This window comes from Choloepus didactylus, chromosome 5 (assembly GCF_015220235.1).
Source record: "Choloepus didactylus isolate mChoDid1 chromosome 5, mChoDid1.pri, whole genome shotgun sequence".
In the NCBI taxonomy this organism is placed as follows: Eukaryota; Metazoa; Chordata; class Mammalia; order Pilosa; family Megalonychidae; genus Choloepus; species Choloepus didactylus.
The window spans coordinates 29,906,086-30,050,264 of record NC_051311.1 but is presented as its reverse complement, the minus strand read 5'-3'; the positions used below and the strand labels follow the sequence as shown (position 1 = coordinate 30,050,264).

General features: G+C 37.8%; 1 protein-coding gene and 1 pseudogene across 2 annotated transcripts; one reads left to right on the top strand and one right to left on the bottom strand.

Annotated features, from left to right (window-relative positions):
* The first annotated feature begins 33,161 nt into the window (after positions 1-33,161).
* On the top strand, positions 33,162-125,600 carry DNAJB6 (DnaJ heat shock protein family (Hsp40) member B6). Of its 2 annotated transcripts, XM_037835723.1 has the most exons (10): positions 33,162-33,315; positions 55,519-55,609; positions 57,543-57,652; positions 61,809-61,868; positions 62,790-62,900; positions 73,936-74,067; positions 75,794-75,935; positions 76,438-76,508; positions 100,582-100,788; positions 123,917-125,600. In XM_037835723.1, exons 2-10 carry the CDS (start codon positions 55,545-55,547, stop codon positions 123,997-123,999), a joined length of 981 nt encoding a protein of 326 aa, XP_037691651.1. In that variant the 5' UTR covers positions 33,162-33,315; positions 55,519-55,544; the 3' UTR covers positions 124,000-125,600. The 2 variants fall into 2 exon arrangements, with proteins under 2 accessions (XP_037691651.1, XP_037691650.1); XM_037835722.1 differs by lacking the exon at positions 123,917-125,600 and having other exon boundaries at positions 100,582-101,061.
* LOC119535220 lies at positions 51,087-51,765 on the bottom strand (annotated as a pseudogene).
* Positions 125,601-144,179: the final 18,579 nt, after the last annotated feature.

The following is a 144,179-nucleotide window of genomic DNA, read 5'->3' as shown; positions in this document are numbered from 1 at the left end:
TATGTCCATTCGTACCCTCACCTTTGAGGAATGCTGATTCCATTTTCCTCAGACAGCTGTCACCAGAGACCCTCTCCTGTTCGTAAATCTTAATAAACCCACATCTCACTCTGTGCCTGGTGTGTTGTTTGGTCTTAGGGCTGCATCAACCCAAGCCCTCCAAGAGTTGGGCTGGAACACTGTGAGATCCTAAATTGCATGAAAAGCTATTCTGTAACAGTATTAAACATGCTAACAATAGAGAAGAGAATCTACCTTGGAGCATCTGAAAATTTACAATATCGTCTGAAATTTCAACTCTTAATCCTTAATCTAACCTGGGTTTTGAGAGGACTAAGAAGAAAATTTACCCTGGATCCTTTCTTATAGCCCAATCTCCTTGGCATGCGGCAGATGTTAAAAACTATTACATGTAAAATAGTGCAGCCAGTGTAGAAAGCAGTATAGTGGTTCCTCAAAAGCTCAAACATAGAACCCTACACCCCAGCAAACCCACTTCTAGGCATATACCTAGAGAATTGAAAGCAGGGACTCAAAGAGATACTTGTACAACACTGTCCATAGCAGCAATATTCACAGCTAAAAGGTGGAAACAACCAAAGTGTCCATCAACAGCTGAATGGATAAATTAAAAATGTGATATATACATACAGTGGAATATTATTCAGCCAAAAAAGGAATGAAGTTCTGTTACTTACTACAACATAGATGAACCTTGAAGAGATCATGCTAAGTGAAATAAGCCAGACACAAAATAATGCATATTGTAGGATTCCACTTATATGAAATATCAGAATAAGAAAATTCACAGAGAGTGAAGATTTGAGGTTTCCAGGGGATCTAGGGAGGGGAGATGGGGAGTTATTGCTTAATGGATTTAGAGTTTCTATCTCAGGTGATAAGAAATTTCAGTAATGGAGGGTGGTGATGGTAGAACATTGTAAAAAGCAATTAATGCCACTGAATTGTACACATAAAAATTTTTTTTGATATATAACCAAGGTTTAAAAAAATTATAGGGATATTTTTGTCTTATCTGGTCTTAACCTTCCAGAAAGGAGACTGGTTCCTTAGCCATTCTTGGGGTGATCCAAGAGCTGTGTCATTAGGGACTCTGCCTTCCAGTGTCTTATTTTTACCTGGGAGAACTGCATTCCTACTCTTTGGCGCTTGGGCTTAAACTAAAAGAGCTATCACTAAGACCATATATATATTTGTCTAGGCCAAAGGCAACTGAATTTTCCCTGTGTTCATAAAAGCCAGTTGAAGTTTTTTATTAACTAGATTTAGTCATTTTCTCCCACCTGCCCACTACCCTTCTTTTGCCAATGTGCTGGTCCTCCTTGACGCCTGGAGGGAGCAGAGTTGTGTCCATCTCCTGGTCTCCCTCGGACACCTGGTACCCTGCAGCCTGCTCTGCTGCAATCTCTGTCACAGCCACCCTTAAGGGGCATATACTCCCCCACCATTGCAAGCCAAAGGCCTAGGAAACTGACCACATTTTATCCAGAGCTGCCATGTGATTTTGCTGCCCAGGAACTGAGCTCAACCCAGATCTCATGTTAGAGTCAGTGTCAGGACACACTGTCCTACCCCACATTCCACATCATTCTGCTGTACCCTCAGCTGGGGTTCCTTTCTATCGGGTTAACTGCTCAGCAATTTCTGTCGCAGGCTAAGGCTCTGCCTCTCTGCCTGTATAGCCTTGGGCCCAAGGACAAATTCCTGGGAATCAGCAGCATGTTCTCTTCCCCTCCTTCCTGTCCTTTCTCTGTGATTTTCCTCTGTCATCCCCTGGGAGGCCTCTGGTCTGCATAACCACAGTACTTGTTACAATCTGTAAATATTTGTTGAATCACACAAAATGGAAGTGAACAAATTTGAATTAAACTTACTTATTTCCACAGGTTTCAGACTGTTTTATAGCTTTGTGGGAACACTGACCTTTATTTACAAAGGGATCTCTGTAATATTTTAAATGCCATTTTAAATAGAGATTTATCTACGCATTTAGATTGTAGGAAAAATCCTGGAATATGTACGTTAGTACAGTAATGTTCATTAAAGAGAAGAATTTATTTTTCAGGACAATGACTGTGTGGTCATAGAAATTTCAGCTTAAATGGTGTGAATCCAAGAGGATTTACTCTCTGGCAAGTAAAGATCCTCTGTGGAAATGGTAGATTTCAGAAGACTCAATCAACAATAGGTTTTGGTGAGCTGGATGTGAAAGGAGTTACTGTTCTGAATTTGAGATGGAATGTATACCTGAGTGGCTATGCTTTTGTCAAAAAGCAAATTTGCCTTCAGAAAGCAAAGGACTTGTGTGTTCTGGGGAATAGCTTTCAGAGGGTAGCATCTTGGACAGTGGGGAAGCACTCTGAGCCAATGTCCAGCTCATCTATGGCTCTCAGTTGATCCTTCTCTACCTTTGCCTCTTTCCACTTCTCAGCAGCATTTAACATGGTTGCCCATCCCCCCTTGGAACAGTCTTCCTCTCTTGGCTTCCAGGACTCCAGAGACTTGTCATATTCTTCCTACTTTAGCAGCTTCTCCTATTCAGTCTTCTTTCCTGGCTACTCCTTGGACCTCTAAATGGGGTGCATAGGAACTCAGATCAGGGCCTTCCATCTACAACTCTAATTAGGTGAATCTATGCAGCCATAGGCTTTAAATAGCTTCAAAATATTGACAATTCCCAATATGTACGTCCAACTCCAGATTCCTATATCTAATTGCCTGCTTGACATTTCTACTTAGGTGTATAAAAGTATTTTCAACTTAATCTGTCCAAAACAGACCTCCCCCCATGCACCAGTTTTCTCCATCTCAGTCATTTGTCCCACCAAGCATTAAAGTTCAAGCCCCAAACCTAGGAGTCATTGTTTATTCTTTCATTTTCATTGCCACCAGCCAATCATTCTAATACTTCTCAATCCTATGTACACTCTTTGGCTCTACATGCTTCACTCCAGTCCCAACACCCACCATCATCTCATCTCTCTTCCGAACTACTGTGATGACCTTATCACCAGTGTCCCAGCATCCATAGGTTTGAGTCATTTTATCCTTTCTATGCTTAATCCTAACTTTTCTTGGAAGTACAATATTTCATACTATATTAATTAGGGTTGAGTCAGTGATGAGTAATAAAGACTCATAAAAACAGTGACCTAAACAAGGTAGCAGTCCGTGTATCACTCATGCAGAAGTTTGGGGGTAGGCAGTCCAGGCTAATGAGGTGGCTCTGTTCCCCTATGTGCCATGGGCTCAGGCTCTTCCTGCTCATTGTTGTATCATCTCCAATGAGGTTAGAGTTTCAGTCATAATGTCTGTAATCCAGGTGGCAGGATGGGGAAGATCCAAGGAAGAAAGGGATCCATGTCTGTATACAACTATCTTAAAGAAAATGTTGGAAAGCTGCCACATTACACTTCCACTTACACCAAGTGGCCTAAGCTCTGTTACATGGTCACATTTAGCTGCAAGGAATGCTGGAATGTAGTATTTATTTTGAATGTCCAAGACCCTAGAACCGGGGGTTTTAGTCCTATGGAACAAAAGGAAAATGGGCATGGAGGGACACTGGTAGTTTCTGCCATTACGCTATGGAAACAACTATGTCTTCCTATTCAAGTAAGTTGAGGTTTCCATCCCAGTGCCCTGGGTTCCTTAAAGACCAGAAAAGCCCTTTATCAGGACAGGGAGCATCCCATGGCCTGAAGGGGCACATTAATGGGGATTTCAATTCTCAACTATTCCTGGAATTCTAACTCTGCAATCATCACAAAGATTGTAGGTGATTTCCTTCGCACCTTCAGCTATATTTGCAACTCTTTGGCTCTTAATGTATTTAAATATCCTTCAATGGGATTTTCCGTCTTTCTCTTGGCTCCTTTTGACTCTATTGTCATGGCTTTTAAGTTGTGTTAATGGATAAATACTTGCCAAATGAATGAGGTGGGGTGCTTAGGAAAGATGAGGATGTTATAACTGGTGTAGAAGGCGGCTGAGACTCACACAGAAAATTATGATTATAGACATGAAAGGAAAGGAATGTAGAATTAGTCCAGGGGTCAAAATTCTGTAGCTTGGCATGACATTGTTTTTCTGGCTGGCTGGTGGTTAATAATGACGTTGTCACCTCAGGTCAAGTAGAATGGGAGCCATTGTTACATTTTCATTAACAAGAAAAAAAGAAACATTTGGTGCCATTGGCAAAATAATGGCAATGAGAACATTATGATTTCATTTCTTATGAATGAAAAACATAATTGCTCTGACTTTCCAACTTTAAAACTATTTTTTGCTCTGAAGTTAAAAAAAAAAAGGTGCCAGATTAAGAAAAATAGGAGCTTTCCTCATTTTCAATCTTATTTAAAATGTGCTTGTCTTAAATGGTAATGCTTCTTGTTTAACAATTTAAATTTTTTATATAATAGTTTCTGATAAACCCTCAGTTAAATTAATTTATTATGCTGGGATAATAATTTGATTAAAAGATTCTTTTCAGAATTGCTCTACTTGTTGTACAGTATTCTAAATAATGAAAACAGTTTTTATATGTACTTTCCATACCCTGTCTATCTCTAGAAATAACAAGCCCTTTGGAAATAAAAGTCTAAAACATTTTATGTTAAGCACAACAAAATGCCTATCAGGCTAACACAGTATGTTAAGTAATTCTTAATAAGTGTATTTCCCCCTACTACGTGTCTAATTGCTTGCACCATGTATGGGATTCACGCAACCCCAACCGGTGAAGCCGTTTGTTAAACATCTCTGAGGAAGCTGATTGTTAATATATTTTCTCCTCCATCCCCACCCCAGTTGGAGCATCTGTAGGGAGCAGAATCACAAATTTCTCCTTCCACAAGGATAACACAGCCAAAGGCTATGTGGGAAGGCTGCAATTGCTGGTCAACAATTCTTTGAATTAGGAAATGAATAGGAGGAGAGTTGGAATGGAGAGAATGGAAAAAAAACAAAGACATCTGGAAGTGGGTTTTCAAGAAGTCTAGGGGCTCTGCCGGCTGCCTGCTGGCGCTCAGACTTTTCTGCTCATACTACAGACACTGCCGGTGGACAGAGATGCTCGGGACCCAATGGGGACTTTAGGACTGCAGAATACTGTGCCATTCTGGGGCAACAAAGTTACTTTTTATGTTGAACTCAAACTAGCATCCCTAGGACCTTCACCCTAGGATCCAATTCTGCCTCTACAGCCCTATAGGACCATCACAGTGTTCCAGAACCCCCATCCTCTCTCTTGGTTGCTCTTTGGAACACATGCTGTTTGTCAGTATTTCTCAAGTCTGTAAGGACCTCTCCGAGCCTTTGGTACTCCTCTAGAAAAAAATCACTAACTTCCGTACTGTATCCAACTTGAGTTAAGCCACTGTCCAAAAATATATTAGTTCATTCAGTCATTCACTCTTTTATCCCATAAATATTTAATGAACATCTACTATGTGTCTAAGACTGTGATTGGCATTGGGATTTCAACAGTGAACCAAGTGGGCAAGGTCTGGTGTCCTCAAAGAGCTTTAACTTTGCTGGGTAGATGACTGGAAAGCACCGTGTAGGGTTAGTGCCACAGAACACAAAAGAAGGGCCCAGTATCAGTCAGGGTCTCATAAGGAAACAGCACACTCAAATTAGAATAATCTGAAGAGCGTTTATTTGGAACAAGACTAATTACTAAGGTATCGACTGGGTACAGTAGTCGTGCAGCAATCTGGAGTCAGTGGCAGTTCAACTCTCACACCTCTCTGGCCCAAGAGGACAAAGAGAAGGAGAGGGAACTGACACCCTGCAGATCAGCCACTATGATGAGGGTAGTGATCTCTTATCAAGGGACACAGTCAACTTGAGGTGACCTCATTCAAGAAGGAACCAGGAAAGTGAATACCCTGCCTTTCTCTTCTCTTTCAATCTGCTGGACCTAAGGCGTTCATCTTCCTTCTCCCCCACTTCCTCCTCTTCTTTCTCCTTTCTTCTCGTGTTGAAAAACTTTAAAACTTTTTCCAGTTATAAAAGTAATACATGTTCATTGCTGAAATCCCAGAAGAAAAAAAATATATAGCAAGACAGGAAATAAAATCAGCTGCAACCTCACCACTCAAAGGTAACAACAGTTAATACTATGGTGCACATTCTTTCCTTCTTTCCATAGACATCTCTGCATGCGTATTTACTTTTTAATTTTCAGATTATAGAGTCAAAGCTCTGTGAGCAGCCTCTTTTAATCAATAATCCTACTGCTATATACTTAAAATGCTTTGCTGTTATTTCAACAGGTTACCTCTCTGATTGCTCATTCATTACAAAGGCAAAAATGAACCTTTACAATTGAGAAAATCTGGCAGTCACTGCCCTAAACAAGGGATCACATTTAGGGTCATTAGTTAGGGCAGAGCCAGACATATGCCCCCTGATATGATGCAATAAATAATACAACATAACCTATATACTATTCTTGCCAAACAATTTAACCTGAGTCTAATCATGAGGAAATAATCAGACAAATCCTGAGTATGGAATATTCTACAAAACGACTTGTCTGGATTCTTTACAAAAGTCAGTGTCGTAAAAGACAAAAAGGGGGTGGGTGTGGGAGGGTGGTGGTGGACTAATCTAGAATATAAAGGAAGTATAGACATAACCAAATGCATGAACCTTGACTGGATCCTGTGTATCTCCCTATATATAAAGTAAAAGAAATTTTAGAGCCAACTGGAGAAATTTTAAAATGAAGTACTGATGAGATTGAATTATTGAATTAATGTTTGTTTTCATAGGAGTGATAATGGTATTGAGGTTATGCAGAAAAAACCTTTTTCTTTGGAGATACATGCTAAAACATTGAGGAGGGAACTGTCATGACATGTAATGATATCTGAACTGTCATGAAATCAAATGGTTCAGCAAAAAAGAAAAAGAGAAAAATAATGTTGCGGGGAAAGTACAACTTATGAATCAATGTGATACATTTATGTGTGTTCATGTTACTGTTTTTTTGTTGTTTTTTTTAAAATTTTTCTGTATGCTTGAAAATTAAATAAAAAAGGAAAGGGTTGATGAATATTATGTTTGAGAGCCTGGGGCCAGTTAGTCCAGTTTGCTCACTTGAATCACAGATACCATTGTCCCCACCATGCCCAGCATCCATTTGCCACTTTGTAAGGGTTGTCAGTGCCTGCCAAATGGTTTCCTGTGGTGAAATCTTGTCTGGTGTCTGAGGATTTCATTTCTAATCATGGACAGCCATTTTGCAAGACTGGAACTCAGTCAGAAAAGAGATCTTCCTGGATTTATTTAAGCTTCAAAAAAGTTGGGGAAATGTGACGGAAATCTAATAATTTACTAAAAAAACAAAAAACAAAATATCTAGTCGCTCTGGAGGGGAATTTTGCTTAATAGGTCAAATACTTGGATAAGCTTTCAAGAGCAACAAAGGAACTACTTTAGCTTTGGTTACAGAATTTGCATGTACTTTTGCTCTGCTTATCGTTCTCGAGGGTCAAAAGTAAATGTGATAGTTAACCATTTACTAAGACCAGTGGATTCCACTTTCACTCTTATTCTCACCTGAATATTCTTTGTAAAATTAGCTGGTGTTTTGAACTCTGAAGAGAAAAAACAAAACCACTCTTACTCCTTTAAGTTGGTAGAAAGTAATTGTTCTAGTTTGCTAATGCTGCCGGAATGCAAAACACCAGAGATGGATTGGTTTTTATAAAAGGGGGTTTATTTGGTTACACAGTTACAGTCTTAAGTCCATAAAGAATCCAAGGTAACAAAGACATCAGCAATTGTGTACTTTCACTGGAGGATGGCCAATGATGTTCGGAAAACCTCTGTCAGCTGGGAAGGCATGTGGCTGGCATCTCCTCCAAAGTTCTGATTTCAAAATGGCTTTCTCCCAGGATGTTCCTCTCTAGGCTGCAGTTCCTCAAAAATGTCACTCTTAGTCGCTCTTGGAGTGTTTGTCCTCTCTCAGCTTCTCTGGAGCAAGAGTCTACCTTCAATGGCTGTCTTCAAACTGTCTCTCATCTGCAGCTCCTCTCTCAGCTCCTGTGCATTCTTCAAAGTGTCCCTCTTGGCTGTGGCAAGCTCACTCCTTCTGTCTGAGCTTATACAGTGCTCTAGTAAACTAATCAAGGCACACATTGAATGGGCAGGGCCACACCTCCATAGAAGTCATCCAATCAGAGTTATCACCTACAGTTGGGTGGGTCACATCTCCATGGAAACACTCAATCAAAAGGCCACAACCTAATCAAAAATATTAATCAATCTCCCCCACAAGATTGCATCAAAGATGATAGTGTTTTGGGGGACATAATACATTCACACTGGCACGGTAACTTTCTGATGAAGGAGCCCTCACTTGCATGCCTCTTCACCTCTACTCCACTTCTTTCCAGTTCTGAGAGAGAGTCAAGAAAGTAACTACAGAATCCCTTTGTCTATATCTTTGAACCTCAGTTTTCTCATCTGTAAAATGAAATATCTGGATTTGATGATCTCTAAGTCCCCTTCTTCCTTAAAATTTGATTGATGCTGTGTCAGGTTGGGCATAATTACAGAACAAAATGTTTATGGCCAATGGATAAAAGTGAAAGGAGCTGTTTAGGAACTTTGTATGCTTGTAGCATTTTTATTAAAATCCCAGGTTCCTAAGGTTGTAGGCATTTGTTGATTAAATTTCCTTCAGAAGTAGTTTCAAAGGCATAGAGAGGAGAATCAATGTATTCAGAGACAACTTTAGCAAATGAGGAGCAGAGTCCAAAGAGAATCCTACCTAGTAAATGGTTCTTAAACATGATGACTTTCTAGGGCCTACAAGAAATTAATCTAAAAAATGAGGTTTTTCCATGAATGCCAAAGATAGTTTTCTTAAATTTAAATCTGAGCAATTTGCTCTCATGCTTAAAGTATTTCTGTGATTACCATCACTTGTAGGATGAATGGCAAATTCTTCACATTGTACAGAAGTCCTTTATGTTCTGTTCAATTCTGTCATTCTTTGGCTCTGAATTTCTTGGCATATAATAAATGTTCAATAAGTGTTGGTTGAATAAAGAAATGAATAAATGACTGAAAGGAAAGGGAATCAAATTTACTGTATCTTGAATTTATCTGAACACATTATTGATATTTATAGTTACATGGAATATTTTAATTGGCAGGATGTTTAGTAATTGTAAGATGAGTAATGATTCCCAAAGATAACATTTCCAAATACTTGGAACAGTAATAGGCTCCTAATACTTGGAACCTGTAAATGTCACCTTGTTTGGAAAAAAGGGTCTTTGCAGATATGATTAAGGATCTGGAACTGGGGAGATTGTCCTGGATTATCCAGGTGGACACCAAATGCTATCATCAATGTCCTCATAAGACAGCAGCAGAGAGAGATCTGACACCCAGAGAAGACTATGTGAGGGCAGAGGCAGAAACTGGAGTGCTATGGCTACAGCTAAGGAAATGCAACAGGTCACCAGATGTTGAAAGAGGAATGGATTCTCTGCTAGATCTCCAGAGGGAAAGCAGCCTTGCTTTCCTTGATTTCGGCTCAGTGAAACTGATTCCAGACTTCTGGAGTCAAGAACTGTGAGAAACTAAAATTTTGTTGTTTTAAGCTATCTAGTGTGTGGTAATTTGTTACAGCAACCACAGGAAATGAACACAATAGTCCTTTAGTGCAACACACTTTGCTTGAATTTCCTCTAAAATATCACTGACAAATATTAGTTCAGTCTTTGCCTGAATAACGCTAGTGATAGAGATCTCATTACTTCATAAGACAACCCATTCCATTTTGGGGAAGTTTTGAGAGTATTTGAAAGGACGCCTAAAGATCAGGTTTGTTCCAATAGCTTAGTTTTTGTTAAAATGCCCTACCTATTTTTGTTGTTGTCATTAATTTCTAATGGACTAAAATTTCTAAATATTTCCCATCCTTTTCTAGAATGTCTTTGACCAAATTATGATTTTGTTGAGAAGTAATAAATACATCCTTTAAGCTCAAGATCATGCTAGGATTTTTCTTTTGTCAATTTAAAACTCAATTGACATGACTATAAATAATTTTATATTTCACATGTTTTCACAACTGGTATTCAATGTGATTTCAATAATCATTAATAATGGTAATAGTCTTACTTAGATTATAAAGCTGCCATCAAAGAGTGTGAGTTTATTTTTTAAAACTAATTTCAATTAAATTAATTAGGATTTAAAAGAAAATTATATTTAATTTGAAAATAGTAAATATTTAAACTTAGATTTGAAAATCTAACAAAAGTAAGGCATTCAATATATTTCTAGTGAAGACAAAATTTTGAAAGTGACTGTCTAAAAGTAACAATAAGAAGCCTTATGTGGTTTCACTTGGTTCCATTTGCAATTTTTTTGTTTTGACTTTGGTTTTTTACTTTAATTTCCAGGTTTACTTCCATTTATGAATAAGTATTGCATCATAAATAACTGCATTATTCAGGAGGCTATGAGTAGCCTTCCTCCATTTTTTCTTTTAAGGAGGTCTGGTTCTTAAAAACGATTGTTAGAAGTCAATGCAGGAAACTAACAAACCCTACTTGAGAGGCCGAAATGGAACTTTGCCCCACCAGTTCTAGGAACAGTTCATTACCTTAGAGCATTTGTTTTAATAATAACAAATAACAATAACAGAGATACTCTTATTACTCCCATTTGGCGTATGTACTGATTTAGACATATTATGTCTCCCAAAATGCCATATTCTTTGATGCAATCTTGTGGGGAAGACATAATAGTGTTGATTAGGTTGGAATCCTTTGATTGAGTGTTTCCATGGAGATGTGACTCAATCAGCTGTGGGTGAGACCTTTGATTGGATAATTTCCATGGAGGTGTTACCCCACCCATTCAAGGTGGGTCTTAACTGGATCACTGGAGTCCTATAAAAAGGTTCACAGACAGAAGGAGGTGCTGAAGCCAGGAGAAAGACTTTGAAGAATGCACAGGAGCTGAGAGTGCAGCTGGAACACAAACTGGGATCAGCAGACTTCAGCCACGTGACTTCCCAACTAACAGAAGTTTCCTGGATGCCATTGACCTTACTTCAGTGAAGGAATACTTGTGCTGATGTCTTCATTTGGACATTTTCATGGCCTTCAGACTGTAACTTTGTAACCAAATAAACCCCCTTTATGAAAGCCAATCCATTTCTGGTATTTTACATAATGGCAGCTTTAGCAAACCAAAACAGCATATGAGGAAAAAGAGGCTCAGAGTGAGTAGGTAATTTCCCTAAGGACATTAAGCTAGTTCATGGGAGAGCCATGGAAAAATGAAAACTATACTTAAAATTTAAAAAGGCAACAACTTTCCTCACTGAACTAGTTCTTATACTTGGGGTCTTAGCCATAAGCAAATATGGGTCAACCTAGGTTTTCCCAAGTACAAAGCAGGGTTTAATACTGACTTTTATTGTGATGTTTACATCATATTGTATGATATCTAGATTTGATGTCATTGCTTCCGGAGAACATCATAATAGAAACAAACAATCCATGTTTATTTTGGAGAGTGTCACATCTACATGATATAAAGGAAATCATAATTTATACAGTGTGAAGAAGCACCAATCAGAAGTGCCAAGCAAGCAGGCCAAAAACAAGCAAACAAACAAGCAAAAACAGACAAATGTTAAATGAAGCATTCGCTGTGAACATCAGATTTCATTGATGGACCAAGTTGGTGGAGTGAGAAGCTCCAGGGTTCTGCCTACCCATGGAAATTTTAAACAACAAGCAAAAACAGGCAGAACCATCTTTCTCAAAGCTCAGAAAAACAGGCAAAGGGTTACAGTAACTGAGAGAGCACTGAACCAAGAAAAAGGCAACTTAACAGTGACAGGAAAACCTTGTAGCACCTCAGCCCACCCTCTCAGTATGGGTCCCCAGTACCAGTCAAAGGAGCAGAGTAACCCTTATGTACATAGTAGGGTATATGTATGTTTGTACCAGTCTGTCTCCTGGCAGCCTGAAAGATTGAATGAGGCCATTTGTCACAGGCTAACCATTTCAAAACTTTTCCAGCACATATAAGAGGCTCACAAGGCAGCTACTATACTACAAGAAAACAATCAAAGTGCAGATGGCTGAGGTAAAGGATTGTGAACTTTAACACACAATATAGCATGAGGGAGCTAGAAGAAAGACTTTCCCAGGGGAAATGGGAAGAGGAAAGATTATGTGTTAGTTTGGATATATTATGACCCCCAAAAAGCCATATTCTTTAATTCAATCCTGTGGAGTCAGAATTATTAATCTTTCTGATTAGTGTGTGACCTCTTGATTGAATGTTTCCATGGAGATTTGATCCCACCCATTCAGGGTAGGTCTTGATTAGATCAGTGGAGTCCTTTAAAGGAAGCTCACACAGAGAGCAGGGGGGATAAAATGCCCCAGGAGATGCTTGATGATGCTTAGAGATGCTTAAAGATGCTTGGAGTTGAAGAAGAAGGATGTTTGGAGATGCTAAGCTAAGAACAAACAAGAGCTAAGAGAGGAGCTGAAACACAACCCAGGACCAACAGATGCCAACCACATGCCTTCCCAGCTGACAGGGGTGTTCTGGATGCCATCAGCTGTTCTTCAGTAAAGGTATCTTTTTGTTGATGCCTTAGTTTGGACAATTTTATGGCCTCAGGACTGTAAATTTGTAACCAAATAAACCCCCTTTATAAAAGCCTATCCATTTCTGGTATTTTGCATAATGGCAGCATTAGCAAACTGGAACAGACTATTTTCTAGGGGAAAAGAGACATTCAGAACTCTCTAATTGGAGGAATCTTGAGGCCATGCATGTATGCCTAGGTCAAGATACATGCTCAGAAATAAAAGCAACAAAGAGAACTCAATGCTTTTACCTTGGGCTGTTCTTTAGACCCATTGTTAGGATTGTTAGGATGGCTAAACTCTGAAGGAGAACATTCATATAGGCCAATCTGCAAAGATAGGGAAAGGAGGTATTTTCTTTCTTTCTTTCTTTCTTTCTTTGTTTCTTTGTTTGTTTGTTTGTTTGTTTGTTTCTTTCTTTCTTTCTTTTCCTTCCTTCCTTCCTTCCTTCCTTCCTTCTTTCCTTTCTTCTTCTTCGTTAACTACTGGCATTCAGGGAAATCTGTCATAAGCTTAAGCTTAGACACAAGCCTAAGGAAGAGCACTCCAGTGACTAAATTCCTAAGATAGATAATACATTAAAATATTAAAATGTTGTTTTAGTTTCTCAGCTGCGAAAACAAATACCAAAGAGTGGGTTGGCTTAACAACAGAAATTTATTAGCTCACTTTTTTCAGAGCCTAGAAGGCTTACTTCCTGTTTGGGTCAGCATCTTCTGGGTTTCCTTGGCTTTCCTATCACACCACAATGCATGTGGCAGCGTCTTCTTATTTCTCCTCAGGGTTCTGTTGACTTCCACCTTCTGGCTGCTCCCTGTGGCTTCTCTTCTGTGTCCAATTTTCTTTCCTTTACAGACTTCAACCATATTGGATTAAGAGCACACCTTAACTAATAACATCTTCAAAGGTTATATTTACAAATGGGTTCACATCCACAGGTGTCCCGGCCCTCGGGACTATCAACCGAGGCTCCAAGTCCTGCGAAGGAAGAATGGTATGGGACAAGAGACACGAAGAATGACAGCAAGACAGGTTTCTGATGAAGCTGCAAAATTTTATTGAAAAGGCAGGGTATATATACTCTAAGGGTGGAGGGAGTGGCTAGTAAGGACGGGTGGCGATCTAGGATTGGCTTCTGCTGTTGCTAGGGTGGAAGGCAGATGTAGGGGGATTGGCGGTTGCTGTTGCTGGGGGTCTGGGATTGGTGGTAGCTGTTGCTGGGGTGGATGGCCAATGGGCGGCTACTGTTTAGGCGCGAACTAGCTACTGCTTAGGCGGGAACTACTGTTACTTCCTTGAAGAAGGCTAATTATAGCTTAGGCTGTTCTTGCATCAGCCCTGGCGGCCATGTTGCATGTTACTGGTATCGCTGAAGGTGAATATTATATATGCTACTTTAACTGTCCCCAACACACAGGACCAGGGGTTGGGACCTGAACATGCCTTTGGTGGGGAACATGATTCAATCCTCAACAAGCATCCAGTGTGCAATAAAAGATTATAAGGCATGTGAAGAAACAGGAAATGATGGCCCATGCAAAAAAAGCAAGATAAAGTATTAGAAATCATCAATGGGTAAGAGCAGACCATGGACATACCAGACAAAGACTTAGAAAAAAAGGTCTTAAATATGCTCAAAGAGCTAAAGGAAAATATGGACAAAAAACTAAAGGAAATCAGGAAAATGACACATGAACACAAACAGAATATCCATATATATAGAGAGAAATTATGAAAATGAACCAAACAGAGCTGAAGACTACAATAAAATTCCCTAAAGGGGTTCAAAAGCAGATTGAAGCTTGCAAAAGGAAGAATCAGTGAACTTGAAGATAAGACAATTGAAATCATCCACTCTGATGAGCAGATAGAGGAAAGAATAAAGAAAAGTCAATAGAGCCTGAGGAAACTGGGATACCATCAAGTTTGCCAATATATGCATTATGGGAGCCCCAGAAAGAGAAGAAAGGGGCAGAGAGAAAATTTGAAGAAATAATGACTGAAAACTTCCCAAATTTAAAGAAAGACATGAATATACACATCAAGAAGCTCAATAAATTTCAAATAGGATGAACTAAAAAAGACCCAGATTGAGACATGATATAATCAAGCTGCCAAATGCTAAAGACAGAGAATTCTGAAAGTTGCAACAAAGAAGCTTACATGTACAAAGGAGCATTAGTAGCAGTAAGTGCTGACTTCTCATCAGAAATCAAGGAGGCAAGAAGGCAATGGGATAACATATTTAAAGTGCTGAAAGAAAAAAAATGCCAACCAAGAATTTTATATCCTGCAAAACTATCTTTCAAAAGTGAGGGAGTAGATTAAGGCATTCCAAATAAACAAAAGCTGAGAGAGTTTTTCACCACTTGACTGTCCCCACAAAAAAAAAATGCTGAAGGGAGTTCTTCAGGGTGAAAGGAAGAGATGCTACACAATAGATTGAAGCCACATGAAAGAATTAAAATCTTGGTAAAGGTAACTACATGGATAAATATAAATGCCAGCATTATGGTATTTTTGGTTTGTAACTGCATAAAAAGTAATGTTAAAGCCATGGTTTGGGTCACACACTGTGTAAAGATGAAATCTGTGACAAGAACAACATAATAGTGGAGGATGAAGGCATACATGAACACAGCTTGTGTATGCATTGAAGTTAGGTAGATATCAAATCAAACAGATGTCTATAGATTTTAAAAATATACACACAGAAAAACAACAACAACAAAAATATACATAAAAGGAAATGAGAAGTGATTCTAAAAGGTTCAGTGCAAAAGATAGAATAAATATTGAAGAAGGCATGATGAACTGAGATTTATCCTAGGAATATAAGTGTGGTTCAACGTAAGAGAATAAATCAATGTAATATACCATACTAATAGAATGACGGATAAAAACCACATGATCATTTCAACTGGTGTGGAAAACTCATTCAACAAAATCCAGCACCATTTCTTGAACAAAACACTCAGAAAACTTTAAATAGAAGGGAACTTTCTTAGCATGATAAGTGGTACATATGAAAAATCTACAGCTAACATTATACTCAATGATGAAAGGTTAAAAGCCTTCCCCCTAAGATTAGGAACAAGATAAGAATGCGCACTGCCACCTCTGCTATCCAACATTGTACTGGAAGCTCTAGCCAGAATCATTAGGCAAGTAAAAGGAAAAAAGGCATCCACATGGTAAAGGAAGAAACAAAACTATCTTGATTCATAGATGGCATAATCCTATATATTTATAAAATCCTAACGAACTCTTAAGAAATCTACTAGAGATAGCAAGTGAATTCATCAAAGTGATGGGGTACAAGATCAATGCACAGAAGTCAATGTTGTTTCTATATAGCAGCAATGAACAATCTGAAAGGGAAGGCAAAGAAAAATTCCATTTATATTAATAAGTAAAATAATAAAATATCTAGAAATAAATTTAACCAAGGATGTAAAGACTTGTACTCAGAAAACTACAAATCATTACTGAAAGAAATTAAAGAAGATATAAATATATCATGCTTATGGATTGGAAGACTAAATATTAAGACATTAATATTACCCAAAATAATTTACAGATTAAACACAATCCCAATCAAAATTACAACTCTCTTTGCAGAAATGGAAAAGCTATTCATCAAATTCATTTGAAAGGGCAAGGGACACTGTATAGCCAAAACTGTCTTGAAAAAGAACAAAACTGGAAGACTGACACTTCCCAATTTTAAACTTTATTTCAAAACTACAGTAATCAACACAGTGTGGTACTGGCGTAGAAAAGACATAAAGACCAATGTAATAGACATGAGAGTTCAGAAATAAAAACTCATTTATAGTCCTTTGATTTTGACAAGGGTGCCAAGTCTCTTCTATAGGGAAAGAATAGTCTCTTCAACAAATAAACTTAAGAAAACTGGATATGCACATGTGAAACAATGGAAGTGGACCCCTACCTCATACCATGCACAAAAATTAACTCAAATTGGACCAATGACCAAACATAAAAACTGAAAATATACAACTCCTAGAAGGAAACTTGGGGAATATCTGTAGGATCTTGTGTGAGGCAATGGATAGCAACAAAAGAAAATTAGATATATTGAATTTCATAAAAATTAAAACCTTTTTTGCACCAAAGGACATCATCAAGAAACTGAAAAGGCAATATACAGAATGGGAGAAAATATTTGGAAACTATATATCTGATAAGGGTTTAATATCGAGAATATATAAAAAACTATTACAATACAACTAAAATGTGAACAACCCAATTAAAAATTGGTCAAAGGATTTGAATAGACATTTCTTCAAAAAAGATATACCAATGGCCACTAAGCACATGTATAGATGCTTATCATCATTAGCCATTAGGGAAATGCAAATCAAAACCACACTGAGATACCACTTCGTTCTCACTAGCATGGTTATTATTTAAAAATGTAAATTAACAAAGTGACTGCAAGTATGCAGAGAAATAGGAACCCTGGTACAGTGTTGGTGGAAATGCAAAATGGAAAATAGTTTGGAAGTTCCTCAAAAAGTAAAATATAGAAGTACCAAAATTACCTAGCAATCCTATTTCTAAGTATATATCCGAAAGAATTGAAGGCAGGGACTCATTCAGATATTTGTACACTAATGTTCATAGCAGCATTATTCACAGTAGCCAAAAGGTGGAAGCCATACAAGTGTTCCTCAATAGATCAACAGATAAACAAAATGTTGTATATACATACAATGGAATATTACTAAGCTGTGGAAAGGAATGAAGTTGATACATACCATATAGCATGTATGAACTTTGAAGACATCATGTTGAGTGAAATAAGCCAGACACAATAGGACACACATTGTATGTTTCCACTTATATGAAATAACCAGAATATGCAAATTTATAGTAACAGAAATTAGATTACAGTTTACAGGTACAGTGAGGGCAGGGGTAATGGAAAGTTAATGCATAGTGGGTGCAGGGTCTCTATTTGGGATAATGGAAAAGTTTGATAATGGATGGTGGTGATAGTAACACAACATCCTGAATGTGATTAATGCCATTGAATTGCGTGCTTGGAAGAGTTTGAGTTGGGAAATACTATGTTGTATATTTGTAACCACCATACAAAAAAAGGAGACAAAAGTGACAATGCCAATTAAAGGCAATGCATGATCCTGGACTCAATCAAATAATGGAAGAGAAAATGGCCAAAAGGACACAACTTATTGGGCAAATTGAAAACATTTGGAATACAGACTGTATGCTTTATATCAACGTTAAATTTCTTGAAGTTGATAATTGTACCTAATGTGGTTGTATCAGTGAATATCTTTGATCTTAGCAGATACAGATGGAAGTATTAAATCATGAAGGAGCATGATGTATGCAACTTACTCTCAAATGTTAAGAAAATAATAGATGGATCGATAGATAGAATGATATCATAAATGTGGCAAAATGTTAAAAGTTGGTAAATCTGGATATCTTGGTAGAGGGCATATTGAAATTCTCTGTATTGTTTTTGCAAATTTCCAGTAAGTATAAAATGACTTCAAAATAAAAAGGGAAAAAAAAAATCGATGATATATATATTCCAGATTAACGATTATCACACAGGAGTTCCCTGGAGTTCCAGATCTTTCTCTGAAGAGACCCACACAAATGAGGCAAATTGTACTCCACTAAATGTTTTTGCGTCCTTGATTTTCACTCACCATTAGTATTTCTTTTCTCTCTTTTATTAGTATCCATTCAAAGCAAATGAGGTAAATTCATCTGATGGGTACATACTACCTATCCTCTAACCAAGTACCCGGAACTGAGCTGCTCATTGTTAAACTGTTTTTTAGTTGTGGGGAGGTGTGTGGGTTATATCCTCTCAATTTGCTTTTTTTAGAGACTTTTCTTCTACTACTCTGCCTTGGGGAGGAATTGGAACTCCGCTTTAGACCCTGTAGTGCATTAAGGCAACAGCAACCAATTAATTCCTGTTCTTATCTCATCTTAAGGCAAAACAAATCAGAGGTGAGAGTTGGCTGGTTTGCCTCTTCAGTAGTTTGTTTCAGAAGGCTCTGAAAGATACCCTTCATATCTGGAGCTCTGGGTTTCACTATTCAAAGAGCAGCTTTGAATTGGGGAGGGGGGCCTAAAAACAAGACAGAAAGAAGAGGAGAGAGAGGAGGGGGGGACAGAATGAAGAGTCTCTTTTTACATTGAGCACCATATTTATGATTTTGACTTCATAACTGTATCTTTTGCAATGTAATCATAGGCAACAGATGAATAATTCTTTAGTGAATGAATGATCAACTCAATGAGCTATCTTGTTTGAGTGCATAGAGATTCACCGCGGCCAGGCTTGTAGCCGGGGCCTGGTGAAGGACACTATGCCTGGAAAACCTTTACTTCATTTATCCTCACAATAGTAAGCTGCTTTTGTTTTGTACTAGAAACTTGGCAGCTAGGGAGCAGGCAGACATATATCTTGCTCCAGGATAGACAGGTAGACTAGGGCAGGTGTGTGAGTATATGTATATGCATGCACACATATGTATTTTGGGGGGGGCAGCGGCGGCAGATAGACAGGTATCACATCACTCACCCCCAGTGAGAATAGCAGAGGTTAGCTTTTGTGCCCAGAGGAATCCTCATTCTGTAGGAGTGTCCTCCCTTGCTGTCCCTCCCTGGATACCTGTGGATTGGGAAGCTGGTAACTCTTTGCCTGGAAGTCGCTGTCTTCTCTCCTGCAGTATGCAACCCATAAGTTTCTGTGTGCTTTGCCATGTTGCCATGAAAGAAACTCTATGCGCTCTCACCATGTCTATTAGCATTTTACCATCAAACAGTATATCTTCCTGCTGTGATAACTAAGCAGGCTGGTTTTCATCAAGTTGATGAGATATTTGATTTGCTTGAGTTGGTATAAAAAGAGGATTTACATTGCTTCTTTCAAAATAGACAGGTAGAAAGGGAAGATAGAGATGGAACAGGTAAGATGTGAGAACTCATGGCTGATGGCCAAGATCTTCTCAATAAAGAAGGAGGCTTTAAGAAAATGGATAGAATTTTTCTGCAAAGTTCTCAAGTTGTTTAAATGAGATACTTATGAAAGTTCATTGCGAACTGTAAGGCTCTAAAAAATGTTACTTGTTATTGTTTTATCTTTGTAGAAATAACAGCAAATGAGGACAAGAAAGGAAAGAGAGAGAGAATGAAGAGAGAAGAGGCAAGCATTATGTCTTGGCTGGGAGAAGGTCCTAAATAATGTAAACTTTAGAGAATCCAGCCATTCTAGAGTAGATTCCCATAAAAATCAAACTAGGAAAGAATAAAGAAAAGAAAAAGTTAAAAAAACAAAAACAAAACGAAACAAATAATCATTGAGCACTTGCTGAAAATGTTACTATAGCTACAAGCAATGTGCAGATCAGTTGCTCAGAAATTAAACTAAATAATGAAACCATTTTATGGATATTTATGTCATTTAAATTACTCTAATGGATAGTGTGGTAATGTCACTGCCATGGTATTGGTCAGCCATGTAGGGATCAATGAAAAGCATTTGGAATTTATAAGAATTTACATACAACTTTTAGCATTGAGCTCATTCTTCTGTTTGTAGATGTTGGAATATGGTTTCTTTCTACAGCTATTCTAAAGGAAGGCTGAATGATATAAAGAGTGTTTAAAAGCCTTTGCAGAGATAACACAATTAATTTGTAAACAGTTAATATTATATATATATTTAATATTATTTTGTCTCTAATGATGTGCAAGTCCTCAAAGGTCAGGAAGACAGTGTCTTGGGTTTTTTTCCTAGGATACAGACTTAGTGGTTATTTTCTGCCAGGAACTGGAACTTTTCAAAGAGGGTAAAATGGTCACTTTATTTGTCGTGGAACTAGTTTAAAGAGTGAGAAACTACACTTTTTGATGTGAGTAGAGTTTGTTGCAGTGGGGTTACATATTTAATTTCACTGCTCAGGTGGGATATCCCCATTCATGAAGAAATGAGAGAATGCAAGGCCTTAAAAAGAAAAATATAATGGCTCAATTAATGTTTAAAAAATATGATTAATCCTTAATAAAGTGTGATGAATAAGTTTGAATCTCCATAGCACCTAACAATAAATTTGTGACTTACCCACTTACAAGGTCAAGCAGACAAAATACATTTTCTTACCTGAATCAGGAGCTATGTAACAAACAACATCTAGCAAGTGTTGACCAGTTGCTAGGCACACCACAAGGTGTATTACAAACATCTCCTCTTTTCCTACTTCTACTAGACTATTTCTTGGTTTGTTTAATCTATATGTGAAAACATTCTTATTGTACAAGAGTCAAACAATACAGAAATATATTGAACAAAATGTGTAAATTCCCCTTCACTTCTCCCACATTTACTGTTTCCTAAGGCTAACTTTTAAATACTTTTTTACTCTTTTGTACCCACCCCCATTTGTTATGTTGAAAAAAATTTATGCTGGAAAAAATAAGCTACAGAAAAGTTAAAAGAATAATAGGATGGACTGGGCAGAAGGCGACTGCTCTGCGGCTTGGGATACACAAAGAACAAAAGTTTAATATACCAAATTTTGTTGTTTGATGCACTTAGTTTAGTGTCAATATTTTGGGCAATGTTTAAGGTTAAAAAAAAGGCATTAGAAGCTTGGGCAAGATGGAGGCATAGAGAGGAGTGGAAGCTAAGTAGTCCCCCTGGAACAACTAAAAAAACCAGAAACAACTAGTAAATAATCCAGAATAACTGTGGGGGGACAAACGAGACCATCCACCCATCATACACCAACCTGAATTGGGAGGAATGCCCAAGATCACAGCACAAAATCTGACCTGAGCCTGTTCTGGTCTGGGAAAACCTGATTTGGATAACCAAGGAAACCATGCCTAGACAACAGAAAATTACAACCTACACTAAGAAAAGTAAAGTTATGGCCCAGTCAAAGGAACAAACATACACTTCAACTGAGATACAGGAATTTAAACAACTAATGTTAAATCAATTCAGAAAGTTTAGAGAAGATACTGCAAAAGAGATAGAGGCTGTAAAGAAAACACTGGGCACACATAAGGCAGAAATTGAAAGTTCAAAAAAGCAACTAGTAGAATCTATGGAAATGAAAGGCACAACACAAGAGATGAAAGACACAGTGGAAACATACAACAGCAGATCTCAAGAGGCAGAAGAAAACACTCAGGAACTGGAGAACAAAACACGTGAAAGCCTACAGGCAAAGGAGCAGATGGAGAAAAGAATGAAAAAATATGAGAAACGTCTCCGGGAACTTAAGGATGGAACAAAGTACAATAATGTATGTATCATTGGTGTCCCAGAAGGAGAAGAGAAGGGAAAAGGGGTAGAAGCAATAATAGAGGAAATAATTAATGAAAATTTCCCATCTCTTATGAAAGACATAAAATTACAGATCCAAGAAGCACAGCGTACTCCAAATAGAAGAGATCTGAATAGGCCTACGCCAAGACACTTAATAATCAGATTATTAAATGTCAAAGACAAAGAGAGAATCCTGAAAGCAGCAAGAGAAAAGCGATCCATTACACACAAAGGAAGCTTAATAAGACTATGTGCGGATCTCTCAGCAGAAACCATAGAGGCAAGAAGGAAGTGGTGTGATGTATTTAAGATACTGAAAGAGAAAAACCACCGACCAAGAATCCTATATCCAGCAAAGCTGTCCTTCAAATATGAGGGAGAGCTCAAAATATTTTCTGACAGACATTGAGAGACTTTGAGAACAAGACACCCACCCTACAGGAAATACTAAATGGAGCACTACAGAGTGACAGGAGAAGACAGGAGTGCATGGTTTGGAACACAATTTTGGGAGACGGTACACAACAATGTAAGTACACTGAACAAAGATAACTATGAATACCGTTGAGAGAGGAAGGTTGGGAGCACATGAGACACCAGAAGAAAGGAGGAAAGATAAAGACTGGGACTGTGTAACTTGGTGAAATCTAGAGTGTTCAACAATTGTGATAAAATGTACAAATATGTTCTTTTACGAGGGAGAACAAGCAAATGTCAACCTTGCAAGGTGTTAAAAATGGGGAGGCATTGGGGGAGGGATGCAATCAACATAAACTGGAGACTGTAACTAATAGAATCATTGTATTATGCTTCCTTTAATGTAACAAAGGTGATATACCAAGGTGAATGCAGATAAGAGGGGGGGATAGGGGAGGCAAGTTAGACACTTGACATTGGTGGTATTGTCTGATTCTTTACTCTACTTTGATTTAAGGTTATTTTTCCTTTTGCTGCTTCCTAGCTGTCATTTTTTTTCCTCTTTCTTTTTCCTCTCTGCCTTCTTTGACTCTCCCTCCTGCCTTGTGGAAGAAATGTAGATGCCGTTATACAGATAGTGGTAAAGGTGGTGAACACATAAATATATGACCATACAAAGAACCATCGATTATTTACTTAGGATGGAATGTATGGTAAGTGAACAAAACCACATTAAAAAAAAATAGGTTGATGACAAAACTTCGAGGGCAATACAGTGAGTGAAATAAGCCAGACACATAAGGACAATTATTGCAGGGTCTCACTGATAGGAACTCATTATAATATGTAAACTCATAGACATGAAATATAAGTTACCAAGATATAGGATGAGGCTTAAGAATGGGGAATGTTTGCTTAGTATGAGCAGAATGTTCAACTAGGATGAACTTAAATGTTTGGAAATGAACAGACGTGTAAGTAGCAAGATGTGAGAATAACTAACAGTGCCAAATGGTATGTGAATTAGGTGGAAAGGGGAAGCTCAGAGTCATATATGTCACCAGAAGGAAAGTTGGAGGTCAAAAGATGGGAATGTATAAAACTGAATCCCATGGTGGGCAATGTCCATGATCAACTGTACAAATACTAGAAATCGCTTCCATGAACCAGATCAAATATATGACAATACAATCAGAAGTTAATAATAGAGGGGCATATAGGGAAGAAATATATACCTATTGCAAACTATATACTACAGTTAGTAGTATTTCAACATTTTTTCATTAATAGTAACAAATGTACTATACCAACACTACGAGTCAACAATTGAGGGGGGTTGGTTAGGGATAGGGGAGGATTTGAGTTTTCTTTTCTTTTTTTCTTTTTTCATCTTTCACTTTATTTCTTGTCTGGAGTAATGAAAAGTTTCTAAAAATTGAACAAAAATTAAGTGTGGTGATGGATGCACAGCTGTATGAGGGTACTCAGGGGCAAGTGATTGTACACTTTGGATCTTTGGATAATTGTATGGTATCTGAACAATCCCAATAAAAATTAAAAAGGAAAAAAAAAGGCAAAAATAAAAAAAGAATAGTAGGATGAATATTTTCTACCTTTCATCTAGATCCATCAATTATTAACATTTTGCCACATTTCCTCTCCCATCCCATCCCTGCTTTCTGTATATATGATTTGAAATAAGTGGCAAACATCCTGACATGCCACCAGCATGCATTGCCTAAGAACAAGGACATTCTTCTAAACCACACTACCATTATCACATTCAAGATTCAATAATATTATCTAATACACAGACAACATTCAAATTTCCTAACTGTCCTAACAAAGACAATTTTTTTTTTAACTATTGAAGATCCAATCAATTGCATTGTTATGTCTCATTAGTTTCCTTTAACTTAGGGTAACAGTTCCTCTGCCTTTTTTTGCCTTTCATGACATTGATAGTTTGTGAAATGTATCTCAATTGATATTTGTCTGTCAATTTTCAATTCTTAATTTCTAAAGAACCATCTTCACTAACATAGAATTAGACTAAGAAACCTGGAAGAAATGACCAATTAAGATAGAGATTTTTTAAAATTCATTTTAAAAAAATACACATAAAAAATTCAAACAGTATGTAAGTATAAATAGTAAAATTCCCTCTTTCTCCACAGAAGTTTGTATATACTTAAATATCTGTATATACTCATGTATTTATACACAAATAGTTAATACTATATATTCTGTTCTGAGCTAAACAATATATGTTGGAGCATTTTCCTTGTCAGCCCACAGCTTCCTGTTGGTGTAAAGAAGGTACAGAGAAGGTGTCAGAAGCCAAGCTTAAGTTGTTTCTGGTTTTGTTTCCCCCCAGGCTCTGGGGTCTGAGTTATCTGGGGGAGGGCTGCCACTTGAGCTGGGCCCCACCCCCCTTTCCTTAGGGAAGATAAACACTTTAGGGAATTATCTCCTACACTTGAGTCTGTCCTTTGTCTCTCTGACTCTCTTAACTCCACCCTTGCCTGGATCAGTGCTGACAAATGAAAATGCCTGAGGCTTTCTCTAATGAGCTACTTAGTATGGGAGGAAAAAAAGGAAAAAGAAAGTCCCTTTTCAGAGACAGTCCCCAGCCCCCAGCTTTGCTGGTCCAACAGAGTTGGTTCCCAGTTCTCTGTGCCCCTTTTCTTGGGACACAGCCATTTTCCAGTATTCTGAGCTCAGCCATCTCCAAAAGCCTGTTTTTATTATTATTTTTTTTTTCTGTCAGCCCGCCTCCTCTCTGCCGGGAGAGACCTCGGGGCTCCTTTCCTGCTTGCTCTGGGTTTATCTGTGCTTCTAGCTTATTCAGTAGTCCAGATTTGTTAATTAAAACTGCAATTGGAGCTTGACTGAATTCCTTTTCCTCTCTCCAGGTAGCCTGCTTCTTTATTCCACAGGGAATGTTCCAACTCAGATTGCCATGCTAGTGGGGGATGGGCACCAGCCCTGCAGTTTGGGGAGCTTTACTTACAGTTCTATGCTGCACCCTTAGCCATTCCACCCATTCCAGGCTGGTGTACTATGTGTGTCCAGTCATAGATGTCCCCCATCAGTTGTTCCAGACTATTTAGTAGTTGTTCCTGGGTATTTACTCTAAAAGACTAACTAAATTCCACACCTCTCTATGCCACCATCTTGCCCCACCTATATCTCTTCCCCCCTTTTTATACAAAAGGTAGCATAGTATAAAACCTGTTCCTGCCTTTTTTTTTCATTTAGCAATTTATCTTGATGACAAGATAAAATGATTTCAAAGAATATATGTGTAGGTAGAACTGAATAATCTGTAACACACTAAAGTTCCTTTTGATGTGTTTGAATAATCAGGAATAAAACTGTTATTTCTAGTACACACGGTGGGCAATTTGTTTTGAAGGCAGGAAACTAAAGTAAAGCATATATATATTCTTCAAAGGTGATGAAATCTTGGACATTCTTTGAGGTTTTGATTTACATATATGTTCCTTTGAAGCTTTGAAGGCAGAATTTTCATTGGAGAAACATTAAATATATATGTGAAATATCCCATTTCTCATATAATATACTCTGTGCTTTCATGATACTTTTTATCTGAGGTTCTCAAAGCACTAATTATTTCCAACGCCTATATAGGTACATGAATAATCATTATTCCTAATTTACAGACAGGGAAACCAAGGCTTGTTGGCTTGGTTAAAGTCATAGCATTGTCAACATTAAAGTTTTACGGTCATTCAGGATGCATGGCACAGAAGTAAATTTATGTATCACGTCAATGTGGTCATTACTTAAAAACATCTGGTTTTTATTCTCTAGCCTCTGAACTAACATGGTGTTTTGTTTTTGTTTTTTTTTTTTCCACTCAACAAAACTATTTTATAAAGCTTAGTAGTGTAAGTACTTGAAGGGTTAGTGAAATTTTTCTCTATTCCTTTTTCTTTTGAGAAGTCTAAACAATCTTCTCTACTGCTTGACCTTTCAAAAATTTTAACTATGTACTTTAACCCCTAACATTCCCCATCATTGTTGTTCCAAATCCATCTATTTTCTCAAGGCCGCCTTCTTTATTGAGAAGATCTTGGCCATCAGACATGAGTTTCTACCTCTTAGCTGTCCCGTCTCTATCTTCTCTTTCTTCCTGTCTGTTTTGAAGGAAGAAGTGTAAATCCTCTTTTTCAAAGTTAGTTTCTCTACCTCTGTACTTGGTCTCATATTTTCATACCTCCTCTGGAACTTAACTCCTTTATCTATTGCTTTCTCTCTGGCATCTTCAATTCTCTTTCTTCCACTGGGCTCTTTGATCAGAAATACGCACTAATGTCTTAGTGGTAACAAAAAACAGAAACAAACAACAAAATCAAACCAGGTAAACAAAATCAAACCAAGTAAATCCAAAGACTTCTCTTGACTCTTCCTCTCTAGCTATTGTTTACTTCCCCTAAACTTTTAAGGACAAATGTTTCTAACTGATGAGTTTGTTCCCCACAAAGCACTCTCTTTAATCCTGGATAACTACTAGCCCATTGTAATTACTCTGTCAAAGTCCACCAAGAATTTTTTTTTCTTTATTAGAGAAGTTGTGGGTTTACAGAACAATCATGCATAAAGTACAGGATACCCATATACCCTACCAATAACAACAACTTACATTGGTATGGAATATTTGTTACAATTGATGATAGCAAATTGTTATCATTGTACTATTAATTAAAGTCTGTGGTATAACTTAGGATTCACTGTATAGTGTAGGTGCATGTTTTTTTTTTAAGTTCTGTTACCATATATACAATTACTATATATGTATTATATTCAGATATAGATTTCAGTACTGTTTGTTAATTGCGTTCATGATGTTGTGCTACCATCACCACCACCCACTACCAAAACATTTCCATCATTTCAAATAGGACCACTGTATATTTTAAGCCTTAACTTCCCATTCCCTATCTCCACCCTATCCCTTGGTAACATATATTCTAGATTCTGATTCTATGAGTTTGCTTATTCTAGTTGTTTCAAATCAGTGAGATCATACAATATTTGTCCTTTGTGTCTGGCTTGTTTCACGTAACATGATGTCACATGTTTTGGGACTTCATTCATTTTAATGGCTGAATAATGTTCCATTGTACATATATACCGCATTCTATTTATCCAATCATTGGTTGATAGACCTTTTAGTTGCTTCCATCTTTTGAAGGCCACCAACAATTTAATCATTAAAGTTTCTCAGTTCTCTCTTTCTCTTTTTTATCTGATGACATTAACCAAGCCTTTTGGGAAATTCCTCATTCTGTGAGGGAGCAATGCAGCATTTTCTAGGTTCTCGGACCATATATTGTCCCTTGGTCAGCTTCTGTTTTTCTTCCCACTGTAACGTGGGCTCTTGAACCTTCATTTGCAGCTTGACCAGTCTTTGAAGTTCTAGGTCACTAGTTAAAATGCTGCTAGATATTTTCAGTTGGATCCCCACTTATCATGTCTTGCTCCCCATGTCTAACATATTAACTTTTTTTCTTCAAACAAAACTGTCTCTTCCTCTTAATTACCTGATTTCTGTGACATCAACCCCTCTTGGTTAAAAACCTTAACATTTTGAAGTCAAGTTTTCTTTTTCCCTTTCCTTCACCCCACCATAACTAGTCAAGCATAAATCCTGCAGATTTTTCTTTTATAACCCTGAATGGGTGCAAGTCTTTTACAGCCACTGTTTCCTTTAGTTGTTAAATAAACTAATTTAAGTCCCCTTCTAAAGTGACTACAAGAAGTCCACTCTCCTTCCTCACCATGCTCTACTTCTAAGGATTCATAGGGAACCCATCTTGCTCCAATTGCCACTTGTGCCCTCTTGGTCTAGACTGCTGCTAAGAGCAAACCTTATGATTGTCTCTGGCAGTCCAGTAACTGTTACTTCCACACATGAACCCTGCCCTTCATTTGATTCTTTGAGGCTATTATTTGCATACAATTTAACATTGATGGTTAAATAAACTTTCCTTAAGGCTCGAGGATGCCACAGAAGGAAATAAAAAGGAAAAAACACTTTATGATTGGACATCAGCTATCACTACTTATGAAGTCCCTGACCTCAGGCTCTGCTGTTTCTCCAGGCTCCACTTCTGGATGTCTTTTCCCAACCTCCAAGCCTCTACTCATCTTCTACTAGACTCTGATCAGTGCCTTCCAAGAAGGTGGGAGGGCCAAAATCAGTTAAAATTGTAATAACTTCAGAAAAGATACTTTTCTTCCTGCAAGGAAGGTCTTTTATTTTAATATTTTAGTCTCAATCTCTTTCCTCCAGACTCTGTTGACAATCTTACTTTTACATAGCCAAAAAAGAATTTTCCATCTGAAATAAGAATTCTGTTGCCACCCCTAGAATGCCACCTCTAGAAACAGCTAGTTTTTAAAATAGCACCCCTTATATTTTTTGGTCATGCTACCCTTGGAAATGGTTCCTCTGTCTGGAATTTTCTCCATTTACCTATGCCTTCAATACTCCTACTTATCTTTCAAAACTCACTCAGGATTGACCTCTTCTGGAAAGCTTTCCTTGATCCCTACCCCTCTCCACCTTCCATTTTGACCCTGACTTGAATGCCTCTCCTCTCTGCTGGAGCATATAATCCTCATAGACTTAACATACAACACTAGAGTTACTGATTCACTGGTCTGTCTTCCTCACTAGACTCTAAGCTCCTGGAGAGAAGGAGTCATGCTTTCTTTGACTTATGTCTAGAGCCCAGCAAAATGCTGGTATATAGTAGGTGTTTAATGAACGCATAAATGAAAACATATTTCTTGTGTTTGTTCCACAATTTCATTTCAACCTCTTATCACTTCATAGCCCACTACTGAAGAGGCCTCTGAATGAACTTCTGTCATTCATGGTATTAGCTTTATAAAAATTATTCTTATTGGCTTTGAAAAGTAATAAATAATAAAATAAAAATTCAAATAACACATACGAATTACAAAAAAGAAAGCAAGAACTATCTGAAATCCCGCTATCTAGATACAAGCACTTTTAGCAATTTGCTCAATTCTTGCAGTTTCATGTATGTTTATGTATGTGTATGCATATATAAAAATATAAATGAATACAATTTTGCAAAAATGGGATCATACTACACAGGCTTTGTCTCAATGATGTATCTTAGATATATTTTATGTCAATAAATATAACTACATTTTTTTAAGGGCTGAGTGATATTTTGTGGTAAGGAGATACTGATTATTTGCAAAGTTGTGATCAATACCTGTGTGTATCTTTTTTCCACTCCTGTATTTATGTCTTTGCTTTTTCCAAAAGCACATTTCACAGTTTAAAAATTGCCAAGCTGCAATTCAGGATGTTTACCAGGGGTCCTCAGACTAATGGATGGGCTTGTAGGCGATGGGGAGGTTGTTTACAAATTCCCTCATATTGCTTGCATATTTTTCTGGGGAGAGTCTATACCTTTTATCAGTTTTTCAAAGAGGCCTGTAACATAGAATAACTATTATTTAGAGTATTACTATGTTCCAGGAACTAAGTTAAGCACATACAATTAATCTTCACATCAAGCCAATTATCCCCATTTTACAATGAGGAAACAAAGTCATAGAGAATGACTGGTCTCTCTACTCTTCTACCCATCCTGCAGATCACAGATTTGTCATTCTTTGCCTTTGATCATCTCATACCCTTGCTTCAACATCTTCAATGTTTTTCCATTGCCTACAAGATAAAACGTCAAGTTCTCAGCCTCAATACAGGCCCAAATAACTTTCAATCTCTTTTTCCTACTATTCAAAGTAGCATGCTCATTCTCTCTAGCCTGGTTTAGTGCTTTTGCACTTTGTCCTTTTAAAAATTTTAACTATGTACTTTAACCCCTAAAATTCCTCACAATTGTTGTTCCAAATCCATCCACTTTCTCAAGGCCGACTTCTTTATTGAGAAGATCTTGGCCTAATTTAAATCCTTCCTGTTGTAGAAGATGCCCCACTTCAAAGTGATCATCTTCCTCTGGACTAGAGTTTCCCAGTAGCATCACCATCTGGGTTAATGTTGAGAATAAATCCTTAATTGTCATTAAATTGCAAAGAGCTATTTAAATATCACCATGTTATTTAATTTTCAAGTTGTTTACACCTGTTCTCTCCAACTACCATGTGAATTCCATCAGGGCTGGGTCTTGTTTTATACCATTTGGTCTTTCTCATAACAGTTCACTGCGTTAACAAGTGCTTTAATAAATTTTTTTTTTTTTGGGGGGGATGCTATCTGTGATTAGCCTGCACTTACTATTTAAAATTCTTGTCTTTGTGCTGTCTGCATTTCAAGGGACTTATTTAAATGTGAAAGGTCAGATGATAGTACTATCAACACTCAAAGGGAAATAAAACTCCATCAACTTGCTGTGGCAGATACGGTTACATGTGACAGTGCCAAACTGTTCATATATCTGAATGAAACTCCAGTTCTGCTAAGATTATCTTAGATTTTATCATGGGATGTTCATACAAAGTCAAATGTTATATTCTTTACTTTTGAATAAGCATCATATAACGTACTAAAAAAATAGAGAATTGACTCATAAAAATATATATACATATTTTTTGCTGATCATCTACTAAAAACTAATGCTACAGTGTAATACAATAAGGGTTTAAGAAAAACAAAAAGTGAACAAACAATATAAAGCAATCTTTTGTTAAGTAGAAAAATGAGAACCAAGGAACTTAAGAGTGTTCCAAATGCCTAAAATGGGTTATTAACCAGCTATTATCAATGAAAAGTGTTAAGAAAGTGCCTTTTCCCAAGTATTTCAAGGGCTTTGATGAGCAAGAATTCAGCAAGTGTCATTAGTTAAGAGGGGGTCTGAAAAGCTGGCCACTGGAATTCAACACTAGTATAACTGTAGCATTTTACATTTGTAAAGCACATAGCAAAGGGCTTTTTTATTTCTCAAAGAAATGATAAGGTGGACTAAGACGAAAACACCAAGGTAACGGACTGATGTCCAGCTTAATATTATAGAGGAAAAACAGCATTCTGGACAAGGATTCATGGATTTAATTGCTTGTGTGCCTCACTGAACCTTGGATTTGTGGACTCTTTTTCAGTACTTCAGACTATTAGCATTTTTGATTCCCAAAAGGGGGGAGTTGTATTCGAAAAGCTAATCAGTAACTCTGAATTCTTGCACTGGTTTTCATTCTTAGAATCAGAATCCTTGATGATGCAGGAAAGGCTTAGTCATGTTGGGACAGACATAAATGCTTAGCTATCAAAATACACCAAGTTGTCTGGAAATTCCTAAAATAACTGAAAAACTGCTCACTTATATTTTGGGCCACAGCTTGCTTTCATTTCTTCAGTCATTTATTCGTTTGAGAAACTTATAGGTTTTACTGTTTGCAAATCATTGAGCTAGGTGTCAAAGAGAATTTAAAAAGTAATTAAGGGGATTCTCAACAAAGTGCCCTTGGTTTGACCCACGAGGTCTGTGTCTAGCCATTCACCTTTTATCGTGGCCATGGACTTTTATTCTTTTGTCCTTCTGGGACTTCTATGACATGACAACACCAGGAGTTCTAGGTTTTTGCCTATGTAATTTATTTTTGCTTTAGAGAAGGGTAACAGTGAGAGGAGGCAGGCTGTTAGCACAGGTTAAAATGAAGATTAGCGGTGAAGTCTGAGGAAAGTGAACCAATATCTACATCTTTACTGTTTCCAGGATAGGGGATCCTTATTGACTGCTACAACGTTCCACTCTCACGTGGGGGCCGCAGGGCCTTTTAAAAATACAGACTCTTAGGACATCTGATTCAGTAGCTCAGGGGGTGAGGCCTCCTTGAATGTGCGTTTTTAAAAAAAGCACCCAGGAGGTTCAGCTGCCGGTGCTGCAGGCCCACCCAGGAAAAACCAGAGAGAACGATCCCTTGTTTCTTCTATTTCAACCAAGACACCTTTCAAATTCCCAGATTCTTCTGCCCTTACCTAGCTCACGATCTGTTATGGCTCTAAAGGAGTTTTGAGCGATCGACCTCAAATCGTTTCTTTCTCCTTCTTTTAAATTATGTATTCATCGCCCCTATTAGATTATCTCTTTGTGGGAGATTATCCACGGTGACAATCCGTTCTAGTAATGAACACAGTGGCTCTCACAAGTGCTCAATGAATGAAGCACAGGGTACTTAAGCACAGCTGTCCATGGCCTGGCACGCTCCCTTAACCGGCGGGGGTGGGGACAGCTGGTTCCCAGCGCCGCCATGCAGAGGTGCGCTACCTTCCAATGTCACCAAAGTCGCCTCCCCTCTCTCCTTAACGGTCACTGATTCCTCTGCGGGGCTGAGGGGAGGGGCCGCACCACTTGGGGCGGGAGGTCCTCTTGAGCTCCTTTGGTGACACCAGACTGGGGACATGAACCATACACGCAAACCCGTTGCGGTGTACGCCCCAAGTTCACCGTATTGCATAGCGTGCGGCTACCTAGCCCGACTCTCAAGCCGGCAGATGGCGCCCGCTGGGGAAAGCGCAGAGAATCTTCGGGAAGACGCGGGGTGAAGTGGGGAGTTGGGGGGTGGGGGCAGAGAGCCAAAGAGAAAAAGAGGTTTAACCAGCGGCCGCGTGCATAGCTGCGGCCGCCTCCGCAGATTAATGGCCGGGCGGAAGTTGAGCGTCGCCGCGCTGCCCGACGCCTGACGTACTTCCTGTTTGTTGTTGGAGAAAGGGAGAGAAAGGAAAGCGCGAGGAATCGCTACCACCGCCTCCACCAGTACCAGCCGTGACGGAGCTGAGAGGAGACCACGGGCCCTACCGCCCTGCCTCTCCTCCTTCTTATCGCTGGCTGCCAACCTCCTCGGGTAAGGAAACGGCTTCCCAGGCTACGGAGGAGGTTTGAGGACGAGGGCACTGGCTTTGAGCCAGGCTACTGGCTGACTTGACCCGGCGCCTTAGCAACAGTGTGTATGGTAGATGACCCGGGTGTCGCCACGCGGGCTGGCCTTTGGGAGTAGGGTGGCTTGAGGGAAGGGATTAAAGGCCTGGCGGTGCGCACTCATTTCGAAGCAGTGAGCTGGGGAGTCCGCTCCGGAGTCAGGTCGGCGCCCCGTCTCCCCCTCTCGGCCAGCGATGCGGGCCTCTGGTGTCCTTGCTCCAAACAGGGCTCCCTTCCTCCTCGGGGTTGGCGGTTGGGGGTGGGGCCCGTGCAAGGGACACCCGGGCGACGGCAGCGAGGGCCCGGCTCCTGGCTCAGGTTTTTCTTTTACTCCTTTTGGTGCGGAAACGTTCTCTCTCTCGGTTTCTGTCTCGCCGTTTTATCTTTCTTAGCAGTGGCAGAGGTGTTGGAGGGTTAGGGGCTTTTTATATCTTTTTAAGTCCCCACATACTTGACTCGAAAGCCAGAAACTGTTGGTTTGGAAAAGAGTGGATTTCACATTGTAGACAGTGCTACCAAGTACGGAGAACAGGAAGCGGGTGGTGTGGACCCGAAAGTCCCTTTTCCAGAACTACCGACTGATTTTTTAAGTTTCTTTGTTAGTAAGTTGCCTGAATTTCAACTCACATAAAAGGTCTGTTTGCTTTGTTTCGCCGGTACCGGAGTTTATATAAGGATATCAACTTTTGCCCAAGTAAGGAAAGAAGTTGTCAGTTGACACAAGAAGTGTCATTTGCAAACTTTTTATTGTCTCAAAAAAGTTTTCGGGGATAGTGGTTTGTTCTTGTTTAAAAGATGATTTGGTAGTATACTTCATTACTAAGTTTCTCATATAAACTATAGGAAAGGATATAGTGTAGAAAAAGGTTTATGTCTCTACCAAGAGGGGCTAACTATAGAACCGAAGGTTCCAACGTATTTGGGAAGAGCAGGTTAGGAGCTCTTTGTATTTTCAACGTTTTATTTGAATTGTGAATTAGTAGTAAGCTGTTACGGCTAGGATCTTTGAGGACAACTAATTGTTTTGCTAGGGAAGTTAGACTAATTGGCACACACACAAAAAGTTGAAAAACCCTAACCATTTGAACTTGTGTGCTCTGTTGTTCAGGTATAGTCACCAACTTTCTAATCAGAAATGATAATGGCTTCCGAAAGGAATTAACTGATTAATTGGCTCTGCATCTTTCCCCCAGCCTACTCTACCAAACTCTTATTCTCTCTGGGAAGTTTAATCCATATTTTTTTCTTGTTTCCACTACTGAGAAACTTCAGCTCCTGTGGGGTCAGGGACCTTTTTATTTCTGTGGTCTGTAATAAGAAGATGAGTGCTCTTTAAGCATACATGTTATCTAATGAAGTTTGCAATTGTTTGGATTATGCAGAATATGAAATTTGGGGAGTAAATTGACTTGATGTAGTAGCTTGTAGGTGTGGATGACTTGACAGGAAGTGGGAGGAGAACAAAAGGGGTTGAGAAGGTGGCTTTTAAAAAATGCCTAGCTGGGCTTGGTGTGGCACTGTAGACGATGAGAAAGTTGGGAATTTAAGAGCACTGAGAGCATTTAAAGAATTTGAGATGACTTCTTCAGCCCCTTCTTCAAAATATATTTTTTTTAATTTAACTTTACTTATCAAAAAATTAAAAAAAATTTTCTGAACAAAACAAAGGAATGAGAAAAACGAATATCCTGAAATAACTTCATTGCTCCCAATATATATTTTTGAAAGTTTATCACATTCTCCTAAGAGGGCACTTCAAAATATGGTAAATTGTTTCTAAATCCAACTTTTCAAGATTGCGTCTGTGTTACAATGTAAGAAATGCCATTGAGTATGATCAATATGATTGTACATATACAACACCTTATTCTGTTTTAGAGTTGAATTTCTGTATTGGTTGATGCTTAGGGGTGAAGGATGATTAAAATTTAAAACATTTCTGATGTCTGTTGGTAAGGAGTGTAAATGTCTACTATAATCAGCCTTTGTACTTGTATGTTGATGTTTTAAGAGGATTATTAGAAGTAAAAGCCTTTTACTTCATCACTATCAGAAATGATTATAGAATTTAGGGTTGTTTTCTGTGTTAAAAGTATGGTTTGGTTTAAATTCGTCCAGGACACCCCTCTAGTGGTGAAAAGCAGGTAATTGCAGGCTAACAAATACTGTAACAAATAACTGTAGGTAGTTCTTTCTGAGTTGGTAAATAGACCAAGAGCATTCTCAAGAGAGAACTTCAAACCACAAAAAATAAGGTTAATGAAGAAAGGAAAAGTGAAGTTGCTAAACTGGTAAAAATTTGATGTTTCTACATACAGATTATAGGTGTTTTGTCAAATTTATGTTTGGAGGGGCTCATAAAAACAGTAGACCCTTTTCTCGTTAATATCCTACACAAGACTGAAGTAAATTTAAAAAAACACCTTTCCTAAAAGGCCAGGAAAATTAATTTCTGGAGAAATAATAAACGTATACAAATTCCTAAAGGATTGCCATACCAAAGGGGAGAAGGTTCTGTGTTATTTATTATCTTATACCTGTTTCAAAAAGGATTTGGTCATGGCTTGGTTTTCTCTTAAAATTGTTACTGTGTTTATGTAAAATTCATAAGCAACCATTGTTTATGGTTGTGAGACAGCTTAAGTATTTGTATGTCAAAAGACTCCTAGTAAGAATATTTTAGGATTTTTAAGTTCAATTATAAAGATAAATTATCTTTGAATGATGATTTCCTCACACAGGATGTGATTTTACCCCCTCTAAAATTCTTACTACCTTTTAATTCCCAAAGCGTTTATACCTTGCTTTGTATTTGTGTGTGTGTGTGTGCATGTGTGCGTGTGCTTGTGCATGTGCACATGTGCATGCTCAAGCTCCTAATTCCCTTCTCCCACCTTCAACTGGCATATTCCTTCAGGGTAGAACTTGAATCACTGTAGTATTTTGGGCCTGTAGCAGTGTCCATGACCCAGAGTGCTCAGGAAATACTGGTTGAAGTGGTTTGTCTGTGTCCTGATCACCCTCCTGTGAGTAATAATTGAATCCAGAGTTTAGGAAAGTTGAAAAAATGTATATGCAACATAACAGTTTCACTTCACTAGTACTGGAAACTGAGTACTTGACATATAGGATGTGTTCTCTTTAGTTTTTAATTAAAGGAAGTTAGTCAAGCCTGAAAGTATCAAATAGGTGATGATTGCCAGTTGAAGAAATGGTCTCTGATCTTGAGAATAAAGGAGACAGTAACTTCCTGTGCTTGCCACAAGAATATTTAGAACATATTAAGAACAAAATATGTAAGTAGATACGATCTGTGACACAGGAGGATAGTTCACTATATATTTTTTCTACCTATGATTTTGTTCTGGGAAATCATCAGATAATCAAATAATACTTAGGAAACATCTCCATCTTTATCATTTATTTCTTTTTAAACCTCTTGCCTGCTTCCATTTCATTAAGCAGGTAGTATTGTACTAAGTTAGTTTGATGCCACAACATGAAATAAATGCCCATTTTAGAGAACACTTTATTTTAAATTACCTCTTTTTTTTTTGTTTTGGGGGTGTGATCACATCATTTATTATTTTTTATATATATCAATTTTTTTATTAAATTCAGTTTTATTGAAATACATTCACATACCATACAGTCATCCATGGTATACAATCAACTGTCCACAGTATGATAACATAGTTATGCATTCATCACCACAATCTGTCTCTGGATATTTTCCTTACATCAGAAAGAACCAGAACAAGAATAAAAAATAAAAGTGAAAAAAGAACACCCAAATCATCCCCCCCATTTATCCCCATTTTTCTACTCATCCATACACTAGATAAAGGGGGTGTGATCCACAAGATCTTCACAGTCACACTGTCACCCCTTGTAATCTACATTTATTATGTAATTGTTTTCAGGAGTCCAGACTGCTGGGTTGGAATTTGGTAGTTTCAGGTATTTACTTCTAGTTATTCCAATACATTAAAACCTAAGAGGTGTTATCTAGATAGTGCATAAGAATGTCCACCAGAGTGACCTCTCGACTCCATTTGAAATCTCTCAGCCACTGAAACTATTTCGTCTCATTTTGCATCCCCCTTTTGGTCAAGAAGATACTCTCAGTCCCACGATGCCGGGTCCACATTCATCCCCGGGAGTCATATTCTGCATTGCCAGGGAGATTTACAACCCTGGGAGTCATGTCCTTGTATTTTGAAGAAGAATCTTTTAGGGGTACTTCAGGAGGAGGGGAAGTAATGCCTCTATTGAGTTCACTGTTTTATTCATGTGGTTTGTATTTTTATCTAAAAAAAAAAAGTTGAACCTTAATATATGGATTGATCCTGACACCCTTTCCTTGCCATTAGGATGAGGTAAGCTGAGGGAAGATTGAGTTATTCACTTGTTGGGGTTCACAACTGTGATCTCAACTTTCACTGTGCTGCAGTATCCTGTGTGTGTGCATGCCAGGATGAGGGGATTTCCAGATTATGAGGTTTTTAACTACACTCTTAGTCGATAAAATAGACAAGGGGGTAAAAAGATGATATGAAGACTGTGTTAGAGCTGACTTTTACACTTAATTACTACTTCTTTGTCAGTCACAAAGAAGACAATTTAAAATACTACTGTGAACAGTGAGCCTCTTCCAATTATAGTTTACCTTGAGATATTAGTTAATGGTATGAAAGCATGATTGGCATGCATATACAAATACTGTTGGTTTCATCATCACAGTTTTATTTCTTGTTGTAATGTCAATAGTACAGATATATAATTTGTAAACAAACATGTATTGAGGGGAGAGCCTTTAATTTTTTTACTGATGTGGTACTCAAATAAGTTTAGATACCACTGATCTGTATGTGACGTGCTTCCTAAAGGTCCTAAGATTGAAGGTCATTAAGTTTATTGAAGGAGGTAGTTATTTTTTGTTACTGAGGATTAATTTAATTCCCTTGTAGTGGTTCTATTAAAGAGATTGAATTAAGGTTTTTTGCTTGATTAGACCTACTACTCTTTTTTTCCAAATCAACAGATGGATTTTATTGCATCTCTAAAATATCACGAATAGATGTAGCATCTTATTTCCATAGCTGGACGGCTCTTTGATCTTGTACATTAGCCTGCTGAACCGTTCCTTTTTCAGAGACATAGATACTGTCCAGAAAATTTTTGGTACCTTTTTTTTTTTATTTTATTGAGATATATTCACATACACAGTCATACAAAACAAAGCGTACATTTGATTGTTCACAGTACCATTACATAGTTGTGCATTCATCACCAAAATCAATCCCTAACACCTTCATTAGCACACACACAAAAATAACAAGAATAATAATTAAAGTGAAAAAGCGCAGTTAAAGAAAAAAGAACACTGGGTGCCTTTGTTTGTTTTTTTCCTTCCCCCATTTTTCTACTCATCCATCCATAAACTAGACAAAGGGGGAGTGTGGTCCATATGGCTTTCCCAATCACATTGTCACTCCTCATAAGCTACATTTTTATACAATTGTTTTCAAGATTCATGGATTCTGGGTTGTAGTTTGATCGTTTCAGGTATTTACTACTAGCTACACCAGTTCATTAGAACGTAAAAAGGGTTGTCTATATTGTGCATAAGAGTGCCCACTAGAGTGACCTCTTGGCTCCTTTTGGAATCTGTCTGCCACTGAAGCTTATTTCATTTCCTTTCACATCCCCGTTTTGGTCAAGAAGATGTTCTCCATCCCACGATGCCGGGTCTAAATTCCTCCCCACGAGTCATATTCCACGTTGCCAGGGAGATTCACTCCCCTGGGTGTCTGATCCCACGTAAGGGGGAGTGATATCCTTGTTTTTAACTATTGTGTCTTGGTGAATCAAAGCAACTGAGTTTGATACAAGGTCAATGTCATTTCCTTCAAGAATTAACTCATCTTGTGGGCTTGAGATAACTGAACAAGCAACACCTGACCTCATCTGAACTCTGCAGATATATTTTTCACTTAAGAAATTTCGGATTTCCACAAGAGACCCACTCTCTTGAATAATGGTGTTGATGGGGAGTTGAACATACCTGACTTCATATTGTAACGGAAGCCAAGTGTAATACCCTTGATCATGTTCTGTACATGACTACAGTTAGTGCCAACTGTAGGCAGTTCCTTTCTGTTTCCCCACCGTTTGTCTACCTGAAATCTCTTTTTCTTTTCAAGGAGACTGAGTTCTGTTCTGTGACTGAAGTTCCTCTGCAGGGTTGCTCTAGGGCCTTTTCACAATGACTGAGAGTCCCTTCAGCGTAATGTGGACTCTGTTCTGGAATGTCGACACTCTGGTTGCTGAGAATGGACTTCCTTCTCGCAGTAGTTGCTGCAAAGAAAGGAGACCCATTACTTCTGTTGGAAATTGCATAAATTGACAAACCAGTTTTCCTAAGAAATGTTTTTTCTTAATTGAAAGAATATAAAGTGTTGACTTTCTATAGTTTTTTTTAACATACAGTAAGACCCCTTACTTGAAAATGAGAGAATTTCCATAATTGCTATTAGAAATGTTAATTATGTAGTTAAAGAAAGAGTATCTTATGCTTTCTCACTCCAATTCCTTTCAAGCCTGAATTGATTTCTTATTTAAGAGTGTGTTAAAACAGTGCTGTCTCTGCTTTAGAACTTTGTGATGACGAAAGTGTTTTGTATCTGCACTGTCCAAGATGGTAGTCATTAGCTAAACGTAGCTATTGAGGTCTTGAAATGTGACTAGTGTGACTGAGGGACTGAATCTTTAATTTTATTTAATTTTAATGAATTTACGTTTAAATAACTACACCTGGCTGGTGGATACTGTATCGGACAGTATAGTGTTAGGTGTTTTTCTGAGTGTAGTTTTCACACACTTGGAGTTCTTGAGGGCATCTATGCTTCTGCATTTGTGTGTCTGATGTTTCATGTGAATGTTATCATAGAAATTGCTTTCTTTGATTGTGGCAGCCCCTGGTCTGATCAGAACAGGCCTGTGGACCTTGTTGGCGCACTGGTCTGTGTGACCTAGGCAGCTAATGTTTAACCTGTCATCTTTGTAAGCCAGCAAAGAGAAAAGGGTAAATTAACCTTAAAATACAACTTTGAAACGTGAAACGGGAAGTAAGCAGGAGGTGAGAAACTCTTGGTCTCACAAAAGAGCAAGCTGTAAATTTACCTCAGACCTCCTGCGGTCAATTGTTAATCTAGACTACCTGCTTCCTGGCTCCCAGGTGTTAGCCTACTAAGCCCCATCCTTTAATTCTCCTCTCTTTCCTGCATCACCCCCTGTTCCCACGTCTGTGCTCTGCCATCCTTAGGAATGTCTTTGCCTTAAACCCTTATAACCCGCTTGACCAGCTAGCTTAATTGCATGGTCAATTTCCCTGTGAATGCGATGTAAGAGAGCCGTCATAATCTCTTTGCGACTTCTCACCCGGTAGGTAAGCCCTGAATAATAGTTCATTTATCAGAAAATGCCCAGTGTCTTCTTTGGCCTCTGGACTGGCAAAGCCCTCATGGGCCTCGACATTGATTCATATATTGTCAAAATGCTAAGGGCAAAGCTCTGTTAGTTTCTTAGTGAAGGAGAAAATCCAGTTTTTACTATTAGCACTTCTAGATAATGGGAAGGCAGTAAGTATAGTATCTTTTGTAGTTTCCTTGATTTCGGGGTACAGTTGAAGGGAAGACAAGCGTAATTTGCCTCCTAGTTCTACTTAGCACTGATATTTTTCTGTTACTGCCTATCCCATATAATGTAAACTGAACAAAGGATATGAGAAGAGGATTGTAGGTCAAAAGAAAGCGTCCCTTAAGGAGCTTTCTTTTTATTGTTGTGATAATCATGAGTATAGTTTTAAGTTTGGAATTCTGAGTACTAGGAGAGAACTGAAGAATTAGTCTTATTTATCCTTATAGGTTTACCTGCAGTGTTAGGTGGAGAGCAAGGTTGGGTTGGCTAATCTCAGGAGGTAGGTGAAGGTTGTTTTAAGATTTTATAGCCACAGATGGCATCTTTTTGGAAATAAAAGCTTTAGAAAAATTGTGTTAAAGATTCAGCTTGGTTTTTTTTTTTTTTTTAAATAATCTGTGGTTAGGAAAACATCCCAAGTGTATATAACTTATAAGTAAGGTATACCTGCCTGTGTATTTGTTAGTTAGGTAGCAGTTTGCTTTAAAATTGTTTTGGAATGGAGTAGTAGTTCTGAAATTTCACGCTGCTTTTATCATCTAGTATGCAATAAGTTGGACATTTAATGTATAATTTTATCAAGTTTTTTTTCTTTAAAAGCTTATGCTGTTAACGTAGAAATAACGAGTTTTGTAGAAATACCGAGTTTTATAGGGAAATTACTGATATATAAATGTATAATGGCCTCTATAAAGTTCTGGAATTGATCATAAATATTTTGAATGCAGTTAATTCTTTGTGGATTATGTCAGATTTTAAATTGTTTCTTTTATCCTTGATTACTCTGAAGAAATTAGCAGTGAATTAACCTGTTAACAACACTATTTGGTGTTTGTTGTGGTATACTGAAGCCAAATTTTCAGGTTTCCTAGAAAATGTCCGAGGTCTTTAGTGCCTTTTTTGGATCTTTATTTTTGGACCTAAAGATACTTTCATTTTATTGTCCTTATATGGAGCATATTTTTTTTTATTTGAGTTTATATTTGAAGTTTGTTAATCTTCCTTATTGGCACTTGTTAAAAACTCGAAAGGGAGCGTTGAGTTTAAAAAAGTATTAATAAGAAAATGTCCTGTAGTCTTGAGCATTTGAATCCTTTACACTTGTAGTACAACTTAATACGGTACAAGGCTAGCTCTGAGTTCTGGAGTCAGATTTGGAATTTGAATTTGGGTTCTGCTGAACATTTGGGAAATTTAGGTAAGTCCCAGTTCCCCCTGTCTAACTGACAGAATGGGTGTGACTTGATAGGTACAAATCATAATGACTGGCACACAATGAGCATTTAATACATTGTTGCTTGAATTAATTTAACTAACTGGACATAGTGTAATTTTGTAATAATTTTCTACTGTCACTTTTTTTTTTTTTCATTTTTATTGAGATTGTTCAGATACCATACAATTATCCAAAAATCCAAAGTGTACAATCACTTGCCCCTGGGTACCCTCATACAGCTGTGCATCCATCACACTTAATTTTTGTTCAATTTTTAGAAACTTTTCATTACTCCAGACAAGAAATAAAGTGAAAGATGAAAAAAAGAAAAGGAAACTCTAATCCTCCCCATCCCTAACCAACCCCCCTCAATTGTTGACTCGTAGTATTGATATAGTACATTTGTTACTGTTTATGAAAAAATGTTGAAATACTACTAACTGTAGTATATAGTTTGTAATAGGTATACAGTTCTTCCCTATGTGCCCCTCTATTATTAACTTCTAATTGTATTGTCATACATTTGTTCTGGTTCATGGAAGCGATTTCTAGTATTTGTACGGTTGATCATGGACATTGCCCACCATAGGATTCAGTTTTATACATTCCCGTCTTTTGACCTCCAACTTTCCTTCTGGTGACGTATATGACTCTGAGCTTCCCCTTTCCACCTCATTCACATGCCATTCAGCGCTGTTAGTCATTCTCACATCTTGCTACTAACACCCCTGTTCATTTCCAAACATTTAAGTTCATCCTAATTGAACATTCTGCTCATACTAAGCAAACATTCCCCATTCTTAAGCCTCGTTCTATATCTTGGTACCTTGTATTTCATGTCTATGAGTTTACATATTATAATTAGTTCCTATCAGTGAGAACCTGCAGTAATTGTCCTTATGTGTCTGGCTTATTTCACTCACTATATTGCCCTCGAGGTTTTGTCATCAACCCATTTTTTTTTTTTTAATATGGTTTTGTTCACTCACCATACATTCCATCCCAAGTAAATAATCGATGGTTCTCTGCATGGTCATACGTTTATGTGTTCACCACCTTCACCACTATCTATATAAGGGCATCTACATTTCTTCCACAAGGCAGGAGGGAGAGTCAAAGAAGGTAGAGAGGCAAAAGAAAGAGGATAAAAAAAATGACGGCTAGGAAGCAGCAAAAGGAAAAATAACCAGATAACCTTAAATCAAAGTAGAATAAAGAATCAGACAATACCACCAATGTCAAGTGTCTAACATGCCTCCCCTATCCCCCCCTTATCTGCATTCACCTTGGTATATCACCTTTGTTACATTAAAGGAAGCATAATACAATGATTCTATTAGTTACAGTCTCTAGTTTATGCTGACTGCATCCCTCTCCCAATGCCTCTCCATTTTTAACACCTTGCAAGGTTCACATTTACTTGTTCTCCCTCGTAAAAGAACGTATTTGTACGTTTTATCACAATTGTTGAATACTCTAGATTTCACCAGGTTACACAGTCCCAGTCTTTATCTTTCCTCCTTTCTTGTGGTGTCTCACATGCTCCCCACCTTCTTCTCTCAGCCGTATTCATAGTTAACTTTGTTCAGTGTACTTACATTGCTGTGCTACCATCTCCCAAAATTGTGTTCCAAACCACACACTCCTGTCTTCTAGCACCCTGTAGTGCTCCCTTTAGTATTTCCTGTAGGGCAGGTGTCTTGTTCACAAAGTCTCTCATTGTCTGTTTGTCAGAAAATATTTTGAGCTCTCCCTCATATTTGAAGGACAGCTTTGCTGGATATAGGATTCTTGATTGGCCGTTTTTCTCTTTCAGTATCTTAAATATATCACACCACTTCCTTCTTGCCTCCATGGTTTCTGCTGAGAGGTCCGCACATAGTCTTATTACGCTTCCTTTGTATGTAATGGATCGCTTTTCTCTTGCTGCTTTCAGGATTCTCTCTTTGTCTTTGACATTTGATAATCTGATTATTAAGTGTCTTGGCGTAGGCCTATTCATATCTTCTGTTTGGAGTACGCTGTGCTTCTTGGATCTGTAATTTTATGTCTTTCATAAGAGATGGGAAATTTTCATTAATTATTTCCTCTATTATTGCTTCTACCCCTTTTCCTTTCTCTTCTCCTTCTGGGACACCAGTGATACGTACATTATTGTACTTTCTTTCATCCTTGAGTTCCTGGAGACGTTGCTCATATTTTTTCATTCTTTTCTCCATCTGCTCCTTTGCGTGTAGGCTTTCAGGTGTTTTGTTCTCCAGTTCCTGAGTGTTTTCTTCTGCCTCTTGAGATCTGCTGTTGTATGTTTCCATTGTGTCTTTCATCTCCTGTGTTGTGCCTTTCATTTCCATTGATTCTACTAGTTGTTTTTTTGAACTTTTGATTTCTGCCGTATATATGCCCAGTGTTTCCTTTACAGCCTCTCTCTCTTTTGCAATATCTTCTCTAAACTTTTTGATTTGATTTAGCATTAGTTGTTTAAATTCCTGTATCTCAGTTGAAGTGTATGTTTGTTCCTTTGACTGGGCCATAACTTTGTTTTTCTTAGTGTAGGTTGTAATTTTCTGTTGTCTAGGCATGGTTTCCTTGGTTATCCAAATCAGGTTTTCCCAGACCAGAACAGGCTCAGGTCCCAGAGGGAAGAAATATTCAGTATCTGGTTTCCCTGCAGGTGTGTCTTAGAAAATTGCTCCACCCTTTGATGCCTCGGGTCACTGTGCTTTTCTGCCCAGCAGGTGATGCCTGTTAGCCTATAATTCTTGACTGGTGTGAGGAGGTATGGCCATGTTCCCCCAGGCTCTGGGGTCTGGCCCCACCCCTTTCCTCCTAGAGAAGACAGACCCCCCAGGTGGAGGTCCTTAGCATTTCAGTGGTTTTGCTCTCTGCTTGTGCTGTCTCCACCCTTCCCCGAGTCACAGCCCTGGAAACTGAATATGACTGGGTCTTTCTCCACTGAGCTGAAAAAGAAACAGATAGTCCCCTTCAGACCCAGTCCAAGGCGACCCTCCGGCTCTCCCAGGTCAGTCGTCACCCAAAGCCTCTGTCTGTTTTTTTGGGGATGCGTACCTGTAGTGAGCAGTTCACACTCGCTACTTAAAACCCAGTTGGAGCTCAGCTGAGCTATATTCGCTTGCTGGGAGAGAGCTTCTCTCTGGCACCACGAGGCTTTGCAGCTTGGGCTATGGGGGAGGGGGTCTCATGACTTGGATCTGCAGGTTTTACTTACAGATTTTATGCTGTGTTCTCAGGCATTCCTCCCAATTCAGGTTGGTGTATGATGAGTGGATGGTCTCATTTGTCCCCCTGCAGTTATTATGGATTATTTACTAGTTGTTTCTGGTTTTTTGTAGTTGTTCCAGGGGGACTACTTAGCTTCCACTCCTCTCTATGCCGCCATCTTGCCCCTACTGTGTCACTTTAAAAAACACTTTACCATATGGATTACAAGAAGTTTAAATTTTACTTATCACTACATTTTAAATAGAAATAGAAGAAAAATTACATCTTTTTCATATAACAGTTGTGGATGTTCTTTGAACTCTAGTTGTGAAATGTTGCATTAGGGAGTGACCCTAAACAGCTTTCTGAATCTCTCTCCATCTACTACTCTCCCTTTCCTTGTTCCTATTGTCATGGCTCTGGTTCAGACACATATCTCTCCTTAGGAATATTTTAGTAATAGTTATCCCTGCCATCCAATCATATGCGTTTCCTTTAGAACACCTACCTTGTAGTTATAAGTGATTTTTTTTTTTTTGACTTTTTAATTGTTTTTTTGTTTTTATTTTTTAGTTTGTTCCCAGTAATTTTTAAAAGCTATTTTAGAATGGTATTAAGTATTAGTGTCTTATTTATAATTGCAGTGAGACTGGTATTATTGTCTGTTTGAACTGAGAAGAAAACAAAACAATGAAAGTCTGCATGAAATACAACATTTTTTAATGAAAGAAGAAAGTGATTTTTTTTTTTTTTCACTTAGAAGATTTTGCCTATCACCTTGACAACTGTTTAGGTTCCCAAGTATGCTATTTGGTGGCACAGAGGCCCAAAGCATCATCATGGTCTCCTTGTTAGTGGGGGTGTGGGTGTGTGTAAGTGATGTTTTTTTGAGGACAATCTTGTTTATATTGCCTTACTGCTCCTTTTTGCTTGTACTTGAAAAGTCCTAATTCCATAGTATGTTCTAAAGTTATTCTTGAGTTGGACCCTGTTCTCTTCATTAATCCTCCCCACAAGCATCAAACAAAAGTTCTCCCATACTAACTTCTTGCTCCTACATGGGCTATGTGCTCTTATAATGTTGTCTGTGCATATGCAGTTACTTTTGTCTGAAATATTTTCACATTGCTTCCTGTCTTGTTTTTCAGTTCTTCAGTAAAATGTCAGTGTTCTCTTGAGCATTCCTTGCCCTATTATTTCCATTCCCTCTCCCAACACTGTAAATATGTGTTTTATATAATTGTATATGATTAATTTGCTTACATGTCTGTCTTCCACTATACTTGGTGACTTGTCTTCTTTACAAAGCTAGCATAGAACTTGTTATAAGTAGAAAATTTGTATGATTAACTTCAATCAGAATTACATCATTGTTTTCACTCAGAGTGAATGCTCAGATGACATAATTGGTATCAAAAAGATTTTGATGTGGAACAATGGGCAAACATAACAAAGATGAAATTTAATAGGGCAAACTGAAAATTTCACTTGAGAGCCTTGATTGCACAAAGAGGATAGTGGAAAGTCAAGACAGTGACAGCATGTTTAAATTATTGTTGATCATCATATATTGTAGGACACTTCACAGTAGAGTTGGCATTACCTTGGCACTACACTGATAATTGAGTTCAAAAAGAGAAATGTAGTAGTCTTGTTCTCTTGTTTATGGTGATTGGACTGTACCAGTAGTGTTGATGTTGGATTTTGGATACTAAGAAATTACAAAATTGAAGCTTGCTCAGAGGAGAGGTCTCAGATCATCCAAGGTTCTTACAATGAGGTTTGTAGGAGGAATTGCAAAGAATTTTAAGGATATGTTAGCCTAGAGAAGGAAAAAATCATCAAGATTAAGCCTCCAAATATTGATGACAGTTTTGTGGAAGAGAAATTAAACCTGCATTGTGTGACTCTGAACAGGGACCAAAGGGTGAAAATTTCTGGGAGACCCCACGGCTCAGCCTAAGGAAGAATTCTTAATAACTATCCAAAACTAAGGGCTTGCCTTTGAAGATAGTGGTTATTACAGCAGGGATGTGTTATGACACTTACAGATCATTTCATTTAACAAGATCTTATGGAAGACATCCAAATGGTGGTTTTCTCATAGATAATAACCTTTTTTTAATTCTTTGAGATACTGTGGTAGCATATTCCAGATAGTAGTCAGCTTTTTAACCTTATTCCTGTCTTTGAAGATTACCTAGTTGGATCTTGGATCTTTGATAGAACGTTAAAGATCAAGTAGTTGGGATCAAATAATTTATGGACCTTTATCATTTAAAAAATTTTTACTCCAGGCAATTTAGCATTGTTAAAGGCCATTAGTTTAACTACAGAATGTATTTGATTGGATTGTTTATTGTAAGCCAAATCTCTCACCATTTATTTAGCAAAATGGGGATTGATAAATTCCAAAAAATGCTTGAGGTGATTATGAAGGGGTTGGCGGGTGGGGGTGGGTGTGATTGATAGCCCAAAGCTTCTGAATGACTAGCCTGGATCTCTGCAAATTCAGTGTCTATTAACACAGAAACTGATGCGTTCTCCACACTATCATTCATCTAATCATATGGAGTGGGTGTAATCCTCATTTAACAGGTGAGGGAAAGAGCCATAAAATAAAGAGGTTAAGTAATTTTCCCAAGGACCCTCAGCTGAACCTGGTTTCACATTTATTCATGTCTTATGGTTTTCACGCTATGAAAATTACTAATTCAATTAATTAGGCCCTAAATTAATTTAGCAGGAAAAATTCTGGGAACATCGTCAGCTTCATGACCCACCCCCTCCGTCATGGTTAAGTCTTACCTATATGCATATCCTCATTTTACTCCTTTTCTCCTGTTTCCTTGGGAATCATTGCTAAATAGATGGTATTTAAATAATGGGAAAAGATGAAAACACAAGAGTGTAGGATGGGAAGAGGGCTGGGCCTTGAGCCCTTAGATTCTCTGTCATTTATTTTCAGGGCTAATTCAGGGAGAAGCCAGCAGTTAGGAAGAAAACCAGGATATTGAGATGCGATGAAAGCCCAAGTGTGTTTAGGATTTCTGGAAATCAAACAAGATGAGGACTGAAAAATGTCTGCTGGATAAAGGTCTTTATTACTGATGTAATGAGTAAGTTTCCAGTTGTGGGCTGGGAATGGAAGCATGACATGAGAGGGTGGTGGAATCAGAGTGAGAAAGTAGAGAAGCTAAGAATAAGCACTTAGTTGCAGAAGGATAGGCAAAGTTTGAAGTGTTTGGCTCTTTCTCCAGATGACTGCTCTCATTTATTACATTTTAACTTCCCTCAAGATAATTACATTAAAAAAGAAACTTCATTGAATAAGAAATAAAACAAAATAGTTAACATTTGAGATGATTTTTATTTTTATTTTTTTTGGAGGGTGATTAAGTACTCATTCACAGCATTCACCCAGCTGGCAAGTTTGACCTCCCTGAGCTAAAGCACCCCATTCTTAACCTCTCTGTTAAACTGCCTTGCAGTATCTTGCCATGATATTAATCACTTCCACAACACAGATACGTTAATGAAAATATAAGACAAACCATTTAGACTTACAAAAGAACATGTGCTTTGAATTGACAGCAGAAGCTATCTAAACAGCGTTATCTGATACACAGGATGATCTGTAGCTATATATGGTTCAGAGTGATGGTTCAGATGTTTGGAATTGGAAGATTGGTCCTGAGATTTCTAACCTTGTTCTGTAAATAAGAGTTGGTTAGCGTAGTTTTATTTTTCTGTGTTCAATGTTTACAGTGACTTCTGTTACTGCTGCTAGGTTACTGCTAACAGTGCCCCTTCAGGTCTTTTGCAGCAGCAATAACCGGAGCTCAAGGGTGAAAATGACCTTGCATTTTTAATTATTTAGCCCTTTGAACTAGAGCTGAAGGAATACTGATTTTTCTGTTTGGCTACTTTTGCTATTTTGTGCTTGATGGTCAGTTTCTTGGTTCCTGAAAGGCCTTTGGTTATGAGAATTGGCTCCCTCTTCTGTTGATAGTAATTCTGAAATTGAAGTTGCTTACTACTATAACAAACCAGATCAGTGTGCTTTTAATTTTAACCCTTTAAGTTGCTGTATCATTGTAACTACCAGTAAGAAAACTTTCTAATTAGGCATTCACTTGAATATTTTTTAACTGACTGAATAAAAAAAAAAATTTCCCCAGCATTTTATGTTGAACATTTTCAGAGCTGAATAACTGTATGATGAACAACCATGTACCCCATAGTTACAGGCTACAATTGAATATCATTGCTTTATTATGTATCTATCAAAGGTAATTCATTTATGATGTTAAATTGGAATTATAAGAAGGTGGTTACCATAAAGTTTATTTTCCTAATTTGTAATTCTTTTTTATTCTAGCAATAAATCTGTTTAAGACAAATATATATTTTTGATATTATAAAGGCCAAGTCATTGTAAGCTATTCTTTTTCTGACTTCTTAATACTTCTAAGTTCTGTAACTTTTTCTAATCTATTTAAGATTATATGTTCCTTTCTGAATTTCACTATAATGAATCCATCAAATTGACATGTGTAGTTCATTGTGTATGTTTTAAGTGTGTCCTATTTTTTTTTTTAAGGTTTCTTTGACCAAAGGGCTATTTTAAAAATAAAGAGTTTTGAATTTCCACAGTTGTTTGTTTGTGTCTTTGTGATTTTTTTTTTCTTTTAAAGAATTCAATTAAATGTTTATTGAATAAATGAACAGGGGGTGTTTTAACCTGAAGATACAGAAAACAAGTTCACATGTTCGGAGGGCTGCCACAAAAAATGAAAGATTGGTTGTTCAGTATTTCTCTTAAAGGCAGAACCTGAACTGAGGGATAAATATAAGCAGCCGACAGGATGCAAGGATAGTTGTACCAAGGGTGCCACTTACATCTTAATAGCTTCTCTTCCAATATCATGCACTCCCCACTTTTCCTTTCTTCTGAAAGGAGATATTATAACATTTCCCATGAACGTCTTAAATAAGTTGCATTTTCTTGGCATGCCCTCCACTGCCAGCAGTGGATGCACTCACAGCATCAGCAAAAGTCTAAAGTTAAACCGATTTTTAAAGGAAACAGTCTTTTGTTCCTTAGCTATATTTTAGTATTCCACAATAGTGATTCTCAGGAGCTGGGGAGAAAAAGAGAGCATATTCTCCAAAGCGGGTGAGTCTGAATCCCCAGCAATTGTGATATTGCTCTAGATACAATCTTGTCCTCAAACCTCAAATGAATCACACTATCAACCAGTGATACTGGTGGGAGTATGTTGTGTGGGAGATGGAGAGGGGAGTAGGGATAAGAGAGCCGATGCCACTGCTCTACATTAAACAGGAGAGCTTTATGAGACAGTAGGAAAAATAACTTTGCTACATAATACTGATGAGTGCCATCCAGATTGGTGAATATTACAAAGTAAGAATTGTTTCAACAACTATTCAGCATAATATTTAAGGACAAAATATGTATACCTTTTATATGTGTTTTATCACATATTCAGTAAGGAATGCTGAGGTGCTTAATCCATTCAATACTGAAAATAAAAATTTTACATTTCTCTATTTGAAATTGGATTCTCAAGGTGGATCTTGAACTCAAGAAATGAGAAATCAGTTTTCAAGAAAGCCGTATAATCAGTTTGGCTAACTGTTGTTCATTGGGGGTTGGTGGGACTGGGGCAAGCTTTAGTAAGGGAATAAACCTGTCAAAGGAAATATCCAGGGCCCTGCATCTGGCTTTTTGGGCATAACCATTCTTGTAGTGGTGTCAGCTTGCCATCTTTGTTCTAAAATACGTTTCACAGCCTCTACTACAGGCAGCACAACAAAGGCTGCAAAGGCATTGGCGAATATGGAGGTATATGCTTGAAACTGGGTGAAGGCTCTTCTCCTTGTTGCATCTCTTAGTGCTTCCATGATTGGCTGGACCATCTCAGACAGCTGGTGGGCATTGATGGTCTTATAGATCCCAGGGAAACCTCTGCCAGATTCTCTGTCCTACTGATCAAAGTTCCCCAGGTTCAGAATTGGCAGATTTTATAGCAGGTGGTATTCTTTTCCAAAGATACCTTGCTTATTCATGTCATTCTGGAGTAGACATAGCTAGAAGCTGACAATACACTGGGGGGTATAGCATTTCCTCCAGGAGTCTCGAGCTCCTGATCATTGCATTGATCTAGAAACTTTTTTGAAACTGTAGGCACTTTCCACCATCACCACCACTGGCATCTTCCCCACCAGTCCTTTCGCTGCACCTTCCCAAAAGCCAGACCCCAGACTTGGCTTTGTGGTATTTTTCCATTTTTCAGAGTGTGTATGCATAAGTATGCTTGACTATATGTGTATAAGCTTGATAAGAACTTGTATTTTCTAATTGTTAGTTGCAGGGTCCTATTTTATATCTTTACATGAATACATTAAATGTGCCCAAATATTATAGCTTACTTTCTGTCTGCTTAGCAGTATAATTGTGGCTGTAACCTTTTTGTCTTGTAATAATTCTGTCTTTGCTTTAAATGTTTTTCAGACTGTTAGGTTCAGAATTCCATATTTTACCATATTGTGAAGTTTTTCCTGGTAATGCTTGTTACATTCAGGTATATTCTTCCTGAGAGTAATATTGCTGCACAAGCTTTTAAAATACTTATCTAGTGTTACCTTTTCCATCTTGAATTTTTCTGTCTCTTGGAAACAATGTAGTTAAAAAAAAAAAAAACCAATGTAGTTTAAAAAAAAATCTTTGAGAATGTCTTTAATCTTTATGTACAGTCCTGTGTTTATTGAAGGGTTCAGATTAAATGAGTTAAATGTTTGTAGAGCTCTTAGGAGTGTGTCTGGCTGCTATATAAATTAAATTTAAAAAAATACTTTTTAACGTCTTATTTTATGCTTTTCTGTAATCCCCTAACCTCCTTGTCCCCTCCCATGGAGGTTACATTTTATTTTATATTATTGGTTTTCCTTTTTTTTTTTGCATGCATTCGGTAGCTCTGCCTTTTGCGTTCAGAATAATATAAGGATCTTAGAATGTGCTCACCCTGACCTTTGTTTTAAATCTCTAGAACTTTTGTCTAGGTTTGTTTTATAGCCTCCTCATGTTGATTATCATTTCACAGTTTTTAAAATCACTTTTTTTTAATAGTCAGTGGTTACCTAAGTTTAACCTATCAGTTTTAACAGTGGTTTTGTTGACCAGTGCTATGTGTATTCTACTTCTTCCTTCTGAAGTACTTTACTAAAATACATTAGTTAGAAATTCTTTCAGTGAGGATTAAACTATGTCTTTGTTTATCGTAAAATACCATTTTGGTCCTTACTCCTGATGATGATTAATCTTAGTATGCATTTGTGTATTGATAGATATCTAGGTTATTTTATTTTTATTTTTTTTGTAGTTTTGAAGAATTTTCCTTTGTTTTCTGGCCACAGTTCGTCTTATCTAACTAACATCTTCTTAAAAGTAATTAGTCTTTTCTTTCTGGTTATTTTTAATATCTTGAATATATAGGTTCTTAAGCTTGCTCAGACTATTGTGCTTTTTGAGTCTGCAGATTTGTGTCTTTCATCAACTCTGGTACATTATTAGCCAGTTTCAGTATCATGTCTCTATTTTCTGTCTGATCTTGCCTTCTGTGTTTCTTTTGATTTATGTTGAACCTTCTTGTCATTCTTGTCTTCTTGTTCATTACTCTCTGTGCTACCCTGGATAATTTCCTCAGGTCTAACTTCCAAAACAACAACTTCCTCTCTTTAGCTGTATCTAATCTGCTTTTAAATTTCATTGGCTGTAATGATAATAATAATAATATTAATACTTAATATTATTTTGGTTCTTTTCCAAGTAAGCAGATTGTCTTTCCCCTCCCTTCCCTATGGGGCTTCCTTTCCTTTTATGTAACACAACTGTTTTAGGCATATTTTATTATGTTCTCATTTAGGTTCTTGGGGGTTGTGCTAATGCTTACTCATACTGCATTCTTTCCCAGTATTTTAGCTCATCTTTGGCAGGGATTGTGTATTCTGTGGGAATCTTTGTGACCTGGGTTTTTGTGATATTTCTCCTACATAACTTTGTTTTATTGACCATCCTGGGATTAATATTTGTTAATTTTAGAGAGCTTGGATTGTTGAAGGGTAATGAAGATAGTCAAAAGTTTCAGTTCTGCCGTGTCTGAGGCTTTTAGGGCTTCAGGTTCTCAGTGGTGCTTTTCTTCTCTCTTCCCCTTTGCAGTTCAGTGGGAAGTTTTTCTTGTCTCCCTTTCTTGGATTTACAGCCTTTGAGGAGCTACAGTTTACATAAGGCTCTTTTGAATCTTCCCTCTTCAGTAACCCCATTTTATCTCATAATGACTGCTTTTGCTTGTAATTCTCTGTTTCTGGCACCTGAACTTGTTATCTCTATCTTGGGAGCTTAGTTGTTTCTTGAAAATGATTTATAATTTACCTAACATGTTGTCTTAGGAGGTTCTATGTTAGATCATTGTGTAGTGTTTTTGAATTATCTCTTGGTTTCAATTACAAACTCTGCTTGGTGACAAGCAGATTTCATCTTGATGTGCTTCTTCCTAACCTTTTTATATAGTAGTTACTTTATGAATGTTTAATGAGTGTTACACAGACAGGTACACACACATGCTCTGAGTCATGATGTAAAATGTTTTTTTTTTACCATGGACTGTTCCCCACAGTTGGAAAGTATAAATATAATAAAGCTGTATCTTGTGAGAAATGGAGTAACTCATGGTTGTGGCATTATTTAACCTCAGCATTGTTCAATCTCAGCAACATGGTGTATTTGCCTTAAGAATGGGTTATTGTCTTAAGTATTATTTTACATTATCAGGATATTCCTTTTGAAAATACCTGAAAACAGGATGTCTGGGAAGACTATGGATAACCTAACTTCAGTTTTTGGCCAACTGGCTTGTTAGGAGAACTTGCTTTGCTGAGTGAAGTTACTTGGCTTTGTTGCATGGAGTAGATTTGTTCTATGCAATTTCTTGATTTAATAAAGTGACTTAGCTAGTCAAAATTTAAAAAGTAAGTTGGTTAGGAGACTTCACATCTTAATACTGCTGCTACTACTTGCCAGTGTTTAAAGAACAGCAGATGTGTGGTTCCTTCTTTATGGGACCAGAGGCTACAGCCTGTATTATCAGTGGTAATAAGAGAACTACTTTTTTGATTGTATTACCCTGTGAAGTAACAAGATAATTTAACCCACCAGGGGTGAAGCAAATTTCTGATGATAGTTTTCTACTGAAGGCATAATCTGTAGGAATAGCATGTAATTAGTATTGACAACAGGAAAATACTGCTTTTGTTTGGTAGATAGAGAATTTGAAGCCAGAAGGTAAAATTAGAGTAATAGTTTTGTAGTCAAGAAGCTTCCAGTTTCTCTCCCAGGAAGAAGAGGAAGGGGGATGTGTGGGAGGGCTTTTTCCTGTTTGATAATGAGAGCTACAGAAATTTGAAAGAGTGGCTTTATGTTCCCATTTTAAGTTTCTTGAGGGCAGGGACAATGTGTTCATCCTTGCAGCCCTAAAGTCTTGCCTAATACCTGGCACATGGAATGCTTTGAATGGGTAACTGAAGATCTCTGAACGCTGCCTGTGTCTAGGAAAACAAGATACTCAAAATGAGCCTGTCAGTTAGTGATCAAGTGAGCAGTGAGTCTGTCTGCCTCAGAGTCACCTGTTAGTTTTATTTAGTTTAGACTATTAGGCTATTTCAGAGCTTTTTATATTTATTTTTTTAAATATCAAGAAGAGGCTTAAGAGTATGAGTCTCAGAACCTGTTATCAGACAAAGCCCCACCCTGACAGAGCTGGTAGTTTGGCTAATAAGAATTATTTCTCATGTAGATAAGTAATGCTGAGATGTGTTGATATTCCCACTCTTCCATTTTCTGCGTTCTTCCCAGCCCCATTATTTACTGAAACTTGGCAGTCTTGTCATTGACCAAAGACTTTTAAATTACAGGATTTATTCCAACAATCTGTTAAAACATGGTGGATTACTATGAAGTTCTAGGCGTGCAGAGACATGCCTCACCTGAGGATATTAAAAAGGCGTAAGTAATTTTATTTTCAGAATAATAAATCTGTGCAATTCCTTGGTAATTGGATAGTATAACCTTTTATATTGCCTATTAAAATGGTTTTTAATGTATTTTTACAGTCTTTGAATACTCCATAATTTAATTTTAACTTTAACCAGAGCAATTAACAAATTAACATTTGCATTGTCAAGCCTAGGCCTCACCCTTTATTTGTCAGATGGGAATGAAAAGTTAGTTTACTCTGTTACTTTGCCTTTGGGACAGTAGTGGATTCTATTTCTGTTTGAAGAGATGAAAATAATTACCGATTATATGAAATAAGGCAAAAAAGAACTTGGTACATTGGGCAATAGTTGACTTGGCACTCTTAAGCACCATTTCTCATGGTATGGGCCCAGAGTATGGCAATCCTAACTGCCTGGTATTGTTTAAAAATCCAGATTGCTGGACCCTGTCCTAGAGCATTTGAATCAATACCAAACCACATTAAAGTGTGAGAATATTTTATTGCCTGTTCCATGTTAATCATTGTGATCAGGGCCAGACTGATGTGAGGTGGGCAAAGTCCAGGTCACAGAGGTTATGTAGCTGCTACCCCCAAGCCCCTGTTTTTTGTTAGACGCTGAGAGCCTTATATGAGTTTGTATCATAGATCATGTGCTTTCCTTCCATTTGAGTAATACTCTTACCTCCTGATTCTACAGCACTGGTATGTGAAGTCAAAACTTAAATCTAAAGGCTAAGATTAAAAGATGTTTGATATTATTTACATATTTATTTGTATATTCTACTTTGTATATTATTCCTAACACAAGGGGCGTATGCACTAAAAAGTTATCTTAGCTTCTTATGCATTTCTTAGTTTTCACATAAGGCCACTAGATAATTGGTATTTGTGCAAATTAATAAGTTATTTCCCGTTTCCCTTTAGTCTTTTATATTGACTGTCATTTTTGGTTGAGGATTAATGGCACTTTTAGGAGTTTTGGTCTACTACTGCATGTTTAGATCCACAGTGATATCAGAATAACATACTGTTTGAGCATTAGAGATTCCAGCTTTAATCAGTGTAGCTTCCATTCAGAAGTCGTGGTTTTGTTTTAAAATGATGAAAATTAAATTGAACCATAACAGCTTTACATGTCAGATTTTTATTCTGGTCCTAGATTTCAAGAGGCATGCCCCCTCTTCTTTTTGCACTGGCTCATAGGTATATGTGGCTTATGTTTTGCTAAATAGTAGTAGAGTATTTCTTTTTTCTTCTTTTTGTTTTGTATTTGCAAACTTGCAACTGTTACATTGGAAACCTTGTAACATACCTTGGTCATCAGATCTTTGTAAAAGTCACTGTTTTAGATGCTAAAGTCAGTGTTTTAAATGCTAAAGTGTGGATCTTCTTGATTCCAGGACAGAGATGGCTTTTTGAAATACACTGTGATGAGTAAAAAATGGGGACAAAAACTAAATGAAAAATATGGTGGGATGGGGGGTATGGAATGGTTTGGGTGTTCTTTTTTACTTTTTATTTTTAATCTTATTTTTATTTTTTGGAGTAAGGAAAATGTTCAAAAATTGATCGTGGTGATGAATGCACAACTATATGATGGTATTATGAACAGTTGATTGTACAGTGTGGATGACTGTATGCTATGTGACTATATCTAAATAAAACAATTAAAAAAAAAGAAATACACTGTGATGCTTTACAGTGTTCTGTCAAATGATTTACATTTGCTACATTCATGTATTAAATAATGGGGTGGATTAGGAAGTACATTCCTGGAAATTGGGAAATAAGGAGTTTATTTAGTATTGATTTTAACAGTATTAATATTATTGATCTCACCCCTTTTCAGCTTTGAAGTCATTTTCATCCTTAACTGTGTTAGTTTCAAAAGTTGGTTTCTGGAGTTTCAATATGATAACACCTTTTATTCTTTTCAAGATACCGTAAATTGGCACTGAAGTGGCACCCTGATAAAAATCCTGAGAATAAAGAAGAAGCAGAGAGAAAATTCAAACAAGTAGCTGAGGCATATGAGGTGTTATCAGATGGTAAGTAATACAGAATTTTTTAAGGGCTGTGAGGGTTGAGGATAATAGAGAAGGTATTAGAATCATCCTAAGGACTAGCAGAGTATGTACAGAAGTCTTTTGACATACCTTTTTCCCAACTGGATTTTGGGACTACTGAGGATGAAAGCTTTTTACTTTACTTTTAAAGAATTGAGTTTCATGTTCCTGCCAGCCATTCAATACAATTAACTATGAATATTGTGGAGCAACTTAGTTTCCAACACTTTTTCTTAGGAATAGCTATTTTAAAACCATTCTTGATATACTTTGGTTTGAGGAACTAAAGAGGAGATAAGGTCACAGGTTTCTTAGTCACTGTTTATGTTGGTGGTGGTTGGTGCACACCTCCCCTCCCTTTTTTGGTAATGTTTCATCTGCTAACCCATTTTCTCCATTGCCCTACTTAATACTTTGCTAATGTAGTGATTTTTTGCTATTTTTTTTTTGCTATTTAAAGGTAATTTCCTTTCCCTTACCTCCACCCCCTCCTCCCCATAGCAGTAGTACCTGTTGAATTTTCAGTTATATGTGAAAATACTTGATTGGAATTTCATTGACAGCTAAAATGATCACCCACAAGCAATTTACTCAGACCAAATTACAACTACTAAGCATCAAGGAACTTACATATGAAATTTTTTTTCATGGTCTTTAATAAAATTTAGGGATTGTGTCATATAACCACACTGATATCATAAAATGTTTCATGAAATGTGTTGTTACCAATTTGTTGTAACAAACTTCAATTACTGCTAACCCAAGACTTACCTTGTCTAATATTGAAAGGTAAGAGAAAACTCCCTGAAAGTATGATTTTTAAACAAGATGTGTTATTCTCAGACTTACTGGTAGGGCTAAAGACAGAAATAGGAGGAAAGTTCATGAAATAAAAGGGAATAGGAAGTTGAAAAAAAGCTAAAACATGAATTGATCCAGTGGTGATTTGTCAGAAACATTTTTGGAAGTACCAGCCCTCATTATTTTGACTAAGTTCCTCAACCTCTGAGCCTCAGTTTCACCTGTACTTAAACATCACAGGATTAATGAGATTGTGTGGCACTTTTCAGCCTTTGAACTAGGCTTCTTTTGATAAGTATGGTCTTAGCACAGACTTTGGGGAGAGAATAAGCTTTAAAAAATACTCTCTGGGAAAAGACCTTCTAATTAGTTCATAGTAGGAATTTAAATCTGCATGCAGAAATAGATCCAATCCTGTTTTGAATTTACCAGTACAAAAATCCTGTTTTAACCCCCCCAGTTGAATCCTATATAAAACAACCATCATTGACCCAAAATAGCAAATGAAAGATTTCAACAAAAACATAATTAGATATGTCTACAAAAGCCCACCCTCATTTTCTTATCTGAGGCACTTGTCTTGAATATCCTTAAGGAAGTTTCCCACCACCAACATACTGTACATGGTTAAAAGTTTTCACAAAGCTAGAAAGCAACAAAACCCTGTCCAAAGTCATTGGCAAATTAGACAACCACCTCTAAGGTGCCACATTAGAGGGGTAAGAAAGAAATTAAGTTGTCATATAGTCTAGCTTTGGATCATTTAGAATTTTAAAGTTTGATACATGCCATTTTCTCACTTTTTATCTTTACTAAGTAATCATCAATATACCATTACATTCTTGGAACACACTTAAAACTTAAAAGTTTACCTTTTATTAAAGTTTTTTTAAAAAACTTTATTGTAGTAGCAAATATACAACTCAGAATTTCCTTCAACATAGTAGATGAGAAAATTATGAGGTGGATCCTGACTCTGTTTCCTGTACACTCTAGTGCCATAATTTGGATGAAGTCTTTTATATCTGTAAAATAAATAGGAAACACTAGCAATTCTAAATAACCTCTTGCTTTCAGGCCTTAATTGTACTTTGAGGTGGTTAGTCCTTAAAGTCAGCACTTGTGAGAACTTCATTAGGCTTTTTGGGGAAACAGGATCTATTTTAAATAAAGACAGATTTTATCCCAGCTTGTGAGGTGAATTATCATAGCTGAAACTTGAAAGCTTGGTGAGATTCACCCTGTGTGCAGAGCCCTTATACGAGTCATATAAAAGCTTTTTGCACCTCTTGCTGTAGAGGTGTTGTAGGGTGATGATTACTTGACAAGAGTAGTCTGTGTCTTGACAAGTTTCCTTATTATGACAGAGTGCTCACTATATGGCTAAGGAAACTGCTCAGAGTAATTTGCCAAAGCCCTATTAATAAATGATAGGGCTGGGTGAATCTGTCCAGTGTGCCTCTTAAACTAATGTTTTTCTGTTTTATGTCAACCAGGCTTCAATTTGAAATCCTGCTAATCTGTGTTAAATGGTGCTGTTAATGGTTATGTTGCCTTTCCCCTTGGTGTATGCTCTTTATTAATGTGCCATTATATGAGGCAGTAAATCACAATAAAACCAATGCATATTTTGTTTTGAAAGTAAGGAAATAAGGAATTGAACATCAAGTTCAGATTAGGACTTCAAATCTTTTAAGTATGTTTTTCCCATCACTAGGTCTAGAGCATAGTTACTGAATATTAAAGTCTGATCCACCAGCCTAATTCCATGAATTAGGTGAAAGGTTAGCTAGTTATAAATCTGCAGTTTCATGGTGAAGAAAAGAACTGTGTATGGGTATTGGGGTAGGGAGAACTGTGGGAAAACTGGAAAAATACTGGCAATGCTTTGGCAGGAAGTAATACTAGATGACATAAAACTGAGTAAAAGCAGAGGTATTTAAAAGATGAGACCAATTGACTGGTTACAGGGAATAGACACTTGATCCAAATGTATCTACATATAGTCACATAATAGGTCACTATTTTAAAAATCTTTTGATTTTAGAAGGAACCCCCATGTAACCACCACCCAGCTTCAACAGTTACTAACACGTGACAAGCCTTGCTTTATGCACTATAACATTATCCCTCCTTTCATTATTTAAAAGGAAATCCCAGTCATCTTATTTCATAAATAACTTGTTATGCAAATCATATTCATTCTAAACTCAAGCACTGATATTTGAAATCTCTTGAAAATGTGGACTTTAAGGTCTGAAACTGTTGAGCTCTTATTACTAATAACTCAAAATTTTAAGAATATCATCTCAGATTTCTGAAGATTGTTGAATCTCAGTGGTACTCTCATTTGTTGCATGCTGAAATAGTATTTCCAGATTTAAGAATTTCATGCAGCAATAACGTATTAAAAATTGAGAACTAAACTGAAGCTTCATATTTGACAGAAAAGAACCTTTAATAAACTATTATAATAAATATAAAATCGGCTTTCCTCTCTCTCTCTTTTTTTCTTTTCTTTTTTTTTTTGGAGGGAAGGTATATTTTTCATGTACTGTTAGGCAGAGTCTAACCTCATCTGAACTGTTCCAAGTTATCTTCAAAGGTACAATTACTGTTTTATTAGGACTGTGGTTACCAAATACTGGTTTTAAATGGTTTGCCTCTAAACCCATTTACCCCATAAATCCTTTTATTTTCAGTGCAGGATGTTGCAAAACTCAAAGTTTGGGGGTACACATGGCATTATATTAAAAATGCATATATGTCTAAAGAGGGCTACATTTTGGTTTTCTTTTATTCCAGAGTGTAAATAGCAGGACCTCCAATGGATAATAGAGTATTATCATCAAACTTTCATCTCTTTGTCAGCTTCTCAAAGGGTGATTAAGCTTGTAGGATTTATGTTGGGCCCCTTTTCCTTCTTTTCTGGCTTTTAGTGTATTTACTTTCTACTCTTATTCTTTATTTGGACTTTGTAGCAAGAAGATAAACTTGCAGTGTTGAAATAGTTTTGTAACTTTGTAATGTGATTTTAATGTGGTATGCCCTGGGCTCTGTGGGGAGGTAGAGTGAAATAAATGATCTAGTGAAATAGTTTAATGTCTATAATAACTTAAAAATTTGTAATACTTCAGAATTTTGTCAGAAGTTTTTGAGAGGTATGTAAGAACCCCGCTACTATCTTTCCTTTGAAATTTTTAAGATGAGGGCTGACCTAACTCCTTAAAAGTTGGTTCTTTGATTTACGATATAGGAAGTGCCTTTCTATTGAATTTTGAGGAAAAGACTTAACTTTGCTTCAACTTTTTTTTTTTTTTTTTTTTTTAATTTATAGCTAAAAAACGGGACATCTATGACAAATATGGCAAAGAAGGATTAAATGGTGGTGGTGGAGGTATGTAAATGTTACTAAAAGTAAACTTGGTTTTCTCTTTGCATATTAGTAGTGAGGGGAAATAATCTGGAGGTATAGCAGTCTTGACAAATCAGTTGAATCTGTCCAAATTTATCTATTTATGAATTGTGGATTAGTGAGTTCTCATGAATAGAGTTGTATTTTGTTGCAGTGAAATTACAGGTGCAGCCTATAGAAAATGGTTTGAACTGGGGGTGGGGTGGGCAGGGATTGATAGCATTTTAAACACCTGTTGTGAATCTAGAAAGTATGCACTGATGTACTTTCTATAGATATAATTTGTAGCTCACTATATTATCGTTTTGTGAGTTTATACCTCTATACCCCTGGATCAGTACCTGATGTTATTTCAAAATAACCAAATAACCTTAGGGTTTAAAAAACAAATTCTTCGGCTCCACCTCTAGTGATTAACTTAGAATGTGGTGATAGAGCCTGAATATATGTATTTCTGATGAAAAGCTTCCTTGATCTGATGCCCAGCCAGCTCCGTAATAGATATTTGGAAATTGTTGCTCTGAAACATCACTGGTAGCAGAGTTGCAACTTCTGCTGCAATCGTTGGAAAGTTGTATGAGTGAATATTTATATACTTATTTTTCTGAGGCCTTCATAACAAATTGTTTTATTTGAGTGTAGTATTGTGTGCCAATTACAAATTTACAAATTACAAAAAGATATTAACTGACAGAAATTGCTTCTGTTAAATTCAAGAACTTTGAAATCTAACCCCCGGCACAAATGGTTTTAATCAAAGCAAGCTCGTATTTTGCTTTTTAGAGAGCTTCAGATTTAGGAAATAATTTCCTTCTTTTAGGCAGTGATTTATATAATGTTCTCAAATAATTGCCTACAAAACATCAGAATTCACAAGTTAAAAATTATGCTCTATTTGTATAGGTGGAAGTCATTTTGACAGTCCATTTGAGTTTGGCTTTACATTCCGTAATCCAGATGAGGTCTTCAGGGAATTTTTTGGTGGAAGGGACCCATTTGCTTTTGACTTCTTTGGTAAGTTGCCTGTGTAGTTCTTTCTTCAGTGTGTATGATGGGTCCGTGACCTACAGAAGGACTGACGATGATTTTTCTGTTTAATTATCATTGTATCTTGTCATTAAACTTTGTGTTTAGGTAGTCTGGGAGTTCTAAAATCCTTTCTCACCCTTCCTTTTGATGAAGATTTTTCTGAAGTTATCTGTCACATTGAAAACAGTAACAGTTTTAAAATCAAAAACAATAACGGATTTAACGTGTTCTTTCTCTTCACTATGTGTTTGGCCCTAATTTAACTTCCTTTTCCAGTCTCAGATAAGAAAATGGTAAGGACATGGATGCTGGTTGCTGTATTTCTTGTTGAACATTGATTTCTATGTGAATTTGCCATGTAATATTCTTACTAAAATATTAAAAGCATCATAACAGGTATTGTTCAGAATATGTTTAATCTAACTTTTTCTGATTGTGTTGCACTATGACTGTTGAGTACACAATTTGTGAGAAGAATGGACAGCTCTGGAGCAAGACGAGAAATATTCTTTGATATAAGTATAGTTTTGTTAATGGAGATAGTGTATTAGCTGTTGTTTCGCAGGTAGGAAAATGGATTCTCTCATCAACTAGACCTCTTATTTCTAATGCCTAAGTTGTGATATATGACTCAGATATAAGCTGATTGTCAGGAATTCTTGTTAGCTGTCTGATCTTAGAGCTTCCTTTCATGTTTTCCTCTTGAATATTGAGACTATCAGTGTGTTTAATGCACTGAATGACTAATGGAAGGTCAGGGTTAAAACAGATCCTGCTGTAGCCATTTTTGTCTTGGCTCATTGAGGGAGAAACACATCCTGTGTTTACCTCCTTCATTTCCTGGAGCCTGGTTGAAGAGACTGAACACCATCTGCAACCCCTCAGGAGGGAATAAAGCAGAACAATTCTGTCTACAAAGATTACAGGGAAAACAAGTGGAACTCCCTCCTGCCTGTAGTAGGCATGAAGAAGAATTAAATCACCACTGTATCTGGTTGGTGTTAGGTTTTTTAAATGGTGCAGTCCTTGAGTTTATCTCAGGATGAGGGTTAAAAGATATTTTCGTTGTTTATGGCATGGCCTGACTTTTAAAAAAAAATGTTCCTTACTGAGGGAGGGAGGGACTCCTAGTATATATTAGCTTTTTCATTGACAAATATAACCATTAAGTAGAGAACATTCAAATTACGGAGTGAAAAGGCTGTAGTCTTTTCTTAGATGAAGATGTTTTTTCTTTAAATTTATGATTAGCATAGAAATAGGTATTGAGAAGTGTTCCCGTAAATATTAATATGTAAAATATAACCATATTTGTAACCTTTATTAATTGGCATTTATGGATTGATCTTTCTTGTCTTAAAAATTACCTCTGTGTCTCATTATAATTAGCAAATTTCACATTTGTTTTGAGGGGTGGCGTGAGGGGGGAATTGGGTGGTATTGAAAATCCCATGTTTGGATAGTGTGATTCTCATGGTGGCCAAGGAGGGATTGAAGACCTTATCCTCTCTTTTTATCTTGGCTTCAATTTTAGGGTACACACCTTAGGAGGAGTGGGGTCAATAGAGATATGAAGCAGGCTGATTTGTTAAGGTGCTGTTTACCTATGAGACTAAGGCCAGACAATTTGAGTGTTTTATGTGACTTTTTTTTCTTTTTAAAAGCCCCCTTGAGGGACTGTGGAAAAATGTGGAAATATTAAATTTCCCCAGCTGGGGAATTTCTGATGTTCTCGTAAGCATTGGGGACCACCAGCTTAGTGGGTTGAGGAAGCTTGTTACTGCAAAGGAGAGGCTAAGCTTACTCATAATTGTGCCTAAGAGTCATCTCCATAGGGCCTCTTTTGTTGCTCAGATGTGGCCTCTCCCTCTAAGCCACAGGTATACTCACTGCCCTCCCTCCTATGTGAGACACAACCCCCAGGGGGACACGACCCCCTGGCAATGTGGAATGTGACTCCTGGGGATGAGCATAGACCCTGCATTGTTGACTGAGAAAGCCTTCTGGACCAAAAGGGGGAAGAGAATTGAAACAAAAAGAGATTTCCAGTGGAGTTGAGAGGTCATTCTGGACATGACTCTTGTGTGTTATATAGGTATCCCTTTTTAGTTTTTATTTTATTAGAATAGTTGGAAGGAAATATCTGAAACTGTTGAACTGCAATCCAATATCCAGTATCCTTGATTCTTGAAGGCAATTCATACGGTGTGACCGTGTGAATATGAAAACCTTATGACTCATACTCCCTTTACTCAGTGTATGGACAAATGAGTAGAAAAATGGGGACAAAAAGTAAATGAATATGGAGGAGGGGAATATGGGATGTTTTGAGTGTTCTTTTTCTTTTTCTTTTTATTCTCATTTTTATTTTTTGGAGTAATGAAAATGTTCAAAAATTGATTGTGGTGATGAGTGCACGACTATATGATGATACTGTGGACAGTTGTTTTACACTTTGGATGATTGTATGGTATGTGAATATATTTCAATTAAAAAATAAATATTTTTAAAAGTAAATGAGTTGGGGAGGAGGGGTATGGGACGTTTTGAGTGTTCTCTTGTTTTTATTCTTATTTTCATTTTTATTTTTTGGAGTAATAAAATGTTGGGATATTGTGTTGAATGCACAACTGTATGATGAAACTGTGAACAATTGTTATACACTATAGGTGATTTATGGTATGTGAATATATTTCAGTAAGATGACATTAAAAAAAATGGAAGGGGTACTCAGTGACTGATTTAGTCACTGCCATTTTTTGTTTCCTCTGGAAACAAATCTGACAGGCCAACCTTCCTTACCAAAAATGAATTTCTTTGAACAAATCTTTCTAGAGTAAAGATGGTCTGTCATTAGTTCTGAGTGAATATAAGTACATTTTTACCCACTCTTAAGTTGTTTAAACTTACTGCACTTTATATTTGAAACTTCCCATTTTTAAATAGTGAAATTTGTTTATATAAAGGAATCTTTATGGTCATGTATATTTCACTTGGAAGGATTGTAGATTGCAAACATAAGGCACATTTTGGTGGAGAGTTCTTTTATATCTACTCAAAAGTCTTACTGTAATTCTAGACTAGTAGGCACTCAGTTTTAGGTACTTGAGATGCTCAAATTTCACATTTTTAAAAATAGGTATTTCCCATATTGACTTTTGTTAGTTTGGCAGTGATACTTTTTTAATCCATTCTTGTAGGTGTTCTAGGTGACTTCCATTTTCAGGCACTAAGGATTTACACACAGGAAAAGAAGCTGCTCCATGGCTACTACATGTATGAAGTAACTGTACAGCCTCCTGGTGGTATGTTTAGTGTAGATTTTAGTGAATTTAGGACTGGGGAATTTCTTCTTTAACAATTACTTAGTTGATGTTTATGAGCACTCATCTCAAATTTATTCAGCCTATTTATAATGTCCACGTAGTATAGCAAATTGTTTTTTAGGTTTAATTTGTATTTAGTTTTAATTTGTCATAATTTCAGCTGCTTTTCCCCCTCATGTTCTGCTTTCCAAAAAAGTAGCTCTAAGTCTATTATAAAATATTTCAGAGCTCTCTGCTTTGTAATTGCTGGAGTATAGAATCCTGTGTCTTATTTCAGGTTTCCCAAATGAAATGGGAAGAAAATCCAGGAGAACTAGGGAAAGAATTTAGATGTGAAAGCTGTGGACAGACTGTAAGCAGTTCTGTGTCTGAGCACCAAGCTTTCCAGAATTGTTACATTATGGCAAAGGGTCTCAAATTCCTTCTAATGTTGAACCCATCCTGGGAGTATTAGAAACACTCCCAAAAGTGGTAGTAGAAGTTTTTTCTAAGACTAGCACTGATTACTGGCTCAGAAATGTAGTATATGTATAATCAAAACTTTTGAGGCCAGCTTCCTTCGTTTAACTTCTTTCTGGATGGATATATGAATCACATAAAAATGAATTTACCAGAATGTTAATCAGAAAAAGTTAATAGGGATTGCACTAATTTGAATTGGGATGTTCTCTTTGTTTATATTTATAAGAACCCTAATTCAATTAGTAAAAATGATGTTCTAAGGTAGAAAAGTAACTGATATTAGTAACTTTTCATCCCATTAGAGACATAAACCATAATTACGGTTTGAGAATATTGGGCATAACTTAAAATTTTTATATATTTGTTTTCTTACTTTGGGAAGCCAAAACCTAATAAAGTTTCCAGAGAGCCTTTTCATTCTAACATCTTTTTCCTTCATAAAGGCAATAAAATAATCTTGTAAACCTTTATGAATGAAAAATTAATGTAGCAGTGGAGGAATGTTAGGTATATACACCAAAGGAAAGCAGACTTTTGGAGGGAAGTGTAATTTAATTGAGAGTGATAATGGTTTTAAGTTTTTCTGAGCCATGATTTAAATTTTAACATGCTCTCCCAGGGTTCGAAGAAGTGATGAATGAGGAGTTGGAGCCTAGTGAAGAATTAGATCAGCCCAGTTTTGAGGAGAGAGTGGAAGACATTCCAAGCGAAGATAACAGTGAGGTTTTGGATGTGATATCCAGTGAGGAGCGCTTGATGTCTTTAGTGAAGATGAGCCAAGTGAAGTCAATAGCCAGGGACAGGGCGAAGTTCTTAGTGAGGAATTGGAACTTATATCCAGTGAAGATGAAGCAAGTCGTGGGGATGCGGATGTACTCAGTGAAGAATACGAAGAACTGCTTAGTGAGGAAGAAAACAGCGGGGCCGAACTTGAGGCACTACTCGTTTAACAATAAATCTTAAAAGAAACTACCCTGGTTCTCTTTGTTATAAGAAGTTTTAACTTCTATAAAGTATATCTAGAATAAAAAAGTTTCTTATACTAGTGCAGTGATACTTTACTTGGTCAGATAATCTTTGCTATCTTGGAGGTAACTGAAGGAACAAAGAAAGTTCTGGGGGAATCCCTTGACACATTAAATCAAATGTTCTATAGGTTGCCTTTCACTGAGATGCAAGAGCTTGCATATCTTGAATACAGTTTGGTCTTTCTAACATAGTTATATTTTTTCCCCTAGTCTGTGCACCTTAGAAGCAGGGAATTTTGAAAGAAGGAGAAACCTTTGAATTTAGATATGCTAAGAAAAGGTGTAAGGCATAATGGTTTAAATTAATCCAACAAATGCATCTGTGACCCTGAAGCTGGCACTTATTATATACTACTATAATGATCTGTGTTTGTAATGGATGTTTCTTGATTAAGGACCAAATTTCTTATCCATACATACAGATACACAATTTAAAAGAATGCGAGGAATAAGACTTTTAATAGCCATATAAAAATACACTAGACTGGTTTACAGCTAAAATTATTAAAATGAAAACATTTTTCTTGTAATCTGTAAAACCTTATTTCAAAACATGGTAATGAAAGAAAGAAAGAAGAAGGCTGGTAAGTATTTGCTTTCGCTTGGTTTCTCTCCTTGTTTTTTCTCATGCTTGACTTCTGGTGGGATTTTCTTGGAAAATTATAAACCAAATTAAGATATGGTTCTCTGGACATTTGAGAACCATATTGTTTGAAAGACGGTGTTTGAAAATACTTCATTTTCACGTAATATTATGTTGGCAGATGAGGGTGGTTGTTTATTAGTGATTCTCAGGTTCTTTTTTGTTTTGTTTTGTTTTTTTTTCAGTTTTTCAGTATATACTTAATGATTTGAAGACATATGTTTCCTCTGACACTGCACCTCTCCATCTCCCTCAGATGGGGAGAGGAAATGGGTTTTTGAAAAGATCATTGTGAGAATTGTTTTCTTGGCAATGAGAACTGTGTTTTTGACCACCCTCCCACAGCAGTCGAGATTTTTTGTGGTGTGTGACTCGCATGTAGTTTTGGAAATCAAGCTCTCAACCAACCCTACACTTAAAAGTTTTTATGGCATTTCCTGATGTATGTTATTCTTTTTTCCCCCAAAGTGAAGGAATCACCTTGTCTAGTGGTTGGTTAATATGGATTTAATGGCGTTTGCTTGGTAGTCACTTGGATGAGAATTTTAGGAGACCTCTATAGATTTTGCTTATCATCCATTTCTCTTGTGGAATTTTAGTGTCCCTGGTGAACAGCTGTAAAATAACTTAGTTCAACCTGCTAAGCTTGAGAGAGTCAAGTACTTGAAAGTTAGATAAGATATCCTGTGGTTATTTACATATACAGTATGTGTGAAGAGTTGTTTAAATCTCAGATCCCAGGAACAGTTTACATTGTGTTAGGCCTTTTGACAATTTTTTGTGAACACTGGTATTTATTTTTAACTCTTCTTGTTTGTCTGTTTATAATCCCATCTAGATTTAACAAGAAGTACGGTGTCTGTGGGAATGATAAGATAGAAGATATGATGGTGGGAAGATTGAAAAAAGATAGTGGCATTCTTGGAGTAGGGAGACAAAGGACACTCTTGAAAGATACATTATCTTAATTGTTTTCCTTCTGTGAGGACAAGTTATTCTTTTGGGAATGACAATTCTGATTCTTCCTGACTGCAAGGTTCCTCATCTAAAACCAGACTTCTTTTGATACGTAAAATAAGATAATTTGAATACAGTTTTGTTTTAGATTCTTGATTTTGGATGGATTATTGCAAGTATTAGAAAACACAGTGCTCTAACAAGTTTTAGGATGTAGATAGAAATTACATTTTAAAACCAAAAAAAATTGCATGGGAAGTTGAAAATGATGTCAGTTTAAACAAATATTTGTTACAAACCTACTATTTTGTGCGGGGCAGTGTTCTAGACACTGATTGAGCAGAGCAGTGAGGAAGTATTAAAACAACATCCAAACAACCCTGTTCTCCCGAGGCTTGCATTTTAGTGTGTGCTATGGTTGTGTTTTTAATTTGCTGCCATTTCTTTTTATGTCAGATCCTTTCGGATATGTTATTTTCTACTTCTGAATATGTAAGAAATACCATTAAAAAATTTGAGTTGTGGTAAATAAATATCTCATTGTTACTGATAACTGGATTACTTGGGAAATCATAGAAAGTGCTTGGCACTAGCTGCATTTGGCTTTTGAATTTCAAGTGTCTCCTCTTTTCAAAGGGTTGCTTTAAACTAGTGTTGAGGACAATGTTTATCTTTGCTAAAAATACCCATGAAAAATTTTGTCATGTTGTCCTTTTTAATTCCCTTTATTCAGTGTGCCTGGGGTATTAGTAGTGTGAGGCTGTGAAGAATGAGGTAGTTGGTGCCTATAAATTCTTAAAGGGGATCTCCTTTTGACTGAAATATTTACTTGGGATGGTTGGGGAATGAATGGTTTTTAATAAAGATAGTTTAGCTTCTGTGTTTCCATTAGTTGTGAGGATAAAACATTTGATATAAGCTACGTTCTTGTCATTGTTACGTTACTGTTCTACCAGGTTCTCACTCTTTGGAAATGTATGAGTATAAACATCTTTCACACTTCCTCAGTTTTGTTTTTGTTTCATAAGGCGTTTTATAAGTAAACATTTGCCTCACATTTGTTATATGTGTTTTGTGCTCAGTTTTTTTTCAAACCATTTAGTTAATGTATTTTATTGTCATAGGTTTGATATTGTTAACTACAGCATCTTGCTAATATTTTGGTTTCAATTAAAGTGTCTTATTAAAATTTCTAAAACAAAAAAAATAGTATCTGTCCTTTTTAAACTCAAGGAATAATATATAACTATTGTAAAAATTTGGAAAGGCAGAGGTGACAATAAAAGTCATCTTTTGTCCTGCCAGAAATTGAAAGCCCATTGTTTACAACTGAAATATCTTTTAAAAAGTTATTTGTACTTAGACTTTCTGCCTTTTTTTTTTTTTTTTGCTTAAACTTAAACTCAATAAACACTTTAAAAATTGCTGCATTTAATGTGCTCTCCATTTAACTGCTCCTCTGTTGGATGATTAAGTTAGTTTCAGTTTTTCACTAAAAAGTGCTTTGAATTCTTAGAACAATAAGTTATTTCCATGTTTGACATGAATTGAGTTTGTGAAGTAGAATGACTGGGTCAAAAGGCTTGAAGGTTTTTCCCTTTTTTTTTCTTCTTCTTTTTAATTGTTTTTATTTTTGTGGTTGAAGGTTTTTAAAGCTCTTGGATGTATACTGCCAGATTGCTTTTGAAAAGGGCAAAAACCAGTTAACAGCACATGATAGGAAGTTTTTACATAAAATAAGGACTTGTCTAATCTTACCAGGGAACCTAGCTACATCATTGGAAGTACGGCAGTTATTTTCTTTCTATTGAATGTGTTTCTTAGCTTGGTCACCATATCTGTTCTGTTATAAATGTGACTTGAAAAGCCACTAGTTTTTATAACATACATTTTAAACCAACTTTGAAGTAACTTGCTTCTAAAGAAGTTGATTTTATAATTATGAAAGTTGTTATCTTAATTTAGTTTAGAGCATAATAATTACTATTAAAATCACCTGTTTAGTAGTGGGATCTCACAAGGATGCTGATTTAAGATACATCCAAAAGCTAAATGCCTCCTTAACATCTTTTAAGGATGTGGTTGCCATATGAACCTAAAGAAATTACAACCAAACATCACATCTTTATAGCAGTGGTAAAACAGTACGGAAGGATTCAATGTAAATACAGTTTTAGAATGTGATTTAGGGGTTCATGCATGTAAGGCTGAACTTGGACAGTTTAGTCAAATTCCTTTTAATGATTACCTTGACAGGGAAAGTAAGGATTATTGCACAGTAAGTTTTAACTATTTGTAATGTTTCTATTCCTTAACCTGGGTGCTAGATAAGAGTGTTTATAGAGAGAGTGATGATCGATCCATTATATAGAAAACGTTTAATCCACTGGCAGAATTGGTGTGTAGTATCATTTTCAAGTCCATAAAAAGTTTAGATTTTATTTGAATTACATCGTCAGTAGCCCCTAGAGAAAATTTTTTTGAAGTTACTAGCGTTAGATAAAAGTTATGATTTTATGTCTTTCTCCTATTGTTTCTTACTTTAAAATATAGCAGTCCACCAGGAAGACCTGCTTATAAAGTAGCTTATATATGAAATTTTGTTTTACAAGGGTGGAGTTTACTGTGGAATGTGGAGTTTGCTACCAATAACAGTCCTCATCTTTCTCTGTTATTCTTACAAAAATCTCCACAAATGGAGTTACTACACTAGGTTTTGCTCTCTACATTAAGTTTTGTTGTTGTTATTTTTAAAGTTTAATTTCCCTTTTCTTTTTTTCCCAGACACTAGTTTTTTTTTTTTAATTTTGTTTTTTGTTTTGGTTTTTTTTGTTCCTTTAGTTTTTAAGGTCTTGGTTCCTTGCATGGGCTTTGGCTGGTGAAGCTCTGAGGCAGCGTCCATAGGTCTAAATTGGGGCGAGGGTATTCGGGCCTTCCAGGCTTTAGAAAAATGGTTCCTTGCCTTGCTGTGAATGGGGTAACTCACCCGGTGATGTAGTTTTACTTAGAGCTTGAGAAGCTTGTAGGCCTGGAAGATGTTCCTTCTACTTGGTCTCTTCCGTTTTCGAATGTCACCTTCTCAATGGCCTTATCCTTGGGCACCCAGCAGGCACAATTCATGCAGCAAATAGGCTGCTCCTGGCTGTGGCCCTTTTTGGCATAGCCATTGTTCTTGGTCATCTTGAGGCGAGCACCTCTCTACATCAAGTTTTCAAGTGATGGGCGAACTTTCTCCTTCCTTTCTGTACTCTTTTCCAGCTCTTTTAACAAGTTATTAATGACCAATTTTTCTAATGGTTCTTTCCTCATTCCCCATTTCCTTGACCTAGCTTTAGATATATCTGACTACCCGATTTTCATTCAAAATAGTTCTGTTTAAAGGGCCAAGTTTATGCCACTTCTCATTCCCTGCTGCTGTTCTGAGCTTTGCTTAACTTTCCACAGCCTTTGGGCTTTCATTATTATTATTCAAGGTTCCTGTAAAACCAATGTTTTCACCTGTTAAGACATATTATTTATGTAGATCATATTATGAATACTGTCTCCTTGCTTCCCCTCGGGCTCTAAACCCTCCACTTTGTTCTTCATAACTTTTCAGGTGCCAGAATCAACATTAAAGTGCTACCTTCTATATGCCACTTTAATCTTTTGCTTTCTGCCATATAAATTCTCTATTTTTTGTCATGGATATCTTGTCCTTTTTCCCATATTTTACCCATTCATCACTCGTTTTTATTTTGCACAGATCCCTGTTTCCCTGAAAAAATGTAGCACTTAATAATTATGTAGAACTTAGGTAAATAAAAAATATAATAGTTTGTATAATTTATGTTTTTAGGAAGTACATCTTGATTGATACCAACAACAAAGAAATATTAAACTCAGTGCTAATCTTATTTTTCTTTCAGGAGCATTTGGTATCACCAGTGGCAATGTGATGTTTACTTGTGTCAGTAATTTTCTGTTACAGTAACTTGAAGCAGAATGTTATGTTCAACAATTAACATTTATTCAGATTTGAATCAAGTAACTTTTTTTAAAAAACTTCTTTACAGCAAGCCTACAGAAGAGAGGAACTCTTAAACATCTTTGACCAAGATTCACCAATTATATGCAGTTTTCCTTCACTTGTTACCCATTCTCTATTTGTTAATATATATGAATGTTAGATGAATCCATTTTTGCATTTATTTATGAATTACTTTGGAGAAGGCAATTCAGACTTAGTGGACTACAATTTAAGTGTGCAGCAGTCTCAAATTTTGTCAGGAACAGTGTCTAATAAGACTTTAAATGAAAGATTAAATTAAGACATCTCTTACCAGTGATCCTGATTTTCATATTTGTATATACACTGCTTTTTAACAGTGTGGTTATTTCATAATGTATTCTAGCTTTACTTTAATTAAACCAGGAAATAAGACTGGGGAGGTGATTTTTCAGTTACTTTGTAGAAAAGGTACTTAATTTTAACTTTTTGATAACTTGTGCTAAAGGAAATAGTGTTATAAGACATTAACCTATTTTCTCTTACCTCAGATCCCCAGTGAAATCAAATAAACTTGAATGAAGATATTATAATATATGTATTTGTTTGTTTTTAGAAGACCCATTTGAGGAGTTTTTTGGAAATCGAAGAGGCCTCCATGGAGCCAGAAACAGGGGCACAGGATCTTTTTTCTCTTCCTTCAGTGGATTTCCATCTTTTGGAGGTGGATTTCCTTCTTTTGATACAGGTAGTAAATCCCTAGAGTTACTCTCCTATATCTGAACATATACTTGTGCTTATAAATAGAATATTCTTTTAGTTATGGTAGATTTGAAGTATGTATTTTCATCTTGGTAGAATAGCTTTGTAGATTTGCCAGTTTTATTTTTATATATACAAATAAGTGTGTAGTACCCTACATTTCTTCCTAATCTTCCTAAGGTTTTTACTATTAAAGGATAATATTTAAATGAATTCTTTGTTGAAAGGAGTAATGTCTATTTTGGGTAAATAAGAAAAATAAATAAATGAAAAACCCATCTCTACTTAGGCACTACATCTTTTTAACTAGTTAAAAAAGGAAATATGTAGACACATTTAGTATCCTAGGAGGAATGTATTGGAAGAACACAAGGTAATGGAATCAGGAGGTTGGGCTTCAATACTGCTGACTCAATTTAAGTGCTGACCTCTTGAGTCCCAGAATTTTCTTCATTAGTGAAGAATGATTATTAATAGCTGTCCCATTGTACACATGGTTGTTAATTTATGTAAAGGCAGTTTATAAACTAGAGTGATAAGCATATGTCATGATGTAATTGTGACATTCTAAAGAATTAGAATCTTGACTTACCACCTCTATTTCTTTGAAACCAGTCTACTTCCCACTTAAGTAGAGGACTGTTTTTTTGTTGTTGTTTTTTTTTTTAATTTTGATCCTCTCATTTTTATTTTGAAGTCTCTGGTGAGAATTGGTAATGCTTGTTGTACAGGATGCCCTCTTCATAATAGGGCTCAGAATATTGTTCCCCTTCAGATAGCATACTAATAGCTAATAATTAGTCCATTTGATTGAGTTTTAATATAAAGGGCAATTTTTGACATTTTTCCCCAACAAATTCTTTGATTAGATAGCGTGTAATGTACTAGCAGCCAGTTAAGGGAGAGTTAAAAGAAAGGATGATTCCCCGATGCCAGCATAGGTAACTGAATTCATCTGGTTAAAAATGTCAGGGAAACAGTATTTCATTTAAGAAGTGTCTGCTAGCAAATGAGGCATGGGCTTGGGGGTGGAAGTGGTCTATATCTTTAAGGAAGCTTTGTAAACTATGTGAATTCAAGCTCACTTTAGGACTGCGCTGTCAAATGTCGTAGATGCATAATTTCTTCAGATAATTTTTACAGTGTTCTTTATAAAATTCTTAGAGCATTTTAAATAATTTTTATCCCCTTTGATCACAATGTAAGGAGAAGGTAAGCAAGTTGGATTTACTGTTAAATGGTGGTGAAGTCACTCTGTTTCTCAAAGATAGAGATAAATGTTGTCATCCCACTACCTCTATGATACATGATGCCAGGTATCATCCATAAATAAATAGGGAGAATCTTTCACATGTTGAAAGTTACTGGCATGCCAGTAATACCAGTAAAGTCCCACAAAACACTGTGGGACCTTAGAAGAGACAGAATATGACTCGAAAGTAATAGCTGATTATTCTCCTCATCTGTTTCCCCACAGCACACGTTTAGTAATTCAAAGGAAAGTTAATCTTGCTTTCCTTTTGTAGTAGTGCAGCTTATACATTGTGTATTGTGTAGTTTGATCCATTTTTTGTATGGTTTGTTTGTTACTCATTGGTTATACCTATTTCTTGTATCAGTTTGTTGTCTACTATATTCTGAAACTGTTTTTTTTTTTTTGCATTGAATTAATATTTTGATATTAATCTCTAATCTTTCCTGTTTTTCTTTAGGATTTACATCATTTGGTTCTCTGGGGCATGGGGGCCTTACTTCATTTTCTTCAACATCCTTTGGTGGTAGTAGGATGGGCAACTTCACATCTATATCAACTTCTACTAAAATAGTTAATGGCAGAAAAATCACTACAAAGAGGTATGATGGTTTTATATATTTTAATTAAGTAGGTATGATTCATTGATGCCACATTTACTCTGCATGTCTGCCAGTGTCAGATATAGGGTATACATTAAACCTTGGCATCATGAGAAACTTAACATCTCATTTAGCCAGAGCAAAAACCTTTGACATTTGCTTAGTGTTATTTATTAGAAATAATTTTTATTTAGATCCATATTTAATGTGTAATAAGTTTTCTTGGCTTTGTTAGAATAGTAAAATGGAACTTTTAAAAATCATTACAGTATCTCTGCATGTATTTAGTATTCAGCTGTAGAATATTTGAGACAAAATTTGTTAGAATACTTCCGTTTCTTAAAAGAAAGATCCATTGTCAGCAGGTTGACTTCAACTGTTTTTCACCCTGAAAGTTAGCTATTCAGTCTGTCTGTTGCAGCTATTTCCTTTAAAATATTCCTATATATTCATACATATATTTACTTCAAAAAAAGGTTTTTATATGAATTTTATCCTACAGGATTACTGAGAATGGTCAAGAAAGAGTAGAAGTTGAGGAAGATGGCCAGTTAAAGTCCTTAACGATAAATGGTAAGGAGCAGCCGCTACGCTTGGATAACAAGTAATTCAACGCACGCATTTAACAGAAATGTTAAACTATAACAAGCACCATTTGAGGATTAACAGGAACATTTTTTTGAAGATTTCAAACGAACTCTACTTTCAGTATAACTGTACCTAATCTAAAGTATTTATAAACAGCTCATCGGAGCACCTATTTGTCATAGACTTTTGAGTTGATTGTTGGGACCACATTGATAGGACCATTTTTTCTTTTTGTCTTTAAAATTGTTGTAAATTTCTGTATGCACTTTGCTTTTTTATTAAACTTAATCCAAGGTGAACCGTGATTCTTTAGTAGTGCTAGGACAAAATTGTACACTAACACCAGCATGGATCTTGCTCTTTCCATTTTGTTTGAAATGTGAGCCAAGTAGTTTCAGTCTGCTGTGAAGTTAACATTGCCAGGATGAATCTTCTACAAAAATAATTTTTTTTTTTTCAGTATTTAGTAGTGAAAGATATTAATACATTAATGGTGATACATTTCTGGTTTAATATAAACTAAGGATGTTTTCTAGTCCTGCATGAATGCTGGCAACTTAGTAAGTTTTGACGATTGTTTAAATATGTAATGTTAAGCTTAGGTTTATAAAAAGTAAAGCTGGTAAACTGGGTCTTTGTCATTTGCTTAAAAAAAAAGAAAATAAATGCTAATGTGTTTGGTGCATTCTTTCATGAATGGAATTTGTAGCCTTCTTGTGTCTGTGTATGATTTTGTGCCTGGGGTTCCAGTGTCCACTTAATTAGCATTTTATTCTATTCAACATAGGTGAATGCAGAACTTAATTTACATGTAGACATTTTTTTTCAATGTATTTGGAGAGTATATGAAAATTTTTCTATTTATGTTAAGTAACTTAGTTTATTGAGCATTTAATTATGGTAACATTTGTAAAGGGGAAGGAAGAAATAGTTACGCAAATTTTCATTTTGAAAGTATGTTTTAGTGTTTTTAGGATATATTATTTGATGTAAGCTCATTCAAGGACAGTATGCATGGTAGATTTATGGATTGATTTAGATTTGGACCAAAATAAAGGTATTTCTTTTGTTTTTCAGTCTGTAAAATCTATCATGGTCACCGATGATAATTAGAATTCCAGCTGTAAAAAAATATTAACTAGACTTGCATTTACACAACCCCAATTTGTTTCATTGTTTTGGAAATAAGCAATGTGAAAAACTGTTAGAAGGATGGAAGATTCCTATAGTTATTCTACAAAATTTCCAAGAAATTTCTGTCAACTCAGGATTAGTTGAAAAGGATCTAGATGTTGCTCACGGTAGCATAGTATCTTTAAAGAACCTGATGTATATTTAGAAACTGAATATAAATAGAAGGTATCTTAAGAAGTCTCCTAAGAGGTTTAAAAAGAGTTAGAAAAAGTTATTTTAAATATTTGAAGGCAATTGAACTAAGGAAAACAACAATGAATGATAATGCTTGAGTATGTTGCACTTTGAAGTAACTTATCTTGCATCTCTCCATATCTTTGAATAAGGTAGGTATTTGGCTACGAAATAAATTGGAAACAGTTGAAGTTTTTTTGCCAAGTGTTGTGAAATCTAGTTTCACAACTTGAATTCTAATCCTGGAAAGCCTACTTTTATTTATGCTGTCAGGATAGATTGATTATTTGTTACTAAATGAGAAATTCAAGTGGAAACTTTGGACTTGGGGTTTTATATTTCTTATTAATTGGTGGCATAAAACAGTGTTAATAGCTAGTCTTGAGATTTCTCCAAATCAGACCAGGTAAATGAAAAGTGTTTTGAAGGCAAAAGAAGTCTGGTCTACCTTATAATTGTTAAAGTATTTCAAGAAGCATTCTGCTATAGCTTTGGTTTTTCAGCATTTTTTGAAGGTGCTTGGATGTCCATACTTTGAAGATTTTAATGAAACTGTAACTATAAACAATTTACTCATCTTTATGTCATTAGTAAATTTGTTTGAATCTAAGGAATCTTTGGTGTAAATTTTTTGAGGGGAATATCAATCGGAATCAAATATCATTTGTATTTGAGAAAATTACCTGTTATTTATTCTGCTCTTCTGTTATAGAAAAGTTAATCCTATTAAGTTAATAATAATACAGAACTTATTTATTAGTAGATCTTGTAATAATAAGCTGCTGATTTTAGGGGGGGAGAGAGAAAGGAGAGCAGGCAACATTCCATGTACCATTCCTGAGGTTTAAAATGTTTCTTAGTCTTCCCTTCATTTTATTCGCTATTCAAATATTTTTAAGCAAACATTTATTTACATGGATATGACTTAAAAAGCATGTATCAGATTTATTATTTTAAACTTTTTATTTTGAAATAAGTTCAAACTAACAGGACAGTTGAAAAAATAAAGCCATAGGAAGATCTCTGATATAACAGCTTTTAACTTTTTACCACATTTGTTGTATCGTTCTATGTATCTGTCCCTCTTTCCCTCCCTCCCTCCTTCTTGGCTAATTAGAACATTATTTATTTTTAATTGTTGTAAAATATACGTAACATAAAAATCATTTTAACCATTTTAAATGAACAATTCTTTGACATTAAGTACATTGACAATACTGTGTAACTTTCACCAGTATCTGTTTCCAGACTACATTTTTTCCCCACAACTTCAGACATTTCCATTATTGTAAATTATAGCATAGATACAGAAAGGTGACATCTCTCGATGTACAGCTCAAGCAGTCATATAGGTAATTTCAAAAATTGTTATGGGTTACAGTTCCACAATTTCAGTTCTTTCCTGATACAATGCAGAGTATATACAGAAAGGTGAAGACTTTGAAGGCACAAGTGAATGAGCAGCTATAGAGCAACTCCCAAGGGATGCTATACGCTGCTGTTCCACCTTGTCATTTACCTGTTTCCAGCCATTCCAACACCCAAGCATCCCTATATATATATATAATTACATAAAGTTTCAGTATTCATAGACCTTTTTTCAATCTTATCTTGTTTGTTGCTACTCCATCTCACTTAATCTCCTTTTCCATCTTCAGGGGTGTCTAGGCAGTGGGCACCCTAACTTGTTCATATTAAAAGGGGTATCAACAGTATGGGGAAGGAGGCTGCAACTGATAGTTGATCATAAAGAGGCTATTGCCTCTGGGTCTTAGGACTTGTCTGGTATAGGGGCACTCTAATGGATTTAAGTTTCTGAAAGATAAAACTTAGTGAGTACATCTTTTATAGAAATTCAGGTAGAGACCTAGGTATTTGGGGACTACTTTTGGTAAGGGCATGGCATGCTGTGGCAATTGGGATGTCTGACTGGAGCTTGCATAAGAGAAACCTCCAAGACAGCCTCTTGACTCTTATTTGGGATCTCTCAGCCACTGTGACCTCAGCTTGTTACACACACACACACACTTTGGTCAAGTAGGCATTTTCAATCCCTCATTGCCAGGGCTGGGCTCATTCCTGGGAATCATGTCCCACATCGCCAGGGAGATTCACTTCCCTGGGAGTCATGTCACTCTTGGGGGGAAAATTGGGCTTAGAGAGAGAAAGGCCACATCTGAGCAACAAAAAGGTTGCCTGGAGGTGCCTCTTAAGCATAATTACAGGAGGGCTCAGCCTCCTGTTTACAACCCTAAATTTCACAAGAGCGAGTCTCAAAGTCAAGGGCTTGATTTATTAAATCGTGGTTTTCTAACTTGACTTAATATATATTCTACCCAAGATAAACAGTTTCTTACATCATCTTCACTTAGTTGTGCAGTCATCATCACTTTCAACTTTAAACAATTATGATAACATAGTACAACCCAGAGCTCTTATCAGCTGCTAATTATTCATCCCTAGTATTAGAGTTGGTAAGATATTCCTATTAAATAGTCATTAATATGTAATTGGTAGTTTTTTCATATCACACTGTTGTTACCCCTCTGCAGCAGTGTCATATCTTATCAGTATATCATGCTAACACTTATTTAGGTTTATTGTGCTACCCTGTGATTACTTACCTTTAAACAACCAATTATGAACATGTTCACCTTCAGTGCATCACTGAAACTTATAATCCCATTAACAGACCATATTCACTGCTGACCATTCCCATACCATTAAGATCACCCTCATTATCACATCTGTACATATTAGATTATTGAGCCCCCTTCACTAGGTTCTGACCATCTCTAGGTCCCCCATATTCTGCATTTTAAGACACTTTACATTTTTCACAGAGTTCTCATTAGTGGTAACATACAATATCTCTCCTTTTGTGTCTGGCTTATTTCACTCAGCATTATGTCTTCAAGATTCATCCATGTTGTCATATGTTTCATGACCTTGTTCTTTCTTACTGCTGTGTAGTCCATCGTGTCTATATACCACATTTTGTTTATCCACTCAACTGTTAAAGGCCATTTGGATTGTTTCCATCTCTTGGCAATTGTGAACAATGCCACTGTGAATATTGATGTGCAAATATCTGTTTGTATCACTGCCTTCAGATCTTCTGGGTATATACTGAGAAGTGAAATTGCTGGATCATAGGGTAACTTGATATCTAGTCTTCTGAGGAACCACCAGACTGTCCTCCAGAGTGGGTGTACCATTATACAGTCCCACCAGCAATGAATAAGAGTTCCAATTTCTCTACGGCCTCTCCAGCATTTATAGTTTCCTGTTTGTTTAATGGCAGCCATTTCTGATCGGTGTGAGATGAAGCATTTATAGTTTCCTGTTTGTTTAATGGCAGCCATTCTAATTGGTGTGAGATGAAATCTCACTGTGGTCTTGATTTGCATCTCCCTAACAGCTAGTGAAGATGAACATTTTTTCAGTGTTTTTTAGCCATTTGTATTTCTTCTTCAGAGAAATGTCTTTTCATATCTTTTGCCCATTTTATAATTAGGCTCTTTGTACTATTGTCGTTGAGTTGTAGGATTTCTTTATATACAAATGATATCAGTCTCTTATCAGATACATGGTTTCCAATTTTTTTTTTCCCATTGAATTGGCTGTCTCTTTACATTTTTGACAAATTCCTTTGAGGTACAGAAGCTTTCAAGTTTGAGGAATTCCCATTTATCTATTTTTTCTTTCATTGTCAGATTTTAATTGTAAAAGGAATGTTTAACGTACTTATCAAGAGAACTAACTTATTTCATCACTGCTTCCATGCTCAAAACGTGACAGTTTGATATTCTTGTTGTCAAGTTTTGTTCTTTGATTTTTTTTGAAACCAAAATTTCCAGGGATTTGAGTCCACAGTGCTGTGAAAATAGTTTTAAAAAGTTAAGGAATTGTTTTGAGCATTGGTAGACTACATCATTGAAATAAGTGATGAATTTAAATTAAAGGTCCTGGTAAATTTGTAGGTTCCTTTAATCTGTGTTTAAAAAGGATTTTTTGTGGTCACAAATGCCTCTGAAAATACCCCAAAACTGTTTGTATCCAAGTACACACAGTTTTGCACAATTTCATCAAAGGATCCAGTGCTATCCCTTGTTACGTATTGTCTGTTATGTTCTTCTGTTTTAATGTAATTTTATTGAGAGAGAGTCACCACCCAAACCATCCGAAGTATACTATCAGTGGCTCACAGTTTGATCACATAATTGTGCACACATCCCCATTATCAAATTTAAAACATTTTCATTACTCCAAGAAAGAAATAAAAATTTAAAAAACCCCAGTATGTTTGGTTTTTGTTCCACCTCCTTGTTTAGAAGGAGAAAACCTTTATATCATTAAAACTGAGAAATCTGTTTTAAATGCAGAAAGCAAAGTTTTGAGGGGACACCAGTCTGCTGCATTTTTCTCATCTTTTCCTCAATTCCCTTTTCCCTGTAGTTTGCTCCCCAGTTGATTTAATTCAATTCAGTGATGGATTATTCCCCATATTCTTGTCTTTTTTACAAAATATAAGTGATTTCAGAGGTTACAGATCTGATTTTGGAAATTTGGTAACTATTTCTTTGTATCAGTAAAGTGGCATGAATGGTAATGCATCTTTTTCCCCCTTTTGAAGTACTTAAGAGGGCAGAATTTTCAAGTAGAGAGTTATTTTTAGAATTTACCAAAGTTATTTTCTTATGCTAGATTTTCAAAACCTGTGTACTTAGTCTGCTGAAGTAGATATTACATCTTGGTAAAATTTTAGAAATACTATTTATGGGATGATTCTAAAAACATAAATTGAATAAATATCTTTCTAGCCATTTTTCATTTCTCTTTATTATCTACTAACCTTAAAAAATTCTGGCTTGTTCTTTCAGCTTGTTCTGTCTTTCCTTACGTACTAGCTTTTGCCTGTCATCACTCTCTTCAGAGAATGCTGATTTTGTTTCCTTTAAGCACTATTTAATTAGAAATATTTCTATTTTTGGAAGATCCAACATTTATTTATAGTTGAGTTTTATAGCTCTGCTCAATGATGACTAAGCTTACTCATTAGCATATTCAGTAACAGAATGGAGATAGATGCTACCATTTCTGGAGGTTTTCAAGCATAAAATTATGTTTGGTGAATTTGAACACTTGATAGTTTTTGGTCAGGAGGACAGTTGAACTATATGATCAGTGACTTTTTGTCTTTTTTTTTTAAACTTAAGGCATAAGGTTGTGTTTTGGGTTACCCTTTGAGTTCATGATGGTGGTCAATACTTCTATGTTGGTTAGTTTAATAATAAAGTCTTCTAACAATTATGTTGTCCCTTATTTGCTTAAATTATGAAATTCTTTCTCCATCACTATTTCCTGAGCTTTACTGTCAATCTAGTTGTGCCACTTTTGTTTTAGACACTTTAAAAAAGAACTAACCCACTTTTAATAACAAAGCTAATTCTGAGTAAGTTGGGTATGGTCAGAGGGGCAACTTATTTAAAATAGTTTCAACACCTTCTCATGGCTATTCCTAGCAATGCTAGCAACTTAGGAATGATTAAATATAGACTTTAGTACTGAAGTGTGAGGAACAGTTGCAATATGGTAAGCTAGAGATTTTCTTTTGTGGCTAAATTAGTTATTCCATCTTACTATTTGAACATCAAAGTTGGGAAAGCTATAACAGGTACATTAGTTATTTATATCAATCATAAATTTAGAAAACATTGTGTTCCTTGATTTTCAGGGACTTTTAAAACTAGCTGGAATTTTTGGAGTCTTGGTAGAAAGAGATAAATACAATTTGCCATCAAAGAGTTTGTCACTGCTTATTTGTTTTTGTAAATCCTTGCTTCCTTAACTTTTGTGCTATGTTGGTTGGTCTTATTAAGGAGTTAATTCTGAGTTATATGACCCTGGTTGAGTTATATACTTTGTGGAGAACCCTAACTAGTCCTTTTCCAAACCCTTTTCCCTCCTACTCTAGAATTCAGAAAATGGAAGAATTCTCTAGAGTACAACCCCCACAAGAATACAGGCCCCACAAGGGCAGGAATTTTTGTCCTCTCTCTCTCTTTTTTTTTTTTTTTTTGCTATTTTATCTCTAGTATGCATTCATTTTAAGCATTTAGTAAATATTTGTTGAATAAATTCAGAATGGTTGATTGCCATCATGCCCAATTCATTTTTTTTTTTTCAATTCATTTTTGTATTGTATTCTGGAACCATTGATTTGTTATTCTACTTTGTCCCATTATGCCAATTACCAACTTTAAATCTATTTTTGGAGGGCTTGTGGAACATGTAGTTCAAGGACATACCAGGGCCACACACTATCAATTAAAAGTAGCTACTATATCAATTGTAGTTACCTGAAAGGGCAGTGCATTTCCAAAAATTTCTTGACTGATCTTAGATTTATACTTTCAAATGAAATGTACAATGAACTCTCCCAGTTGCTTTAAATTAATAAATTAATTTGAGGAAACCTTGACATTCAAGGAACAATAATGATATAGATGACCCTTTTTTTAAATCGTGTTTTACTATATGTAGATTATAAAGATAATGCTGTTGTCATGAAGGTGTATACATTTCTTAAAAGTAGTACCAGATGAAATTGGGATCTTTTTCTGTATAGTGTTTCCTTTTCTGTTTATTAGTGATAACCAGTAAGAAAATCAGCAAGTCTTTATAGTCACTTTACTGTACTCTTGGATGACTCTAATTTTTGAGGGGTGGGGGATATCATGTATTTCTTAGAACTAGAAAATCCTATGAATTTTCTCATGTTTTTATCCCTTATTATTTCTTACCTATTGATATCAAGCAATATTTTATCTTACTCCCCAGTAGGCTGATTTTAGTATTGTACTCTGATTAGCCTTACTGTGTTTCAAACCAAAAATCCCTTGTAATTTTAATTTGAAATAGTTGCTGAAATTTATCCATTGAATTTCGGATACCTTTTCAAAGTAATAATTCCATTTTTCCATCCTTGTCTTCCTATTTTAAAAATTCCAAGGCAATGTTGGATTCTGTTTGACTAAATTTTACTTAGTATTTAAGGTTAGTCTAAATGAGGGTAAGGCTTATGATCATGTTTTGGTAATTAGGGTGTTCTAGTTTCTCAAAGTCAAGTACAAAGCCTTCTATGTTTTGCTCTTCCCAAGGTTAGAGTCAACTTGCTTATAAAATCATCTGGTCTTGTTACATTTTCTATTTACTGATTTTAAAAAAAGGGGGAAAAACTAAAAATTGTAGTATTACCAGTTTTTGTAGGGTTTCTTTGTCTCATCAGCTTTAGTAATTTATATTTTAATTGAAAGTCTATTGTATTGATTTGTGAGGTTTAGTTTAATCTGTGATTATATTTCTCATTCCTTATATTCTTTTTTTATCTGAGGCTTTTCAAGCATTTACCTATTTTATTAGTCCCTCTTGACAATTAGCTTTTAATATTAACCAAGTCTCTTTATTAACGAGAATCTAATTTTTATTTTAACTTCTGTTTCCTAACTTCTGTTTCCTATTTTAAATTGCATTTCTGCTGAATGTATATTTCAGTTTTTCTCTCTATAAATTTAAGACTTTAAAAAATTTGCTTTTGAGTTTGGCTTTTTCCCATAGGTTTTGATATAAAAACTTGCTTATTTTTGCTGATTTTAAAACCATTTGTATTTTTTTAATTATCTTTTAAGCTCAAAACATAGCCTGTAAAATATTTATTTTTTTGGGGTCCTGCCTTCGGAAACATTGTTTTTTACCTTGTCAATTCTGAGAACTTTTACTCTGCTGGGCTTTTCCCTGTCTTGGTTATGAAGTTCATACCTACCTTTTAAAAAATATTTGAAATATTAATCCATCTAGAATTTTTGTGTAAGGTGTAGAGAGTCTTTTCCCCCGTCTCATAGATAGCCATTTCATCCTTTCTCCACTGTGAAATGTGATTTAATTATTAATAATTTTTAATAATTTGCTCCTGTTTGGCATTCTTGTGGAGGGATTTTGCTGGGATTCCTCTGTAGTGCATAAAACTGTTACGGATTAATGCTGTTTAACTATTTTAAAGGAGGTAGAAACAAAGAATACCTTGGCCTTTAACACATCCCAGAAAAAATAAAAACAATTTCATCTTCACTTCTAGAGCATAATCTAAACATACAGAAAACAAGGGTTTAGCTGTTTGTCTTCCCACTTTACGAAAATTTTACGGGAACCTTGTTAGTTGAATAGATTTCTCAGCTGTTTTTTGTGTGGGTACACAGGGGAGGGCTCTTGAGCTCACACGTCCTTCATTAGTGATTGTTTGTATTGGCTAATTTTGGTAGGGTGGTTTAATAATCTTAACCAGAAGGCCCCTACGAGATGGCTTGTGTTATTTTCTTTAAAATACATCTTCTTCAGTCAGTTTAAAATACACCTCCATAGTGTGTGATCTAAGGCTGGGGTTTCATACTTTCATTTAGAATATGTGTTATTAGTTCCTAGTAAATAAAAGCGTATTAAAGAGGACCAGCTCTGGGAAGGGAGGTTGAATGGTATCCCCTGAGGCTGAGGAACCCCAAACAGATAAGTTCTAACTTTTATAGTTGAGAAAACAGAAGCCTAGTTTGCCTCTACTCTCCTTGATTTCTCTCTTATAATTGTTCTCAAACCCTCCAAACTCCCTCTAGGATAGATTATGATAACACCTAATAGTGCCATGTTCCAGGCACTATTATATTTATTATCACAGCATTTAAAATCACAACAACCTATTGGGCAGATACATACGATTTTACCCTCATTTTATCGACTAGAATGGTTAAATGGAATCCAGTCAAGTCTGGCTGCAAAGTCTGTGTTCTAAATGCCAGCATGCTATGCTACATTTGTTTTCCTTGATGAAGCCTGTGACTAAAACTAGCCACATGCTTCATGAAATAACCCTCTAAGGAAACTGTAGCTCAATGTTTGTCAGGAAGTTGCTAAGCTGCATTATCTTGTGGTAACTAGCAGAGCATTTGGCCTAAACCACAAATGAATATTTGGAGTTTTAATGCATGCCAATTTGCGCCAGCCCCTGCGAACTCCTGAAAAGTCCTGCCGTTAAAATAGTCCCAGGCTGAGAGAGAGTTTTTGTTTATAAATAATTACAGTCTGTATGTTAAATAATTACACTGTGAAGAAGTGTGTACAAAATGCTAGAAGAGCAGGGTTAGGGAGTTCAATCTCTTGTTTTTAACAAAAGTGATACATCTTTTCTAGCTGCGATAAAGGTGGGGAAACTAATTCCACTGAGATTTGTAAGATTCCTTTGGCCTTTTGTAGACTGCTTGATAATATGCCCCTTAAGTGGATTTTATATACTGATTCAACTTTGTAGACTTTTAAAATTCTTTTTTAAACTCTCAGAGGGTCTTACATGAGTTTCCTGTGTTCTCCTTAATTTTGCCTTTCATTATCAATCCATTTTTCCTCCTGTTTCTACATTGCTGCTCCCAACATTACGTCCTGTGGCTCTGTTTTTTTGTTCATGTAATCATTCTTTCACTTCTCCCTCCTCCTTATTTTGATAAACTTGTCCTTGAAACTCCACTCGCAAATGTCACTAACTTAAAAATTAGCCATTAAAATGTAATTTAACAGTTGTAGGATCTGTCTCTTTTCTTACTTCTAACCACCCTGCCCTGCCTTCTCAATTCATCTTCCACATTGTCACCAGTGAGATTGTTCAGATGTGGTCTTTATTGTGATAGGGAGAATTAAGTTACTTCCATTTATTATCACAGTGTCTTGGCTTATTAGACACTTATAATTTGTCTTCAGCTTGCTTTTTCTATGTATTGTCCCATCGCTCTAAACTAGACCCAAATCACAGTAACAGAGTACTTGCATTACTCTAACTGATCATCATCTGTAACTTTTCACCTGGTTTTCCCATATTCTTTAATGTATTACTTTTTTTCCCCATCCTAGCAAATGCATATTTGCTTTTCTATACTTCTGCTCCCATCTTGGGTCTTTATATCTTCTAGCAGTTGATCCTCCATTCTATGTGTTTGCATAGCTTTAGGTAAATAGCAGTTACCCCATTGTATTATCAGTTTTTTTTTTTTTTTTCTGTCTATCTTTGTCCCTGATTGAGCTCCTTAAAAACAAAAACAGTATCTCACTTTCATATCCCTAGTGCCTGACACATATTAGGCACTAAATATTTAAATGACTAAATCTAATGGGCTAGTGATGCATTTTGGGATGTAATCTCAAATTATGTTATATTATTCATGATTTGAATATATATGAAATTAACTCCCTCTCCCCCTTCCTCCTGTCATCCCCCCAAAAAGAGAAAAAAGCAGCAGAGTATTTGGGAAAAGTGATTCTGTTTTTATCTATGAAAGTTTGTTTTCATTTGCATATTATCAGTGAGACTCCATTTCGGGAAAGAACTGAAGCATTTGATATGACGGTTGTGCACATGTAACAGCTGGTGGTACATTCCTTTAATAGCTTCTAGATGATTTCAGTGTGTTTTGGCTCAGGGGGATACTGGCAGATCTTGTTTTTGTTTTAAAATGTATGTAACTTGCTGTTACAGGGAGGAAGTTTTTGAGTATATTTAGTTCCCAGAATGAGAAAGATGCTTGAACTATGGTAACCAACCTAAACTTCAGTAATTTACAAGTTTTAAAAGGTACTTCATGCATATGAGGAGACTAGTAGAAATTATACCAAAGAAGTAAATTATGGGTTATAGTATGAGAAATGACATTTCTTTTTTCTACAGTTAACATGTGTATATGCATGCACATTAACCTTTATAGTACAAAAAGCTAAACTAAAAATATTTAACCAAATAGCAATAAATTTCCAAAAAAGAATGGTTAAATAAATAAATGAATATTATGGAAAGTTTGGAAAAGGGTATAGAGAAGCAGAAGTGTGGTTGGCTTTCCAACAGTGGATTATGACGTGATGTTGGGTATGGGAGGAGGTGACACAACTTAACATTTTTGTTTTTTATTAGGTTACTTTTAGATTGTACCAAGAGGAACCTTATGGACTTGTGAGACATTTACTTGATATTTTTATGAACATTTGTTAATAGTCCATCGACAAGTTAGGCAGTGAGTTTTTCAAGAGAAATCTTGCACAAGAAAAATAAAATGTTATGATAGAACATTTCTTAAATTTGCAGCAGTGTAGGTATAGCGATGTCTACTACTTGATCAGGGTAATTTGCCTTCTGTTAACAGACAGTGATGGAGTCTTGGCTAAATTTTTTCCCAATCTGGAGAAACAGATCTGTTAAGAATGTAGATATGTGGCAGTGAAACAGGTTCTAGTTCTCTAAAGTGTTCATATTTTTGTAAAGGTAGCCAACACCACTTCCCTCCGGAGTGGGGGGTCGGGTAGTAATTAGTAGATAGTAAACATGGTACTACCAAAGTTCTAATTCTAAATGGTTTCTCTGGGTTTAAATATTTTTGTCAAGAGAATATTGACGCATTTTTTTTTTTAAGTTCTTGTGTCTTATGGATCCCAGAAAAACCTTTATAAAGCTAAAATATTAAATATATTGATTACTGATAAGATTTTAATAAAGATGGGTTTTTCTTTGTATCCTTTCATTGTGAAGTGAATTACGTGAAAGGAAATGCTGGGAAAAGCCCAAACATTACTCACTGGGATTAACACGTCCCAGAACATATTTTAATAGACATTCAGCTGTTTATAGCTTAATATGGTTGTGAACTCTGAAATGGACTTGAAGATAGTGAATATTCAGTTTTTTTGTTTTTTTTGTGTGTGTTTTTTTTTTTTTTTTTGAGGAAAAGCTATTTTTCTTTTCTTTCATATGGCAGTTAACTTTAATTCTGTTAATTGTCACCCGTGTTCCAAATGGCTTTTTGCCCTCTCAGAGGCTCAGGGCCAGCCATGACTTGTATACATTCTGAACCTCTCACCACTTACTGCTTTTCAGATAGAGAAATCAAATGGCTCTTCTGCATAAGCTGCTATAGGTGATGGTTAACAGTTTCATTTGGAAGATAAAATTTAATATGAAAGACATTGGAAGAAATGTGGTCGTGAGATTCTGCTTTGGGTTTTTGAGGTGTTATAATTTCTTATGGAGCCCCTTTTGGCACCCTTTAACTCCTTTCTTTTATAGGCCCATTATTTTGTAGCTGATCTAGTGGTATACTTCATTGTTTTTAAAGAGCAAAAACAGGATCTCTGCTGCCAAGGAATTGAATTTCCTACATGCATGTGTTAGAAACAAGCATTATACCTTAAAAGCGCTCACCCGGTTGTGGAAGAGAAAAGAATTTATTCACGATCTTGCAAGAACGGATGCACAGCCAGAAAACATGGCAGGCATACCAAAAAAAAAAAAACATGGTGATAGTTATATCCTACACCTAGTACTCATGTCCCTCCCGTTTCCCCATTGGCTGGGTACTCCAGAGGTTACAACCTATCCGAGAGAGCTAACTAGCCCGCCTTTGAGATTTTGAATTGTACAGCCTATCAGAGAGTTAACTAGTTCAGATATTTCACCGAGAGTCCCCACCTTTGACCATACCTCTGCATTCTTTTGCATTCCAGTAACCCTGGTTATCTTTCCCATATAAGGAACTGGCACTGATTCTAGACTTAAATCACGGCACTCTCTCTCTTTCCTTCCCCTCACCACAGAGCTAGCTTAAGCTGCTCTTCCACCCAATCTCCATCTTCCCTATTCCATGTGACCTTTTGTGAAAGCTAAACTTAACCCTTTCTTACATATGTCATCTTTTTTGATGGTTTTCTGGATGGATACTGAAGAAAAAATCATAGATTTTCATGAGTCAGAACAGCATTTGATCTAATACTTCAGATAGACATTTAACTGACTAGATGAGATGTCTTTTAGGCATAAAATAATCTTTCATCTTAATAAGTCACATGAGAAATCATATGATCATGGTGAGCTCTTCTGAAGAGTAGTATTGGGACTTCTTTCAGATCACACAGGTACATGAAGGCAGATCTATTGCTAGAACTCAATCCTCCAATTTTTTTTAAGCAGCTTTGAGGTAAACTCATATACTATATGATCCATCTAAAGTGTACAGTCACTGTCTTTTTGTATATTCATGCATTTATGCATACATAAGAAGGTTCACTTTGTTATACAATTCTGTTTTATCCTCTGGCTTTCCTTCTGGTGACTATCATGAATACACCACTCTTTCCCTTTCCCTTCGAACCACAATTGCACCCACATATCATTGCTGTTAGTTACACTTACATAGTGTGCTCCCATCACCTCTATCCATTTCCAAATATTTACAATCAACCTTATTACAAATTCTGCACAAATTAAGCATCAGCTCCCCATTCTCTGCCCTCATTCTATCTACTGGTGCCCTTTTTTCTAAATCTTAAAACACAAGGAGTTTGCTATTTTAATTCATGCAATATTTGTCCTTTTGTGTCTCACTTTTTCACTCTGCCCTCAGGGTTCATCTACCTGTATACCACATTTTGTTTATCCAGTCATTGGTTGATGGACCACCTGGGTTGTTTCCAGTCCTTCCAACTCTTGGTCTAGTAGTTGTTTCTCTAGTGTGTGGTACTGGGGTTCCATGATACTGAATTTTAGGAAGATAAAAAAGTTTGATAACTTTTGCCTTATTTTAAAAGTGAGGTAAAGTAAAACTGATTTTGAGCATAGACTTCTTTGATTTCCACAGCATATTTAAAATGTATAGTAGGATCCTGCTCCCTTTATAATGTGATTTACCCTAACACATTGTGAATACTTTTTTTTTGTTTGCAGATTTTATTTATTGTTATTTGGATTCCTTTTTATTATTCAAGGGATTATTTCTTTATTCTTTTTATGGTACAGATTGTTCTTAAATTGTGTAAATTATTTTTCTATAATTTATATTTGTTAGGGAACCAACACTGTAGAATTGATCTGTTTATATAGCTCGTATAGCAGTTTGTGAAAAATACGTATGCAGTGTGCATTTTTTGAAATATTAACTCTCTTATTCCATGTGCCTTTTTATATACTTTTTTATTCAGTTTATCCAGAAGTGAACTCAGAGTGTCTTCCCCTGAAGAAACGACCCCTACCCACCCACAATTTAGTCACTAGCCAGTTTCTTGTTTCCACTTGTTAACTTATCTGCCAGTTCTCATGAGGATCCCCCTATTTTAAAAGGGTAGCTTTTCATTCAGTCCAAGCCTCTCTCTTTACAAGGAATTATCCAAAATGCCTTATCTTCCTGAATATGGGCTTGCACTGGAAGGACATGTGGAATGAGAGCTGAAAGACTTGGAGGTCAAACTTATGCTCTTATCTTCTTAGGTTGGCTTTGTATTTGTGGCCTATGAAATCACAGGAAATTTTAAAGAAAAAAGATACTGAGATATTCCTTATCATCTCATGGTTGCCATGAAAATCAGTATCAATGTTTCTTCTTTTTCAATGGGGCTTTTATTCTTTTAAACTTCTTTTATGTATATTGTCACATTTGACCCTGTTGTTTGACTTGTGTTCTCATTTTAAAGGTAAGGAAAGTGAATGTTCAAAGAAATACAGTGCTTCTCCAATTCAAACAACTGACCCTTTTGTGAGGCCAGTGTAGTTCCACAGTAAACCCCCTGATCATTAGTGTTGGGCTGCAGCAAGCAGCACTCATACTTGCTGAGGCTGTCTCTCCTGCATTGGCATTGCCATTATTTGTGCCATGCAGCTGCATTCTTTGATACTCTTCTGCCTATATACACCATTTCATGTTCAGCTGAGTATAAACTCCCTCCCTTACTGTTAAACTTAGCCTGTTTACAGTTGGTTGTGACCTGAACATGTGATAAATTTAATAGGCCTAAAGTGCTGAAAGTGTTAATGTACTTTTAATTCCAGAGGAAAATTAACCAGTTATGGTTGGGAGTTAAGCTAGCTATTATTACTAGGTAGTATGTATCATCCATTGTTATTTAAAGAATGGCAAATTCTTCAGGAGCCCCACCTTTGTCTTGGTGGTTGAAGGGTATTATCATTCAATGTAATTAGGAATAGAAAAAATTTATAGAGGCATATATGGGAATTCTGTGAGTTCTGAAAGTAATGAGGCAAGAAAGTAGTGTTCAGTGAATAAGCATGTGGAATTTGTTTCATTAGGAAGGAGGTCTGTTTTAAAAACAAGTCTTTTTAATGTTCCTTGAAGGAATCAGAATTGCTAGTCCATTTGTTAACTTACAGTTGACCTTATTTTTAAAAATATGTAGAGTCTGTGGTAGCTTATTTAAAGTAAGTTACTTTGGTTAAAGACATTTTTCTAGGGTAGGTTAAACAGGTATATTGTCTAGGTTTAAAGCACTCATTTTCTGTTGTGCAAGAAACTGCTCTCCTCCTTTCTTGATCACTCTTTTGTTCTACTTTGTATTACTTTGCTATCCAAAGTAGCAACCAGATAGAGTCAAAAGGTTGCTTTCTGTTTTTTCAAATTGGGCCACATATGGGAAAATGGTATCTTCTCTGAACTCTCACAACTCCTTTTCTGAAACTTAAACTGAACCAAACTAATTTGGATATTGTGGTATTCTTCACTATCTAGTTGAACTCAGAAACTTATTTAGATACCTATAAAGAGAAATTGTATTTATTTACTCTCTTTCTTCTGGCACATGCAGTATTCACTACTTCCCACTCCCCAACCCACCCTGCCACATGATGGTTCTTACTTGTCTATTTTCTCTGCTGGAAAATCAAGGGAAATTGTGTTGCTTTGCAGGAAGTCCTGGCAAAAGCCCAGAGTCGGGCATGGTGACAGCATCTAATGGGGTCTGCTTTTTCAGAATTTGCAACCTAATAGGTTTCCTTTCTAAATTTTAAGGTGCTTTGCTGGATGCTTGGTTAGGAAGCACATAAGAGAGAGCAGAAGAATATAGCAAAGGCAGGTTCTAACTCAGTGGCTAAGTTCTCTAAGCTTGTGAGACACCATTTGAATTTGTAGGTGTGAGAGTTAATGATTTTTAGCTACTACCATGATTATTTTTAAATAATCACAATATGAGACCCTAATTTGAATCCTGAGCACAACAAACTCTTAACAAAAATATTCCAGTTATGAGGCAATTGGAAATTTGAACATTGAGTACTTAATATTAAGAAATCATAGTCAGTTCTTAGCTGTGATAATCATTCTGGGGTTAAGTTTAAAGTAAATAGTCTTTATTTTTTAGAGACAATTATTTGCAGATGAGTCGATAGGATGTCTAAGATTGGTTTCAAAGTCTCAGAGGAATTAAGATGAGGCTTGAGTTGATAATTGTAGAAAAATAAGATGAGGCTTGAGTAATGGGTACATAAGGGGTATTTCTTTCACTATTCTGTCTCCTCTAGGTATGTTGTTTTTCCCCTGTTAAAAATTTTAATAGTCTAGTGGCTACTTATTTAAATATAAAATGGTATAGTTACCTATATCTGTATATGGTGTAGAGCTCGTTCTCAACATAAGACAGAGTACATCCTGGAAACTTAAGGATAAATCCATCTAGCTTGTGATACATATAGGTTGTGGACAGACCTAGGCCTTGGCCAGTGATTCATACAAAACAGCTGGTGTCTAAGAACTTCAGGGTCGTTGGAAGCCATATGGATAACGATGAAAAGGTGTGGTGTGATGGGGGAAATTTTTGAACAGATAAGGATGTATCATGGAGCAGAGTGAAATTTGCGTAAATTAAGGAAAGGTATTTGAGAGGAATTTTGTTTGTATGAACTGCTTGGAGTTCTGCCCCCAGATTGTTCTTTGCAATTAGAAGTTGTTTTCAAATCCTAGGCCAGAAAATAGGAGCTTAGTCTGTGGATCCACATATACCCTTTGAGATTTATTTTCTAGTATAAGCAACCCGGCTACTTCTTTCATCATGGTGAGTTAGAGGAGAATAAGCCAGGATAAAGGTAGTCTAATAATATCCCAAGTTAGTCTCTGGAGACTATAAAATTAATTCTATGTCATTTGTTGTCCTACATGCCTTTTCTGTGACTCTGCCTAGAAGGCTTGGCTTTGACTTTGTGTCACTCACCTGGCTGAAGATCTTTAGGTTTGAAATATTTAGAGGCCCTATCAGGTCTATATTAATGAGGACCTAATAGATGGATCTGGAGCAGTACTTCTTAACTTGGGGTGATATTACAGTCCCCTAATGACCTTTACAAAATCTCCATGCCAGGCTGCAGCCTAGACAGTGAAATGAGAATCTCTGCAGGTGGGACCCAGGCATCAGTATTTCTAGAGCTCCCCGGGTGATTCCAGTGTGATTGAGAATGGATTTTAAGATGTCAGCTGGATCTGGGGGAAAAAGAATTGGAGGCAGGGAAGCACAGTTTGTGCAAAAAGTTATTGGGTAGGCGTTCTAAGATGTTTTCACATTTCTCCTTTCCACATCTTTCCTTTTCATTTCTCTTGCTTAAAAGTAGTAGGAGGCAGCAGGGCTGGACAAGTCTGATTCATTCACACTTTTATCACATGAAAACCTAGGAGGCGGCAGGACTCCTCTGATGTTGCAGTTGTGAGAGAACCAGTCTTCCCATCAGTGCCTCAAAGGCATAGGAGGCAGAAGCTGCTGCAGTATGGAGTGAATGGCCAGTGCTCTTGGTCTTGAACAATTAAAATAATTGAAGTTGTTCTTGGTGATATCTTTATTAAAACATACAGTTGTATTCCTTTTTTCATGCATTAAACTTTAAAAAGTTTTTAAAAAGTAGTACATACGTCTCCAACAGCTAGATTATTAGTTTGGGGGATAGAGACTATAAATTTCTGTCAAGGTTCTAGTGGTATACTATGAAAATAGTAGGCTCAAGGTGAGTCTTTGAATGAATGGATATTGAGTGATTCTTTGCAGTAAATATCCAGTGAAGATTTTAGGTAAGGAGAGAAATTAATCTTTGGTTTCCATTTTCCACCTTTATTTCTTCTCTTCAAATGATCTTTCATGGTACATCAGAAATTATGGGGAACCTTGACTTAATCATCTTTGAATAAAATGCGCCCATCCTCAAAAAGTGAGGATTACTGTCTTTGACTAAGGAATGCTCAGTAACTCATAAACCTGATGTGGTGGTGATGGTGGTGCATAGGGTTTGGAGTGATTAATAGAAATCATATGTGTCTTCCTTAAGGAACTGTCTACTTGGGTAAGTAAGACAAAACACATGAAATTGGGTGCTAAACTGTGTAATGTTCCTACCGCTTATTTCAAAAAAGATTTGCTGTGGAGACTTAACTAGAGTTAAGTGCGATAGGAATTGAGAGGAAGGAAGGCTCCACAGAGGTGAGACCTGCAACTTGAATGCTGAATGGGATTTGCATAGGAAGAGAGGAGTGGGGAAGGAATGCTTTCCTGGTAAGAAAAGCAACACAGGTAAGCGTGGACATGGAGTGTTCAGAGACCTGTCAAGTTTAGAGCTTTCCATTGGGCAGTAAATGGAAAGAAGTTTGGAAAGGTAAGCTGAGGCTTTAATGATAGTAAATGTAAAAACTGCAATCTTACTAAAAGATATGAAGATATGTGTCCTTGAATAACTGGGATGATTTATAAGACCTTTGACTCCCCCCACCCCTCCTGGAGATAGACTTAAAATATTGTTCCATGGTTGCTATGAATTCTAAAATTTAGTAGTCTCTTTTCAGTCATTTGAATACCTTCTTAATGTGGAATGTATCACCGAGTCCAAAATGGATGTGAGACAAAGTACCTTTGCCCAGAACTGCTTTCCTTCTGCTTTGGGGAGATAACAAAAAGTTAACCTTAACATTGAGTGTGTATGTTTTGTATATTTGGTATATCTGGTTTGAAAATATTAAGCTTAACATCCTAGTAACTATTTTCTAAACAAACAGTAAGTAAACACAACACTCTTATAAGTTAGTTCTGAAAACCAGTATGTTTCTTTACATTTTAGGATTAGGAAAGAAAGGTGGCTTAGTAAGCAAAACCTGATTTATAGTCTCCATATTGAAAGCCTGACTTTTCTTAACTAGATTATGGCTTGTTCACGGTCCATCAAAACTCCGAAATACATGAAACTTTGAAAACTCTTGTCCAACAGTGTTGTTTTAACTTGTACACTAGCTCCACTAAACACCCATAATAGAGAAGAGCAGATGACAGCTCTCTATACACTGTACATGATGAAAACCAAAACCCAGCAGTTTTCTATTTAGATAAGTTATTGTTCTTGAAGTGGGGGAGCAGAAGTCTTATTTGTAATTGCAGCTGTTTTATTTGCAGAATTATGAAAGACAAATAGTTTTTAGAGGTTGGATTTCCCAAAAGCAGAATGGGTAGGGAAAAGAAAACCTCTTTTCTCTCAGAATAGCTTGTTCTGAATTTACTTGAAATATTTGAAGCTTCATGGCTGCTAGTGAGGTAAGTGAAAAGAGGCAGAGTATTGTCCTCAGCTCTAAAGTAAATGATATTCAAGAAATTGTAATCCTCAACCCTGTACTTAAATCAAAAGGCACAACTTTTTACAAAACCAAAAGAGATTTTTAAAATACTGATGTTTAGTATTTAGTTCAGCATGTCACATACCTAAAGCTTTAAAAATTTTTTCTCAAATGTTACACTTTAGTAAGCATACTTTAATCTTTAAATATATTGAAATTATTAGACGTCATTCTGCCTAGAGGAAAGGGATGGGCTAGTTGACTTTCAAGGGTTTAACCCAAGGAATCCTAACATTTTGAGTTCTAGTTCTGTTTCCTACTTTTATTTACATGGGATCCAATTTTTTTTTTCTTCCAAGGTGGAAAGAAGCTGAACATATGCATTGGGTAATGTTTAATGCTAAAAGAGTTTCTCCTTGATTTCTGGGGTGACTATGTTTACCAACCTTAGGGTGCCCCAGTGACGGGCTGTGACTCATCACCAGGGGGAACACATGAATCACAGGATGCCAGCCAGGTGAGCTTACAGAAACCTCATGGCCAAAATTCTCTCCCATTCCCTCCCCCCTTTCAATTTCATAATAAGATTTTGAAATAAAATCCCAATGGTCAGTCTGAAGCTTAAGCAATATAATGGTAAATTTCATAACAGTATTTCCATAGATTCCACTCCCTTAAAGGGGACCAAGTAGCTGCAAAACATGCTTATGTTTTATTTAGTAAAAAGCTTAATGCTGGGTTTTATATTTCACAGAAGCTCCTTGCTGTGAGGCAAAACTATTTTCTAATTGTTATATCTCAGCTTTTGAGTTGGATTTGGACTTTCTCCAGAAACTTCTGGTTAATTTAAGTCTTCCCTTAAGCATTTTCCTCCTGCTGACAGGGCTATTCTGGAATGTTCTATTTTTCTATGTATTTTTTTTAAATGTATGTGTGATTCAAAGCTAATTACACAGTTGCTCTTTTTCTTTTACTCAATAAAGTCATAGAATTTTAGATCTTTAAGGGTCTTAGAAAGCATGGACTGAGTCCATGACTGAAGTACTTGTTCAAGACAAAAAGACAACTAGGTCTGGGGCTTTGGTTTCCTCTCTGCTCAGTAATTAGATGTGATTTTGAGAAAAATGCAGGTAGTTTCTATTCTCTTCATGCAGTGTGTCATGTCGGGGATTCTCTGGGGAGTGCATGGGAAAACTTGTGGGATACAGTATTAAAAGTGGGGTTATGATATTTTAAACATCATGGTGGTGACATCTGTGCATAACGTATGAACAGGATCATCAATCACTTTTGCCCTGCTTGTATTATCTTGCATTGCTGAAGATAATTTATAGTTGCTTGGTTAAATGCCTCCAAAAATAACATTTGTTTGTTTTGTTCAAAGAGTGGGGAGATGTGATTGGTATTGAAGATGAAAATTTGAGAACTGCTACTTAGTCTTTCGCCACTGATGGATTGTCTGAATTCCAGAAAACAGTTCAACACATATATGAGCATCTACTGTGCTCAGTACCGTAGGGGATTCAAAGGTTTTATAAGGCTTACATCTTCCTCCGGTGAACTTGAGACTTAATTTGGAAAACCTCTAAAATATAAGCCCAGGATGTAGGTTACACAAAATCTTAGTATTTTCAAAAATGAATTTCTGTATGTGGTTGGGTGAGATTCTCTTAACTGTCTTTAGTTTACCATCACAGTCGTTATCTCCAGTGGCCAGTTCTTTTATTTGAGGAGGCAAGTCTGAGAGCCATTACCTGTCAACGGGATTTCATTTGATGATTGGGGGTCCAGTCCTTTCAGTTCAAACATGATTGTATTGATGAGATGTAGTTTAATGTCAAGATGCTAAAGACTTATTTCAGCTTAGGTTCCTTGAGGACAGGCTCCATGTGTCTGTTTTGCCAGCTCTGTATACCTGGCACTCAGGTACACTTACAAATGGTACCCAAGTAATTATAATTTAAAAAAATCCCTTAAATTACATTTATTAATTTTAGGAGTATTTAAATAAGCAAATGCTCCTTAATGGATGGTGGAAATGTGGGAATGAAAGGAAAGCCAATATATGGGTAAAACTGCATTGTGCATGAGTAAGAATGCCATGGTCAGGTGCCCTACCTCAGTTAACATTAAAAGGGAAGACTTTTCAGATCAGTTTCTTAGGGCTCAGAATCTTACATGTAATGATCTAGTATTTAAAGGTATTTGATGGTGATTGTGCATTAAAAGACAAATGGGCTTTTTCCTTGTTGCTCCTAAGGCGCAGAGTTTTTAAGAGGTACAAGGAAATTTTATGATTGGATTTATAGCAGTGCTTTCTTCTTATGTTTCCTTGATGTGACTGTCTTCAGAGACTTCCAGAGAATCAAAGTTGGAATCATTCAGTAAATATTATCATTTGTGTTTTATTTTATTCCTGGTGTCCACCCAATCTGTAAAACTTCTCTGTTTTTCAAAAGATTAATAAAAATACATCTTTCACATCAATCAAAATTAACTGCATTTTGAATGTGTACATAATGCTCTAGATTACAAGTGCATAGGAGGACTCGGCTCAGAACTGAGAACTTCTGGTACTTTTGCAAAGAGGTTTTGGGAAACAGGTGCTGTAATTTGATAGGATGGCTTTGATGGGTATACTTGACTCTTCAGTAATTTTCTTATAGGTCATTTTATTAACAATAAATGTTTACTAAAACATTTTAACGTTAGATGGAGGTAATAAATGTCTTCTGTGTCAGTGACTGTGCACAAATTCTAGAATTAAAGCTGCCTGAAAGTGAAATCAGCAACTGGATCCAATGGCTTTTCGTTCCAGAATGATACCGTGAGATTGATTTTACACAATGAACTTGTCAAAGATAGTCAGCCTTTGATTTCAATAATCCATAATTGCTCTAGGAAAAGATGCTTCAATTGTGATTTTAAAAATCATTAATATGCCATAAAGAGTTAGGTTGGGGAGCTGCTTATTTCTGTAGCAGAAATACATTTGTTTTACATATGACTCTTCCCACCCCCTTTTCCTTCTTCTGGAAGGTTGAGCTCAGGCCCCAAAAGCACAATTGATGAAATGAGATTAATTCCTTCTCCTACTCCAGAAATAGCTGTAGCTATAGTAGATGGGATTATCTAGGAATATGTGATGACCTTACAGCTTTGGAATAAGAGAAGTTTATATTCCATGTTTTTGAGTGGAATAACACCCTTTTCCCAGGATGCCAAGATCACTTTCTTGAATTATATGCTTTCAGGTGTGGCAGATGAAGAAGCCTTTGTAGAAGAATGCAGGCGAAGAGGACAAAATGCCCTGCCTTCCCAGCCAGCCAATGTCCGTTTGCAGAAGTCTCACAGACCTGCCACTTTACCCAAACATGTATCTAACTATATTTGTGAGGAGGAGAATGAGCAAGATAAACCTCAGGTCACCAGCAACTGGGATCCCTCCATTTTTTCCGCAGGTGTGCAAAGGGAGACTAATGTGGAGCATACCAAGAGTGATACTTCCATTAATTCAGAAAGAAAAAGACAGACAAAAGCATCCCTATGCTGTTGTGTTCTGACCTGAACAGGATGAGGTTGGGTGGAACTTAGGGAGAAAGAACTGGTGAAAGTCTGTTTAGAGCAAAAGACTGAGTAGGAAATTTTTGCTTATCTCCCAGGATACCTTGCAAGTGGTTTTTAATCTCAGCAGCTCAAAGCTTCCCCCCACAATTAAAATGGGGTCACAGTTTTCTATGTGTATGAAGTGTATTGTTGTTTTAGGCAAAGGATGAAAGGCACCACATAATTGCGAGGTACTGCTCTTACCATAAATGCTCCTGGATTCTGCCTTTTTTTAGCTTTCAACTTAGTGTTTGAGATCTCTGTAACTTAACACCTGACACATGCCCTAGGGGCGAAGTACAAAACTGTTGATAGCTTATCCAAGAGAGGGCATGTGAGTGGAAGAGGATTCTTCATAAGATGGAGCCTGGACTGGGCTCTAAGTGGAAATCTTATAATTAGGGCAGTTTATGCTGAAGTTTTTTGCCTTTCTTCCCTACCTTTCCCATCCCTAGGTGATCATCTTTACCTTCTTGTGCCTTCACTTGTGTTTTGTTAAAAACAACAACAAAAAAATCCCACCGGAATCAGATCCTTTTGAAAAAGTTTGATCTGTGCCAATTCTCCCTTCAATCACAGATGAAGTTTGAAACCTTAAGTCTCTTTCTACCTCTGACCGCTGCTGCAGGTGTTAATGACCCTGTTTTTCTAGAATCTAGGTTGTACCTTCTTCCAGGTTCTTGACTTTAGATTTCTTACAGAATTTGGATGGGTCTGTGAAATGAGTCCACTTTTGTGAGTTCTTGATGGTCTTCGAGGATGTGGCTGGGCATATTATTTTGACCATGACTGAGTTCTAAAGCCAAATACAAATTTTGCTTGAATTATTCATTAGTTTGAAGATTCATGCCCATCACTGTAGGCAGCTGAGTTGACTATATCAGATTTTGTTTTGGAGGAATGTATTGATATTTGGTGCTCTGTATTGGGCTTACTTTTAAGTATATTTAATGAGGCTAATTCTGTGGACTTAGGACAAAATGGTATCATCTAAAACAGTAAGTCAAAAGGCTGAGGGTCTATTCATTTCCTCTCCCAGAACTTTATTTTGGAAAATCAGTCCATTAAAAGTTTCTTAAAATCAGTCTCTCCAGGTCCTTCTCTGAATAAAGCAGAGTTTGGATATTTATCCCTTGCCAAATTGTATGTTATTGTTGAAGTGGGCAAAAGAAAATGTAGCATTAATAGCAATGATTTGCTCTAGTGACCCATTTTCCCCACCTGAAGGATGTTGTTTTCCTGGGGCTTTGTGATGACAAATGCAGCCGCCAACTGCAGTGATGCTGCAGGCACAGCTAGGCTCTGGTGGAGAGTTGCCAACAAAAGCAGATGGACAATTTGGAGACATTAGCTTTTTCCTGTGTAGTTGAATGAAAAATTGAGGCAATTGCAAGGGCCTGTATGAGTGCAGAATGGATTAAATTCTGCATTGAATGGACTTGAGGAAGTTTTCCCACAAGTTTTTGTCAACTTCTCATACTGAATGGTTTGAGAGTGAGTTGGAGAGGTAGTATTATATTAAGGTTTTAGCAAGGAACGGGAAAGAGTAGTAGATTGAGATTCCCTGAACAAATACTGCTATTGGTTATTTAAAGGGCTAAGTTCAGTTGGAGTGGAAGGACACCATAAACCTGGCAAACTATTGTCATACTTTCTCAGATCCCAAGAATAAGGTGTGCAGGTCTGCCTGGCGGAGTCTTGTTTAAATACAGTAAGCTTACTGGGACAGGAATAGGAAACGTTGCAAGCAGACGAGGCCTGAAAGGGCATATACTAGGCACATGCTTCTCAGTTATAGGCACCTATTTTCATAGATTCCCAAAGACCATGCTTGTTGAATGAAAGATAATTGCCCCAGTAGAAGAATTTGGGGAAAGTAGGAGTTAGCAGTAAAAATAGAAAAGTAATTCTTCGTCCTCAAATCTAGTTGCTTTTTTTTGTGGTTTTTGTTATCTGACTTCCTACTACAAATCTTTTTTTGAGCAGGGAAAACTACGTTGACTTACGAATCCCAACACAAATCCTTACGCAAAAAGAGGCAAATGATATACTTTATTTTTACTAGGTTCTTTTTACTTGGTTGTAGATCAGGCTGAAGGTTTACCTTGTATTCCTGGATCTTTAGTCCTTTCATGGAGGATATTGGATGAAAGAGAGTACCTTTGAAGGTTTCTGAATGGTGTTGGAGTCAACTTCTTTTTTTGGGTTCTAATTTCGTTTTTTCAGTCACTTTATGAAGTCTTGGAAACAGTAAAATCATCAGAGTTAAAAACATAATTTTCATACAAATATATAGTCATATGTCAAAGATTTTCCATTTATTTGCGAAGTTGTGGATTTACAGAACTATCATGCATAAAATAGTTTTTCATATACCATCCTATTATTAACACCTTGCATTCGTGTGGTGCATTTGTTACAACTGATGAAAGCACATTTTTATAATTGTATTATTAACTATAGTCCATTGTTTAATTTAGAGTCTGTGTTGTGCAGTTCTTGGATTCTTAAAATTTTTATTCTAGGACCATATATAGTGAAGGTTTTTTTGTTTTTTTTTTTTTAAACTCATCATCCTTGAGGGATGACAAAGCTGCTTCAAGGGAAGATTCAAGAAACTTAAGAGAGCAGAAAAAAGAAAGCTGGAATAAAATTGTAAACTTAGATGCAAAAGTTTTTTGCCTTACGTAGCAATAAAATTTGGGGGGTTATATTTTTCTATCAGCAGAATGATTTGCATCTCTGCCACACAGAAATCATTCATAACTTTATTAATTAGTCTGGGTGCTAATCAATAATAAAGAATAAGTTGAAGAAAGTTCTGCGCCCCCTGCCCCGAGGCTTGTATCAGGACTTCCCTGGTTTCTGCACTGAATGTCCGATGTCCCAAGAAATCCCTCAGTCACAGAAAACCAGGATGGTTTCTCACCCTAGACTTGGATTATTCCTTGCAATTTTTTGTATGCTCTGGTATGACCTTGAAAGATCATGCAATAATCTTTTTGCTTTATTTCCATAGTAAGCACATAGTAAGGAGCTTACTCACCCAAGCAGTGTTCAATATCTCTGCTTCAGCATTTGACCAAACGTGAAACTATTAATAGTGCCCTGTTGGAAGAATGTATACACATCATCCTGTTTGTTTCTAGAAAAGTTATTTTTCTAGGCTAAAAATTTGCTGTCACTTGAGATGCATTACTTAAAATGTTGGATATATTGCTTATGTGAGAATTTCCCATATTTATGGCTTTTCTAATATAATTCAGTATCAGGATACAGTTAAAGTAATCTAAGAATGTTTACTGATAAAAATAGCAGTGAGTGGCAATTTTATTTTCAGCAAGAATGAGTTTATTGTTTAGGTAGCTTATGTCAGTGTTACAAAGGTGTTGGAATGAAAATGTAATGCAAATCTGACTTACTGGTATTTGCCATTTTGTTGAATGTGCTATTGCATTAAATAACTAACCTTAACCTGTTGTATTTTAGAGGGCAGAGGCATGTTTCATATTGGATGTCACTGGAGACAGTAAATCCTAAAGTTTTGAGAAAGGATTAATATTTTTCATTTATGATTTCCATACATACTGTAGGGCAGTCAAGAACATGTAATTGTTAAAAAGGAAAATTAAAATTATTCAACATGAAAAGAAATCATGAATGAAAGATTAAAATTGATCCTTTAACTTTTTGTTTTTTAGTTTGAAGAAAGCACAACTTACCCAGGAATGTTGTATGTTTCCCTTTTTTGCAGTATCACAACATGGAGCTTATAAAACTAATGATTGGTATTTAACCCTGTTATTAGCCTTTGGCAAATTTGTTTTCTTTTAGTGAAACTAATTTATGAATTTATACATGTTTCTCTGTTAAGAATCTTCAGCAGTATTTTTACAAAGTACTTCTTGATGAAGGCCCTTTTGAAAATTACTCATTTGGGGCAAGAACTCTTACCAATTTGTTAAAATAAGCCTGAAGTAAAAAAGTGAACAATTTAATGAAAGTCTGTCACTGTATAATAAATTCAAGACACATGAGAAGGAGACAATAGAAAGAACCATTTCTGTATTACTTAAATATATTTCCTTTGTGGTAAATTCAGGTGAAAGGATGATTATTTTTCTTTTCTTAACTTAATATTGAAATAAAATTAATAATATACCAAAGTATATTTAACGGACCCGTGTACCCATCACCCACTTCAGTTATCACCTCAGGGCCAATCTCGTTTTCATTTGTACTCTCACTTGCTGCCCCTATTCCATATGATTTTGAAGGCTTCTTGGCTGAGGTTGCAGGAGTTGGGCACAGAAGCACATACAAACTCCAAATCTACCAAATCTTTTAATCTACCAGAGTCCTTTGAAGGGTTGAAAATGCCTGTGGATAAGGGGAACCAGCAGGTATAATTTATTTTCGTTTGCGAAAAAGCTTTTGACAAGGTCCCAGCCCAAATGCTATTAAATTTTTTTTAATTGAATTTAAATTGCAATGCTTAACTGTTTGCCTCTAAAGATAAGGACTGTTTTGGAATCAAAACCACGAGACGGCTATTATTTTAAAATTGAAATCCTTAAAATCAGAAAGGGTGATTTTTTTTTTTTAATCATCATTTTATTGAGATATATTCACATACCACGCAGTCATACAAAACAAATTGTACTTTCGATTGTTTACAGTACCATTACATAGTTGTACATTCATCACCTAAATCAATCCCTGACACCTTCATTAGCACACACACAAAAATAACAAGAATAATAATTAGAGTGAAAAAGAGCAATTGAAGTAAAAAAGAACACTGGGTACCTTTGTCTGTTTGTTTCCTTCCCCTACTTTTCTACACATCCATCCATAAACTAGACAAAGTGGAGTTTGGTCCTTATGGCTTTCCCAATCCCATTGTCACCCCTCATAAGCTACATTTTTATACAACTGTCTTCGAGATTCATGGGTTCTGGGTTGTAGTTTGATAGTTTCAGGTATCCACCACCAGCTACCCCAATTCTTTAGAACCTAAAAAGGGTTGTCTAAAGTGTGCGTAAACCAGAGTGATCTCTCGGCTCGTTTTGGAATCTCTCTGCCACTGAAGCTTATTTCATTTCCTTTCACATCCCCCTTTTGGTCAAGAAGATGTTCTCCGTCCCACGATGCCGGGTCTACATTCCTCCCCGGGAGTCATATTCCACGTTGCCAGGGAGATTCACTCCCCTGGGTGTCTGATCCCACGTAGGGGGGAGGGCAGTGATTTCACCTTTCAAGTTGGCTTAGCCAGAGAGAGAGGGCCACATCTGAGCAACAAAGAGGCATTCAGGAGGAGACTCTTAGGCACAAATATAGGGAGGCCTAGCCTCTCCTTTGCAGCAACCGTCTTCCCAAGGGTAAAACTTATGGTAGAGGGCTCAACCCATCCAACCACCAGTCCCCTATGTCTGTGGTCATGTTAGCAACCATCGAGGTGGGGTAGGCGAATACCCCTGCATTCTCCACAGGCTCCTCAAGGGGGCACTACATCTTTTTTTTTTTACCTTGTTTTTCTTTTTCTTTTTTTTTTTTTTAACTTTCCCTTCTTTTTTAAATCAACTGTATGAAAAAAAAAGTTAAAAAGAAAACAAACATACAATAAAAGAACATTTCAAAGAGACCATAACAAGGGAGTAAGAAAAAGACAACTAACCTAAGATAACTGCTTAACTTCCAACATGTTCCTACTTTACCCCAAGAAAGTTACATAATATAGCAACATTTCTGTGAACTTGTTCCTACTATATTCATCAGAAATTAACAGACCATAGTCATTTCTGGGCATCCCCAGAACGTTAAATAGCTTATCTGTTCTTCTTGGATTATTGTTCCCCCTTCCTTAATTGCTCTCTACTGCTAGTTCCCCTACATTCTACATTATAAACCATTTGTTTTACATTTTTCAAAGTTCACATTAGTGGTAGCATATAATATTTCTCTTTTTGTGCCTGGCTTATTTCGCTCAGCATTATGTCTTCAAGGTTCATCCATGTTGTCATATGTTTCACGAGATCGTTCCTTCTTACTGCCGCGTAGTATTCCATCGTGTGTATATACCACATTTTATTTATCCACTCATCTGTTGAAGGACATTTGGGTTGTTTCCATCTCTTGGCAATTGTGAATAATGCTGCTATGAACATTGGCGTGCAGATATCTGTTCATGTCACTGCTTTCCGATCTTCCAGGTATATACCAAGAAGTGCAATCGCTGGATCGAATGGTAGCTCTATATCTAGTTTTCTAAGGAACTGCCAGACTGACTTCCAGAGTGGCTGAACCATTATACAGTCCCACTAACAATGAATAAGAGTTCCAATTTCTCCACATCCCCTCCAGCATTTGTAGTTTCCTGTTTGTTTAATGGCAGCCATTCTAACCGGTGTTAGATGGTATCTCCTTGTGGTCTTAATTTGCATCTCTCTAATAGCTAGTGAAGCTGAACATTTTTTCATGTGTTTCTTGGCCATTTGTATTTCCTCTTCAGAGAACTGTCTTTTCATATCTTTTGCCCATTTTATAATTGGGCTGTCTGTACTATTGTCATTGAGTTGTAGGATTTCTTTGTATATGCAAGATATCAGTCTTTTGTCAGATACATGGTTTCCAAAAATTTTTTCCCATTGAGTTGGCTGCCTCTTTACCTTTTTGAGAAATTCCTTTGAGGTGCAGAAACTTCTAAGCTTGAGGAGTTCCCATTTATCTATTTTCTCTTTTGTTGCTTGTGCTTTGGGTGTAAAGTCTAGGAAGTGGCCGCCTAATACAAGGTCTTGAAGATGTTTTCCTACATTATCTTCTAGGAGTTTTATGGTACTTTCTTTTATATTGAGATCTTTGGTCCATTTTGAGTTAATTTTTGTGTAGGGGGTGAGGTAGGGGTCCTCTTTCATTCTTTTGGATATGGATATCCAACTCTCCCAGCCCCATTTGTTGAAAAGACCATTATGACTCAGTTCAGTGACTTTGGGGGCCTTATCAAAGATCAGTCGGCCATAGATCTGAGGGTCTATCTCCGAATTCTCAATTCGATTCCATTGATCTATATGTCTATCTTTGTGCCAGTACCATGCTGTTTTGGCAACTGTGGCTTTATAATAAGCTACAAAGTCAGGGAGGGTAAGTCCTCCCACTTCGTTTTTCTTTTTTAGAGTGTCTTTAGCAATTCGAGGCATCTTCCCTTTCCAAATAAATTTGATAACTAGCTTTTCCAAGTCTGCAAAGTAGGTTGTTGGAATTTTGATTGGGATTGCATTGAATCTGTAGATGAGTTTGGGTAGAATTGACATCTTAATGACATTTAGCCTTCCTATCCATGAACGTGGAATATTTTTCCATCTTTTAAGGTCCCCTTCTATTTCTTTTAGTAGAGTTATGTAGTTTTCTTTGTATAGGTCTTTTACATCTTTGGTTAAGTTGATTCCTAGGTACTTGATTTTTTTAGTTGCTATTGAAAATGGTATCTTTTTCTTGAGTGTCTCTTCAGTTTGTTCATATAGAAACATTACTGACTTATGTGCATTAATCTTGTATCCCGCTACTTTGCTAAATTTGTTTATTAGCTCTAGTAGCTGTATCGTTGATTTCTCAGGGTTTTCTAGATATAAGATCATATCATCTGCAAACAATGACAGTTTTACTTCTTCTTTTCCAATTTGGATGCCTTTTATTTCTTTGTCTTGCCGGATTGCCCTGGCTAGCACTTCCAGCACAATGTTGAATAACAGTGGTGACAGCGGGCATCCTTGTCTTGTTCCTGATCTTAGAGGGAAGGCTTTCAGTCTCTCACCATTGAGTACTATGCTGGCTGTGGGTTTTTCATATATGCTCTTTATCATGTTGAGGAAGTTTCCTTCAATTCCTACCTTTTGAAGTGTTTTTATCAAAAAGGGATGTTGGATTTTGTCAAATGCTTTTTCAGCATCTATTGAGATGATCAATTGATTTTTCCCTTTCGAGTTTTTAATGTGTTGTAATACATTGATTGTTTTTCTTATGTTGAACCATCCTTGCATGCCTGGAATGAACCCCACTTGGTCATGGTGTATGATTTTTTTAATGTGTCTTTGGATTCGATTTGCAAGTATTTTGTTGAGGATTTTTGCATCTATATTCATTAGGGAGATTGGCCGGTAGTTTTCCTTTTTGTAGCATCTTTGCCTGGTTTTGGTATTAGATTGATGTTAGCTTCATAAAATGAGTTAGGTAGTGTTCCATTTTTTTCAATGTTTTGAAAGAGTTTGAGTAAGATTGGTGTCAGTTCTTTCTGGAAAGTTTGGTAGAATTCCCCTGTGAAGCCATCTGGCCCTGGGCATTTATTTGTGGGAAGATTTTTGATGACTGATTGGATCTCTTTGCTTGTGATGGGTTGGTTGAGGTCTTCTATTTCTTCTCTGGTCAGTCTAGGTTGTTCATATGTTTCCAGGAAATTGTCCATTTCTTCTACATTATCCAGTTTGTTGCCATACAGTTGTTCATAATATCCTCTTATAATTTTTTTAATTTCTTCAGGATCTGCAGTTATGTCACCTTTTTCATTCATTATTTTGTTTATATGGGTCTTCTCTCTTTTTGATTTTGTCAGTCTAGCTAGGGGCTTGTCAATCTTGTTGATCTTCTCAAAGAACCAACTTTTGGTGATATTTATCCTTTCTATTGTTTTTTTGTTCTCTATGTCATTTATTTCTGCTTTAATCCTTGTTATTTCTTTTCTTGTACTTGGTTTAGGATTGGTTTGCTGTTCATTTTCTAGCTTCTTCAGTTGATCCATTAGTTCTTTGATTTTGGCTCTTTCTTCCTTTTTAATATATGCGTTTAGTGCTATAAATTTCCCCCTTAGCACTGCTTTTGCTGCATCCCATAGGTTTTGGTATGTTGTGTTCTCATTTTCATTCGTCTCTATATATTTAGCAATTTCTCTTGCTATTTCTTCTTTAACCCACTGATTGTTTAGGAGTGTGTTGTTTAACCTCCAGGTATTTGTGAATTTTCTAAGTCTCTGATGGTTATTGACTTCTAATTGTATTCCATTGTGGTCAGAGAATGTGCTTTGAATAATTTCAATCTTTTTAAATTTATTGAGGCTTGTTTTATGTCCCAGCATATGATCTATTCTGGAGAAAGTTCCGTGAGCACTAGAAAAGTATGTGTATCCTGGTGATTTGGGATGTAATGTCCTGTAGATGTCTGTTAAATCTAATTCATTTATCAGATTGTTTAGGTTTTCAATTTCCTTATTGGTCTTCTCTCTGGTTGATCTATCTATAGGAGAGAGTGATGTGTTGAAGTCTCCCACAATTATTGTGGAAACATCAATTGCTTCCTTTAGTTTTGCCAGTGTTTCTCTCATGTATTTTGTGGCACCTTGATTGGGTGCATAGACATTTACGATTGTTATTTCTTCTTGCTGAATTGCCCCCTTTTATTAGTATGTAGTGGCCTTCTTTGTCTCTCAAAACATCCCTGCATTTGAAGTCTATTTTATCTGAGATTAATATTGCTACACCTGCTTTCTTTTGGCTGTAGCTTGCATGAAATATTTTCTTCCATCCTTTCACTTTCAGTTTCTTTGTGTCCCTGTGTCTAAGATGAGTCTCTTGTATGCAACATATTGATGGTTCATTTTTTTTGATCCATTCTGCGAATCTATATCTTTTAATTGGGGAGTTTAATCCATTTACATTCAATGTTAAAACCGTGAAGGCATTTCTTGAATCGGCCATCTTATCCTTTGGTTTATGTTTGCCATATTTTTCCCCTCTCTCTATTAATATCCTTTATTGTACCCATACCGAATCTCTTTAGTACTGAACCTTTCTCCAAGTATCTCTGTCCTGTCTTTGTTTCTCTGTCTGTAGGGCTCCCTTTAGTATCTCCAGTAGGGCAGGTCTCTTGTTAGCAAATTCTCTCAGCATTTCTTTGTCTGTGAAAAATTTAAGCTCTCCCTCAAATTTGAAGGAGAGCTTTGCTGGATAAAGTATTCTTGGCTGGAAATTCCTCTCACTCAGAATTTTAAATATATCGTGCCACTGCCTTCTTGCCTCCATGGTGGCTGCTGAGTAGTCACTACTTAGTCTTATGCTGTTTCCTTTGTATGTGGTGAATTGCTTTTCTCTTGCTGCTTTCAGAACTTGCTCCTTCTCTTCTATGTTTGACAGTGTGATCAGTATATGTCTCGGAGTGGGTTTATTTGGATTTATTCTATTTGGAGTTCGCTGAGCATTTATGATTTGTGTATTTATGTCGTTTAGAAGATTTGGGAAGTTTTCCCCAACAATTTCTTTGAATACTCTTCCTAGACCTTTACCGTTTTCTTCCCCTTCTGGGACACCAATGAGTCTTATATTCGGACGTTTCATATTATTTATCATATCCCTGAGGTCCATTTCGAGTTTTTCAATTTTTTTCCCCATTCTTTCTTTTATGCTTTCATTTTCCATTCTGTCATCTTCCAGGTCACTGATTCGTTGTTCAACTTCCTCTAGTCTTGTACTATGAGTGTTCAGAATCTTTTTAATTTGGTCAACAGTTTCTTTAATTTCCATAAGATCATCCATTTTTTTATTTAGTCTTGCAATGTCTTCTTTATGCTCTTCTAGGGTCTTCTTGATTTCCTTCATATCCCGTACTATGGTCTCATTGTTCAGCTTTAGTTCTTTGAGTAGCTGCTCTAGGTGCTGTGTCTCTTCTGGTCTTTTGATTTGGGTGCTTGGGCTTGGGTTATCCATATCATCTGGTTTTTTCATATGCTTTATAATTTTCTGTTGTTTTTGGCCTCGTGGCATTTGCTGAACTTGATAGGGTTCTTTTAGGGTTTGTAGACCTATTGAAGTCCTTATCTCTAATTTATCAGATCTACAGCTTTGTGGAGTACACTTTCTCTAACTAACCAGCAGGTGGCATCCACGAGCCACCTGTTCTCCACAAGCCAGTTCTCCCCTGCTTAGCCTTTTTGGTGAGTGGGGGAGTGAGTCTTGTGGGGCCCAATTGGTGTACCAAGCTTGCGTGTGTAGTTGGTGTTGCCTGCCCTGTATGTGGGGTGTGTTTCTGGGCAGTCGGGGAGGGGGGGTGGCCCTAACAATCAAATCTCCCTGATGATCCTAGAGTTTTAAAGCTGCTGCAATAGTCTAATCCTTCAGTTCAGTCCTGCCACAGTTTGTCTCTGCCACTGACCCACAAGTCTTTGGTATTGGCGTATGGCTCCTGAGACTTGCAAGTGGGCCCCTCTTCCAGGCCGTGCACCCCGGGTCCTCTGTTGAGGGATGACTGTGCTATGTCACAGGTGAGTGCCGTCCCCCCAGGGCAGTTCTGGGCTGCTGGGCTGTGTAGGGAGGCTCCCAGTCTGCTCAAATGATGGCTGAATGGGGCTTTGTTAATTCACACTGCTCCACCTTCCCAGCTCTGGGACATTCAGCTGAGGTTGCAGGGAAGGCTAATGTCCTCGCCCAGTTTTGTGGTGTGTGCCTGTTATTTGAAGCCCTTCCGTCACACTGGGTTGTCTGGGGCAGCTCTGGGCTATGGGGCTGGCGATGGGCAAGAGTGTTTCCTGTCCACCAGGATGGTGGCTGTGAGCGGACACCCCCCTTTTCTTGGGAAGTTGTGTTCTTTAGTGAATTTTCTCAGCCACTGGATTATTGCCTTTTGTCTCAGAGCTCTCTTAGTTCTGCTCTTGACTTGACGTGCCCAAATAGCAAGTCTTTGAAGCTTTCTGTATTGGGCTTCTTAGAGTAATTGTTTTAGAAAAAGAAAAAAGGATTTAAAAAAAACAAAAAAAAAAAAAAAAAAAAAAAAACGGCCCTCCTCAGAGATCTAATGGGTTATTGAAATGCTAATAGACAAAGCAACCAGGGCCATTAAGGAAAGGTCCACAGGGCAGAGAGATCAGCTTTGCTTCGGGATTTGCATATGCGCCTCAAGGGCTGAGCTCCGCCCTTCCCCTTTCTGTGTTCACCAGAACTCCAAAAATCCTCTGCTTTTATTTTGGAGTTTTTCGTGTTGTTTTTTTTCTATGCCTGTCTCCTTTCTGCTGGGCTGGCTGCTCTCAGAGTCTCTGGTGTCTGGTCTCAGTCTATCTATGGTTGGAGTTTGAATCAGTAGAATGAGTTTCCGATAAGAGCAGCCACTGCAGTTCTCCCTTCTCCTTCCCGGAGCTGACAGCCCCTCCTCCCCCGGGACTGAACCTGGCAGGGAGGGGCGCGGGTCTCCTGGCTGCAAAAACTTACAGATTTCGCTGATCTCAGCAGTTCCACGTTTTCATGTGTGTTGTATGAAGTATGCCCAAAGACAGATTGCTCTGTGGTGTCCAGTCCACGCAGTTCCTGGCTTTTTACCTACTTTCCTGGAGGAGTAACTAAAACTTACAGCTCACCAGTCCTCCCTCTTGCCCCGCCTGGGGGTGATTTGTTTTTATATAAGCACGTGTTTTTTTGATTCAGGTTAGGGGCTTTGTTTAAGGTTTGTTTTGCTGAATATTGAGATGTGAGAAAACTGTACTTTTAAGTGGGAAACAAAGTAGATTTTGAATTTGAACTTATTTACCTCATGGTTTATGAGGTCACAGTAAGGTAAATAGTTTCTGAAAGACATAGTTTGAAAAAAGGGAAGCTTGCATAGTGTGTTGGCTGTTTACACCACTTTCTGTCATGTACTAAGACCCCAATTCTTTTTTTTTTTGCTTTCTAAGTAGTAGTTTCCTTTCAGTTAATTCTCACACAATTACTTACTTTGACTTTCTGCAACTTGCTTTATTCCTGTCATACACAGTGTCCTAAACCTCTCCGGGTAAGGAAATCCTCTTATACCAGCAGACCCTCCCTGTGGTGCATGATTAAAGAATTTGGAGTGGGCTAAGTTTTTAGAATATGATATGTATATTCATCATATAGGGAAGTCAGGGACACAAGAAGAATTGAAGGATTTATATACCTTTCAAAAATCAAAGGACAACTCAAGCTTTTCCATTTTAGCGTCCTTATATTCTTGGTTCCTTCCATTTACCAGATAATAAGTGTATTTTCATTTCATTCCTCTCAATTTGAGATATTTAATAAAAACTTATGAAGCGTCAGTGGCAGAGAGATTCCAAAAGGAGTCGAGAGGTCACTCTGGTGGGCACTCTTACGCACACTTTAGACAACCCTTTTTAGGTTCCAAAGAATTGGGGTAGCTGGTGGTGGATACCTGAAACTATCAAACTACAACCCAGAACCCATGAATCTCGAAGACAGTTGTATAAAAATGTAGCTTATGAGGGGTGACAATGGGATTGGGAAAGCCATAAGGACCACACTCCACTTTGTCTAGTTTATGGATGGATGAGTAGAAAAATAGGGGAAGGAAACAAACAGACAAAGGTACCCAGTGTTCTTTTTTACTTCAATTGCTCTTTTTCACTCTAATTATTATTCTTGTTATTTTTGTGTGTGTGCTAATGAAGGTGTCAGGGATTGATTTAGGTGATGAATGTACAACTATGTAATGGTACTGTAAACAATCGAAAGTACGATTTGTTTTGTATGACTGCGTGGTATGTGAATATATCTCAATAAAATGAAGATTAAAAAAAAAAAAACTTATGTATAGGGCCTGTTTGAATGGACAGGGAGAGCGATTTTCTGTAAAACTTCTGTTTTTCTATAAGACTTTGTAGGGGATTATTCACCCAGATGGAACTGGCTCTAAGGATAAATGAAAACTACTTTTTCTTGGTTCAGCCCCAAGAATTTGCTTCCATGGTGATGAGACAATTCTGTTCACCTACAGGTACCTCATCAAGGTGTTGTTACTCTAGTAAAACTATCTGAAATAGTTAACTTTTTGGAAGGAAAAAAAAAACATGGCAGACAGTGGTCATATAAGGTCTGCCTTCTCATTGCCTGAGGTCTCTTGATTGGTGCCTGGTGAGGGTTCTCTGAGGCAAATGGTGAACTGCTATCAGGAAGAGGCTGCATTTTTCACTTCTTTCTTCTAGCCTAGTGATCCCTAGTACTTATATGTAACTTTAAGCAGGGTTAATGTGACCCCACATCCTATCATATACATAAGGTCGCAAAATTGCATGATGGGGCTTGTTCAGCTGGGGCATACCAAATGTCCACCAAATGTTCCCTGAAGTGTTGTCATTTGTGCTAGGTGTTTTTTAGTTTGTCTGAAGTTCTTTTTCTGTGTTCTTTTTCTTGCTGCTTCTCAGCCTGAATCATTTCAGTTGTCTTATCTTTGAGTTCACTGATTCTTCTGCCATCTGTAATCTGCTGTTGAAACCCACTAGGAAATTCATTTCAGTTATTGGGTTCTTCAATTCCAGTACTTCTGTTTAGTTCCTTTTTAAAATTTCTGTCTCTTTATTGAGATTTTCGTATTGTCCATTGACTGTTTTCCTGGTATCTTTTCTCTGTGTTTTCCTTTATCTCAGTGAGCACATTGAAGATCATTTTCTTAAGTCTTTGTTCAGGATATCCAAAGTCATTTATGGTTTCTGAAATTTTATCTTGTTCCTTTGGTTGGGGCATCGCTTCCTGTTTCTTCATTTTGTAATCTGCACACTGCACATTTAATGTTTTAAAGTGTTAACTCTGGACTGTCAGTCCCTGACAGTTCCTTAAGTTTCTGTCCAGCTAGTGATATGCCAGAGATTTCCTGGGATGCCAGGAGCTAATAAGAACAAACCAATCAGTGTAAAAAACACCTTTCACAGTTTTTGCAAATTGACTCTGCGCTAGTTGGTGCTCTCCAGAGTTGAGCCCTCCTATCAAGAAAATCACCCTGAAGAGAAAGTTAGTCCTTCTTTTCTGAGCCTGAGGAGAAAGTTAGTCCTTCTTTTCTGCCCTAGGCTTTGCGCTCGTTATCTTAGGAATTCCCCCATTCATTCTCCTTAAAATATTTCCTAAATTTCCTGAATTCCCTTATGATTTCTTCGATTCATTGGTTGTTTGAGAATGTTATTTAATTTCCACATATGTGAATTTCCAGTTCTCCCTATGTTATTGATGTCTGGCTTCATTCTTTTATGGTTAGAAAAGATACGTTTTATGATTTCAGCCTTTTAAAATTTATTGAGATTTGTTTTGTGTCCTAACATATGGTCTGTCCCGGAGAATGACCCTTGTGCACTAGACCAGAATGTGTATTCTGTTGCTGTTGGGTGTTCTGTATATATCTGTTAGGAATAATTGGTTTATAGTATCGTTCAGGTCTTCTCTTTCCTTATTGATCTTCTTCCTAGATATTCTATCCATTATTGAAAGTGGTGTATCAAAGTCTCATACTATTAATATAGTACTGTCTATTTTTCCCTTTAAATCTGTTAGTGTTTGCTTCATATATTTTGGGACTCTGTCATGAGGTGCATATATGTTTATAATTGTTGCATCTTATTGAATTGACCCCTTTATCAGCATACAGTGACCTTCTTTGTCCCTCATAATGGTTTCTGATTAATGTAAACATATTTAGCTGATACTAGTACAGTTATGTCATTTCCCATGGTTACTATTTGCTTGGTATACTTTTTCTATCTTTTCACTTTCAACCTATTTGTATCTTTGAATTTAAGGCGGTTCTCTTGTAAACAGCATATAGTTGGGTCAAGCTTTCCTATCCATTCTGCTCTCGACTGGAGAGTAATCCACCTACAGTTAAAGTAACTACTGTTAATGCAGAACTTTCTTCTGCCATTTTGTATTTGGTTTTTGTAAGTTTTATACCTTTTTTTGCCCCTCGGTTCTTCTGTTAATGCCTATTTCCGTATGTATTAGATTTTTTGTGGTGTATGATTTTGAGTCCCTTCTCATTTCCTTCTGTATGTATTTTTCAGATATTTTCTTTGTGGTTACCCTGGGACTTAGATTTAACATCCTAAATCTGTAGCAAAAGTGTTTGCTTTGATACCAACTTAACTAAAATATATCCACAAACTCTGTTCCTATACCCTTCTGTCCTCTCACCTTTATGTAGTTCTTATCACTAATTGCATATTTGTACATATGAGTCCCAAACCATTGATTTATCATTTTCATTTTATGTATTTTCTTTTTAGATCCCATAGGGAGTAAAAGTAAAATTACAAAGCAAAAGTACAACGGTCCTGGCGTTTATATTTACCACGTCATTACCCTCACCATAGATCTTTATTTTTTCATGCAGTTTCAATCCATTGTCTATTGTTCTTTCAACCCACAGAACTCTCTTTAGCTCTATTGTACGGTCAATCTAGTGGTGATGAACTAATCTCAGCTTTTGTTTATCTGAGTATGCCTTAATCTGTCCCTCCTCTTTAACAGATAGTTTTGCTGTCTTTGGCAAATTCTTGGTTGGCAATTTTTGTTTATTTTTGTGTGCTTGTTTTTTTTTTTATTATTATTATTAATTTATTTTTTGCGGGGTGGCAGTTTTTTGCTGTCATCCCACTGCCTTCTTGCTTACATGGTTTCTGGTGAGAAATTGGAATTTAATTTTATTGAGGGTCCATTATACATGACATGTTGCTTTTTCTCTTTTTACTTTTCAGAATTCTTTTTTTATTTTTGGCATTCAGCAGTTTGATTATAACACGGTGCAGTGTGGGACTATGGGTTTAGCGGTTTGCAGTTTGTTGAGTATCTTAGATGTGCCTATTCATGTCATTTGTTAAATATGGTTAGTATCCTTGAATATTCTCTTTGCCCCTTTATTCTCCTTCTGTGACTCCCCCAATGAGTTTATTGGTATGCTTGATTGTGTCCCATAGGTTCCTCAGGCTCTATTCACTTTTCTTCCTTCATTCTTCTTTTCCTCGACTGAATAATTTCAGTTGTCTTTAAGATGATTCTTTTGCTAGCTCCAACCTGCTTTTTTTTTTTTAATGCAATTTTATTGAGATATATTCACACTTCAATCTGCTTTTGAACCCCTCTAGGGAATTTTACCATGTTCTTCAGCTCTGTTTGGTTCCTTTGCATAATTTCTATAGCTTTGTTGATATTCTTTGTGTTCATTTCCCTGATTTCCTTTAGTTCTTTGTCCATATTTTCTTTTATATCTTTGAGCATATTTTAGAAGTCTTTGTCTGGAATGTTCTAGGTATGATCCTCATTGAATGTTTCTAATATTTTATTCTTCTCCTTTGCCTGGGATTTCCATTTCTTTGTATGTTTTGTAACCTTTTGTTGAATATACCTTTACCATTCTATGCAATTGATCCGGGTGGGGGGGGCACTTCCCTTCAGGGCTTATCCATACAGTGGGTTGCATGAGAATAGCTCGGGGCCTCCCTGATCCTTTCTGCAGTGAGGTTTGAGTCAGGCATGGGCATAAGGCCCTAGGAAACTGTTTTCTCATGGCCCCTGGCTCAGCACTGTATTTCCTACAGCCAGCAATCTGTTGCTCCAGGCAGCTAACCTGACTGCTGTCGCATAGCTCTCTGAGCTGTCTTTGACACACAAGGCACGTTCTGGGATGGCAAGCCCCTCAGACCACCACCAGACAGATTGAACCAGACGTACATGTTCCCAGCATATGTGTGAAGGCCACTCAGCTTCCTGTGGAACCAGGAGCAAGGATCCTCACTAGGAGTGCGCACTGGCTCTGTGCTGAGCCAGTAAGGAGTGGGGGAGGAGATAGCCGTGACACCAGAGATCCTACTGCTTTCAAGAAGACTTTTTCTTGATTTGGTGCTCGCCCCACAACTGTGGTCCTTTGTTTACTGGAGTCTTGAGAAAGGTGATTCTGCCACAGTTCTTGCTGGTTTTTCAAAGCTTCTGTTGAGTTACTAGAACCCTGAAATGTCTCACTCAGTCTGAACAGTGCCCTGGTCACGTTTTTCATTCTTTTTTCTTTCAGTTCCTCAGCCTGAATCATTTCAGTTTTCTCTGAAGCCTTTCACTAGTGACCAGTGTGTGGTTATTCTTGTTGATGGTTTCTGGTTTTTTATTTTGTTCCTTTTGATGGGCCATCATGTCCTGTTTCCTGTTCCTTTTTTTTGTCGTGTAGTCTTTTGTTGCACACTGTACATTTTAATATTTTAAAGTGTTAATTTTTGGATTTAGTGTCTAAGTGGTCTGTTCCTTAAGTTTATACCCAGCAAGTAATATGACAGAGATTTCCTTGAGTGCCAGGAGCTAACAGAAACAAACAGACAGAAAACACCAAATTTAGTCTTTGCAAATTGGTTCTGCCTTGGCTAGTACTCTTTAGAAGTTAGCCCTCCTATTAAGGTGAAAGAGAAGTGCAGGGGTTTCTCCATCTTTTCTGAGCCAGTGTCTTGGCTTGTGCTTGCTGGAGACCTTAGGAATTCTCCAATTTATAGGAATCAGAATGCCCCCTTTGCTCCCTGTGAAATAGACTTTTCCTTCCTCCCAGGTGCTCTATTGTATATCTTAAAGCATGGTAGTTATTTGTCCCAGGCTGCTTTCATTTAATTGTTGCTCTCATTTTAGTTTTAGTTTCTGCCACCTGCGTCTGCCTACAGGGCAAGTTCTGGGAGGGTGAGCCAGAGCCCTAGTACCCTAGTTCAGTCTTTCAGGCTGACACCCAATAGACTGGCATGTTGTACCAAAATACAGGCATCCCAAATGCACATAGGGCTTATTCTGCTCCCTCTGGACCAGGGCGAGGGACCCACAATGGGAGCACAGGCTGGCTACACGCTGCACCAAGGAGGGAGTGGAGGAGGGACCAACAACGGCACCACAACCTACTCTGACTGTTTTTTGTTTGTTTTAAATTAGAGAAGTTGTGGTTTACAGAAAAATCATGCTTAAAATACAGGATTCTCATATATCACCATCTCCTACTGTTTTTGGAAGTTGATTTTCTTGATTTGACACTTGCGCAGTTACTGCAACCCTTTAACCCTTATGGAGTTTTGAAGAAGGTGTTCGGACAATTTTTGCAAATTCAGAGATTCTCTCGGGGAAGGGAACCCTGGAATGTCTTACACTGCCATCTTGATCAAACTGTCTGTGGTCTTCTTAACATTTAAAATGACTTACAGGAGAAGTGGCATAAGAATAAGAAATTTTTGTAAGAAATTAATTCCTCAGCTTCTCTATGTTGTGACTGTAAGATGGTCTCCTGGGGGGGAGTCAGGGTAGTGGTGACATGGTGGACTGTGTTAAAATCTAAATTTGGCTTTTTCTTGTTGTGTGCTCTATGGTAAATTACTTTGCCTTTTTGGACTTCATATTTCACATCTAATCAATGAATAGGCTTTAAGGTCCCTTCTAGATCAAATGTTAGATTTTATGATAGGAGAAAAGAGAGTGCAGGTGTATAAATAGATGCCAGAGGTCCCAAAGACTAATGTTTTGCGGTTCAGTAGCTTTCACATTCAGGTCTCTCCTAGTGGTGTGGTAGGAGAGGAGCATCCGCTGAACCTGGCCAGAAGCCTGTTTCCTCAAGAGAGATCCCACTACCCTTCATGCAATGGATGGCTCCCCTCAGCCTCTGTTTGCCAGCATTTCAAGTTCTGCTCACCTTTCCCTAGTCAGTTTTTCAGGGGCTGGTTTTTCAGGAACACTTCCTGACCTTTTGCTCCCACTTTCATAGGGCTTTCCCACCTTTTGTATGTTGTTTCGAACATATCAGAAATGGACTACTGGCTTTTACAATGGGGGTTTATTAGTTCACAAATTTACAGTTCTAAGGCCAGGAAAATGTCCCAACTAAGGCATCAAGAGTAAGATACCTTCTCTGAGGAAAGGTCAGTGGCATCTGGGGTTCCTCTGTCACATGGGAAGAAGGAGTCTGCTGGTCCTCTCCCGGGTTTAGCCTCTGGTTTCCATGGCTTTCTCCACATGTCTCTGGGCTTCTGTCTTAGCTTCTCTCAGCTCCTGTGGGTCCTCCTTGCTTCTCCCAGAGGCCAACTCTGGATTACGTATCTTAGCTTCTCTGAGCTCCCTTCAAAATGTCTCTGCCTTTTATACTCTCATAGAGGACTCTAGTAAGGGGACTAAGACCCACCTTGAATTGGGTGGGTTGCGTCTCCATGGAAACAACCTAATCAAAAGCTCCCACCCACAGTAGGCCTGCCCCCACAAGATTGGATTAAAAGAACATAGTCGTTTCTGGGGTCCATAATAGATTCAACCAGCACAGAGTCACAGTTGAGTTTGAATGTGATCACAAGGACATTATGGGGGACTGTGGATGGAAAAAACTTTGATTTTCTTACTTCTACTTGGATTGACTTCTTGAGCCTCAGAGGGATATAAATGGAGTTAAAGATAAAATAGTGGTAGATTAGACAGGTTTTTTTCTTTATGGTCTATTTTATTTGTAATTGTATTGAGTCCGGTGGGAGGAAAAGAGGCCATCCTCATCTCCTTGCATGAAAAACCTGTTTTTAAAAAACATTGCAACTAAATGAGTCAAAAAGCCAGGAAGCCACTGTTGTTTAATATCTCCATTTCTCATCTCCTAGTTCATTGCATCAGCACCATAATTGATTGCAATACCAGATAACTAACACATGAGGGCTTTTTAATTTAATTCACTATTAATGTTAATGGACTCATCAGTGTCCTTAGCTTGTCATTATTTATAAACTTCTTCCCTGCTTTGAAAACCACTTACTTTCACTTGCATGACTCAAAGCTGATCTTGGGAACTAATTACAGAAGCAATTCACTTTGGAGATTTTCTCCACTTAAGATCTATCTAGGACCAAATGTAGACCTTCCTTGATGTCACCCTCCATTATAGCTTTCGTTTGAGCACCTGAAGTCTTCATGATTTTTGTGGTTTAATAAAGAATTCATGATCCAAAAACATAAGACCAAGCAAGATATTTCCTCAGGATCGCATCCAGGTATAGGATATAGAGTAGTCAAAAGTACACTGACACATAACACAAACCAGGTCTGTCCTATCAGGCACTTTCAAAGTTAAAATTGTTCTATGTTTGTTACCTTGAAGGATATTATTTCTTCACTGTTCTTCCCTTTTCTTTTCCTTCATTGCTTTCAAGAATCGCTGCCTTTTCTGAAGTGCACAGTCTTTTAGCCCCAAGTTGTACTCTAGAATCAGTTGGAGGAAGCTGAGTGGTGTGAACAATTAAAAATTGAGTCCTTTGAGCTTCTGAAGCTGACATTTTGAGACTGCTGATTGGATGTATAGCAAGGAGTATTTCTCATGCTAGCTTTTGTTTTAGGTTTGGGAAGTTTTACTAGGAAGAAAGGATAGGAAAAGAAGAGCTGCTTTTCCCCAATTTATCATGGACACTTGCTTCAAGCAAGATATTTCCTGTTGGTCTCCTTTTTCCAGGGACATTAAGACCAGGAAGTAGTATAGAACATTGCTTTTCAACTAGTATCTTGGAATTGACGGATTTAGCAGTTTACAGAGTAAAATAATCTATTTTGCTGTTGTAACATTAGGGTTGCTAAAACATTTTGATTGCATGGGCACCTTCTAAAAGTTGCAGCCTTTAAAATATGTGCACAATTTACAAATAAGAATACAAAATGATTGGTGAAGGACTGTTGAATGTGGAATAGATCTGCATTATATGAAAACTTTAGGGTCTCCTAAGAGCCTTTTTTTTTTTTTTTTAATTTGAGGCACATGTCTCCTACACATGGAATAAGCCAGCCCAGTGTTTCCATTGTTTCTGAGTAAACGGTTCTGAATAGGGCTGCCTGCTTAAAAACGTTGTGTGTTTACTTCAGTTCAGTCCTGTAATGTGAGTAAAACACACTCAGTAGACTTTCACCTGTTAACAAAGGCAGATGCCCTTGCTTATAAACATGATTGTCATTAGCCAACGTGGGACATGTGTCATGATTAAGTTATAGGTTAGCTGTATGCACTGGGCCTACAAACCCATCTAATTAAAATAAGAAATCTGATCTCTACCCAGTGATTGAGATTCTACAGTAAGGTGAGTGAATGAACAGTCATTCTCAGTAGTGAGAAGTCTATTAGTCTGTTCATTTTTCTGTCTGGACAGTAGAAGGTAGATGATTATGCTCTAAAATATCTCCTTATAAGACAGTGACTCCATAATTTAAAATTTTGATAGTACTTACATAGATGTTTTTCAGCATATTTAGGAATCCGTATGTATTAAATTGTAGGCCTGCAGTGACCTCCTTTTGTTTTTGTAATGCATGTTCATTTCAGTCAAGATTTTAAAATTGATCTCAAGTTCTTCTGTTACCCAAGTTAAACATCTGTCTAATTCCCTGGGCTTGATTGTGCAGTTTCTCCACCCACATCAGTATGGACTGATTAAGCAAAAAGTTCTAAGACAGTTACTGTGGAATTGAAGTCAGAGTTCTTTATTTCTGGCTCTTTGGCTAAAATCTTGAGAGGGTGAATATGCTCATACATCATCTTTCTCCCATGGCTTTAGCAGTAGTCATGCAGTTGTTAACTTTAAGCGCATAATTCAGGGGGAAATGAAAAGTTTTTGTCCCCAGCAAAGAAATGGGAAACTTTCTCATGCTGAACACCACAGAACTCATGAAAAATGAGCCTAATCCACATCAGGGTTTCTAAGTGCCTTTGATCTAGCCAGGCCAAGAGCCAGCACAGTGAAATGCTCTTGAATCCTACCACCAGAGGTGGAAGCAGCTTTGCCATAGATTAGTTTACTAAGAAGGTTGCACATTTCGAAGGTAGGACCAAGGATGTAGTCTGAGGACTGAAGTGAAGACTTCATTAAGCAATTAATTCAACAGAGCTGGCATATTAAACTTGGCTGCTTGGGTGATGAAAGAACCTGTGTTACAAATGCCTAGTTGTGTTTGTTCATTACAGAAACTATGACTGGTTTTGAGTTCTTTGAAAAATTTTAAAGATTTTCAATGTGCAATTTTTAAAAATCAATTCATGTTTTTATTTAGGTTTAGAAAAGATAGAAAATGAGACTTTGTTGCTTTTTTTTTTTTTTTTTTTTTAACCTGGGGAAATGAGAAAACATGTTTGCCTCTTAATGGGGAAACAGTTGCTATTCTGAACAGTGTTTTACAAGCCATGTTTCCTTAGGATTCAAAGAAGGTGGCAAGAGGAAGAAGCAGAAGCAGAGAGAGGAGCAGAAGAAGAAGAAGTCGACCAAAGGGAATCACTAGACTGGACTTACCAGACACATGCACACTTTTGCACCAAATGCTCACATAACGTTGGAGCACGGGCCTGGGTTCTGTGTGTGTTTTGGTTGTACACACTCGAGATAGAAGACATCTTATTTAATATTCCATACCAAGATCACACTTATTTTTAGCAGGTCTGTGGACACTTGATCACTGTAGATTAGGGATGTCAGAAGAAGTGAGTTGATGATAATGGTTGACAATCATTGAAATTTGGAACACAGCATAGACTTAATTTTGCTTTTCCCCAGCACTGAATCTTATTAGTGTTTTCCTATAGCATTGTTAAGAATCTAATTCATTTTTCCTAAGGCTCTGTCTCATTCTTTTCAACTGTTCAACCACTATACAAACTACTGAAATATTTATAGCTTTAGAAGTATAGTACAATACAGATATTGACTATATATTCATGAAATGACTTTTTCCCCTAATGGCAGTAAAGTATTTGAAATTAGAATATAATTAAGTATAGCATAATTTAAAGATAATGTAAATTACACATTGAATCATGAATATAAGGATACTTTTTTTTTTTTTTTTTTTAATAAGTTTAAGACCTGAGTATGAATTCTTCAAAGCAATCTGGACTTATACATGGTAGGTCAACACTGAGTCACTTCAGATGTAAAATCATTCCTTATATTTATCTTTATTTTAATCCTCTCTAAGCAGTCCAAATTCTACTTCAAATATTATTTAATTGTTGCTCAATGCCATCTCCCCCCCCCTTGTATCCATAATTGTTCTTTTAGCACATACACAGGATTCTACAAAATTTTGTTCTGCAATACCATCTCTAGCTCTTATAATTTAGTCATGCTAGGGAAAAAAATAGATGAGATACACACACGTCCATATATATGTACTTACACATCAGGTATTGAGCAGTTAGGTTGAACTAAGTATTTCAGTTTGCAAACACTGACTCCTTTTTAAAAATCATTTCATTCTAGCAAAATTCTCCCCAGCTTCCTGTAATTATTTCATTTGCATGATATATTGCTTCTTAACTTTTTAATTGAGCACTGAATAGAAACTGGTATTTCCTTAACTTGTTTCTTGCATGTTCCTTTTCAGTAAGTTTTTCCTTCCTTTTTAACATAGGGAGCTATTGTTCATATTTCTTTTTTTCTTTGTACTCTTGGAAATGAGGGCATCGTAAAAAACTTGGATGTGTTTAAAATACCAGCAATTTTAATCTAGCAGTGTCAAAACTCAGATATATTTTGGCTTGCTACACTGTGGTACCATGTAGCAATCCCATGGAGTTGGAATTCAGAAATGAGTGTAATCTGTGTGATTTTAAAATGACTGTTACGGGAAAGTTTGTTTTGTTCATTTGAATTTGGTGGGGAGGATTTGCTGAGGAGGTTTGCCCCTGGTATTTAATGCTTATTGTGGGAAATGTAACCATGAAAGCATGAAGCATGTGAAGTGCTGCATAAATAAAATATAAGCTTTAATTTAGTACAGTTCATTTGCCATCATTTATAAGTATCAGTAAGTTGCACTGCTATTAGTAATTAAAAATAAAAGCAATTCGTCATCATTTAATTATGCATACTTTAGAATATTTTGTGATTATGAACGATAATGTTTTATCACTTTGTATTCTAAGATATACAGTATAAAATGAATGTTATTTTAAAGATAATATTCCCTTGAATATATGTTGTATAAAATAAACAGCCTGTGCTCAAATTAATGGAAAACATTGGAGAGAAACGAGTAGGACATTCTTTTTTAGACTTTGGATAGTGATCATGACGAGACAAAACACTTCAGTATTCATGTCATAAAATCACGGCCTTTCTAGGAATGAAGAGGAAGGGGTTGTGATAAAATCATTTTTAGGAGTTAAAATTGTCTCCTAAGTAATAAACCCACCACAAGTGATACTCATGATTTTTGAATTTTTTTAAAAAAAGAGTTTGTTAATCAAAGCTGTTCAAGTACTAGGATTTCAGTATTGTTGAAATTGTGACACAGGGAGAAGGCAGTCCTTAAAAAAAAACACATTGAAGCTATAGCACTTTTTACTCTGCTTATTCAAGGCCCACCACAAGAAAGAATACACTGGTTACCCACAGTGTATTATTGGAGTACTCGGGTGTTTTCAAGATAAGCCAAGCCCGTAAACCAAGACATGTCAAGCATGTAATCAACTTTCATCAAAGCTGTTGGGTACCCCATACATTTCTTATATACTAAACTTGGACCTTGCACAAGGGTTCAGGTCACTTGCAAAGGTATCTTTTTCTAATGCTTCTTCATTAAAAATGTCCACATGAATTTTCAAGGATGTGGGAAAGGCTACACTGACCCTTCAGGAGGAGAAGGCAGCTAACATCTATTAGTGCCCAGTATATACCAGGTCAACAAGGTAGGTATCTGAACTTTACAGGTGAGGAAATAAAGGTTCATAGGTAACAAGTGGAGGAGCAGTGTTCAAACCTCTATCTGCTTGCCACAAAAACTCTTACCACAGTGCTGCAAGATTAGATTTGGGGGTTGAGGCATTTCTAATTTCTTTTGAGTGTTTGAGCCACAGAATTTGCTGTGTGTGAAGAGTAAATGTGTCTCTGTTTACATCCTGGTTGAGATTGCTTGAAAGACTATGCTTGTTCATATAATAAGCACAGGCTCTTCCTTTCCCACATAGAAGAGACTGGTCTGGAGAGGGCAGTAGGGATTTTGAGGAGGGGGCTGAAAATCCCAACACATGTATGCATATAGTAGATTTTCTTTTCTTTTTTTTTTTTTTTTTTTTATCTAGGAGACACAAATTGTTGGAACGATTGGGAGGAGACAGGGCGCATTACACATTACTTTGTGATTTTTCGGGTGGTGTTTCTTGAGGGCTGGACAAAAATCCATGGAAGTGGTTGATAAAGTAGGGGAGGAGGGTGGGGCAGGGAAAAGCGAGGAGTTGGAAAGGAAGGGAGTTAGGCACTAGCCTCCAATTGCAACTTCTTCATCCAGAGGAGATAGCTTTTGGGGTGTAGAACTTGTGGGATTGCTGAATAGGATGTCCAGGACTTAAAGGAATATCCTTTCTGAGTGTAACTTCTACATACCACCTCAGGCCATCCTGTAACTGTTTTCCACCTTTGTTATGAATATTACGGGCTGTAAAATTTACTTTTAAAAAATAAATTTTTAGCTTTTATTTTGAAATGCTTACACATTCACAGGAAATTGCAAAAATAGATCCCTTGTACCTTTTACCCTGTCTCCCCCAATGGTAACATCTTACGTAACTAGTGTAATACTCAAACCTGAAAGGGACACTGATACAATCCAAAGGAAAATTCTTTTAAACTACTCTTCAGAGCCTTAAAAAAGCGAAACCATAAGATTATTTGTCTTAATCATTACATCTGATTTTTTTTTTTTTTTTGTCTTTGCCAAACATTTTATTTTGAAAGTCTTTGGCAGGTAAGGAGACCTAAGAATCATCAGATGTGGATCCCAAATTCATGTTATTGCCACCTCTCACCAGTGATCTTTTGTCACTCCAAAAGTTTGCTTTCTTTGGTAGCTCTATATTTAGCTTCCTTGCCAAGAGATCTTTTCCCATGAGCCCTTTTTTTTCTTCCCTTTTTATAGATCTTTATTTCCAGGAAGCAGTGAGTTGGGTGTTTGTTTTTAGACATCAAGGTAGAAAGTAGTGTATGTGTTTTGGGGGGAGGGGGAAGGGTGGCATTCAACTAGAGGAAGAGGAAACATTCTCTAGTATTTATCTTGCTGCAGTCAGCAACCCACATGTGGAAATGGCATCCAGGAATGCATACAAGAGGAAGCTATTTGTCTTTGCATGTTGAACACTAAATCATTGGGCCTCCTTTTGAAGCCCCAGCATTGTGATGCAGCAACTTCTCTGGACTTCAGTCTTGAAGGGAGGCTCTCAGGTGTTAATGTTGGCAAAAATTCCATAAATTATTGAAAGTGGTTTTCATTTTTTTTAAAATACAATTTTATCACACCTAATGCCACTAAGTGAATTTCATCTCTTCTGTCATTCAGTAAAAGGTTAATTAGTAAGTTTTTGTGACAACTGCCTGTCATTGATATCCTCTGCTGAATTGCATTCCAGTCCTTATTTGTTGACCTTCATCAAATGTGTCGAGCTGGTAGCCCCATTACCCATGTGCCTGAGGATCACACAGTGTGAAAAGTGGTGGCATTATGAGAACCCAGAATGAAGATGGAACCATTCTTTGGGGTAGTCACTACAAGCTCTCCTGAATGACTGTACAGAAAGCCCAGTATAGTCCTCACTTGACAAACTCCAACCCCTTTCCTGCAGGGTGAGTGGGCTGGATGAGGTCCCTGCTGGGCTGTGGCAGCCACACTCTGCTCCTCCACCAGTAGTGGTGCTATGGGAGCCGCCCCCAGCTGTCACAGGGTGGCAGTGGCCTCCCTAGTCCCAAAATACCCTCCCCCTGCCCTGAGGCCAGCCGCTGCCCAACATTACTTTGCACACAGCAGAGCTGCTCACTGTGGTCCTCCAGTCAGGGGCACCTCCTGATCATGGAGCCTTCTTCCAAACCCACAGCATCACAGCTGTTCAGCGCTTGAGCAAAGGAATTAATAAGTGAGTTAATGAAGCATCAAAACTAGATAATTCTAACCAGGGCTGTTTAGTTAAAATTTGTTCCCTGGAAAGAGCTGAACCCTCATCTTGTACCTATTGCCTAGTTGACCATTAAAGATGAAATAAATCAGTGTTTTCTATTTATCTTCATGGATGGAAGAGTAGACAATAAAGCTGAATAACAGCCGAGACCCAGCTCTGAGACAACAGGATGGCAGCCGACTAAAAAGGGTGGGTGGGTTCGCATGTGCACACAGGGAGGAGATAAAAGGCGGGGGTGGGGGGGGGCGGCACAACAGGAGGTCTGAGGATACAAAGGCAGCCTGGGGATCAAAGGGAGGGCCATGAGAGCAGCACTGTGCTGGTGATTATGTCTCTAAGCAGATGGTTGGAATGGGAGGCTAACAGCAATAACAAATTGGTGGCGAGAAAACTGCAATTAAGTGTGTAGAAGAATGTCACGGCAAAAAAAAAAAAAAAAAAAAAGTAAAAAGGCAAGCTAGCAAGTAAAGACAGGCTTCCTCATCTGAGGTACAAGGAGTGACCCATTTAAATTGTTAGACTTTTAAAACTGAAAGTCTAACAATTAAGAGACATCTAGCTGCGTTCAGGGCTGGGTGCAGTGGGCAGGGCAGCCCCAGGCAGGAGAGAGCCGAAAAGGCTCTGACACCCTTTTGAACTTGGCAGGGTGCACTGAGGCCCCGCCCTGCCTGAGGTAGGTGCTCCCGTGGGCTGTGAGGGCTGCACCCAAACCACTCACTGCCAGTCTGCTCACTCCAGGCCCCAAGGCAGCAGGAGGGCCTGATGGCCACCAAAGGGAGGGAAGGGGGTGACAGCAAATAAAACCAATACAGAGCTTCTACAGAAATCAGATAGGACATTACCGAAAAAGAGCAACAGATTCTGTTGCTGCTTATGTCTTATTACACTGGTCAAAAGCAGTTCAGGGCACTGGTTGCCAAACAGGTGATAACAGGGAACATCTCTGCCTCCTGCTCCAAAGGCTTGGAGTCTTGGGCCACCCAGGACTCCCTGCACCCAAGCCTCTTCTCCCAAGCAAGAGAGTCGTTCCTTGTTATTCATTTCTTCAAAATAGGTGTATTTACCAGCCTCCACGCCAAGCATTGGGCTAGTGTAAGAAAGGAATAAGTTTCGTTTTCACATAGAGACAGCATGGAATAAGGGAAATGGAGGCAAAACCAGTTTAAACAAGCCCCAGACAAAGAGAAGAGAGAATCTGCCTGATGTAAAGAGACATGAGGTAGTATCAGAGGCGGGAACTCACAGCAAAAAAATAAAAATTTGGGGGGGGATTGGCTAATCAGTTCAAAATCTCAATAATGAGCTAGTTGGCTCCCTGGGATTGGCTGTACAAATTAAAATCTCAAAAGATGAATTAGTTAGTGTTCTCGGATAGGCTGTAACCTCTGTAGTACCCAGTCAATGGGGAAACAGGGGAGGGACTTGCGAATTAGGAGTAGGAGATTTAAAGATCGCCATTCTCCTCCTCTGGCGCGCCAGCCTTCCGCGTGTTTGGCTGGACGCCCCATCTTGCAAGATCGTAAATAAATTCTTTTCTCCTCCAGAACCGAGAGAGCGTTTATTCCCTTACAGGTACCACTTTATTTCCGACAGCTAGGCATTTACAGTTTATAGAAAATTGCCTAAGCAAGGATGGCCCATTTCTTTCCAGAAGGAAGTTGTGAATTAATTGCACAAAAATGTCTGTCCCAGACGAAATTTGGGACAATTTTTATTTTATATGAACACCCTGGGCAGCAGTAGGGTTTTAGTGGTAAAGTTATGTTACTTAATCACCGTGAAAAGTTGACACATCAGGGGATTATTAATTTGTCTGAAGAACTCTGCCCTGAATTCCTTTTCATTTTAAGTCTCATTTGATTTGAGTACACAACCTTTGTCTACCGAATAAGGTGGAGGGATGTAGCCTGGAGGCAGAGCAGCTCTAAAACCCTGCAGGCCTCAGAGGAATGACTCCCTGGGCTTAGTCCCAGGAGATGCGGCTCTGGGAGTTAGAGCAAAAAGATCTTGCCATTTCTGAATGTCCAATACTCTCAGAAATGAAAAGAGAAAAGTTGCCCCAGAGAGAGATGGTTTAGCCGTTTCTTAATGTTCTGAAACCCTGAATGGAAATTCCAAATACGGAAAGCTGGCCAGTGGGGGGGTGGGGGGGGGGCGGGGGACAAGACACAGCTAGATTAGCTCTCCTGAACAGAGTCCCAACTTCTGCAGAAGGTCCAGAAGTACTGAGAATGGAGTTGGAGAGCAAAAAGGATAAACTAAAAATGTATGTATAGATCTCCTTGTGCATATGGATTTATAGTTTGCCTTCAGCATTTCCAGTACTCTTCATGTCTATTACCAGCCTCACTTCACAACAGCAGACTAGGGGTAAACAATTTTCTTTCTTTCTACAATTGTATAGACTCTAGGACATTAAAGTCAGATGACTTCCTTAGCTACTCCAAACTCAGGTGACACTAATAAGAGGAGACAAACTCAGTTCCAGCCTGCTGGGGGCTCAAAGTCCTGGGCAGGGGTCAAAGCTACCTGTGCTGCCATGTAGAGGCCTTTCTAGAAAAAAATGAACAGAGGGTTGCGTGGCAGTACTAATGCTGGAATGAGCCCCACCCTTCTCTGCAAAGGGAGAAATTTTTTCCTGTCATGGTGGCATGTTATAATCAGCGTTCATTGTGTACTATTCGTTAGGAGCAATTCTAAGTGCTTTACCTGTTTTATCCCTGTGCTCAGGGCCTGGAGTCAGGTCCTGTGACAGGAGAGGTCCTGTTCAGCCCTCCTTGCCTCTGCTCCTCCAGCTCCCGTGTCAGGCCAAGGGGGAGTCGTGGGCCAGCCCATGGCCGTAAATCCTCCCATTTGCTAATGGACATGGCTAATAAAAGGGCTGCCAGCATCCAATACATCAAGCTTAATTCCTCGCCTTTCCTCTCTGGGTTTTTTTTTAATAGGTTTTCGCTTGATCAACAGCATTCATTCTTAGTGAACAAACGGAATTTGGTTTTTATGGCATAAAAATTATTGTTTCTCCAACTGACTAGCCATTATCCAGTGACACTGGGTGACGAGAGACAATGAATCTTCCCATTACTAAGAAGTAAATTTGATTTATGGAAATGGCAATCAGTCGTCTGGATCTGAATGGATGGGGCTGGGCTTGCTGAAATCAGGCCCTGGTTCAGGGGTGTGAGACCCACAATTTCACCATCCAGGCCTCTGAAATTCTGTACCCTCCCCCTGGTGAGGCTGCATCTGCTGGATCCTTTCCCTACCCCACCCCTGGTTCTTTCCTTATTCTCACCCCCTAGAAACCCTGTGTCATACAGCTCAGCCACGCAGGTCAAGGACAAGGCCTGGGAAATGGGACCACATTGCAGCAGAGACTTGAGACATGCCGAGAGGGCCGGGAAGAGGCCCTGGAACATGGGGGTGGCTCCACCTGGAGGGGGAGCTCGTGGGAGTCTAGAAGCACCTAGGGCTTGGGCTGCCCTTGGGGGGTTGGCTGTAGGGGCAGCACTAGCCATACTTCCATGTCTTTTGGAGGCTTACTCTAGGGGAGGGGCCTTATGGACGTTCCCACATAATTTCACAACAATCTTATGAGACCGACTTGATCATTCTCATTGTACAAATGAGAGCACAGGCTCTAAGACATTAGGAAATTGTCTCCAAATCCAAAGATAGAAAGGATTGAAATGGGGATTTGAGTTCAGGTCTGTTGTAGGCTAAGGTCAGGGCTAACCATCTTAAGTTACTGTCATTCTCAGCTCTAGACCACTGGTTATTTTGTAAAAAAACAAACCAACAACAACAACAACAACAAAAAACAATGCTGGGTGAAGATACCTTCTTTGATGTTTTTGTGGTTTTTGTGGGCCAGGGTGGGAAGATGGAGCTGACTGGGATTTTATGCTTGAAGCTTTGATTTTTACTTCAAATCACTTGGCAAGGATTGTTACGTTTCAGCTAAGTCCCTCAGTCAGAGCTAACGGCACATGAAGGGGAGAAAGCTGTGTCAACAGTTCACATTTATTAAGCACCTACTATGTGCAAGGGATGCTGCTAGGTAAATAAATCACACCCCTTCCTGGCCCACTGCTGGATAGAAAACCTGGCTGAATTAACCTGAGCTGGCACCATTGTTAGTGGAAAAAAAACCCATCAGATTCCTCTTAGAGCTGGGCTTTATTGCTCTGATTAGCTAACTTCCCCCTGGACTGTAAGAACTAAATACCCTTTTAAGTTTATAGGTCCCAAGAGGGATGCTGAGCTGCTCCATTGAGTTTAACGCACTCCTCTCCACGCTCAGCCTTGGGAGCTCATAAATAAGGCAGCGGCAGTGTACGATCGGGTTTTCTGGCCTGGCATTTTGGGAGATTTCTTCTTAAGATGTTTAGCGTGTCGGAGTCTGCACGTGTTGCAAGAGACAGCAATCATCTGTTCTTAGGATTACCTTTCGAGAGGATGCAGTCCTGGAATACAGCAAGAAGCTCCCTTTAGCCAAAGGGAAAGCAACTAGAAAATTATCATACAACCCCTTCAGGTCCCTTCAGTACCTTTGCCTGCTGGGAGAGATGCTAAAAATGAGTAATGAAATTCGCCGCCCCCCCCCCCACCAAAGGAAAGGGGAGGAGTAAGTAGCCTGCTTAGGGTAACCTTGAATTTATCAACCAAACTGGGATACTTTTGAGAGTAAAAAGGGCACTGTTGAATCATTTTGCCGGGACAGCCGGTATATACTGGGACGAAAGGTCATCATCATTTGGTGAATGCACACATCAGATTATCAGTGGACTGAAAAATTCTTGAGTTATGTTTACTAGGCTTTTATTGCTTTAATTTTGTATTATGGAAAATTTTCAAGCATACAGAAAAATAGTATTTGCCCATCATCTAGATTAACAATTACGTATATATACCATACCATTAGCACACCTACTAAAACTAATAGTAATTCCCCAATGCCAGCTAATTCTCAATCCATTTTCAAAAATGACTTTTATAATTTTTTTAAACAATGTAAATTAAGACCATATGTTGCAGTAGGTTGTTACGTCTCTTTACCTTTTACAATGGAAAATTTTAAACATTTACAAAATTATATAAAATATATAATGGCATAATGGAATAGGGTGAGCAACCCCTTTCCCGATCACCCAGCTTTAGCAATGATCAACACATGTCCAAACTTTTTAATCTACACCCTCCCTTCCTCTGATATATTGACACAAATCCCAGATATCATATCATTTCATCTGTAAATATTCAACATGTCATTCTGCATTTCTTAGTTGGAATTCTTCTATAAAGATGAATTTTCCCTCATTAATATTTGGTTCCCCGAAGAATAGTTTGTACAGAAAAGGCATGATAAATGCTTGCTTCTTTCCCTTATTTACCAGCGTTCAGAATAATTAGTGGATTCCCTGGCATCCTCCAAAGATATACGTCACCAATTAATTCTCTCTCGCTCTCTTTTTTTTTTTTTTTAGTCTCATCGTTTATTGTGTTCACTCCAATGAAGTCACTAATTTTTGATACTAAAATTGTCCCATCTTGGTCAGTGAAGTCTCCTTCATGTTGATTCTTGAGTTCTTTTGACTTGACCACACAAGACTTCCATAGCTCCCTAGTTTTCTGGCACAAGATGTTCTCTTGTATCTTGCTCTGGACCTGGAATTAGTCACTTTATCAGGGAGTGCTGGTTCCTTTCAATGGAAAATGTTTTTTAGAGACCACAATTTAGGTGCTGGGGTAGGATATTTACTGATGTTGGTTGTTCTAAGCCTTTTCAGTGGACAGAGGTAGAAACAAAAATTTTTCTAAGAGAAGAAAAATCAAGGATTCAGACTAATATTTCCAATTCAAATTTAGGATTATAGCGGTTTTCATTATTTTGATTTTATACTGGAATTTTTTTCTCTTACTCTGAAAAATGTGGTTCCTAATACATTAATGCAATTACCTATTTGCTATATCATATAGAACATAATATTAGTAATACTATGATTACCTAAAAATGTTAGAATTATTTCATGCTTTTTTCCTTAGGATATCACACTAAGAATGTACAGTCAATTAATGCTTATTAAAGTTATTGAAATAATTCCTCTTGGTGGTTAAGGCAACAACTTGATATTCAGTTGGATCCATTTGTTTCCTTTTGCTTTCAATTTTTAGGATTTAAAAAAAAATTTTTTATTTAAACATGTACATGGTTTCAAAGTGAAATCTACAAACCAAGTTAATTTCAGAGAAGTATAGCTTTCATTCCCATTCTCTTTCTACCCCTATAGGAATTCATTTCTATTAGTTTTTGGCTTGTTCTTCCATTTAAATAGATATTTAAAATCTATTTTGGTGACAAAAAATGTATTAGATGTGTGTGTGTGTGTGTGTGTGTTTCAGTCCTCTACTCCCACTGTTTGTTTTTCTTTCCTTTTCTTTTTTACATTGACTTGTTTAAAAAACCCAGCCAGTTGTCTTGTAGAATGTCCCACATCCTGAATTTGCCTACTGTTGCTTGTGGTGCTCTTTAACTCGGTCCTCCCTTTTCTGTATTTCTTATAAAATGGAATTCTATCTAAAGGACTGATTATATTCAGATGAAACGTTTTTGGCAAGAGTTCCTCACATTGCATCACATCAGGGGATGCTGTGCACCTTCTGCTGCATTGCATCAGGTGGTGCATAATGTTTGTTCTGTTGGAGATGCTAAGTGTGATCACTGGATTAAGGTGTTGGCAGCCAATGATTGTTCCATTGTAAAATGAGGTTTTCCCCTTTACAGTTAGCAAGTCATCTATGAGGTGATACTTTGGCACCTCGTGCATATCCAGTAGCTCATTAATCTTTCATTGACATATTATCCGATGATGTCTTTTGGTATTATTCATTAGCGGCTACAAAATGTCAATTTCCTAATTCTGTTCTCCTGCATGCTCTCTTCTGGAAAGGGGAATTTTCCCTCTGTGACTGGGTATTTGATTATGCTGAAATGCAGTTTCATGGACTCCGTGCACTATTATATCAACTGGTGGTACCAAAAAGCCATGGTAATTAGCTGGAATGTACTGAGAGCCAAGCGCCTGGGAAAGGGAACCATGTCACTAAGGAGCAGTTGAAGAAGCAGGTGAGATTCAGCTTGGGGCCAGAATTACTCACTTAGATATATCTTTTAATATTTTATTTTAAAGTTTTACCTCATCGTTGTAGAAAAATTGGAAATGCAGATATTAAAAAAGAAGAAATTATTCCCATCACCTAGAGCCCATGTCTGGGCAAATACATTCCAGGCTGTATATATTTTTGCTCAATAATACATTGTAAAAGACTTCATCAGTACATATAGATCTACATACTTATGTTAATGGTATACAGTATTCCTTTGTATTGATATAACTGTATTATAACCAAGTCCCGTTCTTTTATTCATGTAGGACAACTTTTTCTTTTAATATGTCCTTATTCTTGAATTTTAGTCTTTTCATAAATTTCCTTCTCCCTTTATTGTTTCACCTTTTTTCCCTCCCCTCTTCTGTTAATATGTACTTCATGTAATAGCCACAGGGGTGACAGCATGGAGCTCCCACATCATAAATCACGATTGGGGCCCCCTTTCCCTCAGCTGTCTCTGCAGAGGTTTCTGTGGCTGCCCCAGTGGACCTTGTAGCCATTTCCAGAACAAAACCCAGGGAAAGCCTGCCGAAGTCTGATAAACAGGGTCCCAAATCTTCAATCTGCTTGGGGACCGATGAAGTGACCGGGTGAGCCTCGCTGGAAGTAGGCTGGGGATGCTGTGCGTGTGGGGGGGGCTGGGGGGTTCCCCGTCCACCCTGTTCCCTGCTGCAGCTTGGTACCACCAGGCAGCAATTGTCTGCTTTGGTTTAGATATTGGTGGGGATGATTCTGGGTCCCGTGAGTAGCTGGCTGGATCAAGTTCAGCAATGTTGGTTAGACCTGGCAGAATGAGGGACTTACTCTCTGCCTACCCGCTTCCAGAGGGGGTTTCTCTACCTGGCCTCACCCTACCATCAGTTCTCCATCCTCCTTTCCTCACCAAGAAGATAAGGACTTCAGGCTGCCCTTGTGTGGAAACAGGCGGGAGCCGGGTGGGGAATGGGAGCAGCCTCTGATTAGGTAATATAGAAATTCACATGATACATGAATTCCCATTACGGCAGTTCTCCTGTGGCATCTTATTGCAGGATTTTATGTAGCCCCACCTCAGTTGACATAATAACCAAACAGCTCTGAGCCAGGGGTCACACGTGGCTGATGATGTTTTCCTATTTCCTTTGGCTTCTAGGAAGTTCAGTACCATATTTGTTATGTACATCAAATTTGCTGTTTGTGTATTCCTGATTATAGGATTTTTTTCCCATATTTGTTTCCATTTGTCCCTATTTCCTCACTCTCACTTTAAATCTCATTGTATCTTTTGTTGTATATACTTTTGTGAGCCTCTTAAATCATTTTTGGGAGGGGGGAAGATGAAATATAAATAAATGAATAAAAAGACAGATGGTTGTGGTAATCCACTCTCCCCAATTCTCTTCTCATTCATCACCTGTTTGGAATCCTTTTATCAGGGAACAAAGTCTTTCAGTCCACAAAGGGGGAGAGAGGGCTAAATGTGTTAATGCTACTGATTAGGAATAATTAACTTCAATTCACAGTAAGATGTAAATGGCCAATATCAGATTCATTTCTGAAAGTAAGTATTCATAAGGAAAGGTGGGACAGTAATGGCCACTAAATATTCCATTTTCTCCCTCCCTTCCTTGGCTCCTTTTGCAGGACCACAAGACTCACTGTGGCTGATGGCATATGAGCAGAAGTGACAGAGGAGGATGTCCCATTTGGCACAGCTGCAGAATGATGGTGTCTCCAACTGCTTCCATCCTTGAGAGACTTGTGAGGGGCAGAGCCCCTAGCTGACTTATGTTGGACACATAGATTGAGCCAGAAATAAGCTTTGTTGTATTAAGCCACAGGGATTTGGGGGCTGTTTATTACTACAGCATAGCCCAATTCATTCTGATTAATACGGAAGCAGACAGCTCACCTGAAGCGAAGGGAGGGGAACTGAGTGTGCAGATGACAAAGTTTCCCACACGTTTCACTTTTTCCAAAGCCTGAGCTCATGTCCAGACAGCTTTCTTCTTGTTTCCTTGTCCAAATATTGGGACACAACCTCGGTCCCACTGATTTCCTTACTCTGTAAATGTCTGTTTAGTGGCCAGCTTGTGAGTGTCCACATTAGATGTGTGGCAGGATGCCTGGGAAAGGTAGTCTTCATAGATTTTTATTTGAGAGAGATCACTGGCAGTTTTTGATATCTGGGGAAGAAACTTTCAATTATATCTGGAACAGACTCCAGGACAAGCTCGTTAGTTATATAAAAACAAAGCAAGCACAGCCAACTGTTTTTGGAAAAAACAATGATGTCACCAGCAATCTGGTTGCTGACAGTACAGATTTTCCGTGTTCTGTTTTATCAGTGATGTCAGGAGCTAGAATGTGCCATTGAAGAAGATGAGGCATGTTTTTTCTCAAAAATGGGTTTAGCCAGGATGGTTGGTGTCTCCATTTCTGTGCTCTTTGACATCACACACCTCGACTGGTTCCGCCCTTGCTTTGGAACAGGGAAAAGGGACGGTGACCTCCCAGGAGGACGCTCATAGAAGGGCACGAGTGACCTGGAGAAGTGGACAGTGAGCTGGTGAGAGGGCTGAGAGTTCCAGCACAGCAACCGACCAGGGTACAGACGGTGCGTGGAAGTGATGGCAGCCATCAGGGTAGATTTGGGCACAGGTGAGGATGGATTCCAGGAAATTACATGGGGATGGAAGCCTCTAAAGAGAGATTGGACTCCCTGCCAATTTGGGCAGTTTGGGCCCCAAGTCATTATGGTTTGAACATTAAAAGAAATATGATGTTCTTTTGGGCTCTGGGCTGGCGAGGAGGGAGGCGGAGTGGAAAGGGAGAAAGGGAGATTCATCCTACGAGCAGTGACCCCTTTCCATCACCAGGCTCTTCATGGATTTCTCTCTGCTCTCACTACTTTGTCTTTTCTTACCACCAAGAACAGGAACAGAATGCCATTTTTTATGAAATATTGGTCTCTAGACAACACACTTAATATTTTCGCTTTAGGGGGTTTTACCTTTTATGATTTCATTGTTGCACCATAGAAGTAGGCCCACCAAATAGGATGAGGTGCAGATCCTCTTGCCATCAAACTGAGTAGGGGAATGGGAGGGAATCAGCATCAGCTTTCAAGATGACTCCAGAAATTCAATAAGAATTTGGGAAAGCAGTGCCTCCTTTACAAAACCCAAACCCAAACAGAAGCAAGACTTTTACATTAAGCTAGAAAAATCTGGACTTTAAGTCCCATGCCAAGCACCTATCATTTCCTTACTGTTCCAGGTTGCTAATGCTGCCATTATTCGAAATACCAGAAATGGATTGCCTTTTATAAGGGGGTTTATTTGGTTACAAATTTACAGTCTGAAGGCCATGAAAATGTCCAAATTAAGGCATCAACATGAGTATACATTCACCAAAGGAAGGCCGATGGCATCTGAGAAACCTCTGTTAGCTGGGAGAGCACGTGGCTGGTGTCTGCTGATTCTGGGCTGTGTTCCACCTTCTCTCTCAGCCCCTGTGCATTCTTCAAAATGTTGCTCCTGGGGCGTTTTGTCCTCTCTTAGCTTCTCTGGAGTAAACACTGGGCTAGCATCTCCAAAGTGTCAGCAAAAGTCTGCTTTCCAGTGGCTGTCTCCAAAATGTCTCTGAGCTCTTTCTGTTTGTGAGCTCTTTTATAGGACTCCAGTGATTAAATCAAGACCCATCCTGAATGTGTGGGGTTCATATCTCCATGGAAATAATTTAATCAAACATTTCCCCCACAGTTGATTGAGTCACATCTCCATGGAAACACTCAAAGGATTCCAACCTAATCAACACTAATACATCTGTCCCTACAAGAATGTATTAAAGAATATGGCTTTTGGTGGGACATAATACATCCAAACCAGCACACTTACCTTACACTGTGATGGCTCCTGATAGGTGGGGTAGCCTGGGCAAGGAGTCCTGCAGTAAGCTGGGGAATCTTCCAGGCTGGCAGTAGAGGTGGCTGTCAGCAACCCCAGGGCCTTTGACTTGAGATATCCCTGGCCTTTCCTCCAGGAAGGTGAAGAAAAGAGCTGGGGGAGGGGAGAGAAGTGGAAAGAGTGAGGAGAGCGAGGGTGAGGGTGAGAGGGTGAGGACTGTGGCAACCCTGCCTTTGCCCAGGCAGGGGCGGCTTCGCAGAGACGTGGGTAGTCCTGGGGGCCTGCCAAGTGACCTCAGCTGGCACGCACAGCCTGCCGGGTGGCTTTTCCGCCTCAGCACAAGGCTGGTCTGCGGCTGGAGAACCACAGATGGGAGAACACTATGCCACGGGCTCCTTCCTGAGAAAGGACAGGGGCCAAGGAGGAGAAATGTTACTGCATCAGCCTGGAGCCAAGACTCCTGGGCTCTGATCCCATCTGTACATCTCTGGGCACAGGTTCCTCCTGTTCCAGAGCAGGAGCTCAGAGAAGATGGCCTCTGAGGTCCCTTTCTGCTCTCAAACGCTTTGAGCTTTTTACATGATACTCGTGATTGGTGTACCTTTTGCATGAATGAGAAGGCCATATAAAGTCTACACCTTGGCTTAGCAAAGGAGAAAAGATGGAGAAAAGCATGCTTCTCAGGCGTGAAGTAGGTTCAAGACTCTGAGCCAGCTCCACAAACCCACACGTCCCCAGGCTTCACCAGTCTGTGGGTCTGAGGCAGGTCGAACCAGCACTTGCACCCACATTTCCCTGGCTAGGGATTCAGTAGCTGGTGTGGCACCTTGCCCCTGCCATGCCCTCCCACCCTCACTGCCCACAGGATTTCTCAGGGTCTGCAGGAGCAATCTCACAGGGACTCTGGAGCTTGCCCAGGTGGGCTGGTGCCCCCACCCCCCCCTTCCATAGGGCAAAGCTCAGCCCCTGCCATGTCCACAGAGCCCTCGCCACCTCCCACTGGTTATCCCTTGTGTTCTGCGCTGCTTCTGCCCAGCTGCAGGGCTGACTTCTAGAGCTTCCAAACCCGCAAAGCTCCACAGGGCCAAGATGGCCCTCCCTGCCCAGCCAGTGATGGCGAAATCCCCTCCCTTCTGGGGTTTCTCCCTGAGCTGTCTGCTGATGCAAATCCCCAGACTTCCCAATCATTTAAACACTTTCTGTTCTCTGCTCACCAGAAGGTATGTGTTTTGAGCTATTTCAGCCCTCATTGCATCAGAGTAATACCTTGGGTTTTGCCAAAATTTCCTCCCAGGCTCTCCCTCCCCTGGCCATCACTCCTTCCCATGGGACTTGAGTGCCTGACACCAAATCTCTGTTTGGCTGGCTAGGGCCCACCAAGCAGGACCTGCTCTCTGTTATACCCTCCTAACCACCCCTGTTGGGCACTTCCTCTGTGCTAAGCCCTGGCCAAGCATGTGCTGTCACTTACTTCAAGCCCTACAACAACCTTGTGAGGTAGGTACCATTCTCTCCATTTTTCTGGTGAAGGAGCTTCAGCAAATAGAAGCCACAGCATATGGAAGCCCAAGGCATTCGTTAAATAAGAATTCCGTTTAAATCCTGTCTGATTTCAAGTTTGGCACACTTAACCACCCCACAATGCCACCATCCCCAGCAAACAGATAACAACAGCCTGACATGGTGAATGGGGGGGGGTTGGATTAGCTGGCAGGGTGCTACAAGGAGAAGGAGGGCGAGATAGCCCCCGCACAGCTGGCAAATTGAGCAACACGGAGAAGTAATGGAAAGATGAGTGACTTTGGCTTATTTATCAGGCTAGCACAGGCTCTTGGAGACACTCCTGCATTTACCTGAACTGGAATCTACCTGGAAGATAAGGGATGTTGGGTGAGGTGAGGCAAGGAGCTGGAAGAATGTCTAGTACTTAGAGGACAGATAAACTTTTGAAAGTTATCCTTCTACCTAAAGTCTTGACTGCACACAGGCCTCCCATGTGAACAAGCCCACGAGGGCCCTGTTCCCACCCCAGCGGTCCCCACCCCTTTCTTTCAAGGGGGCTTATTTCCCTATAACTGTGTTCTGGTGTCTTATATCTAAAAAACGGATGAAAAATGTCAGACCCAACCAAAGCCCAGCCCCTTCTCTGCTTTCTCTTTCTGTGTCTTCCTCTCTCTGTGAGAACTAGCTCCTGCCAGGTTCTCCCCTCCCTCACAGGGGGGTTCCTTCCCTCACACGGGGTCTCCTTCTTTCCCTGGGGGTCTCCCTGCCCAGCCAGTGATGGTGAAATCCCCTCCCTTTTGGGGTTTCTCCCTGAGCTGTCTGCTGATGCAAATCCCCAGACTTCCCAATCATTTAAACACTTTCTGTTCTCTGCTCACCAGAAGGTACGTGTTTTGAGTTATTTTCAAGCAGGAACAGACAGCTCTGAGTCATCCACCCTCCCCCACTGTCCCTACAAAGGCCTGCAGCATTGGTTGCCAGCTTGGCAGGATCTGGGGTCACTTTCTCTTCTGGAGCGCATGCTCGCAGCCCTGGCGATGTCCCCAAGAGCTCTGAGCTGGGCGACCCGGCCACAGCTGCAGCAGATCGTTCTCCTTCCCAGTGACATCTCCCCGCTGTGTGGCCGTGCCCCAGTGTCCCCCAACGTTCCTGTGCATACACACCTGAGGGCAGATTCCTGCTCTGTGCCTTCACTCCCCTCCCCTCACCTGGCCTCGGTTCCACTGGCTGTGACTCAGCCTCTCTGGGCCTCTGCCGCCTCATCTCTGTAACGGGGCCACAGGGCCAGCCCCACAGGTTGGTGGTGGGGCCCTTTCTCTCACTCCTTAATTCCGTTTTCCAGAGCCAGGTGCCCCCGAGTTGATGGACCAGTGGAGGAGGGAAAGCGTTCCTGTGTCTCTGACCAGCGGGAAGCGGCAAGGGGGCTCCAAGAGCTGGCTACAGCTTGGAGGCGTTGTTGGAGGCCCGGGGTGCCAATGACCAGTGCTGGGCAAGCTGGAAAGTAGGGTGCGTGTGGCCTTCCCAGTGCAGAGGTGTGGCTGCACCCTACGCCCCCCAAGATGGGACCAGCGACATAATTTACAGGGCCCAGTGCAAATGAGAATGAATGCAGAGCCCCATGTTCCAAAATTAGTCTGAATTCAACAGAGCATTGAATCCAGCCTGGGGCCCTTCTGAACACAGGCCCTGGGGACTGCATAGATCTCAGGCCCCCGGGGTTGGCAATAATAATAATAGCTCATATTTATGCATTTATTGGGGGAGGGTCTATAATGTGCCAAGAAACTGTGCTAGCTCATTAAATTCTGCAGTGCCCCGGCGAGATGGGATCTATTCTTTTGCCCAGTTCACAGATGAGGAAGCCCAGGCCAGGGAGGTTAAATCATGTGCCCGGGTCACCCAGTAAGTGGGCAGCCAAGGCTTCTGAGCACAGCCCCTGCTCCTAACCCCTACCCACTACTGTCCTTCCATTGAGCGGTGGCATCAATGAGATTTGGTTTTCAGTGTCCCTTTCCCTTTGGCGGCTGTAAATCCCTCTGGATGCCCTTGAGATATGACAAGACCCTGAAACTACCATCATTGATAATTTATTATTTGTCAGTATATCAGCAGGACAGGCCTCTGGTGGTTGCATCTCGTCCTTCTAGTCCTGTCCGTGTGCTCTAGACTATGCATGGCCCTGCTGGACAGTGTGCAAGGCTCAAGGATGGACCAGAGGGAGGAAAAAGGCCCCACATCTGGTGAACCCCTGTTGTAGGGTCCCTCAGTAGAAGGCAAGGAGTATTTGGCTGCCCCCTCCCCAACTTCCCCAGCAATGGTAGAAATAGCCTCCAAGTTAATGGGGGTGTGAGATGACAACAGCCACAGACCCCAGGTGTGATGAAGGGGCAGGCAGTCTGCCAGGAGAAAGGGATGGTCTGCAACCCCCCCCCCAGCCCCTCACCTTCTCTGAAGAGCGAGCCAAATCTGGGGGTAGGGAGGGTGATTAGTGCCTTCCCTAGAGCTGTGTTTGACGTGCCTGGAAGAGCCCACAGCTGGGAAGACTGAGTAGAACTCCCGGGGAAATCCAGCCGAGTGGAGTGTTTCTGAGGTTTCCAGGAACTGGAGGTTTAAACACAGACAAATACAAAATGCACTTCAAGTGATAAAGCTACCTGTTCGGAGGATGCCACACAAAGCTGTAAGGCGCTGTGAAGAAACCACAATGCAAATTTCTTAACTATTGAGATATAATTCAATTACTATACAATTCACCCATTTAATGTGTACAATACAATGGTTTCATTATGTTCACGGAGTTGTGCAACCATCACCGCAATCGATTTAAGACGATTTCATCGCCACATGAAATGAAACCCCATTAGCAATCATGCCCCATTCCTCTCTTCGCCCCAGCCCTAGACAACAATTAATCTACTTTTTGTCTTTACTGATATGTCTGTTATGGACATTCCATA

Coding starts and splice junctions, on each gene's coding strand:
- DNAJB6 (XM_037835722.1), top strand. CDS start 55,545: ATGGTGGATTACTATGAAGTTCTAGGCGTGCAGAGACATGCCTCACCT. Junction 55,610..57,542: donor CCTGAGGATATTAAAAAGGC/GTAAGTAATTTT, acceptor ATTCTTTTCAAG/ATACCGTAAATTGGCACTGA. Junction 61,869..62,789: donor ATTAAATGGTGGTGGTGGAG/GTATGTAAATGT, acceptor CTATTTGTATAG/GTGGAAGTCATTTTGACAGT.